Source organism: Ammospiza caudacuta, chromosome 3, assembly GCF_027887145.1.
Source record: "Ammospiza caudacuta isolate bAmmCau1 chromosome 3, bAmmCau1.pri, whole genome shotgun sequence".
In the NCBI taxonomy this organism is placed as follows: domain Eukaryota; kingdom Metazoa; phylum Chordata; class Aves; order Passeriformes; family Passerellidae; genus Ammospiza; species Ammospiza caudacuta.
Genome location: NC_080595.1, coordinates 110,926,465 through 111,070,643, shown reverse-complemented (window position 1 = coordinate 111,070,643; position 144,179 = coordinate 110,926,465). Strand labels below are relative to the sequence as shown.

The following is a 144,179-nucleotide window of genomic DNA, read 5'->3' as shown; positions in this document are numbered from 1 at the left end:
TGAGAATGTCATGTGTAGAATTTTATATTTAAGGAAGTGTTCAGCTTTGCATTAAGTCAAAGGAAATCACAGATCTGATAAAATAAGCACGTTTCCTCAGCTTTCATCACCTTTCAGTTTAAAAAAGTGTGTGTACCTATATTTATATATTTTGTTGTAACTTCTACATCACTGATTTACATACAGTAGCTATTTGAGATACTCTCAGCTTATGATCTGATTTGAGGTAAATCCCTCTAACCATACAATATGAATTGAAAAGAATCGTAAAATTTACAATGCACTAAACACAAACATATTAAACATAAGATGTCTTACTAGAACAGAAATGAACACCACTGTAATTACATGAAATAAATATTCTGCATCAAGGAAATTGGGGCAAATATTCAACCAGTTTTGAAGTAAAAAGTAATTTTGAAAAAAGGAAGGTATTCCAAAGTTATAGGTTAGGTGTAATATAATAGATACATATATATTCACTTACTAAAAGTAAGTAAATTCATTACTCAAAGTTCATCTCAAATAAGTGTTCATTTGAGTGTTTCATGATGGTAATTCAAGAATCTTTGAACGACTGAAGAATTTTTTGATGACTTAAGAAATTCTTTTCTATTTATTTGTTACTGGTTGAAGATTATTATCAGGTAAGGTCAGCGCTCTCCTAATTGTTTGTGTTATGCAGTGTATCAGTGCTACTTGTCACTTAGCATACTTCCAGTGAGGTATTTTTGGTACTTACAAAAATATTAACCTCACTCTAAGGATATAGAAATTAAGGCTAATTTGTACAATGGAATTTGGGAAATCTAATCTGCCTGCTAAAAATTCTGATGGGAATTCTTTCTCTGATGGGAATAAGATTCTCTCATTTTCTGTTTTTACTGCACAAGAATGAAAACATCTCTTAACGAAAGACTTTAGAGAAAAGAATTTTCCACAAAATTTGTTAACCACAACTCTCACTGCCTTTCTGAAAAAAATAACTACCAATCTGAGGAAGAGTCAGAAAGCCTAGACAACTGTCTCCCTCAGCATGCCCTTTCCTTAACATAGATGACAAATGGGATTCATGCACTTCAGCTTGGTGACGTGCTACATATGTTACTTTAAAGTTAATATTGGAACCCTTAGAGGAAAATTAAATGGAAACCAAACCACAACAAGGAATTTTCTGTAACTCCTTATTATAGATAGATGATATAGGTATATAAACAGATGTAGATATAGTTACAGAACACTTCCTCATAGCCTTCATTTGGCCTTTTCTAGGTTTGGATCACTAGTTCTCCTTAAAAATCCCTGTGCCACTCAACTATAAACTGACACTTAATAAGGGGAGACAAGCCTCATTCAGCTCTGTAGAACCATCCTATTGTGCTTAGCCAGACCTGGGAACATGTAAATAAACAGATACGCTAACACAGCTGGAAGTCTGAAGTAAAAAAGAATTACTTTTTCTTTTTTTTTTTTTTAATTTGAATAATCGGTCAGGAACTTTGAGGGGGTAAATAGCAAGAATGAGGAAAGGAGGGAGGTAAGGCATTTACCCCTTCATTATCTCTATGGTCAAAAAAAAAAAAAGACTTAAAAGCAGAGGGAATTTCAACTGAACCTCCATCAGCCTGCCCTGAGTCACCCTCCAGGCTCTGTCTGTGAAAGCTGAACTGGAGCCATGTACAACTGTAGTTTACTGAAATGCACCTAGAGTTTAAAAAGTGAGTAAAGCAGAGAATAGGTGAATTAGATTATGTGGGGTGAATTCTTCTTCTTGCTTGCTTTTTTCTTACCTGTTTTTTTTTAAGGATTCATGCAAATGGAGAGGAAAAAAACCTTCAGTAAAGAGCTTGCAATTCAAAATAAGAATGAAGATTGATAAGAAGGTATCAGAAATCAATGAGTTAACAGTAGTTATAGCTTACCAGTAATCTCACTGTTGTCATATTTTCTGCAGGCATTACGGAAGAAATATAAAGGACCTACTTGAAAAAGGATAATGGAATAGCTAGGTAGTTGAGAGCTTTTAATAAGTGCAAGGAACAGCACAGGAAGGATCACAAAGTTGTGGTTTTGTTTGGTTTTAATGATTTTAACAAGTAGACTGATTGGAGACAGGAACTGACATCTTGCTAACACATGACTTCATCACCACAAATTGAGTTCAGTGGGAAGCGGAATGTGGAATGTCGGCTGGAGATGTGGCAGCACTGCCCCCTCCCAGAGCTGGCTGTCCTGTCACCTGCACTCTCCTGCATGAATGCTCCTGCTGAATCCCTGTTGACACAGAAGAAAGTAGACTGGGAGCAAATAAAAATCCTATAAATGAAGCTGCTCTTTCGTTTCTCTTTGCCATTCCAAGGCACTCCTGACATCGTCCATATTTTGTGTAAAGCTCATTGTCCCTTTTCTTCAGAGGCTTCATTGAACAATGCTGCTAATCTCTGCACCTTCCAAAATGCCTACTCGGCAAGTGAAGAGCCATCCTTCAATATACTCAAAGAAATTAAATAATCTTTTATCCCTTTCCTACTTATATTTTGTTTTAAATGAACTTGGACACTCCTTCTACCAACTTGCACTGGTACTGAGGAAATAAGCCTGTTCTTTGAAAAACCATCAGGACACTATGTAAGTGATATGCAAACTACATAGAGGCTGCTAATAAATTAATTTTGACCAAATAATTTTATCTAACCAGGAGAGCTCTAGCAGCAGACCAATTCTCCTGTCCTTTTGGAGCCTCAAACAAAATCGTAAAAGAGCAGAAGTAAATGAAACTTGGGACATACACATTTACAATGTGTATGAAAGACAACAAAGTAGTTAGAGGCAAACTTTCATGGAGCAAAGTACCATTGTTCTGCTGACTTCATGTGGCAAATGTGACCCACATTGCAGATTATGTCCTGACCTTTAGAGTGCCACCACATCTGAACCCCTGGACAATTCAGTGCTCAGCTGAAGTAACTAAAGAAGGGCTGGGGGCTCTACTTTCTCTATGAAAGAAAGACAGAGATAGAGCAAGCTTCCAGAGAAGAGATTGATCTGGAGTAAAAAATGCCATCAGCCCTTCTCCCTAAAGACAACATTCCATTTATTACACTGATCAAAGTGAACTTAAATTATTTTTTCTTCAAAGAATTTTTTTGTCCTGCTGCTCCCTAATAACTGTTTCACCTATCCATAAAATACTACAGGAATTAGGCTTTCCAACTACCAAATTGTCAATGTCAACAGGAAAGGAATTGATTGTGATTGTGACCAACAATCCATATCATAACTGTGAAATTGCTTTCTTGTCCTTTTTACAGCATTACATTTTTGCATACTCTGGAACTGGTCATCAGCTCCCCTTCATAAAAAAACAAACAAAACCCCTCCTCAACATATTTTGAACTTCAGAAGAGAAGGTTGGAGATTTGGTGAAATTTACTGATTTTTTTCATTTGGTGTGGAATGTCACATTCAATTTCACACTGTCAAAACTCCCAAGCTTGCATCTTTTGCTGCATTACACTAGAAACTAGGCTTGTGCAGCTGGTCAGTTAAACTTTGGTTAATGGAACTGGATGAAAAGAAAGTTAAAAAAGATCAGCCAGAAAAGGAAAAAAACAACCATCAACCCATGTTATTATCTCTGCACTTAAACCTATACATATGTGGGAAAGTGTTGAAAACCCTCTCTTGTATACCAAGAATAGGAAGAATTTTCTTCCTCAGCTGAATTGTGTTTCAGCTCAATCCCCTTCCAAGAAACTCATATATCTACAAGGCACCACTTGGAAGGCTTCTTACCTTGGTCTTTGAAGTACAAAAAGGAGATAAAAACTATCCACAGCCAGCTTTTTCCTGACTGTGTGTTTGGGAGGTTCATCTGTGCTGTTGAGCTCATCACAAGCCTGTAGTGATGGCCACTGATTTATGCATCATGGACCATGAATGGAGGAGGAAACAGCACGTGCTCAAGGGAGATGCAAAGGAATTGAACATTCAAGGCCTTTAGGATGTCAAGGCAATATGCTCAGAAGTCTGCACATTTGCAAGACAGTGCTTGTCTTGCTGACATTTTGTATCTCTGTTAGTTTTCCTCCCAGGCAGTGATGCCAGTTGCACTGTTTTCCACCAATCTCTGCATCAGCCAGCATTTCCACCTCACTGATGGTAAATTGCATTGTCCTCAGCACCAGTGGGAACATAATTTGGCACACACATACATTTCTAATATGATAATATAAGGTATTAATATATAAATGAGCTCAAGGATGGAATAAGCTGCAGGAGTAGCTTCCAGAATTCTAAGGACAGGTTTAATGCGATATTTGGAAATCAAGATTTCATAGGAGTATATTTAAGATGCTCTTTCTCCCTTTAACAAGATTACTTTTTCCATCAAGGTATCTTCTACTAAGATATATCATAATACAGTATACCAGGATGCTCCACTGTGGGCTGAGGCATCAGTTATTGTATGTATTTTTGAAAAGGAAGGAGAGGCCATAAATCCTAGCTGACCAAGAGCTGGTGTAGACCTTTAACTAAGTCCAGGGTTGTGCTGACAGCAAAATTAATTTAAACTTATATCCTACAGAGACAAAAATATGTAAAAAATAAATCTGCACAAGCTCATTTGCCAAATTCTTAGGAGGTTAAGAAGCTAAAATCCATGCCTTCCACGTGTATAGCTTTTCATAGTGTAGGGTTTTCTTGTCAGGCCCAAAAACATATCTACTTTGCCAGAGTTTGAAGGAAGGAAGGAATAATATGAAGAAAAAAGATGATGATGAACAGATGGAGAAAAACAGGGCATTTTTTTTTCTCACAGCTCAGCTTAAAGTTCTGTCAGGATATTAAATAAATTTGTGTGACTTCATGTACTAGAACTTCCTATATTGATGTCCATTTTTCCATAATTCACTTATTAAGATCTCATTTAGCAGAAATTTGGTCCAGAGCTACATAATGTCAACCTTTTTCAGTGTTGTTACCAAAGAGAATCATGAGCTTAGTTGTCCTGACTTAATTAATTTTTGAGAAATGGTTGTGAGTAGAGACTTTGTTAGAGTATCTCTTCTTCCTGTGAGACACTAATCTCCAGAGTCAAAACTCACCTTGCACAGCTGCTGAAGCTATTTTTGTATATCCAAAGTTAATCCAGCTCTGAGCTACATTAATGATAATACATCCGTTTAACAACAGGCATGGAAACTTTGTTCTTTTAAAACTACCCCTAGAATGTGTTCAACTGCACATTTTGGATATCTGGCAGACCAGGATCTGAGGAATTGCTTCATTCATCATTCATCATTCTTCATCATTCTTCCTCAGAGTTATTTCACTTTAAATAGTACAAAGATCCAAACCAAGAAGTTTTTCAGATAAGACCAATTTGGGTTTTCATCAATGCTTAAACTCTAGTTAATGAACATTAATTAATTAGCATGATTATATTATAGACTGGACAAAAAGTAAGAAAGGTTTTAGTGATTTGAATGCAAAGCCCAGCATCCCAGTCTCAGGCAATGATCAATGTGATTTGCTGAAGTGAATGTAAAACATATATGCTTGGTACATTCTTCTGGTCTACTGGCATTTTAGAGACAAAGTTGTATCGAGGACTTGGTGTTTAACAGCTTTGGCAAACTTTTTTTCTAGGAACTTGTTTAGCTGCTTCTCTAACTCATTTATACTTTGTGTTAGTACAGTGTCCTGTGTCAGTGAGTTCTGGTTTCCTTTGTGCTGTCTGCAGTAATCCTTCCTTTTGTTCATATTTAAAATGCTGCCTGGAAATTTCACCGATGCTCGTAATCACTTGGTGTGCATCTTTTCTGTGCTATCCCTGACTTTACAGAGATCTATTATACATTCTTCCTCACCCCCAACTCTGTCTTTGGGTGTTCAGAAACTCCTCAGATAGGAGCAGTTTTGTAACTTTGACTGACATACTTTTTCACTCTTTCTGAGCTGGGTGAGGAGGCAGAACAGTGTTCAGTGGTGCAACGGCATTTTCTATTTGTTCTTTATTTTCCATTGATTTACCAAGGAAGATGGATCATGCTTCCATGTGAATACCATGAAGAGGTGATGCCTGCATGAAGGTAGCACCTTGTGGGAGGCTTGATGTTCCTTCTACCATACCTAGTGTGGAACATCTGTTCTTCAAAATGAAATGAACTCTCATTTAATCCATGAAGGAATTGGCTTACAAATCAATTAATTAACAAACTAGTTAACTGTAACAGCAGCCAGTAATGGCCCTTGTTTCTAAATGAGTGTGGCCACATGCATGCCCTATTGGAAATGGTTCTTGGCCTTGGACAGCTCCTTAGCTATGACTGGGAATTGCTTGGGAGATGTGTGCCTGGGTGAGACTTTTCTGGGGACTTCTTGAACAATTTGGCAGTACAGATTGTGACCGTGGTTACAAGGGTTTGCAGGTGAAGAGAGAGGCGAGAATGTTGATTCCATGATCAGAAGGCTTGATTTATTATTTTATGATATATATACTACATTATAACTGTACTAAAAGAAATAGAAGGAAAAGTTCTCAGAAGGCTAGCTAAGCTAAGAATAGAATAGAAAAGCACGAATAACAAAGTTCTGTGCCCTGGCAGAGAGCAAGAGCAGCTCTGCCGTGAGTGGTCAGTAAATCCAAACATCCACAGGAGACCAATCACGGATCCACCTGTTACATTCCACAGCAGCAGATAACCATTGTTTACACTTGGTTGCTGAAACTTCTCAGCTCCAGCAGGAAAAATCCTAAGAAAGGATTTTAATGAAAAGATGTTTGCAACAACAGTTACCTTGGTTCCAATGACCAGCAACACCCCTAGGCACAGATTGCCTTGTAGAGAGAGAAGCATGGGGTGGGTAAGGTTGGCACTGTGGTGTACGTGATGAGTGGGTGCAAGTCCTCTCAAATCTCTGACGTTGCTTCCCTGTGCATTTGCACTGTATTTGGAGCAGAAGAAAAGTGTTCAAAAATTAGATGAGTCCAGCTCTTTTCTTCTACAGTATACCTAGAATACCTAGAAGATATAATAGTGTAAGAGAGTGATGCTTAGGAGTGAGCAGTGCTGAGATCCTATTTATATAGAATATATATTTTTAAAAGGAGATGATTCATGTTAATAAGCCATTAAGTATTTATAAGGTAAGCCAGGAATCAAGATCAGGTGTTGCACAGGGGAGTAGAGGATTTTCTCTGATTTAAGATTAGGAATAATCAGGATTAGATACATTAAACCTTTGGAGCACACAAGTTCTGCAGAGTTAGCATATCCAGAAATCAGATTTGCTTAACAGCAGGTTAAATAATTTTTAACATACATACCCATATATAAATGAGGTCCTGCATGGGGATAGATACCTCCCCAAAATTTTATTTAAATATTACATAAGGGTATAATTTGTATGTAAGTAGATCAATATTAATTCCTTTATGGTTAGATTTTGATTCTCTTATTCACAAGGAATCTGATGCCCTGACTATATATAGAAAACTGGCCAAAAATATTATTCAACCCCTGTTCCAATCTTATTGATGGTATTTTTTTGAAAGACAGAGACAAAAAAAATATAGTATTTCTCTTGTATATATACAGCTGAGTGTAATTTGTAGATTAATATGTTTAGATAATAATTTTTGTTCCTTGTTTAATTATTCAGGTGCAGTACAAAAATCAAAGATTCAGGTTAAAATAGCTATTGTCTGCTTTTATGAATAGCCAAAAACTAGGTCATTGCAAGAAGTGGAAACATTGCAGTGGTCTGTCATATTCTATATTTTTATGTGTAGGTAATACAGTATATCATTAATGTGAGATCTGGCACGTCTTATTCTGGAACACCCTAATTTAAGTTTTGTCAGCTGTGAAACTTGCCAAGGGAGGTAGAAGCCAAGCACAGTCTGTGGGTGCTAGGCTGCCTTAGCAACTTTTCTGTGACAGCTCAGAAGTCTCTTGACCTCATGACCTAAATATCCTTGCATATGGACACGAAAGTTTCAAAACTCTTCTTTTCTGCTTTGTACCTCTGGGTGAGCTCCACGGTGCATGATCTTGGTGCTCCATGCAGCCCCACAATTAATGCAGGGTGGGTGGCCCAGACACAGGGCTCTGCTAGCAGAGCCTTGTTCTTGGGAAGCTCGCTCCAGCCCCTGGAAGACAGTGGCCATAAAATAAACTCCTCTGTAGTGCTTATCTCCCTGCAGCCTTGTGCTGCTGCAGTTTCCTGTGCGCTCCTGCCTGCCTGCCCCACGAGCATGGCACCATGAGCAGGGTGCCTTCGCTCCGTGCCGCCCGGTGCCCTCTCTGGCACCCCACGCGTGTCACAGGCAGCAGAACCCCGAGGGTGTCACTTTCTCTCGCTTCTGTAACTCAAGTTACACAGAAACAACGTACGAGTAAACTTCACCCAACAGTCAGTGGCTGTGTGCCGCTTTTTGGCTATGGCTGTGTTTTCTAGCACTTTGTAATTGTTGTTTTTATCATGGCTTCATTTTCCGTAAGTTAATCTTTTCCTACATACATTGTCTTCAGAAAAGCTGAGCTGTAATTATGGTTTTTCCAAAGCATATGAAATAGACAAATAGACAATTCATCCCACTGATTTCTCTGAGGTGGCCCCAAAGAGCTCAGGGAGGGAAGTGAGTAACAGCCTAAGATAATAGCTCAGAGTGATGTAAACCATTCTGCTTCTTGTCCTGCAAATCCCTTCCTTTCTTCCCAGGCTTCACACCCCCTTCTTGCTCCAAGGAAGTTATGCAGATGATGATATAAACAAGTGTGACAAGACTGGCTATTCTATGCAGTTATTTTTCCCAAGTGTATATATGCTTTAGATGATTAACTCTTCACTTACAAAGCTGCTCTCAATTACAGAGCTGAATTTTTTGGCAACAGGCACAACCCAATGACCCACTTCTCTGAAAAACAATAAATATTATAAAAAAGAAAAAATACTAAAATAAGAAAAAGTAGTAATATTGCTATTTATTATTATATACTTGTGTTCTAGTGTGCTTAAAATGTGTCAGATGTTTTGAAAGCAACAGAGCAGGAATGACCTTCCCTCTCAAATGTGGATATGTCAAATTATCCTTTAAAAGTGACCCTAGTTTAACTATCTCCTAGCCCATCTTCCCAAGCCATGGTACCAAACAAAGGTCTACCTACAAGATATATTCCCAAACTAAACTCAATCTGTTTTCTGGATCCAGAATCCCACAGGTCAGGTACAGCTGCAAACCCAAGTGATCAGTTCCATGTGGCAGGGAGGACAAGGAAGGCCACGAGGTTCAGGAGCACCCAGAGGTATGTGCTGTAAAACAGACTCCCCAGTTACAGTTTTGCCCCTCAGCAGGTCCCTTGTTGCACAGGAACCTTGCCATACATCCAAATTCAGGGAGAAAAAAAGTGAGCAACAAAGATGCTGAGAGGTCTGAAAATTTCAAAATCCAAATATGGGTTTCATGCAGTACAGGAAAACACACACACAGAAAAAAAAATCTGGAAAATCATATTTTTAATAATTTTTTGGAAGCTAAACCCAGGATAACACCTCCAATCCTATCCTTCCATAGCCTTGCAACAAGCTTTTAAAAAGACGCCTTATCTTATGGTATACAACATTCCCATATGCTTGGCTGGCTCTTCAGGCACAGTCCTTAGATCCATCCTGCCCTCTGGAAAATGCTCTAGCGCAAGGAGAAAAGTGAGACAGAAGACTGGTAACACTCATCAGGTCTGGGCTGGTTTGTTTTCTGCCTGTGTGTGTTTGGGAGGTCCCAAGAGATAGTGAAAGCTGACACAGAGTAGGTGGATGACTGTAGTGGTTATGGGTGGGCAAGTTTTTAAAATAAAAGTGGCAGAATAGAAGGTAAGGAATGTGATGGGCAATCTTAGGAATGCAGGGCAGGAAATGCATTCTGGATTAGTGTCTTGCCATGGGGGAAGGTATACATCATCTATCATCATCACTGTCAATGGCTAAAACTGGCATTGACAGAAGCATCCATCTGTGACTGTCGTGGTTTAACCCCAGCCAACAATCAAACCCCACTCACTCACTCCTCCACCAGGGAGACTGGGGAGAGAACTGGAAGGGTGAAAGCCAGAGAACTCAGGGGTTGAGATGAAGACAGTTTAATAGGGAAAGCAAAAGCCAAGCACACAAGTAAAGAAAAGCAAGGAACTAATTCATTGCTACTCATGGGCACGCAGATGTTCAGCCATTTCCAGGAGAGCAGGGTCCCATCATGTGTAAAGGGGACTTAGGGAGATAAAAATGCCACCACTCCAAATGTCCTCCTCCACTTCCCTTTTCTTCCTTCCACTTTATATACTGAGCATGATGTCATATGGTCTGGAATATCCTTTTTGTCACTTTGGGCCACCCGTCCTGGCTGTGTCTCCTCCCAATCTTCAGTGAACCTCCCAACTTCCTTTCCAGTATGGCAGCATGAAAAGCAGAAAAGGCCTTGGTTCTGTCCAAACCCTACTCAACAATAACAAAAACATCTCTATATTATCAGCCCTGTGTTCAGCATAAATCCCAAACCCAGCCCCATACCAGAAACTATGAAGAAAATTAACTCTACTTGTGCTGAAACCAGCATATTCCATACAATTTACATCATGCTCAGGTCCCACACTATTGAATACAACCTCATTAACCTCCCTTCCAATTCTCTGATATAGCACACAGGTATTGTTTCCTTAGCCTATGGACCACCCCTGCAAAATGTCCACACAATGGCCACAAAATGTCTGTTGAGTTTATGCAGTCCATGGCTTTGAGCTCCATCTGTTATGGTCACTTGGGACAGGAGAGGTGGTGTATGTGGGGAGTTACTGTGCACCAAAGCCAGCTCAGGTCAGGTCACTGCTCCACTGCAACAGCCTCTTGTAAGGTTTCTCCTCCATTTGGTTGGGTGGTTCCTGTTCCAGTAATTCCTGAAACATACAACTCAAATCATGGCTTACAACAGTTTAAAGGCACATCCATTACAATCTCCATCCCTGGTCCCCTGTGGGGTCACAAGTCCTACCAGCAAACCTGCTCCAGCATGGGCTTCTCACAGGGTCACATCCTCCTTCAGGCATCCACCTGCTCCAGCATGGAGCCCTCCATGGACTACACGTGTATCTTTGTTCTCTTGTGGATTCACTTGTTGGAACCCAGGACATTCCTCTGATTGCCCTGGAGGACTTGAGACCCTGGTGAGGGGCCCAGAGACCTTGGCACAGAGTCAAAGACACCTGTGCCTTCGATTTCAACTCATAGAGAAAATTGCCAACTTTGTGTGAAGACTTACAAGCCACAAGACTTTGGGTAGAATAATAGTTAACTTGTCACAGGGTGAAAAAGTAGAATTTTGGGGATTCAGAATGGGGGTTCAAGAGGCCAGATGGAGGAATCTGGGCATGTCCTGTCCTTTTTCTTCTTCTTCTTGTCCTCCATCTTCTGCTGTATGCTGACACTTCTGGATTTGTTTAGAGTAGAGACAGACTGTCTAACATAGGTGATAGGTATTGGAAAATTATTATAAATAAAGTACACGTAGTTTTTAGTATAAAAAGCTAACTCTGCCCCAAGGATGGTCAGTGTGCCACAAACTGACCTGCTGGACAGACCTCAGCAGGTCAGACAAAGAATGTTAGAGATAAGAGAAAATAAACAACCTTGAAAACCAGAGCTGAGGCATCTTGACTTCTTCTGTCATGGGGCTGGGAAAAAACACTCTTTAATTCGGGAGCCATTTCATTCACTCACCCATCACAGTCCCTTCAATTCAAGCTCACACTGGAGTTCCAGCCTGTCCAGTAGAGCAGCACAGAGCACAGCAGCAATGCTTGGCCACCTGCCAGACCAGGCACATCGCCATGGCTGTTATCAGAATGTTCCCAGGCACAACAGAGGGAGCTGATAAGCAGGACAGCAGCAGTGAATGTGAAAAGTAGCCAATAACCAGCACAATACATTCAGGAAGGCAAGCCCCATGGAAGCAAAGGAGCCTGCTCATTACTAGCTAAACAGCACTATCAGATGTAAATTCAGTCTGCCACATCCCAATCAAATCTACCACTATCTCAAAGTCTTCGAACCCCACATTGGGTGCCAAAATAGGACAGACATGGTTTAACCCCATGCCAGCAGTCAAGCCCCATGCAGCCACTCACTCACTCTCCCACCAGAAAGATCAGGCAGAGAATCTGAAGGGTAAAAGCCAGAGAACTTGGCTTTTTGGTTGAGATAAAGACAATTTAATAGGGAAAGCAAAAGCCAAGCACACAAGCACACAAGCAAAGAAAATCAAGGAACTGATTCACTGCTTCCCATGGGCAGGTATGTTTAGCCATTTCCAGAAGAGCAGGGCCCCATCTTACTAACAGTGACTTGGGAAGACAAATGAAGTCTCTTCAAATTTCCCCTTCCTCCTTCTTCCTTCCACTTAATATACTAAGCATGATGTCAATATGATCTGGAATATCCTTTTGGTCACTTTGGGTCACCTGTCCTGGCTGTGTCTCTTCCCAATCTTCAATGAATCTCCCAACTTCCTTTCCAGCGTGGCAGTATGGAAAGCAGAAAATGTCTCGGCTCTGTGCAAGTCCAGCAATAACAGGAACATTTCTGTATTATCACCCCTGTGTTCAGCACATATGCAAAACACAGCTCCATAAGAACCACAGTGAAGAAAATTAACTCTGCCCCAGCTGGAACTAGCACAATAAATTTGTCTTAAAATGGTAAAACCAGAAAAGCACATACTGAAAAGAGTGAGCAAGAGAACAACATTCAAGAAACCAATTAAGCATCAGGCAAGGAAAGAAAACTCTCTTTTAATGGAATACAGTAACTCTATTAGCTGTCTTCAATGAAACTTGAGCTTGGGTTGTACTGACTAATGTAAACCCATGAAACCAAGTGCTTCATGAGCTTCCAGTGTAAGACCTGGGGAGCGACACTACTTAGTCTTGTGACATGAACAAGCTCTTTACATGATGAATTCAAACAGAGTGTGTTTATAGGTATTGAAAAATATAAATATTGTTATCTGACAAATCTGAAAATTGATTTTTTTTCTGTTGGAAGCATTGGACTTTCTGCAGAAATTATGTATGTTAGATATATTTTTAGATAAGTTCTGAAATTTCATTGTCTTGCTGACATTTTGCATTGCTCCAGTGGGATTAATTATAAAATAATTGATGAGCACTAAATCAATGTAAGTTAACTTCTGAGTCTATGATTCTGCATCCCTTGTGACTGTGTTACTGGCCAATATGTCTAGCTGCTTTCCAGAACAGAAAGTACACAGGAATGAACTAATTATGTATTAAAAACTAGACAAAATTCCAGGCAAATTACAAGACAGAAGTTGAGAGAAACAAGATAAAAACAGCTTTTCATCCTTTACCTTTTTACTTTTAATATTTGCAAAGGATTATTGTAAGTAAAGGATACTGTTATAATAAATTATGTATAAGGAAAAAGCTTTAACATCCCAAAACATTTTCCCTCCTAAATTTTGAAACATCCTACTACAGCCCATTCACTTTACAAAGCACAGAACAGATCTCAGCAGAACATGAATCATCTTTCAACCAGGCACACAAATAACCTGTGTTTGCAGCCATGCTTGTCCCAGATGGAGGGAGACTTTCAGCCATGGGATGCAGGTTCAGACAACTGGAGGCTCCACACAAGTGCATCATCTCCCTTCCTGCCTGTGTGAGTGCGTTTGGTGTGTCCCTGTTTGTGTTTGGGACTGTTAGGCAGTTGCAGAGTGGTGTCTCTGCTCTCTGTCATCTTCTCACCACTGAGAAAACCAGAGCCAAACCCCACAGCACCTTTAATCTGCATATTGGGATGCCTGCTCTCATCAGAAAGCAGAAGAAAATGCCCCAAGGGAGACTTGCAACCATCAAACCGTGCATTATGAAACCTGAAGATACAGAAGGTGAATTAAATTTTAATAAAGTAACTTTAGTAAAATTGCTTTCCATTAATAGCTGCATGCCAAGAGTCGGTGAACTTCAGTCAAGTGGTTTGTGAGGCTGGAGGTGTGAGGTGCAGGGCAGGCTGACAGCCTTTGGGAGGATCCCACAAGATGGACTGTCTGCAGTGAGCCAGTGAAGGAACCAAAGATTCCAAGTTTAATTTCCTGGTAAGTGTTGTGGTGCCTTGGGATATTTCAGCTACAAGATTATTTGTAAGGGGTTTAATTGTGTTATGGGCAACCTGTCTGATTGGTGAGGAAGCAAATGCTGCAGCTTGTCATTGGATCTTACAGTGAAGGAAGTGAAAGTAAATTTGGGTCAAAGTTTATTTTGGTGTTTTGTCTGTATTTTTCAGAATCTGGGAAAGATCCTGCTGGAAAAATAGCCTTTTTTTTTCACAAGGTCTTTTTACAGATCCTGGATATCCCTTCAACTTTTTGAGCACAACTGGAAAGTTGTATGGACTGCAGAAATGAAGGGTGAGCAGAGGCACAGAAGCAGACACAGCAGTTTTGCTGCAGATCAGAGCAGAGCAAAGAATCACAGTGTGAACAACCAGCAAAACAACAGTAGGAGGCTGTGACTGCTGGCAGTAGCCAATGGTAAATCTGGTGAGCAAACAGGTAGCAAATACAAGAACAGTGCTGGTGTGAGTAGCCAGAGGTAAATAGAGTGTCCCTCAAAAAAACCCCAATGTAGAGCACAGCTCCTTTGTCAGGGCTCAAATGGTGAACTATGAAGGAATGGATTGTAAAGTATTCCAGGAACAATGATCAGTACCTGTCACTTGGATGTCTCCAAACCTGGACTGGAAATGGGAATTGGACTTTCTTACTATCTTACAAACATTCAGAACTGTAGGATTAGAACATGGTCAAGACTATTAGGAAAACAAAAATAGCTTTACAGAAAAAAAACTCGAAGTCTATATAGTCTGATGAAAGATGCTTGGAGAAAATGTGTGGAAAAGGGCAAGTGGGGAGGAACAAATCCCTGCTATGTCCTTCCTGTGAGTCCCCAGCAAAAGGGTTAAATCTTCTAGAGGAAACAAATATGCACAGGGGCTATATTTGGATCTGATGGTTCATTTTCATGAATATGTTTAAGACTATCAATATTATTCCTATATCACTTCCTCCACAAATATTTCAACACGATCAATAGTTTCCCCCTGCCTAGTTACTTACCAGCAAGGAGCCAATCAGAATAATCTGCTGTAATTCATTAAGACTGACATCTTGTGGCTGCTTTTAGGATGACGCCTTCTGCCCGAACTTAGAAAACACTGAATTTATCCCTCGGCTTAAACAGCTACTGTACATCCTCTCTATGCTACTGAGGATGTATTAGTCACACGATTCTGAAAATTATTCAGTAGCCTCACCGGGGAGCTGAGAAAAGAATTAATGCTGTATCAAAATTTAATTATCTTTTTTATTTCCCCTGCAGAGCTTTATGGTGTTGAATTGCTAATGCACAAAAGCATTCTTACCACTGCAATCACAGTCTCTTTAATCTTGTCTCTCTTTACATGATAATATTTATCATCTCGAATATTTTTAGAATTGTTAGTAATCCTGTCCTAGAACACTGAGCAAACTTCAAGGTGTTGGCCAGAGTAACAATGGAGTCTCCTGTGGTTTGAAAGTCTCTTTAATGATGTTCTGTCTTTTGTGAGTTAAAAGTTACCATGTCCAGCAGAATGTGTATAGTGAGACTTGACTTTTGCATGTATTGAATCAAGACAGTTACTGGGACTCAGGTGTGCTCTCCAAGGTTTCGTCATGTATTTTAGTGTGGTGCAAGGGTAAAAGATGCATCTCTTGTCTCTGCAAAATAGGATCCATTACAGAGAATACTATTTTTGCCAGTCCAAAGACTATAGAAATTTCCACATTATTTTTTTAATCTCAGGGATTGTGTTAAGGGGCTCAATATTCACAGTCTTCTAAATTTTAAAATAGAAGTTTCTTTCTTAAACAGATGTTTGCAATGGGCAATGTGTTGATACCAGGCTAGAACATAATTGGGACGTTTATCTGAAGCTCTGCAATCTTTTATTGGTTCTTGATTAGCTTGTTCATAGGCATCAACAGTGTCTGCAGGAATGCCTTACATGAGGTCTGGGATATCAAGGGGAGCCCACCGGTGTAGCATCAGCAGCAAGTAACAGAGAAACAGCAGAACAAATATCTTTAGTCACTTTATCAAGTGAAGCTAGATCAACCCTGTGTATGCAATTAATTTATTTATTTATTTGTTTGAGAAAATAAAGGAGATTGCCTTCCTTTGAACTTTTCTGACTGACAGAATGCTTCTTTGTCTCCCAACATATAAAAATAGCCAAGTTTTAATCCACTCTCAAGATGAAAATGAGCTGATTAGGACAAAATTATTAGATTTTGCTTGTCCTTCAAAACAGAATCAGTTCTAGAATGACGGCAAATAGTGTCAGTCTGAATGCAATTTTCATAGGGTTAACAAGGACCTGAAACAGGGAGAGATAATGAAAACCTCAGTATAGCACAAACTCAAAATTTGCAGCAAAGGGAGCAAAATAATGGTTCCACTGTTCATTCAACATTTTTATGTTGTTGTTCAGGATGTAACATAGTATTTCAGCATTTTTCACCTTGTAGGTTTCCTTCTGATCTCTGTTTGAGTGTAGTGGTGATGAGTTGCAGACCTTAAGTTATGTTTATTGTTGAAGAATTGTAAACATGCATGCTCTAAAAACACGAGAGAATATAAAGAAATGGCCATCATTATCTGGAGAAAAACCTTTCCTAACATCTGTAGAGAGCTCCTGCTGCACAGAATAAACAAACACAACTAACCAGAGAAGTGGTAGGAAAAACATGACAGCCACAAATAATCTTGCAAGAACAACATCACCAGTGTTAGAGAGACAAGACAGAATGGTTATTGATGTTTTCTTGGCCAAGCAGGTGTTTAAATACTTGGCTCTTCCCTGACTCCACCTAGACTAATACTGAGAGAATCATGTATTAGCAGGAAAAAAAAGCCTTATGTTTATATCTTACTTTCTCTTTGGTATTTTTTTTCTTAAAAATGCTTTGTGCAGATGGGTTTGCTAAAAGAAGAGTAATGATATTTTTTATATATGAGATATAGTTGTAAGGTTTTCAAGCTCCAGTAAAGACAATGCTAACTTCAGGGCTGTGACATTATGAAAATAGTTCAAAGTATTTTCACTCTAATCCTTGAGCACTTTGGATTTGTTTTGAGGCACATTAAAGCTTCCTTTTGAAAAATTAATGCAAGGGAGATGTAGAACAAATATAGCAGAAATAGAATTGGTAGGAGCTGCTTCAGACCAGGAGCCTGGGTGAATTAGAAAAAGAGAAAGTTTAAAAACATATCTTCAAGCCTGGACATATTATTTTTGAGAAATATCAGCAACCCAGTTTTAAGGAAATGTAGGTAGGCGTCAAGTAGCATTAACTGCTCCACAGAGGATAGAAATGGATGTTGCACAAGCTGTAATTGATGGTCCTTTAGTTTAGAAATTTTGACAGTCTATGTAAATCATGTGGGTCATAAAAATAGACAATAACATTTTAAACCTTATTAAAAAAAAAAAAATTATACCTCTTTTTCAGCAGTACCATAATCTCAGAAAGAGAAACCAGGACATAGTATAGCTCATGCAGTGAAGCAGCAAAGAAATAAAAGGCAAGATAGTTCAACAAGGTAGATAAAATAAAACCAGAAAAAGTGATGGGGAATTTTTGTGATGTCCTGAGCCATAACTGCTGACCTGTCAGTTGGCAGAATCAAAGCAGCTGTGGTGCTTTCAGGGCCCTCTCTGAGCAATTTTCCCTCATTGATGAAAATTTTTTATCCTAAAATGAAAAAAAAAATCCAGTAAAAGTATATACAGTTAATATTTTTCTAGAACATGGTTTTCAATGTTATCTAGGGAACTAAGTTTGTCCATTAAAATAATGTATTAAAATGACTTCAAAAAATCCCATTCAGTAAATATAAAGCCAGCATATTTTTACATGGGATCATATTACTAAAAAATAAGACAAGGCATAAAAATAATAGATCTTATTTTGTGAGTTTTTAATAATAATAATTATTAATTATTGTCAGGATAATAATTAATATAAAATATTATTTTATTATTAATAATTAATGCAGCCTCTATTAGTATTGCTTTGGCATCTGTAGGAGAAAAAATGAGGATCAGACATCAAATCTGAAATCAGCCAAGTTCACATTTCTTTTGACAGTAGAAATAAATGTAGAGATAATCCATACCATTGTTATTGACTTTTAACCCCATTGACAAAAAAGTGGGGTTTCATTGATTGTTTTTAAGATAGATATGCAAATTAAAATTGATTCCCAGTACAAATAACACATAAAAGTGAAACAGTTTAAAGCTACATTTTCTTACCCTCAATACTAATGATAATAAGGTGAAATGTAGATATTGGAATCCTAAAAACCTCTGGAAAAATCTGGAAAAATCTCTGGAAAAACAAGGATTCATGTATACACGTGTAAAGCTTATCTATCCAATGATGAAAAATGTTGCTTGAAGTTTCACAGTGGTAGCATTTCCCATGTCCAGATACAGTAAAACACAGCTGCATTAATTAGTGTGCAGGACAGACAGGCAGCTGTGGTAGCACTGGAGTTCTCAGAGATAGGTACAGAGCCTCTCTTACTGCCTTCATTGGGATTATGCACAGTTCTCTGCAGTGCCCTTGATCTAATTTCCTCAATCCCAAAGAGTAAACATCCAGCAATAAGAATGGATCATTTATGGGATCACTGAATGGATCACAGGGCTGGAACAGCTCTCCTATGACAACAGACTGAGAGTTGGGGCTGTTTGTCCTGGAGAAGAGAAGGCTCAAGGCAGATCTGTGGCCTTGCAGCACATAAAGGGGGCTTGCAAGAAGGCTGGAGAGAGACTTATCACAAGAGCATGTAGTTATAGGACAAGGGGGTAATGGCTTTAAGCTGAAAGAGGGCAGGTTTAGAATAGATACAGGAAAAATTTGTTTACTGTGAGGGTGGTGAGGCACTGGAAAAAGCTGCCCAGAGAAGTTGTGGAGTCCCATCCCTGGAGGTGTTCAACATCAGGCTGGATGGGGCTCTAAGAACCTGGGTCTAGTGGAAGGTGTCCCCGTCCATGGCAGGGTGCTGGAGCTAAATCACCTTTATGGTCTCATCTAATCCAAACCACACTTTGATTCTGTGAAGACAAGCCCCCTCAAGACCAGAGGGAAAGTACCATGCACACATTGCCTGTGAACATCTTTGATGCTAACATGGGGAAGAGAAAGGTAGTTGAAGATCTCTTTGAATAAAGTTGATCTCCACTACAATTCTGCAAAGGTCTTCAGTAATACAGCTTTATCTTCATGGCAGGCAGGTCCCAGCACAGCATATGAGGGCAGTTTACAACCTTCTGGCATGTCCAGAAGAAGCTGACTCAGCCCACAAGGAGCACATGGCTGCTGGGAAAAATGGCTCCAAGCCACACTCCCAAGATGTGCTGACTCCTAACCCTGCAATGCAGTGGAGAAGAAAATCTCTGCTGGCAGAGCTCCTTTCAGGAAGAGCTCAGATTGCAGTTTTAGTTCACTGATAGGGAATAGAATCAACGCAAATGGAATTGCAGCAGGAAAACAGGCTCATGCCTGTCTATCTTGGGTATCCCTTAAAAGTATCATATTCTTTTCAGATTTTTAGCTGATTCCTTGATGAAACATGCACTACCATGCTATCTTGGCTTGTTTCAGAAACAGTGTGGCCAGCAGGACCAGGGCAATGATCATACCCTTATACTCAAAAATGGTGAGGCTGCACCTGGAATCCTGTGTTCAGTTTCAGGCCCCTCACATTGAGGTGCTGGAACAAGTCCAGAGAGTGGCAACAAAGCAGGTTAAGGATCTGGAGTACAGTGTTCTAAGGAATGGCTTAGGGGCCTGGGCTGTTTAGCCTGGGGAGAAGGAGGCTTGGGGACCTCATTGCTCTCTGCAATTACCTGAAAGGTGCAGGTCAGGCAGGAGCATGTCTCATCTCCTGAGTAACACGAGATAGGATAAGACCAAATTCAAACAGAATCAAGCTGAATCAGAGGAGGTTTAGATGGGATATTAGGAGAAATTTCTTCACCAAAAGGGTTGTCAATCACTGGAACATGCTGCCCAGGGAAGTGCTGAGTCACCACCCCTGGAGGTATTTAAAAGTTGTGCAGTACTGTACTTAGGGACATGGTTTAGTGCTGGACATAGCAGTGCTGGGTTCATGGTTGGACTCAATGATCCTAGACTTCTTTGCAGGCAAAATAAAAAATTATGCTCTTTTATCTATTTCTAAGTATTTACTGATATTTTCCCTTTCTGCAGAGATTCAGTATTTTTTCAAAGTAGTCCTGTCTCACAGTTTTCTTGTAAATTAATAGAGCCTGTTGAACTGAATCCAAGCAGAAACCCTTTTATATTTTTGGTAAAAGGAGACAACAAACTATAGATGAAATGCACTTTCCCACATATTGAATTTGTTCCTATATTTTGGTGTTCTGTGATGACAAAAGTTTAGGACTGGATGTTTGAGCTCAGCACTGTCCAGAGAAGGCTCTTTGTGAATAACTAGAAATCTAAAGACAGAAAAAACCCGAGATCCAAAGTTTACTAAGTCTTTATGCCACAAATTTCTCCTGGCATTTAAGCACAGAAAAATCAATATTAATTCCTCGCTTTGCTGTAGGCTAACTAGCATAAAGTTCTTCTAATTTTGTATGTGTTTGTGAAGAATGTATACAAGAGAAAACAGAGTGAAAGAGCTGAATGTTTTTAGTTTTACACAGTACTGCATTCCATTTCTGACAACAATCTGTATTCCTTCCAATCCTGAAAACAAAATAATTCTTATCTCTGAAGAAAAGTTTTCTTCTAGAAAAAACAATAGCACAAGTACCAGAGTTTTAACTGTAAAGGATGGTATTATCTTTTTTTTAAAAGAAACAGTCTACCTCTAGTCCTTCCTGAGACTGCTCACAGCAATGGAATTACTCTACACACATAGCAAGGACAGTGTTGCTTTCACAGGGCTGATAATTGGTTTGATTTCATTCACTGTGAAAGACAAGTTTGACCAATTGCTTGTAGGCAGTTGAACATGACATCTTCAGATATGTAAGTGCAAGGGACAGATATATTGAGGTCCCTTTATCTCAGTATTGAAGGGAACTCTGCTGACTGCATTCAATGAGCAAATGACTTAAACCTTAGGTGGTAACTTGGGAACCTTAATCTTTCCTTGAGATGTCAATTTTTTCCTTGACATCAAGAAAATTAATAAAATTTGGAAGTATTGCTACACCTGTCGTAGTATAAACAAATTAATCTAGTTTTACTATTTTCAGCTAATTTTACTCACTTAAAAGTTCTCCATTTAGGACTTAGTCTTACTACAGGTGTCTTACAAACACCTCCAAAAGTGTCCAATTCTAGTGCAATACCCATTTCTAAACGGGACAGAATTAATTACCATGCAGAGGTGCCTAGTTCTCCACAGCAGTCAATATAGGCATGGACAGCTGCAATACCACTGGAAAAGCAAACTGTCCAAGTAGAAATTTCCTGGAACATACTAAAAGCTCACAGAGTCAAGCTGAGACTTTTTTGGAATGATGAAGTCTACTACAAAGTAGTCTGAACAAAAGAGAAACCTTAGCCATACATGCAGCCCTCAAACCAACTGGGTGGATCTGGAATTAGGTCATCCTCTGAAAGGGATACTGAACGTTGTGATCATTGACACTGACCACTGAGATCATGTCACCCCTACCTGGATTGCTCTCTGGCCTCCACACTGGATTTTCCTTCCTTGAAGTTTTACACAGTCGTCAATTAAAACAGTTATTGAATATTGTAGACTTCATGCTGTAGTGGAAAGAATAAGGCTACAAAGCTGCAAATGCCCATCCATACATCCTATCTGTTTGGGAATGTCTTGGCAAGTAGAATGAGTTTGTGCAAGAAAACCTGAAATACAGTCCAAAATGGAGGGAGAGAAGGCAGGGATTTTGGAGTGATGGTGTTTGTCTTCCCAAGTCATCACTATGTGAGGTGGAGCCCTGCTTTCCTTGGCATGGCTGAACACCTGCCTGCCCATGGGAAATGGTGAAAAATTCCTTGGTCTGCTTTGATTGTGTGTGCAGATTTTGTTTTACCTTTTAAATTGTCTTTGTCTCAACCCATGAGTTTTCTCACTTTTACCCTTCTGATTCTCCTCTCCATCCCACTGTGAGGGAGTAAATGAGTGGCTGGGAGGGGCTGAGGTGCTGGCTGTGGCTAAACCACAAAGACCTCAGGAGACAGAGAGTAGAAGAACCTGATATTAGGTCAAGGAAGACCTTGTGTTTAGGGCTGGGAGACTGTGTAGATTATTGCTATGGAAATGAGTAAGTTAGTATGTATGTTCATTCCCTTCTTTCCTGAGCAGTTTGTGACAGTATGGGAGATAATAACCACCAAGAATTTATCTACTCTCTGTCCCAAGAAGAACTAAGAAGAATTTAAACCACAATGAGATCAAGCAAGGCTGGCTAAGTAGGAGTAAGAACTTGTCTCTTATCTCTTCACTGTCCACTAATAGCATTTCCTCCCTGCTGATTGCAGATCACAGTAACACACTCTATTTTTAAAACAAAAATTTACTACGGATTTTATACTGTTGTATCAATCCTTTAACTTTTGAGGATGCATCCTGAATATATTTTGTGTTTAGCACTGAATTAGAAGCTAAATACATAAAAATTATAGCATTTTGTGACTGATTGCATACTCTTAATGTTTTTTGTTTCAGCCCATTATTTTGGTGCTTTTAAAAGATGTCACCAAATATGTCTTGTGGCAGTGTTGCACTAAAGGGATATAACTGTACTAACAGAGGGTTTCCAAAGATGTTAATATAGAAAAAAGCATACATTCCCCAGTTTCCTCACTTTCCTCTTCTTCGATTTCTATGAACAGTTGTTCATACATATTGTAGCTCTAATATTAGGTGTGTCTGGAATCATTCTCACAGAAGAAGAAATGGATCTCAAGCAGTCAATTAATCCTCTACACTAGTGAGAACATTTAGAAACTGGAATAAGCTCTAACCTCAGCTCCACGAATCTTGGAATAAAAGGAAATAGCTCTCTAGGGCCCTGTGCAGAGAGGAGTCTGTGCTGCAGCAGATTTGCTGGCAGGGGTTGTGACCCTGTGGGGACCCACCCTGGAGCAGCCTGCTCCTGAAGGCCTGCACTCCAGGGAAGGGACCCATGCTGGAGCAGCTCATGAAGAACTGCAGCCTGTGGAAGGGATATGTGGGAAGGACTCCACAGTGGAATGGAGGTTTGAGATGTCCTCCCTCTGGGGCAGAAGGAACAGCATAGAGGGTGTGTGATGAACTTACCACAGCCCTCATTTGCTGTCCCGCTACACTGCTGGTGGGGAGAAGGTGCAGAATTTAGGCATGAAGTTGAGGAAGAAGGGAGTTGTGGGGAGGGAAGGTGTTTTTTAAAATTTAGGTTTTGTTTCTAATTAACCTACTCTGATTTGGTAATAAGTTAAATTAATTTTTTTCCCAGGTCATATCTTCATAACATTAATTATTTTTCCACTTCTACTTTGTCCTGTACAGTGTTTCTTTTCCAGATAGCAGAGTCCAAGTCAGTTCTCACTTACATGGAATCCAATTCACAGGGCCTTTTGCAATAGAACAAGGGGTCATGGTTTTAAACTGAAGGAGGGTTGATTTAGATTAGATATAAGAAAAATGATTTTTACAATGAGAATAGTGAACAGATTGCCCAGAGAGGTGGATGCCACAGACCTGCAATTGTGTAAGGTCAGGTTGGAGAGTGCTTTGAGCAACCTGATCTAGTTGAAGATGTCCCTGTTCATTGCAGAGAGGTTGGAATGGGTGAGCTTTAAAAGTCTATTCCAATTTAAACTATGATTCTTCCCATGATTCTTGGTTGTCCTTGTTGTCCTTTCTGAACCCTTCTCAAATCTTAGATAGCTTTTCTTCATTTTTCCAACTCAGAGTCATTGGAGCACTTTACAGGATGAAACAATGAAAGCATTACACAGAACCAGATCACAACAGATCCCTGTGGAGTCCCATGTACCTTCTTGCATTTGGAAGTTGATCATGAATAAAATCTTGTTGGGGTATGTTTTCTTTACATTCAATTTTTATATAATTTTTTCATTCTCACTTTACAGCATTGTTATGTAGCCCATACTTTGGTTTGCCAAGATTATATCAACATCTGAAGCATCATTAAAGCCAAAATACCCAACACTGAATGCTCCTTCACGCTTGACAACATGTATTATTGTCCTAGAGGAAGAAATGAATTGACAGGCTCATGCTGGTAGTTGTTTCCTTGCTCAGTTCCAAGTGTCTGTAGGTTTTGTGCCGGCACTAGAAGGGCAGTGAAGCTGGTGAAGGGTCTGGAGCTCCTGTGAGGAGCAGCTGAGGGACCTGGGGTTGTCTGGCCTGGAGAAAAGGAGGCTCAGGGGTGACCTTACCACCTGAAATGGGGCTGTAGCCAGGTGGAGTTGGTCTCTTCACTCAGGCATCCAAGCCACAGGATGATAGGACATAGTGTTAAACTTCACCAGGGGAGGTTTAGGCTGGACATCAGGAAGAAGTTCTTCACAAAAAGGATGATGAGGCATTGTAATGGTGGTGGAATCACCATCCCTGGAGGAGTTTAAGAAAAGACTGAGTGTGGCACTTGGTGCCACGGTCTAGGTGACATGGTGGTGTTCAGTCATGGGTTGGACTCGATGATTTCAGAGGTCTTTTCCAACCTGATCGGTTCTGTCATTCTGTCCCGCCTAGGCGCGTTTGCAGCCCCATTCCCCGCCGTGCTTCCGGGGAAATGAGCCCGCACGGGCAGGATCACCTGGCAGGGGCGGCTTCAAAAGGCATCACATTTTTATTTTTATTTATAACAAGCAGACGTTTAAAGATCCCTTTTTCCACGAGATTTGAAAATCCGTCGCCCACACCCCTTTCCTTCCTTGGGGAAAAAAGCAAACTGAGGGAATTCGCCACCGCCCCCAGCTCCGCCCCGCGCATGCGCGCAGCCTCCCGGGGTGGCGGCGGCCTGGGCGGCCTCGGCGCCGCCAGCGCCGCGATGGGCTGAGAGAGGGCGGGCGGTGGCAGCGGGGGGTGTCCGCGGCTCCGGGCTGGCCGCTCCGAGGATGGAGAGAGCCATGGAGCAGCTCAACCGGCTGACCAGGTCTCTGCGCCGCGCCCGCACCGTGGAGCTGCCGGACGGTAGGAGCGGGGCCTTGACAGAGCGGTCGGTCCGGGCGGCCTCCGCACCCGGGCCGGCGGGGATGAGTTGAGGCGGCTGGGCGGGATGGGAGCGGGCTCTGTCCGCCTCTGACAGGCTCTGTTCGTTTGTTTGTGGTGCTGACAGCAACAGCGGCTCCCCTTCCTTCCTTCCTTCCTTCCCTCCCCCGCCGGCTCCGTGGCGGGCGCGGGGGATCCGATCAGCCGGGGCGGCCGCCCTGAGCCCGGGGTGCCGGACACCGGCTGCGTTCGCTGCTGCATCCTTCGCCAGGTGCCTCGTCCATGACAGAGTAGTGATGAAAAGTCGTCGTGGGTTTTTTTTTTGTTTGTGTTTTTTTTTGTCTTTTAGTAGTGCTGAATTTTGTAAGTCACTGTCACCCGTCACAGCCTAATTTTTTTGGCTCTAAACCGCTTCACATGGGTGCTGGTCCCCCATATCAGGATGGGTTTGAAAGCAGAGCTTCAGGCTCTTAGGGCAAGTGGTTTGTTGTTCCCAGTTTTTGGGAGGACTAATTGTAAAACTCTTGGACGGGCAGAATTCCTGTTCTTGTGAGTCATGTGCGGTCACTGTGCTTTCTTCAGTGTTTGCTTTAATGGATGAGTCCTTGGCTGCCTGTCTGCCAGCTTTCATCTCCAGTGGTGGAGGAGAGGGAGTAATATTCTGTTTTCTCTGTGCGTTCCCTGTTTGGACTTCCTGGTGTCCTGCTGAACTGTGCTACTACACCCTTCACTTATTGTCGCCTGTCAGTTCCAGTGCCTTGCAGTGCAGTTGCTAATGAATTTCACTTGACAGGCAAGTTTCAGGCAGATTTTGCTGCTGCTTGTAAGCCTTTGAATGGCAGCAGTGAAAATTGATGTAATACTATTAACTGAAGCTTAGACTTACAGAAATAATGGAGTAGCGCCAGTTCAACTGATTGAAGATGCTAATATGAATAACACTTTGCACAGCCTGTGTTAGTTGGAGCTGCTTTAAATTTACTTCAGTAGTAATGTAGGCAAATTGATTCTGAATTTTGTCTGTTTTCTTCACATCTTGGGCATTTTTATCTTGCACTTTATAGGTAGTTATGTCTGTGGAACGGCCGTGCAAGTGTAAGCCCTGAGACCTTTGGAACAAGTACTTCTGTCATCCTGTAGTGCAGAAGGAGTGTGAGTTCTAGGATTCCTTAGGAGTTGCATGAAACAAAACAGTGGGACTGATATAAGGAGATAAATGGGCTTAAAGCTTTCCACACTGAAGTGTCAAACTGCATTGCAAGAAGGTCTCTGTTCAGTGGCCATCCAGCTTTGGGTCTGTCTTAGCTCGTTAGGGATCTTCTTTCTTGACCTTGGTGTTCCTTAGGTTCCTGCAGGTCTGCCCAAGCTCTTCCTGAGAAGCAGGTTTGGCTTGTAGTATGTTGTTGCAAACATGTACTGACAGGATCAGCTTGGAGTATTCCACACTGGGCTAGGATAATACGTAGTTTGGTGGCTTGTGTGCTGTGTCTGGCCTCTTGAATTAGGACTCCCCCCTCTTTACCCCCACTGTATTTGAATAATTTGGAAGATACATAGTTTACCCCTCCATCCTTAAAGTGGGAGTCATGGTTCTCTCACAGGAGATGGAGATGTATCTTTAAATTTATTTATGCTGAAGAAGGCAATAAATCCCAATAAATGAAAGTATTAAACTTCCATTGCATGTGTCATAGCCACTAGGGTATGATGTGCACAGTGCTGACACCTCTTTGAGATTGTGATCTCTGCCAACTTCACAACAGTATCTCTGAGGAAGTAAAGTAGTCAGTGTGTTTTGCCAAGGCAGGATTCTAGATTATGAATTTCTAGTGTTTTTTTTTTTTCTTAAAGCAAGTCTTAACACCTGAGTCCAGTGCCAGTGAATACTCTGAGCTTGCAAGTAGAACTTTTTTTTTTAAATAACTCTCCCAAAGTATCCTTCAGCAACTGTTTAGTGGACACTTGAGAACTGCACACAAATTTCTGGATGCTGCTATTTAGGCTCAGTGCCTGAAAACGAGGTCTTGCAGCCCAGAGCTGTGACACTATGATTGGTGTGCCTTTTTTTTTTTGTCTTTATATAATCAAGATTTGAAAAGCAGGCAAATAAGTTTGGTGAGTCCATGAGGTGTATAATGCTTTTTCTCTACCTGCTGTCATGTAGTTTGTGTCATTTGGAGCTTTTTTTTCATTACTAGAGAAAATAATCACCAGAGATAGGTATGAAAGCTCCTTAGTCCCACACCCTCTTAATTACTTCTTACAGAAAAAACTCTGGGAAAATCTGCATGTGCTCCACAGTGTAATTTCTGTTAATAGAATAGCAAAAGGCTTGGGTTTGTAACTGTGCCATAAATGCCTGTTATGGCCCAGCTACACTTGGATTTAACTATTGACTTTTTCTAGATCACTGCACTTGCAATATAGTTAAATATAGTTAGAATCAATATTAAGCATTTCAGTTAAGTGTGCTGATATTTAAAAGTTTTTTTTCACCTTTTTTGATGTCTTGTAAAGGGCCTGATTGTGGAAATATATAAGGATGTAATGTTTAAATTTAGTTGATATTCTTAAGTTTGGTTCTTTTGTTTTATTTGGAAAGCTTTATCTTCCTGCCCAGAGCTCTTTGAAACAGAGCTCAAGATATATTTTTGTTTTAGTTTGTGTATACTGGGAGCTAATCATGGATAGATTTTTTCAAAATGCTCAAATGTTTTCCACAATTGATATTTATTTAGCATTATTTAATTTTGTTTCAGCATTCTTTCTCTCTGTGTCCCCTCCCTCCCAGCTTGTTCTTTCCCTAGCAGTCAAATCCTAGGGGTGTGTGTTGGAGATGGAGTTTTCTGATGCTCACAGAACTCTGCCATAAGAAACAATTTGTAGAGAGTTCAAACTTGAACTTAGTGATAGTTGGTGACTCTCTGCAACGTTTATTCATAATTTGGTGTTTTGAGAGGCTTGTGTCTCTTGCACCATGTGTTTTGTATAAGCAATGTTGATTTTTTAAAATTTTGTTTTAAAATTTTTATAGCTGATGAAATGTGATTTGAATTTTACTTATCTCTGTCCAGTGTTCAGAGGTAATAATAATAGATTGTTAGAAAGAAGCATTGCTGCTTTCTTTTGCTAGCTAGGGACACACAACTTCAACTGGCTGATAGCAGCAGTAACCTTGGAGCAGTGGAGAACAATAATAGCAACAAACAGCAGAGCTGCAGCATGATAACAACTTCCTGGATTCCACTTCATAATTCTGAAGAATCTTTACTTAAAATAAATTCCGTAGATGTCACCTTGCCTACCTAGTGGAAGTAGTGAATATGTACAGCATGGTCTGTAAAAGACACAAGATACTCTGCTGGTTTTAATTCTTCCTGTTCTGGTTGCTTTGTAACTTTGAATCAAGGAACGTGATGAGGAAAAACTTGAAAATAAAAATTTTTGAGAACAGTCCTGTATTTCCATATCCTGAAGCCATATACCTGGGTTCTCAGAAAGCACAGTCCCTCCTGTCATAAGTTGGTATCTACATGAACATTCTGTGGAGATTGTACTCTCAAAAATGGGTGGCTTGTTGAAGGGAAAAAATATAATAATTGTGCATAATAAAAGAAAAATTATTGCGCATTAAAACCATTCATAATTATTATATGTCAAAAGATTTTAAGTTTTGTCAAATTAATCTTCTAAAAATAGTATTTTATTTCAGGAAGTCTGTAAGTGACCAGACAGGCTCATCACAGCCATGCAGTGTGCTGGCACTCGCAGCAGTAGTGATGACAGAGTCTGTGTGACTGAAAGTCTGTGTGTTCCCACCACTGACATGGATCTTTGACTTCTGGCCTTTTTTTGTTCCCTTCAAGTGTGAAATATGAAACTGATTAGAGATTAAAAAGTAAAATGAAACTTAGTGCACTCAGGTTTTCAAGTATAGAGACAAATGGAATGGTTATGAAGTAATTTAAAAAAGTCACTACTACAAAATCATAGTCTCAGGACTGTGGAAGTCACCTTGGAAGACAGGAAACTTCTTTCTTTTTAAAATGAAATAGTTAAGTGTTTGAGTTTTGTTTGGGTTTTTTAATGCACATCTCTTAAAAACTTGGATTTAGTTAACAGAATTGTCAATTCAAAGAAATTGACACTCCAGTGAAAATTCTGTATTTTTTACTTTGTAAAAGAAAAAAAACCACATTGAAATTTCATATATTGCAATTCTGTTAATTCTCTCTTTTATCTAAATAAGTGTAATGCCTTTTTCTTTTTAATGAAACTTTGTGTGTGTAGAATCTGTGTAAGAAAATTATCTATTTCAAGTGGACGCTTGAAAATGTAGATAAGTGTTGCTAGATACATTTATTTTACATGAAAGATATCCTTATGGTAACAGAGTAACTAAATTTCTTCCCAGATAATGAAACCGCTGTCTATACACTGATGCCGATGGTTATGGCTGACCAGCACAGGTAAGAGCTTCTTTAAATTTACCTTTTTTGTTTTTTTTTTTTTTTTTTAAATCCCAGCCTGTTTGCTGAAGTCCTAGCTCCTAAAGCACTCTCAGAAGTCCAGCTGCTGAATTGCTGAGTTGTGTTCTAATTTGAAGTTAGTCACTGACTGTGCATCCCAGCTTTATTTTACCTGTTTTGATTTATGCCATAGACCAGAACTAGGATTTGTTCTGTTGAGGCACATGGGAAAATTTGTCCTAAGATAAGAACAAAATTGTTGTTTTGTAACTGTGTGTTAATTCTGTGTGTGTATTTATGGGTGACATAGAAGCTCTCAGTCTCATTTGACATCTGGAATTCCTCAGATGAGCAGCTGTTTCTCTTACTGAGTTGTCCTCGAAGTGCTTGGACCAGGAGGCTGTATATTGCCAGCTAAGTGGTGCTTCCTTCACAGGAATTTTGTAGGGAAGCAGTCAGTTACTGCAAGAGAAAGCTGCTTTTCCAGCCAGGATAAACATTTGTTCTGCTATGTAGTGTTTTGAGATCCCATGCAAGGGTTTTCAATTATGTGATCAGCTCATTACTGGAAGTTGAAAGGTCCTATTTAAATTTTTTATCCTGATCTTGTATCCTTCTACTTCATCATCATGATTTCACATACTGGTCTTCCCTCTGAACTTTGCCTGTGTTTGGGAAAACTGTTGGATATGTGGTTGGGATGATTGTGTAAGGGGAAAATGGGAATTTATATTTTGTTTAAACCAAGCTGTTGAAGTGCTTGTTTTTCATGTTTGTAAAGAAGTGATTCAGTTGTTTGGTCTAATTCTTACTAGTTTACATACTTACTTACTAGTTTGAAACAGTTTCCCAGTGTCACAGTTAATTTTTTATGTACAGTAAGAAATGGAAAGGTATTCTTAATCAGCAAATGCTTAAAAACTGTGTGATCTCTTAGTAATTAGTTGTATGGAGAAGAAATAGTGATTAAGTAAAGAAATAGAGTACTTGTGTACAACTTAGAGTATGAACTTTGCTTGGATACTGTGAGCTATTTCTAAAATTTAAAAAAATTATTTTTCTATTTGAAGGTCTGTCTCAGAGCTGCTGTCAAATTCAAAATTTGATGTGAATTATGCCTTTGGACGTGTGAAGAGAAGTTTGCTTCATATTGCAGCAAAGTAAGACTTACTTGAGTCCAGTCCAGAAGTTAACAATGAAAATATTGCCACAAATCTAAGGCACCAATGTAAGCTGGAAAACTCTATAGTGTCAGTTAACATTTTGTTTTCACACTTTTTGTATCTTGTTTGTTCTGCCTAGTAATGTACCTGCCTCATAAAGAGGATTTTACACATTGTATCAAATGGCTCTCCAAATTCCAGTGAAGGAAGTCTGGCTAGATACTTTTTTACCTTTCTGTGAAATCTCAAGTCTTAAAAAAATGCAGCCATGATGTGCATCCTGTATAGCTGGGTTACTCTTGCCTTTGTAGAGGCAGAGAACTCTCATTTGCAGGTGCTGATTGTTTTTGAGGTGTTCTATAACAGTGGGAAGTGTTTGGATGTTTGTTGGGAAGCAGCTGTTCCAAAGTACTTCGTGTGACCATAACTGAAGGGAATATAACTCAGGAGCTCACTTCTAATAAGTTTTGTATCCTGGATAGCTTCAGTGCAAATTTTGATCTACATTATTTATTGTTTGTATAGCTCTTTAATGGGAATGACTTCATTTTATATGTAACTCTGCCAAGAAACAGACAGATTACTATCATATAAATAGAAATTAACCAGATAGTGTTTGATGTGACTTTTCAGGAAACTAAACTGATGAATGAATGCTCTGTATTTATCTCCCCTTTTAAATATCTTGAAAGTTCTTACATTTAAATGGTTAAAAAAGTACAAAAAACAGAAAAGGAAATAGTAGTAGTATGGCATATATATAGCAGTATTTGGTCACAATAGAGGTTGAAATTCCACTTCTTAAACAGACTATTAGAAATAGCTGTTTCCCAACTATTTCATCTAAGAATTACATAGTGCTTATATAAAATTTACTTAAGGAAGTACTTACAAAAATGCAAGCAAATTTTTAGCATATCCTTTAGAATTATATTTGAAAATACACTGTACTTGCTGATTCTAAAGATACAAGAAGTTGTGTTACTCTTAGTTTCTGGATTGTCTTTTATCTTGACTTAGTTATTGGGTCACAAAGGGGTCATCAAGCTGCTGGTTTTGCAACATATTGTACAGTTAGTCTTCAGTTTCTTGGAGTTGTTGTGTAGCAGTTCTGATGTTTGGGAAGATTTATAAAAATTGATTAGCTGGTCACAACAGATACAAAAGTACTCTGTTTATCTTTTCAGTCAGCTCTTCCTCTTACAGAGTTCAGGAGCAAGATAAATATGTAATGCAGAGTTTCTGTCCTCTTAGTGACATTGGTTATCCTGAAGAGCTGCTATATTATGTAAAATAAAAGAGTTCAGCTCTTTATTACAGGTTCAAAGTTGCTAGCAAAGAAATATTTGTACTAGCAAATAAATATTTGTACAAGTTTTAGAATTTTCCTGATAGTCAGACTTCTAAACATAACTTCCAGACACAGAAGCATAACAAACCCCAAAATCTCTAATGGAAAATTCAGTCCTGTTAATAGATTAGGGATGAGGGAGGTGAGAGGAAATTGAAAGCAAAACTTATATAGTTTTGTTTATAGTTTAAAGATTAACAGTCCTAAAGACTCACTGTTGTGTTTTAAAGTAATTAAAATCAAAGAGAAGGCTGGCATCTTTTCAATGCTACCAGTTATATTTGGTCACTTCTCACTGCATTAAGTGACTTTCCTTTAGCTTTGTGTAGCCTGAGCTATGAGGTGTAACACAATTTTATGTAAAGATGTTCTAGTGAGTGTGATCTGCACATAATATTGCTGTTGTCTTTATGCCAATATTGATTTGTAAATATTCTTGTTACAGTTTTTCCCTTTCTTATTTTCTTCTTAGCTGTGGATCAGTTGAATGCCTTGTTCTGTTATTAAAAAAAGGAGCGAATCCAAACTATCAGGACATCTCAGGATGTACTCCTCTCCATTTAGCAGCAAGGAATGGGTAAGTTTTTAAAATCCTTAAACTCTTAAAAAATTTCTGCATAATGCACTTGAGCTGGCATGTTCTGTAATATTTTTGCATAGTTAAAAAAACCTTTGGTTTTCACTTTTGAAAGTAGAGAACATGGAGGTTAAAATCCTTATTTTGAGTATTCACAGAGTAATATTTTATAAATAGTAAGTCATGTCTGAAATACCAATTCCACTTCCAGTCATTTTAGTGTTTTCTGTTAATCAGGGGTGTGGTGGTGTTCACAGGGGTCCCAGGACCAGGGAAGGGATGAGAATGTTGACTCCATGTTTCAGAAGGCTGGTTTATTATTTTATGATATATATTATATTAAAACCATACTAAAAGAGTAGAAGAAAGGATTTAATCAGAAAGGAAAGGACAATAATGGAAATGGAATGATAATAAAATCTTGTGACTGACTGCACAGTCCGAGACAGTTGGACTATGTTTGGCCATTAGTTAGAAACCACCACATGAGACCAATCACAGATGGACCTGTTGCATTCTACAGCAGCAGATAATCATGGTTTACATTTTGTTCCTGAGGCTTGTCAGCTTCCCAGGAGAAAAAATCCTAAGGAAAGGATTTTTCATAAAATGTGTCTGTGACACAGGGGCATAATGATTCTTACAACAGTAATGGAACGAGGGATACTTTCACCTTCCAGTTAGCTGAGAAAGAAAAGGTTTTGTAGGGCTTGGAGAGGGTCAAAGACTTCGGATTTTCTGAGATAGTGTCTCTAAGAAAATTTTTCCTGCAAGAAAAGGAATACAAGATTGGCACAGTGTTAGGAGAGAGTCAGAGAAAGAACTCTAAACCAGCGAGCAAGTACCTTTTAAAGATCCTACTTCTGGAATTGTAGTATGTGAAAACATCCAGTTGTGAAGGTAATGTTCTCTTTTTTCTTTTTAGAACTTGTGTGTGATACAATAACTGAATTGTATCACAGCTGGTACTTCAGGTGAGGAGGTGGTAGAGTTTAGTGGCTTCTGGGTATGTGTGAGGTCTATTTGTAGGAGAGGAAAGAAGCAGGCAAATGGTTTATGATGAAATGCAGAAAAACACACAGGAGACAGTTATGTGGAAATGAGTTATAAGAAAGGTACCAAATAAAAAGGAAAAGCAAAATAAATTTGTAAAGGTAAAGCACTTAGAGCATTAAAAATGTTAAAAAAACCAAACAAAACATGAATTAGGAAAAAATACCTCTAGTTTTATTAAGAAAGTGCTTGTACTTAATAAGGATTTGCATAGTTTTACAATGACTGTCTCATTAAGTTATGATTTAGTGGTGTACTGTAAACATGTCCACTGACATGTACAGGCAACAGTAAACTTCATGGACTTCTATTGCCTGAACTCTGGCTTTTTGTCTTGAAAGGGAAGTTCATGCAGAGCTGAAACTGTTACAGTAATGGTTAAGTGCTTCTGCACTTTCCACAAAACCAGCTGTGATTTTAGCCCTGTGTTGTTGTTTGCTACCCTTGCACTGTCTGAGTCTCTGTGAAGATCACTTCTCTCTTTCACATGCTCAGTACTGTGCTCCTTATAAATTGGAACTACCTGTTATGCTTAGAAAAATGATAAATTAGAGTGAGTAGAGCTGTAATAAGATATTTAGTCTTAGTAAGTGATTTTCCCTGACTGGATTTTAATGTGTTCTTTTGCTTATAGCCAGAAAAAATGTATGAGCAAGCTGCTGGAATACAGTGCAGATGTCAACATTTGTAATAATGAAGGCTTGACTGCAGTAAGTGCTATTAATTATCATAAAATGAATGAAGAATTTAGAGATTCTTGGTTTTTAAGCTTTTGCCATCTTACACATAAAACCAAACTGCTGTGTGTCCAGTGCCATCAAGAATCAAAAGATGTGATCAAAATACCCAAGCATATGATTGCATTGTTGAAAGCTTCTCTTAATATTACGCAAAGCTTCTCTTTGTGAAAGTGTTGACTATAATACAGCCAGGTTTGAAACAATTTTTATGGTGTATATATGCCATTGCTAAAGGAAACACATGTGTCATCATTTTGTGCTTAGATTCATTGGTTGGCTGTCAATGGACGAACAGAATTGCTTCATGATCTGGTTCAGCACGTCAGTAATGTCGATGTTGAAGATGCCATGGGACAGACAGCCCTTCATGTAGCTTGTCAAAATGGACACAAGACAGTAAGTTTCTAAACTGTATGAACACAATTGATTTGTGAAGATCTTGGTAATGCCTCAAAGTTGTTGTGGTTTTGTTATAAACTTCAGAGTAGTAATGCACATGATAATGGCTACAAGTGTGAAGAATGCTGTTGGGTCTTAGTATTGACTGCATGCACTTTTTGGGAGTAACTTATTTATTCTTGTCGAGCTGATTGATCTCAGTGCCTGTGGGAGTTGAGATGATTTACTGTATACTCTTCAGCTCTTCTGTAGTGCTATTATTGGCTTGTTAATTTCAAGTTTTTATGTAATTGTAAATGTTTGAAAATGTTTTGCCTTATTTTTCAGAATATGTTTAATTCATAATTGTGTAAGCTATTATGTGATTTTGAAATCTGAAATATCAATTTACTATGAATAAAAAATGAAAACAGAGTTGGATCAGTTACAGTTTAACTTTAGAAGTAAACAAGTTCAAATAAACTCTTTCATTATTGATCTGTGTGAATAATTTTTATATCTGGCCTTGTGTTAGGGATGACTATTTATATTCAGAGTATAAGTCTGGATACTTGAACTTTACTTGAACTGCATTAGAGCCCTATAGAGTGATACAGATTGCCACTAGAACTATTTACTACTAAAAAGAATAAATTGTAATTCTACCTAGATCCTTTCTGTTGTTTGTCAGTGCTGGATTTTGGAAGGCCAAATTCTGAAAAACAGTTACCTATAAATATAGCCAATTTATGTGAAATATAACATGAGAGTCTGCTCAGTATTTTCATAATTTAGGCATGCATTAAATATTTGCAGTAGGGTTTTCCACTGCTCTTTTTCTAAAGGCGATGTTTTGTTCTCTTGTAGACAGTGCAGTGCTTGCTGGACAGCGGGGCAGACATAAACAGGCCGAACGTTTCTGGGGCAACTCCGCTTTATTTTGCTTGCAGGTTATATACTTTTCACTTTTGAATACCGGCCTAAAAGTGAAATATTTTTTCCCCTTTTGTAATAACTGATTAGAAATGACAAAATATAGGAAATATAAAAGCTGACTGTGTTTAATCTTATCTCGTTTTTGAGTGTGGTTTAGTATCTTATCTAAATACTTAGGTTTGTACTGCAGGCTTATGTACCTCTTTCTAACAGACATGTTAAACACATACCTGTACATGTTCTAGCATGAGTCATAAATTGATGACTGCTGAACCCTTTTCTGAAAAAATGAATTCTGCCAACTTGGATTATTTGGAGTACACTAAAACTCAGAGCCTTTTATAAAGCAAGTTTGGCTCTTACTTAATGTACAGTATGGTACTACAATATACATGTAATGTGCATATATGTGTCAAAGTTACAATATTGAATTGAAATTACATTGTTGCTTTGATCAATTATGCTTTCTTCATAGTTATATTTCAAAATTAAACACATATGATGAATGAACTTCTGTTTTAATTAGAGCATTTCTGCAATTTGTTAGAGCATTGACAGTTTTTGCAATCCCTGTGCTTTGATTACAGGTTAAATAGTTCACATAAGATTAACTGTTACTATAAGCAAAAGTAGAAATAGACTGACCTGCTGGTCTGCTAAGAGTCACATTCTGGGAGCTGTGGTCTCTGGAGTGTTGACTTGTGTATGTTGACTTGTGGCAGTTAAGAAGAAGGGAAGTGGAGAATAAATAGCTGCTAGCCTTGGTCATTGATTTAGGGACTGGTATTTGCACACATTTTAAAAGAAGTAAGCAGCTTGTCTTGGCTTGGAGGTTTTTCACAGGAAGGGACTGTGGCAAGTACAGGAGTTATATTCCATAGAAATTAACAACTGGAGCAGCTGGCAGGGTAGAATGAACAGGGTATGTACTGCAGCAAACCTGGAAAGAAAGGTTGTAGGTTCTTGATGACAGGGAGGGTGGGATGTGGTAGCAGTGGCAGGTGGTAGCTGCAGGAAGGGTATCAGTATTCAGAGTCTGAAACACCTGTTTTGTCAATGTGTTGGGTTGTGCACTTAGTCTAGAGAATTACAGTGAAGATGCTGCAAGCAGGCCATTAATCTTAGCTCCTTTCTGACCTTTAGTGTTTATTTGCATTGGGGCAAAGTCTGGTACATTAGGTTAACCTGTTGGCTTCCTAGGCTGGAAGGACAGGACTGAGGAGAACTCATCTGTGAGTTATTGAGAGATCAGTGAAGCTACTTCTTGTCCCTCAGCTGTTAGTTGTCACTTTTCCTGTGCCCTCTGTGAACTGATAGGCTGCACCTATCAGGCAGCCTCTTGTATGTTCCAGGATGCCAAATACTCATATCCATTGGTGTAAAGGGTGTACTGCAAACCAGTTTGAGGAATAAAACATCACTGAAAAAACTTGTATCTATAACCCTAATTGCTGTGTCTTTTTTATCAGTCTTTCATTTCACCCTTTAGATGCTTCTCTATTATGTTTGGCAGTGTATGAACTTAATGCTGTGAAGGCAATATTCAAATAATCATTGTATGTGTTTTTAATGAAGTAAACCTCAGGTACTCAATTTCTCATTTTTTTCCAAAGAAAGGATTTGGGAAAGTGTTGAGAGGTATAAATAGTTGTTTTTTTCTGTTTTCTAGGCAATGCTAGCATGTTGGGAAATTTTTAACTTGAGAGACTTGAGGGTCCTATACACCTATAAGCAGATTAGTGAGCAGACTTTGAATGCAAGAGTAAAACCCATCATTTCTAGAGCCTATGCAAGATATGTATATAGAAATTAGAGCCATTTGAGTGATGTATTTGTCTCCTGTAAAAAAAAGTAATTATCTCTTGTACAAAAAAAAGAATTATCAATAAAAATATCTTGCTAATATTTTATTGATGGTTGAAGCACAATTAGATTTTTTTCCCCCAAATATGGTAAAAGTGAGCAAAGAATTTGACAAAGATAACTTCCTCTGTGAAGTTAATTAGGATGTAAATTGAGAAAGAGCTCTCTTTTTTCAGGAAATGCAGCTCATAAATATTTGAGGCAAGGCTAAGATGAATCATTTCTGAATGATGAGAGTGACTCTGACTTCATAAATAGCCTGAATTTTGCACTGCTCTTTTGCAGTAACTATTTTCTTCTAGCTTATGTTAGTCTTGTTTGTTAGATGCAATAAAGACAGGTTTATGACTCAGATCATAAATGCTCTATTGACTGTCTTTCTTCTCTTTTCAACAGCCATGGTCAGAGAGACACTGCACAAATTCTTTTGATGAGAGGAGCCAAATATTTACCGGACAAGAACGGTGTTACTCCACTGGACCTCTGTGTACAGGTATTAAGTTAGCAACACTTTTTCAGTGAATTTCTCTGACTTACCACAGTGTCACCTGATCACTATTACCTTTTCTTATTATTAAGGCCTCTGGAAGATGGTTGTCCTTTGGCAAAACAAGTGAAAAATGTAATTCTTTAATAATGAAATTGATCCTACAGGCAGGTTCATAATTTCTACGCTTTGCATAAGTCAGATACAAGAATCATGAAAAAGAGTTTCCAGAACTCCATTTGACTAGAAAGTTTTGGAATCCTTGGTATAATGGTAGTACACAATTTAGATGCTTACCTGTTAACAAGAGGTAAAGACATGTAGAAAGGAGTGATTTTTTAAATCTCAAATAATAGATTTTCTTTTCTGTTGAGGAGATGTTGCTATTAAAAACAAACAAAACTTACATGATGATGGCTCGTACTTTTCAAAGATATTTCTATATCTGGATGAGGAACAAAATTCTTACATATTTTCAAGTAATGTGACAACTGCAAAACGATTTCCTCATCACCTACTTCTTGTACTGCTTCCTAAAGTGACTTTTTTTGATTTGAGAACACTTAAACTTTTTCTGTCAGATGAGTTGCAGCTCATTGGGTAAATAACACGATTGAATGGAAGCCTTTGAACCTTTGCTAGTAATTAGAGTAGAAAACTGAACTGAAAGCTGAAAAAATTAAGTCATTGGAGTGAGTGGACATCACACTACCTTTGTGCATGTCATTAGTTTGTCAGGATAAAATTGAAATTTTCCATTTTTTTCCTGTATTTTCAGACTATTTCAACCTCAAGAGATTTAATTTCTGAGGTGTCCTCATGTGCCTAAGACTTGCACTTGAAATAGTTGTGTGTATGTGCAGGAGTGCTGTCTCCAAAAATATCTGTGGGATATTTTTGGAGTGTTTAACTCTGAAAGCTTTATTTCATAGACTGTCTGTGTAAGACCTTGCTCCAGTTGGATTATTTACAGTATTTCTCTTTGCATATAAGAAACCAGGTAAGTCCTCAGCTCTGGTCACTGGGAAGTGCCAGATCACTACACTATTTCACTGCTAACTTGATTGTGAAACTCATCAGATTTTTTTTTTCTTTGCTATGACAGAATGACTTATTGCAGAAAGCCACATGGAGTCTGATCAGTTTCAAGGCTTTCTGCAGCCACAGTCCTGTAATACAGTATATGGCAGGAGAGGTTTAGATTGGATATTAGGAATAATTTCTTTGTGGAAAGAGCTATAAAGCATTGGAGAAGACTGCCCAGGGAAGTGGTGGAGTCTCCACCCCTGAAAATGTTTAAAAAAATGGTGGATATGGCACTTGAGGATGTGGTTAAGTAGCATACGTAGGGGTGGTGCCAGGCTGATGTTTGGCCTTGATGATCTTAAAGGTATTTTCCAACCTAAATGATTCTATACCAGTGTGTGCTTAAGTGTAGAGTTTTTATTTTTTATGATTAATGTTTTGAGTTTCTGCTTCAGTCTCCAGTTTTGGAATCCCTAGGGCATGTTTGTACACAAAAAACTTAGGTTAACTTTTTTTAGGTGTGAGTAGTGACACCTGGTGTTTCTTTGTAGTGATGATCTTACTGTGTTCGAGATCATGCAGTATTACAAGTTCATGATGCCAAGTAAGAATGGAGAAAACAATATCTTTTCTTTTTACCTTGTGGCTTTTATTCTATGCTTAAAAGTTTCTTTTTCAAACAAACACATGCTTTCAGAAGAAATTCTGAAATTTCAGAAATTACAGACTCCTACACTTCTTGCAAACATTGCCTTGATCTTGAAGATTTGACTTTCATTAATTTTTACAGAATCTGGATGGGTTTATTTTTAATACTTAATTTCTTGGTACCAGACACAATTAAATTAATATTTTTAATGTTTGGGTTTCACTGAGATAATGTCAACTGTCATTCACAGAGGCGTCCCTGAAGTTGCAGTAGTTAATACATTGTATGTCAACTTCCCAGAGTAGAAGTTCATGCATATTCAGGTGTTAGGTGTCTGCTTAAAAATGCAGCTGTGTTAAATAAGATTTGATACAAATAAATCACAAAATCAAGTTGTCTTCTTTCCAGAAAACATTTTTTCTCAGAAGTGTGTGAAGTCAGTCTAAGGCACATTCTAAGGGATTATACTTGGGTATTGATTTTAAAGTTAAGTAACCCTTTCATGGGTTTATCCTGTTTCTTCTTGTAACAAGTCAGATATGTCTTGAACCTTTAAAAAATGTTTATTTTGAACAAGTCTATGAACCTTTAGAAAATGTTTGTTCTGAAGAGTTATATGCTGGGTGTAAATAAGTAGGTATCAGCAGGAGGAAGAGAAGTAAAATACCTCCACTGTTTCTAATCTCTGGTGATTGTTGACTGAAGTGCTGTTCAACTGTACCTTTATTTTGGTAAGTAGGAAAATGTTTTAAAAAACAGAAAAACTGGAGTGGATATATGTGAGCCAGTATACTGGAAAAAATTGATTCTGTCTTCTCCCAAGCATTTTGGGATACCTAACTTCGCTACATTTTTTCAATTTCAAATTATTTTAGAATAGGATTTCTCCAGCATTAAAAAAAATTGTTATCCTTAATAGATGTTATTGCCTGTAACAGTCTAACTCTCAATTCTAATGTTTCTTTTAATTAAAATGTTTTCTTAGGGTGGTTATGGAGAGACTTGTGAAGTCTTGATACAGTACCATCCTCGGCTTTTCCAGACAATAATTCAGATGACCCAGAACGAGGATCTGCGGGAAAACATGGTAATGTGGGATTCTGTGTGTTAGAGCCAGGGATCTCTGTGTGTGGAGGAGAGCTTAGTGCTGAATATGAGTGGCAGTCAGTACCACAGTAGCTGACCACTAGATATCTTTCTTTCCTCATGGAAAATGGGCACTCTTCACATAATTTTAAACACAAGAATTTGGAATTAAATGTAGGATCTGTTTTCATTTAGTGTTCTAACTTTGTACATTTGGCAAAGTGATCTAGACAGTTTAAAGAGGAGACATTGCAAGCTTCAATACAAAGGTACTGGCAGAGCATTCCTAGAGCAGCCTATATATAGTTACTTTGTGTAACAGGGCCTATTTGCCTTCATGTAGTCATTATCTGCAGACATCCATTCTAGGATGTGTCTTGAGGCTGCATCATCTGGAATTAACTTAAAAGTCTGTGGTATGAGCACTCATCTGTATGAAGTTGTCTTGTACAATTAGAGTGTAAAAGATTGCAGCCACAATTACATTTGATTATTATTTCTGTAGATGAAACTGCTCTGTTTCTTTTTTAATGGTTCTTTTACACCTTGCTTCTTTGGTTATTGTGGAGTAGTACAATCTGAAGCAAAGAAAAATCAAGGAAAAACTTTTTTTTCTTAATTGTGTAAGGGAAATGAAGCATGGGATGCCTCTTCCCCCTTGTAAATCTAGCTCACTGTGGGTTTTTAATACATTAGTTGTTTTAAAATGGCTGCAAATAACCTTACAGACTGTAAAAAAAAAAATAAAAATTAGTAAGGTGTTGGCTGCCAATTTACTTAATTTAGTTTGCTAGATTTTTTTTCTCTATAACTCAATTAATTCCACTATAACACTGAGGATTTCCAAATCAGTGTTTAAATTTCTGAGATAAGGTTGAGTTTTTCAGAGTGAAATGATGCAGGTGAGAATTCTCAAAGTGTATGTTAGGTGTGAGGGGAGATGCTATAGATGATTTCAACTAAAAGAGAAAAAACTAAAACAATGTAACAAAAAGACCTTTTGTTTATTGCAGAAGTGAAGCAAAAAAGTGAGAAAAATTTTTCATCTATCTGAGTAATGGCAGAGCTGTGTGCAAAAACAAGATCTTAATGAGAGTGTATACAGGATATATTAGCTAATACATGGTCTAGTTCTGCTTCATTGCCAAAATGTGATCATATATTGAAAATTATTTTCTATGGCCAAGTCTGAGCTGTTCTGCTTAGTCTTGGGTAATGACCAGTTCATATTATCTGGAAGTGATGACATAAGGAAACTGGGTATGTGTTGCAAGTCAGGACTTGTATTTTAAATGTCATAACTTCTTATGAATTAATAATACAGGGTTAAGCATTCAGTGTTTGTAACATTCTGTAATGTTAAATACCCTGTAGTACATGCATCAACACTAGAATGTGTACCTTTGCACATCTGTAATCTTTGTAAATGATGATGAAACATTAACTGAGGCTAGATTAGAGGTTGTACAGTACAGATATACATTATTATAATGCTTGGGTGATGGTGTTCTATGCAGCGGATAAATGATTGTTGATCTGATGCTCCTTGACACAATGCAGTTGTTTTTGTTTGAATCCTTCAGTTGCGGCAGGTTCTGGAACACTTGTCTCAGCAGAGTGAAAGCCAGTATCTGAAAATCTTGACAAGTCTTGCTGAAGTTGCTACAACAAATGGTCACAAATTGCTCAGGTAAGTATAAAGTCACAGGTTGATAAACTACCCCACAGTTAGTGCCACTTCATAGTTTTAATAGTTCAAAGTATCTGGTGCTCAGCACATGCTGGAGTAGATGGATCTCAGATCTGATTTATATGATAATGTCTGTTTAGATCACTGTCTTCACAAAGGCTTCAAGAGAAAAAGTTGGTGTCCTTGTATAGCTGCTGGTATCTAGAAGCCTGAGTTGCAGGGAAGTGTATTTTTTGTTTGGTTAGTTTGGCTATGTCAGCCCTAGAAAGGGAAGCTTTTTAGACAACTATCAAATAATTTTTTATTTGTCTTCACCCTTCTCACTTTTTCTTCCCTTCCACATTTTTACTTTTTTACATGCTTGAGGAGAGTTTTGTTACTTCTGACACCTGTCTCATATTTGCTGTCTGTGGTTGCCTTACATGGCTACTAATATATATGAGATCAAAAATTTCGTCCATCAGTGTGCTGTCTCAGCAGCAGTAGCTTGAAGAGATGCATCACACAGGCAAGCATATTTACCTGGTATGCTTTCCTAGTTTTTGTGGCATCTGTTTGAGTTTGTCAAATCACTTTGTCTGCAATTTATTGGAACACCTTACTGCTCTCAACAGCTAACAGATTTTGGTGTAACCTTTATGCTTTACTAGAAAATCTTTACTGAAGGAGTCAAGGGTCTGAAAGCATGAGTGGAGTTCCTTATTAACATGTTTTAGATGGCATTTTGGCAAAGAGAGCTTTGAAAGTGTTCTGTAATTAGAGAAACATGTCAGCATAGGTGGTAGAGGATTGTGACTTGGGAAGCTTTTTTTCACTGGGGCTGGGGTCTGAGGAACCCATCAGTGAGATGGAAAATAAATAGCTTATTCTTACTCCTAGATACTTTATTTTTCTTCCTCATTAGTCATGATAAATTTAAAAGGAGCTTGTAGATAGCAGATCAGAACTCCTGGATGATGGTAGGAAATTCATTACATCATTAATAAATCTTATGCTGGTGGCTGTTCACTTTGATGAATTAATGTAAAGGTGTGAATCCCTTTAAACTTTGGGGTTTAAAGGGATTAAAGTGTGTAGACATTAATGAAATTTTGTTGCTGCAAAGATAACTTTCTGTAAAATTTCTGCTGTTGCAGTGTGTATCAGCTTAACTTGTAACACATTCCTTTTTGACTCCAGACTTCCTTAGAGCCAGTAGATCTCCCACAAATAAATTGTGGTAAGGTGTAAAACCATAGTGCAGGAAAGGGTTTCAAACTTGCTCTGTATAGGGACATTACTGGAAGTTGTGGTAGCTGGATTACATCATACAAGGTAGTATTTGCTTCTGTTTCAGTGTCCTCAGAGGTAAATTAAACTGATTATCATTTAGATTTGATTTGTTACTGTTACTGCTCTTCTAATTTGAGCAATACTCCCTCAGTGTGGCTGTAGAAACAGAAGCTCTGTGGCTGTGCTGTCTCTGAGTTTGAGCCTCTGTGTGCTCCTGTGTGGCTGTGTAGGGGTGAGCCAGGATCAAAGGGTTGCATTGCAGTGGGTGAGAACTCATTTCCAGACATGCCAGTACTTGGAGTGTGCTGTGGACTCTTACTGGCCAGCTTCTCTTTTGTACTTTGTAATACAGAAATGTGATAGCAAAAGAAAACAATTCCAAGACAGTGTCACAGATGCAGTTTTGCAAAAACGGTCTCTCTTCTCTCCAGCTTGGTTTCCTGGCAGAAGCAGTGAATTACTACTTCAAGAAATATTTCTCAGTTGTTATAAACACAGTGGGGATTAAGGTAGCACTTGGTGAATACTCTGAGCTTGGGCTTCTTTCCTCTTTCTCCTTCTTCCAACAAATGTGTAAAATGTACTTTGTACATGAAAACCTCCAATAGTGATATTCTTGCATGGCTGAACTTGATATAATCTCTATTTGTTTCCTGGGTACTAACCCACAGCCAGTTGCTTTTGCATTTGTCTATTGTTTAGTTCAAAATGATCTAAAATTGTCTCTTGTAAGCAAGTATCCAGGAGTGCCACTGAATTTTTGCCTGAAGACTTTGGCCTTGAGTACAAGCAAAGACCCTGTTTCACTTAACATTATCTTCACCAAGTATTCCCTTTATCCAAGAAAATAATTGACATGTGGCATGATTTGGTCCTGCTGGTGCAGGTTAGGCCTAGATGAATGTTTACAAACATGACAGTAGAAGTTTCAGTAAACTATTAAAAGCCCTCTAAGGTTTTTTGTACATGTTTGGGTCCTTATCCTGGAGACCAGGAAATTTCACCAGGAAAATACCACTTCTAAAACATGATAAACCTCAGTTGAAATGTTAAAAGTTTTTTTTTTCTCTTTTCAATAATTAATTAACTTCTTAAGTTAGCTTCTGGTATTCATAGATTCTTTTGATATATAAGCAAAGATTTTACTAATGCTAGCTTTTAGCTGTGATGAGAGCTTCTGGTAACACAATTGTAGACTGCCAGTCAGGGGATTTTCTTTACCTGGTTAAAAACTTTATATTCCTGCTCCTGCTCTAGCACTGTTTGCTCTCTCTGTTCCTTTCTTATATTGATTTACTGAAAATTTACCTGGTTAAAATATAAATTGTCACAAGAAAGTTGTACTTTGTATGAGAGTTTGGTAAAATTCTTAGTACATTGCTTTTAAAAGTTAACTCAATCATTAATTGGTATTTTGTTGATGACATTGGGTGAATGAGATCATAATAAAGCTATACTAGCTATTACAACTAACTCTGTTTCAGAGTTGGGTATTAACAGATTGTTAATTGCAAGAGATGTTTACAGCACCCTATAAGATGTCAATTTTCTGGTGCTTACTGATCTGTCTAAGCATGCTTTTAAGTTGCAAGTACTTTAAGGATAGAATTGAGTATGTGCCGACTTCTATTATAAGTTAGTAGGCTTTGATAGAAAAAGGATTAGTTTCTTGTAGTTTGTTATGCATTCAAGGCAGAAAAATTCTTACTACTTGGGGTTTAAGGAAGAAAACCTAGTTGAGTTTGGTGGAGAATGTTCTGCTTGTGCATAAAGTAATGGTTATCTCATATTTTGCACTGTTTTGGTACAGAGTTCAGTGTTTGCCAGTTCAATTAAGGAGACATAAAACTTTTAGTATATTTGTTGGATAAATAAATCACATAGTAGTGGTTCTGTTTAGTATCTTTTAGATTACATTTTTCTTGAGTAGAAAAGTGACATCCTTACTGTCCTGATCCCTTGTCTGGTTGAGGTAGTTTATGGGCATCTAGAATAATAGCAGGTGAGGATGGGCTGTGGCAGTTTATCTGATCAGTCAGTAGGCTTTTACTGTTGGATGCTTTCTTTTCTGGGTTGAGAAACGTTTTCATCTGGATATCCCAATTTGCTTCATGCACTGAGATCCTTAGGAAGTTGGATTTCCTCCCAGGGGTTCATAAGAAATGTATTAAAAAAAAAAGGAAGTATTTCGAAAGATCTGGAATTTGCTGTTCTTCTAGTTAAAGTTACCTCTGCATGTTAGTAAAATCATAATGTTTATATTTGACTTCTGGGGCTGGTGCAGGAAATGAAAGTTAAAATTTTCTAGGGTTTGAAGCTTAGGGTTTTTTTTCAGCATATGCATCAGACCCTACCATTACATTGCTTGCTCCTTATTATACTAAATTGTTTCATCTAGGAAAAGAAACTTAAACATTCCATTTTTTTCCCCCAGCTTGTCAAGTAATTATGAAGCTCAAATGAAGAGTCTCTTAAGGATCGTGAGGATATTTTGCCATGTCTTTCGCATTGGCCCATCCTCTCCCAGTAATGGAAATGACATGGGCTACAATGGAAATAAAACTCCAAGAAGTCAGGTGTTCAAGGTCAGAAAAGTATATGATGTTGTTAGGAAGATAGACGTTAAAGAGATGAATTTCACAAAGCATGCATTCATTAATCAGACATCTCATGAACAGGAAGTAAGTTTGGTTGATGTTCCCTTTTTAAGTTAAACCTCCCTCTCTCCTTCTTCTGTATTTTTTTCCCACTGAATTAATTAATTTAGCCACTGATGCACATCTCATGTTATGATTTCTGTTGATTTCTTTAATAGATTGTTTGTTAGGTGTTGAAGGTTTAGCTACCCAGGTGACCTTGGTAAATTTTGTTTTTTTTTCTGTTAAGAGCATAATAATATAAAAATATGGCGATATTAATATAATAGATTATATTAATGTAATTTCAAAATGGTAGTTTTGAAACTCAGATGGGTTGCTGATCAGTAAGCTTTATCCAGTTTCACAAGACAAATGGAAACAATTGAATTCTCGATCTGTTTGTGGTTCTCACTGTGATCATGAAATCTTTTCCCAAGTTGTTCTTGGTTTTTCTTACTACGTGCTTTGAAACATATCAGCTCACTACTGCCCTTGCAAGGTTACTGATTTATAGCTGCTTTCAGACACGTGCTTTAGGTAGTTGCCATTTAGAGGTTTAGTTCATGAAGGTGTTTAGTATTTTTATGTTTGTTTGTTATGGAATTTCTCTGTAGAAAGTCAAAGATCCTTTTTGTAAAGATGCCCCAGTTTCCTGTGTGCCGCTCAGTCTTCATTGGATATACAATTGCCATATTTTTCACAGCACCTAATAAAAAAGAACTGCAGGGTAATTTTTCTTCTCCCATCTTACTCCATACTCTTACATAGCACAGCTCATACCAAGAAATTTAGATGCCAGTAATTGAGGATTTTTATTTCTTTTACATTTCTTCCACAGTGTTGTGAAAACAGTATTTTGAAATTACTGCAATTATTTGATGATGATATATGTACATCAGGTTACTTCCAAGGGGTTTTAAGACAGAAATATTTTGATAAGATTGTGGAAGGAGATACTCTTAATTCCTGTTTATTTAGAGAAGTATCTGAGTTTTTGTTTAAATTTCTTCTCTTGGAAGGAAGAAAAGCAGTAGACTGTTAAAAACAAAAAAATATGCAAGCACAAATGTTTGTTTTTCTGGTAGCACAATAGTTTTAAGAACAAATTGATTTATATAATGAATATGAAACTAGTGCTTGAGTATGAACAAAATGTAATGAGTCTGTACATTATGAGTCTGTACAAAATGTAATGCATTGTAGAGCGTGCAGTGTAATAATTGTCCTTTGGAATTGTTCATCAAAATAGGGCAATAATGTGGGTTTAACCAGAATTCTGTTTTTAAAAAACAAAACAGATACTGTTTTGTTTTTTAAAAGCTGTACCCAAATCACAAGAATTATTTTATTAAAGGCAGCACTTTCTGACAGTTTTAATGACAATTGCTCCAAGTATGCCAGATTAAATGACAAGCAGATGTTAAACACACTTCATACAAGAACTGTCTCCAGTAAGATATTCTGCTACCAAACTCAAAAAGAAAAAAAGGAAGGTTTCCTGCTTTTCAACTCTACATAATTTCAGAAGTCAGTATGAAATAAACAAAAGCATTCAACTGCAATTTGCAAAGGAAGCGGTATATCAGTAAAATCACTTATCTGCATGCCCAAATGACTTCGTATGATGGAAGAATTTTCTTAAGTTACTGTGCATTTAAGTCTTGTGCAGTGGACTTATATTAAACAATTGCCACACTTGTCCCAGAAAATACCAGTAATTCTTTCACACTTGTGTGAAAACAACATGTATGTTTTATAAATAAGCAAAACGTATACTACTGTTCCATTACCTAACAAAACAAAAATTTCAGGATGTTTTAAAAATTATTATTGCAATTATTATAATTTATTTAGAAGTCTTATGAGTGAGGCAACCCTGCAATAGGACCATTGATGTGTCCATGGTATTTAAAGGTTGATTCAAATTTTGAATTCAGAAATATAAAAGTGTGAGAGAACTTATTGTTTGGGAATGGGCACACAAGTCTGGCAATGCTAACTTTATCTACAGTTGTGGTTGGTTTAGTCTGTTCTTCCCTGAATTTAGAGTACACTGGATAGTAGGGGATTAGATATAGTTCTGAGTGAATTGGATGACTTCCAGTTTTCTCTTAGTGCTACCTTTCCTTCTCCTTTTTTGGCCTTTCTTTGAAAATGTGCTTTTGATGGTCTTTTTCACCTTCTGGGAGGAGATAAAAAAGACCTGACTTTTTGTAATGCTTCATTAAATTTTTCTGTATCATGTACTGATTGAACATATTTTGAAGAGTTGTCACTGGAAAGGGATTAAAAATGTGAGTATTCTTGATCTGAGCCTACAGAGGAATGTTCCTGCTTGATGAGGTCAAGAAAATCACAAGGTTATCTGTGCTTTCATGGAATTCCTTGTATGTGATTCAGCATATCCAGGTGTTTTAAAGTGGAAGCACTTTTAATGATAACGCATTCTTGCACTGATGCTTTGAAAGACACAAAAGAAGCATTGCCTTTCATCTCCCAAGCTTGAAACAAGCTGCTAACTCAAATGAGATTTTCCCAGTGAGAAACTTTGAGTAGTAATTTTTACCAGGTTTACACTTGTTACTTTTCCATGGTTTGCTCTTCCAGTTGCTGTTCAATGTGATTGCATATTAGGGAAACTTGCTGCAAAATTTCCCTGTAATTGAACAAGGTTGGGAAGTGCTTAATGTTTTTTCCTTGTTTCAGATACTGTTCTTTTCTAGATTTGAGGTAATTTCTCTGCTGTGACAAAGTCACTTCATGGATTAGTGATCTCCTGCACCCTGTGTCTTAAAAAGCTATCTGACATCTGCCAAAAGATTTTGCATCAGTGTGAATATGGATTTGGTTACTGGTCTTGCTTTCTAGATGGGTAAAGAGGAAGGCATTGCATAGGTAAATTCTTGCATTTGGGAGGTAAGGTGTGCAGCTGTAAAAGCTTGGTACTTCATCAGACTCAGCTGTATAATTCTAGAGAAACTTTTCTGCACTGTGAAATATGACAGCTGAAGTTTAAGTGGAGGTCTTTGTTTAATGTGAGGTTCATGGTAAGAATTAACAGAAGAATGCTGACTAGTAGTTTGAAAAAAACATTGCTAGTGGTTTGATTGAATATGTCCATATGCCACTTGAAAAGGTCTGGTCATGGATGACAACATAAAATGCTGACAGTCATGGATATAGACATGATGGGCAATGTTTACAAGTGTTTTATATCCTGAAGTTGGACTAAAAAGAAAGAAAATGAAATGTTAAAACTGCCATGCTTGACTAGACTTTTAAATGAGTTTATGATAAGAAGCTGTGAAAAACTAGCTTTGGTAAAACAAATTGGGTGGAGAAGTTCTGAAAGGTATGCTAAATCTGTCAGAAATAAAAGATGAAACACAAGATAGTGGGGGAACATGGTGTCTGGCAAGCTAAACATTGACAAGTTTGAGGGCAAAAAAATAGATTTTAGTATTCTAGTAAATAACTACCTAGTTTCTCCTGAGTTGTAGGTTGAGAATACATCTGCATTTTAATTCTTCTGTGTATTCAATTAATCCTGTTTTCCATTAGAAAGTTTCTTTACATTATGTTTTGTGGTTAGTGTCTGCCAGATGGGTCTTGGGAGGAGGATAACTTGAGCCTGTATGGCAGACATTAATGTAGAAAATGCTGCCTGTGCTGCAGATACTCAGATCACCATCTAGAGAAATGTGTGGTCACTAGGAGCACAAGCATTAAGTGAGCCACATGCAAAGGATTGAGCAAAGCCTACCAGTATCAGAGATCAGGCTGGCTTCCCCCCACACTTCTATTGGGAAAAAATGAAAGCATAATAAGTTTTTAAATCGTGAATTTCAGCAGAATCTTGTAATATAGAGCTCTTATGAGAAGTAATTTATTGTGTATTGAGAGCGTGTCAACAATGAGGTGCAACTGACAGTGCTGCAGATAGTGTACAGATGCTGTGAGCAGCTCTTTGTTTTCAAAAGCAACCTGAGAATATGAGAACATAACTCTCAGTGTTTGCTATGTCTTTCATCTTTTCACTGATGAAAAACCTTGATGCAGCAGTAACATACGGAAAAAGGAATCCATGTAGAAGTTCACTCTTACTTTTGGAATGCTATGAAGTTTGAGTCGATTACCTCCTTGTAGGATTCATTTCCCTGTGGTCACTACACTGTGGGCTTGTGAAACAAGCCCTTAGACACCATTAAGGGACAACACAGCCCTTGTGGATTTTTTAATGCTTCTGAGGTCTTATCCCTTTTTCTCCTCTGTAGCAGGCCTGCAGCTCAGAGTAATGGGCAAATTGTACTGGATTTCAATTGTATTGAGTTTTAGCAGGTGATAGCAAAAAAAGCATGTCTTTGTTAAAGTAAAATAAAATGTATAGACTTATAATTTGATATGGGATTCTGCTGATACTTGTTTCTATTTTGTAAAGCTAGATGTTAGTGACCTGTACAAAACATCTGAGGTACTATCAAAATGAGCTGTATGAGCTCACATTGTGCATAAAGCACATTCTTACTAGATGTGAACCTGAATCTGTGAGGTGTTGTCTGGGATTTCCTCCATCTTGGTGGAGGAAGTTCCTTTGACCAGGTTCTTCCTAAAGAACTGGCACTCTAGAAACTCAACCTGTGTATTCCTGTTTCCCTGCTTGGCTGCAGTGGTTAGGCAGTAGTGTGCTGTGTGAAGCCAAACTTTGTGATATAGTTCTTCTGTAGTTCTTTCTAAATGAGTTTTTCTTTCTTCCATCTACTGCTTGATTTTCCTTCTATATGAAATTTTCTCTTTGTGCTGTTTGGCTACAAGTGCAGAATTTTGTATGAGTATTTGCCTCTTATCTCTAACATGACCTCTAAAGGATCATTTAAAGCTTTAAAATGTGCATGATATTTATTTTCCTTAAGAGGATTATCACATTATTTATATTATCTGATGTCAGCATGTTTCTTTTTGTCTGTTTTTTCCTGTGTTTATTGCAGCCGCTGGAACTGCTCTGGCATTCTCTGGATGAATGGCTTGTTCTGATAGCCACAGAGCTGATGAAAAACAAAAGGGACTCTGCCAATATTACTTCTATTTTATTGAAGCAAAAAGGACCAGATCACCAAGATGCTACTTCTGCGCCTTCTTTTGCCACTGCAGGAGCTGAGGGAAGGAAAGAGCTGTCCACTGATGCTGTGGAGTTAAAAACATACGACGTTGCTGGGAAGCAGGAAGCTTGTGCTGATTGTCAGGATGTTATCTCCATGACAGCAAACAGGCTCAGTGCTGTCATTCAAGCCTTCTATATGTGCTGCTCCTGTCAGATGCCTCAGGGGTAAGGAGGTTATTCATTTTTCTTACCCAAACTATTACCATTTTAAAATCATACATACTTTCTGGGAAGAATGTTGATACTGACCACATTGTGTTAGTGCCAGTCAAGGCTATGCTGTTTAATGCTTTCACTTGTTCAGTTATTTGAATGCTTTTTTTTTTATGGTTCTAAAGGCACAGCACTGCAAGTTTTCCGTAGTGCTGCTGCCTATGAATGTAGCTGCACTGGGACACATTTTGTTTTGAATGTCTAATGGCTCTTTGTAATCATGTAATATACTTGTAGGTAGTAGGATTTTGATATTCTGAAGTTTAGCTGTATTTGTTGTTGGTTCTTAATATGAAATTAACCCTGAATTTAATGTGATTATCCAACAAGAAGAGCTATAAGCTCAGATGAAAAAAAAAAGTGAGTTATCTTTGTGTATGAAAATGATGGCTGAGGCAAAACTTACTTGACTGTATATAACTATGATATATAACAATATATATACATAACTATATATATATAACTATATATATAACAATATATATATATATATATAACTATATACATATGTAACTATATATAACTATGATATATAACAAGGAAAGTTCAGTCTCAAAGTAGTGCTCATTTGGAATCCTGTCCCAAGATGACAAACCTGTAGTTTTGTGTGGAACATGCAGTTCAGCTTAGGTAAGCCTAATATCATTGAGGTCTTGTTTAAAAAGGAAACAAGTGTGAGCACTTGTAACTGAGGTCCTAGTCTGTCCAGGATTGTTATGGATTATATTTATGACTTTGGCCCTCATGACTAGAAGATTAGGCAAGTATTACAAGCTCCCTGAGGAATCTAGAAGCAAGGGTCCTACTACATGTCGACTCTTGGTTATTCCTAATCACAATAAGGGTTTTTCTTTCTCTGCCAAACTGAGTTGAATAAAAGCTTTCAAATTGGCCAGTAATATTTGTTTGGGGCATAGTTCTCTGTGGATGTTCTGGAAGATGGTTGCTTATTGACATTTTTGCCTTTTCTGTTAGAATTCTGAAATTTCTGTTTCTCATTACGAGATCTTCATGCTGTTGAATATTTAGTTTCATGATGACTAGTTGAACAGCATCAGTTTCTATTTGTGTAGTATTTAAAAAAAACCCCAACAATTTATGTAATTTAAATTAGTTTTGATTGCGCTAACCAAAAACATCTTATGATTTTTGAACAGGATGACGTCACCTCGTTTTATAGAATTTGTTTGTAAACACGATGATGTCCTTAAGTGTTTTGTTAACCGGTAAGCTTCAACAAATATGGACCTTGTAATCCACCCCTCTGTTCCTCCCCAGCAGTAATTCATTTTTTTCTTCTTGTTGAGTTGTATTTTTAGATTGTTGCTGTGATATATGAACAATATGCAATTTAATGGTCTTGCTGAACTCAACAGTGTAGATTAATGATTCAGAGCTCAGACTTAAATGAACTCTTCTGCATATTTAAGTGATCTATTTGTAAGATTCATGAACAAACTCTATTTCACAGAATAATTTGATGAATGGATTCTTTCCTTATATTTGTTCCAAATAAGGCCTTCCCTTTTAAGGTAGATGAAAACTTTCATTCTTCCTCAAATGTGTGATGACTTAAAGGAGTCTAAACCATCTTTGTACAGCTGGCTCTTTGCAGAGTTTCTCTGCGACTGCCAGGTTTATAACCTTTCTTCTGTGTGGGGAGCTGCTTCAAATCCTCCCATGTTTAACAGTTGAGGTAGTATAAGTTTTTTGGGAAAAGAGTTAGGAAAAAGTGATAGAATAGAACAATCTTGTTAAACTTGTCAGTATGATTAATTGCTTTGTTTCTTTATGTAGACTTTTTGCATTGTGAAGCATTATTATTAAATCTCTAACAGGCTTCTAACCTATTTTTCTTTCAGAAATCCCAAAATAATTTTTGATCACTTTCATTTTCTTCTGGAGTGTCCTGAATTAATGTCCAGATTTATGCACATCATAAAAGCTCAGGTAAATGTCAGGAGGTGCTTAGTTACAACTTCTGTGAATATACAGAGGGTGTTTTTTAAAAAAAAAACAATATTTAAAGAATTTCTATTTGGGGAGGATGAAAGAACTAAACATGGATTCTAGTGCTTCTGAATCTGTAATGTGGAAAGATGATATTAAACAGACATGGCAGCCAGATTTCTGTATTCATAATTCTGTAAAATACATGGGTGAGTCCATTTGAGATAACCAATATTGGATGTGTCTTACAAGTTCAACTTTCAGTTCAAGAGTGAAATTTCTGTTTGTAAATCTACTTGTGCACATCTAATAGATTGAACTTTAAAGTGCTTTACTTTCCCCTAAATTACTTATATTTTGAGACAAACCAGAGGATAAATATTGCTATTACTTGATTTGGTCATAGTTAGTGGTAGCTCCTTTAATGAAACACCATGTCATCTTGTTGTCTGTTCCAAGAGCTTTATTTCCTAAGATGTGAACCATACTGTGCTTTTATTTTTAAAGATAAATTGCTTTTATTAATGCAGCTTCATTTTTGGGACATGGTGTAGGCGTATTGTTTATTCAGTCTTTCATTGAAATGTGTGTTTTTGAAACTCACTACCTATGAGTAATGAGGAGACCCTGAGAACTGATATCCTGCTTGTTAGATCAACTGACATGCTGTGAATTGCAGGGGATGAGAAAGGCCATAGTTGTGTCATATCTGTCTCAAAAGAGTTGCAAAATGTCAATATAAACACTGAGTCAAACAAGTTAGAAACTTCTCACCCAGGAATTGCTTTGTAAGGTTTCTGGTTCCTCTGGGCTGTTTCATATTGCCAGTGAACCTTACTGCAAGTAGGGCTGGTTCATATCACTTGTGCTTCTGTGCTCAGCTGTGGTTGATTATCAGTAGTTTTACAGAAGCCAGCGACTTATTTCTTATCTAAATTCCTTCATGCTCTCCCCTAACTTGTAAGGAGTTTTGTGCTATTTTTCTCTTCTGTGGAAAACTTAAATAGCTATTTCTGGATAGCTGGTGGTCCAGTCTTTCTGCAAGCACTCAAGTGCACATCTAGTCCTTTCTCCTTCCCAAAATACTGTATAGCATGCTGGGGTGACTCTGCACATCTCAAAAATTAATTGAGAACTATGCATAACCATTTGCTTATGGGAGAGGAATTATTCAGGGGAGTGCATGTGTGTAATGTGGTTTGCACCTTGTTTTGTAGCCATTTAAAGATCGCTGCGAGTGGTTCTATGAACATCTGCACGCCGGGCAGCCGGACTCAGACATGGTGCACAGGCCTGTCAATGAAAATGACATACTTTTGGTTCACAGAGGTATTGTGCTCTCAGTGGAATTAGTGTGTCTTTGGAAGATAATGAATGAAAATGAAAAATTAATTGGTATTTTGTATTTAGATTCTATTTTTAGGAGTAGCTGTGAAGTTGTGTCTAAAGCAAACTGTGCAAAACTAAAGCAGGGGATTGCTGTGAGATTTCATGGAGAAGAAGGAATGGTGGGTAAAAGTGCATGGAACTTTTATGTTTTTATGCCATTTTCATATGGAAATATTAATTCTCATACACAAGTGTGGTTTGGAGCTAAAGCCTACTTTAAAATTACTTAAAAAGAAATGTGTTACTCAGCATAACTATTGAGTGAAAGTTTTGTGTACTAATATGCTTTATTCTCTTGCCATGCAGGGACAGGGTGTGGTGCGTGAATGGTTTGATATCTTATCCAGTGAAATAGTTAACCCAGATTATGCCTTATTTACCCAGTCAGCTGATGGTATGTCTCTGCCCTTTTTTTTTTTCTTTTTTTTCCCTAAGTTTAGGGTGTCATTTTTTGTAAAAGCATTTTTATAATCAAAAAAATATGTGTTGAGGCACAGATTAATCATGAAACTAAAAGAAGAGGTTCAGGTCTGCCTGTTGGAAGTAGTTTTCTCCAAGGAGGCTAGGACTGGACTGTCTCCTGCCTGCATCTTGCTGGAGACATATGAGAGGAAGTAGATATATTCTCATCCTTCCTTTGAGCATGTTCACAAGGTGACAGAAGCCAAGCCCATTAGAATGAGTAAAACATGTGTATAGCAATACAGTAAGATGGAGGACCAAATTTAGCAGTTGGGAATTACCTTTTTGTTGATGATAATTATTTTAGAACAGTGCTTTGGAGAGTGGCTAAGCAGTATCATTGTAATAAGATGTTACATTCTAAAACATTTCTTTCTGACATCTTTTTGTGTAAATGAAAAACCCCAAACAGACTTTCAGAACCCCAAGAAAAAACTCTTGCACTGTTTTCAGAGGCTTAGAGTATTTGATAAATAAAAGCTTTATTAAAAAAAACAAAACAGTGGAACATGATAATATTTTTGTTTTGTAGGAACAACATTCCAGCCAAACAGCAACTCTTCTGTAAATCCAGACCATTTGAACTATTTCCGTTTTGCAGGCCAGATCCTGGGGCTGGCTCTGAATCACAGGCAGCTGGTGAACATCTACTTCACAAGGTCATTCTACAAACATATTCTTGGTATGGTTTTATTAAAATCCTGCTTGTTAGTCATAACAGTTGGCTGAGAAGTGAACCTTTATTTTTTACTTTTGTGTGTGTTAGAAATGAAAAAGCCTTGGAAATTAATGTGTTGGTAGTCTCTCATGTACATCAGAGTCACAGCAATTCTTTCCATCACAGTTGTGAAATTCATTTATTCTTCTGCATAGTGTCATTCTTGAGAAATGAAAATAATTGTTCCTTAGTTAACTTCAGATGGACAAAGTTGAGAATGTTTGTGAACTCTGGCAAAAATTCGTTGGGCATTCTTGATCATATCTGAAGTTTTTCACTTATGCAATGGTTTTTAAAAAGGTGAAGCCCTGCTGTTGAAAACCTCTCTGTCCACCTATTCCTACAAATACTACTTATTTCCCAAAACAGGGTGTTGGAACCAATGCAGGTTCTTCCTGTGTCCTTAATGAGAGAAGTTAATTGACATGCTTTTACTGTAGCTTTCAAGAGGATTGGACAGACATTTTTATAGAAATACAACTTTTCTAGTAGGATAACCTCTGTTAGCTGGTGATATCTGTGGTCTAGGGCTTTTCTCTGCTCTTCTTTAAGAACCTTTGTGCCTCTTGACTGCTGAACAAGATGCCTCTCTTCTGCATTGTCATGAAAGAACTTCTCTTGAAAGAAGATGTGATTCCCTGTGCATTCTTGTTACTCCTCCAAGTACATAAATTTATTTGCTGTTGCATGCAGAATTTCCTTGGTGTTCAGTCACTAATATTTGGAAGTATAAGATAGCTTGATGGTTTTCTGTCATCGTGTTGTCTACCTGCAGTCTTCCTGTGATGTTTGCTGAGTCCAGGGCAGATTAACTCTTAACTTCAGGTTTGCTGTTTATCTTCCCTGGAAGTGTTCAGAGAAGTGTTCATTGAAGGTGCAGGCTCAGTCATCTTATCAAGATCTTCTTCACAGAGGAGCATATTTTCCTTCTCTCCCTCAGTATTGCTTTCTATGGCAGAGCAGTGACTATGCTGGGCAAGAGCCAGTGGAGCACAGCCAGTCTGCAGCACCATGCTGGCAGTGCTTCCTCAGGCTCCCCAGGTCACTGATCTTCACACAGGAAAGTGATTCTAAAGTAGAGGTATCATTGCATGGCACAGTTTGGTGCTGATCTAAGCCTTGGCCTCTGACATCAAGAGTGAGTAGAAGAATCATGAATGATTTGGGTTTGAAGGGATCTTAGATACCTTGAGCAGGGTCACCTTCCTCTAGACCAGGTTGCTCAGAACCCTGTATAACTTGGTCTTGGAACACTCCCAGGAATGGGGCATGCACAACTTCTCTGGGCAACCTGTTCCAGTCCTTCATCATCCCCACAGTAAAGAAATTCTTCCTAATATCTAATTTAAACTTACTGTCTTTCAAATTTAAACCATTCCCCCATGTCCTGTCATCGCTTGCCTGTGTAAAAAGTCCCTCTCCAGCTCTTTTGTAGGTTGCCTTCTGGTGCTGGAAGGCTGCTTGAAGGTCTCTCTGGAGCTTTCTCCTCTCCAGGCTGAAAAAAGTCCAACTGTCTCAGGTTTCAGTCTTCATAGGAGAGGTGCTCTGGCCATCTGATCATCATTGTAACCTCATCTGGACTTGCTCTGACAGGTCTGTGTCCTTATGTTGGGGCCCCAGAGCTGGCTGCAGTACTCCAGATGGGGTCTCATGAGTGTGGAGTAGAGGGGCAGAATCATTGCCTTTGACCTGCTGGCCATGCTGCTTTCATTGCTATGAATAACACTCACAGGCTAATTTCCTTGTGATACATTCACAAAAAAGAAAATCTCATTTTTCTGTTGTTCAGTGTTACCTTGAGAATAGTGAAGTGTTGTTCTTGTCACCTCTTTTGGAAATGACTTCTAGTGATTTTGGGTTCTTTACTGGTTTTGGCTTGTGATGATGTGCTTGTTTTTTGATTTCTGAATTGACAAGATGACCTATTGCTTACTTCTTTCTTTTTTTTTTTATCACTTTGCTAGAATAACTATTGCTAACCCAGCAACAGTCATTAGTCTCTGTTAATGAGGTCTAACTGGTCTTAGTAAGGTCTTGTCATTCCAACATTCTGTTTTACAGGCATCCTGGAACTTCCTAGAGGTTTATACACATTCAACTTGTTTAAGGTCAAAATGCTCACAATTCTTTATCACTTCTTGTTACTTATCAGAGACAAAGAACTTGAAAAATTACACCTCCACTTCTCAAACTAGTTGCTTTTTCTGCCTCAATCACTGTGATTTGTTTAAACCTTTCCAAGGCCTTTTCCATGAACTTTGCACATCTCCTATCTTCTTGTTTAAAGAATTGAGAGTTGTGCAGCAGTGAGTGCTCCTGAGAAGATTTGTTTTATTTTTGCTAGCTCTCGTTCATGTCGAATACAAGTTATCTGGTTATAGACATAGAAATTCCCTTCAGCTTCTTGTCAGGCCTTAAAAAAGGAGTATAAATTCTCTTGCAGTTTGAGACTGTTTTCATTCCTTTGGTTTTTCACCTTGCACTGAGATCCTTGTTTTCTGTAGTGGAAGTATATCCATCTGTTGATAGCACTGAAACCACCAGCTGTGTGCTAAGCCCTTCTGTGTCTGAGGAACACTGTGAATCTCTTTCAGAGAAGAACTCCTCTTTTTAGCCAATAGACATGATGTGGAAGTGACTTAATTAGAAGCTGAAACCTGTATGAACAAGTGTTCATACATTTCCTTGAGACTCAGGTGGGTGCATTACCTTTTTCCACTGTGGTGAGTTGAGATCTTCCTGCAACAACATCTGGTAGGTGAGGAAAGATCATTAACATATGTGATGACTCAGCTAACATACAACTAATGTGCTTTATAAGGTGTTAGATATGTAGTGTGCATGATTGTTTTTTGTGTGTGTGCTGTGAAACCAAGCAGTGTTCCATAGGTCTGCATGTTTATTAGGGCTGCACTCTATTCCAGATGTAGCACAGGGAGAAATAGTCAGAAATTAGTAAGACCTCTTAGGTTTACTTTTCTCACACTTCTTATCTATCAGACTTCTGCTTAAACAGGGGAGTAGCAGATGGTTTCTCTATTCTCAAAATAACTGTTTTCCAGTTATTTTGTATTTCTTTACAGATCTGGTTACTTTCCTGTTAACTTCTACCTTCAGCTTACAAAGACGGTGTGTACATTCTTAACTGTCCTATCTACTCTTACATTCTACTCTATAATAGAAAGTAGTCCTTGAAATGGCATAAACAAAAGTGAAAATTAAATTCTGGCTCAGTGTATTTTGAAGTGGAGGCCTTAAATCTTGAATAATTAATAAGCTTGTCTCAGAACTTACCTGTATCTCTTGGAAGTTCTGTGTTGCACAGAACATACCTGCTTCTCAGAATTATGGTAAGATAGATTTCTCTTCAAACTACAGGGGCCTCAAGGGAGATAGAGACAAGAGAAAGATACATAATATTTTGGGGGATTCACATTTTTCATGATAAATCTGATGGAATTTTTTATAACTGCCTGCTTTCATTGGTAAAATATCTGTCAACCAAATGACTGAGCTTAGTGCTTTGGTCTCACAACATGCTGACTATGAGTGTACTCTCATCATAACATTTGTTGAGTTTCTTCTCTAAAGGAGCCTCTGACTCCTACTTTTCAGTCTTCTTTTTCCACATTTTGCACATATCCCTCAGAGACATCATTATTTCTATGTCTCGTGTGTCAAATGCACATATGCTTGCTAGTTAGCAAAAGTGAAAGTCCTCTGGAAACTACTAGACAGCTGTTAGGTTTTTTATTTTGAGAGAAGTGGCAGTGATATTTAATTAGTAAGTTATCCCTCTCTTAAACTGGTGTGTTGCCTGATTTTATTTGAAAACCAATGCCTTACAGCTGTCTAAACACCATTGCAGTGCTTGTCAGCTCTTCCAGGGAAATACTGTAACATTTTTTACACTTGGATGTTTTGCAGTGGCTGCTAACCTTTGAATTTTGTGTTTCTCTGGGGTACTGCATCCACAATCAATAGTGTGCTAAGTCTTCTACTAATGGGCACCCTTATGACACTGCACAGTGCATGGGAGATGGTGAAGCAAGGACAGTACTTCCCAGTAACTTGCTTTTCCCTAAACCTACTGCTACCCTCACCCCCTGCCCCTGTCTCCAGATATTGTATCTGTCTTGGTAGCACTGCAGTATCCATCATGCCAGAGTTAAAATAATCGAGATCTGCTTTCTTGTGAAGAGGATAAACTTGCATAAACTAGGGTCACTTTGTCCTGGGCCCATTTGCTCAAATGTGCTTGAGTGACATCCCTTTGAAGGGGTTTGTAAATAGGCACTTTCTATACCTGGATAAAAGTCAGACTTCTAGCAACTCTCCTTTTAATGCTTCTAAATTACTTGCAAGTTCAGTTTGAAATGTAAAATTTCAATAACAACAACAACAACAACAACAACAATAATAATAATTTTAAACTGTATGATAGATCTCATTTCAAGTATGATTAAAAAGAAGAACACTGAAGAGTAATAGAGTTTTCTGGGTACAGGAAGGTTGTCTCCCCCTCACCCCCCAAGTAATGCTCTGAGGGAAAAGGTACTGTTATAGAGAAATATGGTATTTGCATTTCTAAAATGTAGGTAGAAAACTTTAAGACTTTGTAGGAAACATTTAACATTTTGTGTTCAGAATGAGTAGATGCTTTTACTGAAATCCATTAGTGAAGTAAAGTGGTGCAAAGTGGTTTTTTCTGCGTGGTATGTCATTTGTTTCACTAGGAGGAAAAGCATACAGAGGAAACTTGATTCTGTAGTAGTTTAAAAATACAGTGTGCACAGTTCTGCTGTAGTTAGCAACAGTGCATCCCTTTTCCCCTTTTGCTATTACTGCATTATTCTGGTTTTTCTCTAGAGGGCAATCTTCTACCATGTATTAAGTTAGAATCCTTTTTGCCTTTTCCTATTTATTTGAGCAGTTTTGTCTCTTTGTTTTTTTTTTTTTTTCCTAGGCATACCTGTAAATTATCAGGATGTAGCATCTATTGATCCAGAGTATGCAAAGAACTTGCAGTGGATTTTAGATAATGATATCAGTGATCTGGGTTTAGAGCTGACATTCTCTGTTGAGACTGATGTGTTTGGAGCAATGGAGGAAGTGCCATTGAAGCCAGGGGGTGCAAGTATACTTGTTACACAGGAAAACAAGGTGAGTGTACAGGTTTATTCAGAAGATGGTAGCATAGTACAAGCCTTTGGAGTGACTTTCTGAATAAATAGAAGCACGAATGGTATACCTGTTTTGGAGAAAATACAAAAAAGATTGCAGTTGCCAACACTCTTTCTTCTTTTTCTAAGTTAGCATGTTACAGAAATAGTACTAAAAATTTTTAAAAGAGTTCAGATTTGAGGTTGTTCTTTCTGACAGAAGTGTAGAAGGAACATAGGATCAATTTAAATGAAGGATTTATTTTGAAAGTTACAAATATTCCTAAAGTTAAGTCTTGGGTGTATATACCCAGGAAGTAGAACAGTAGCAATTGCTGAACATAAAATTATAGGTGATGTTGCAAAGTGTGCTGCCTGCTAGGCCAGTCTATAGCACTGTATTGCTCTAATTAAAATGCAGCTAATGGACAGAGTAAAAGTCTGCAGGAGGATTTTTCAGCCATTTGTGAGTCACTTGATGTGTATGGAAATAACCTGCTTTTTAAATTTACTTTAATAGTAGCAGGTTGAAAAGCCCCTGATTCCTCTGCAGCATTAATTAAAAAAAGAAATACAGGAAAACACAGCCAGATTTTGAATATTGTCTAGAAATTATGATAAACACAAGTCTAATAGAATCCTGCAGTTCCTGACTAAACAGTTCTGAGTAACAGCAGGAGTGTCATGGGGTAGACCTGTAGTTTTCTATAACACTGGCTCTTGGTCCTGATGTCTGCTTTGTGCCCTGATTTTTATTCATGTTTTTCTGTTGTATTTCTGATTTTTGTTTGTGTTGGGCTGGCTGAGCCTGTTCTCTGTGCTCAGTAAGCATTTGGCTTCAGGAGTGGTGCAGCAGCTGCTGCACTGGGAGCAGCCACTTGGTGTCAGCCTTTGTTGCAAGGACATTGCAGTCTGTGCTGGAGCAATTGGCACTGGATTCTTGGAGCCTTAATCCTCATTTTCACTAAGGCAGAGTGTCATTCCAATAGCAGGAATACATCTTATTAGCCTGATTCTGCACCAATTCCTGCAATACAGTCATTTGTGAAAGAATACAGATGGTAAAAGAAGTCTAATTGTGGAGGTAGTGGATGCTTAATTTCCTTATTATCTGTTGGAGAAAACGTGAATGTTGATTCTTGTGTCTGGTCAGTCTTAGCTTCTCAGTATATGAAAAAGATGTATTTAACATAAATTGTAGTTTCATAACAACTATTTAAAACCCATTTTCAACTAGCATAAAATTAGAAGTTTGCTCACATGAGGGTACTACCCATTGTCAGCCTTATTTGCTCTCTTAATTTTAGAGCTAGGGCACAGTCTAAAAAGGGTGATTGAAAATCTGTAGAGATGCTTCTTCTCTATCTCATTAAGCCTTTGTCAGCATGGCAGGAGGGGACTAGAGTTGGTGTAGCTTTAATTTGGAAGGTGGTAAGAAAGAGGTGCTCTAGTGGTAGTTTTGAAACTATTAATATTAATGCATTTTTTGAATTTGAACTTGCAAAATGTGAAGTTAAAAAACATCTGTAAGATGGCACTGTTTTGTTCACTGATGAAGTTGTTGACAATGACCAAGTTGTTGAAAATTGCAGATGTGTATTTTAGGGGTTTGGGGGGATTTTTTTCCTGTTCATTTAATGTAACATAGTTTTGCAGTATGTTTTGGCTTAGCTGTTCTATCAGTTTAAATAGGAATGTGTCTACTTTATAAACAAAAACCTCTTTTTCTCCTGCAAGTGATAGCTTGTTTTTTTTTTTTTTTTCCCACCTTTACCCAAGGAATAATAGATCACTGTTTAAAACTCATTGTATTTATTATACCCCTGGGAGAAGAAAATTCACCTTCCAAAAGAATTTGCTAATTTGCTGTGTATGCACACTAGCAGATTACCTGTATATGAATGAATCTTTATCTCTTAAAAAACATAAACAACAAGCACATACACAAAAAATCCCCTGTGCCAAAACCAGAATAAAACACACCCTTGCACCTCCCTGCACAGAAACCACCCAGCAGTCCCTTTCCCTCATTGAAAACTGAAACAGAGTAAATGCACTACTAGTAAGAGCTATTTGTAAAGTGTTATTTTGTTTGAATGGGGTAATTTTCTTTTCTTATATCAACTGTGTAATAGGTGAATGGTTGTGGGACAATTAGATGATGCAAATATTCATGTCTTGCAATTGCTGTCCATGTAGCCCAGCTGAAATACAGTTATAGCTTGGTTCAAATGCCTTTTCTCATGGTGATGGAGAGACTTCAAAGGGAAAAGTCAGGCTTTGTCCTGAATTTATCTTTGCTCTTTGCTGTGTATCATTTTGCAGCTTTCTACTTTTTAGGAAAAAAATAAAATCAGGCGTACTCAAGGTTTGACTTTATGTTATATTAAAGAATTATGCAGATCTCCACAATCCTGTGGCTTTCTCAGTCCTCCCAGAACCTGTCTGTGAGCTGGCCATTCTGTTTGGCAGTAAAATTGTAGTTATTTTTTTTCCAGGCAGCTTTAAAATGGAGCTGCTCTCTGGATCTGAAACTCATCATAGCCATTGATCCTCATCTCACAGTATATGGGATTGTGAAATCGAGGAAGCATGATCCCTGCTTTATTTACCTCAAAGTAAAATACAGAACAACCCTTCACTCAGACTAGACTTTGCCATTATATTTGTGATGCCCATCTAATGTGTGTTCAATCAAATATCTCTTCCTTAAAGAAGCCTGGATCATAACTTTATGTACTATGTAGGAATGCCTATGTAGATCTGAAATGATGTAGGTATTTCTGTTTTGTAATGTACTCCTAAGGCTTCAGAGGGGAAAAAAATGTAAATGAAGTGCACAGAAAGCAAAACAAATTGACCAGGTTGTTTACTGACATGTATTATGTAAATTCTGTGCTGCAGGTCTTTCATCACACGCCAGTGCTGATAGCCAGGATGCTTGGCTGTTCCAGGCCATTTTAAACATTTCTTGGTACACCTAAAATACAGCAACTGCTTTCTCTCCTAATTAAAGTGTTCAGTGTAGTGTTTTTGTCAAGCATAAAATAAGTAATTTTTTTAAAATTGATTTTTCAAAATAAGGGTGTGAATTTTTCTTTCCGCAGCCCTGTTTTTCTGGGTAGCCTAATTTACAAAAGAACAGTTTAAGAAATGTAAAACAAGCATTTCTGATCATTGAAAACAACCAGTGTTAACATTGTTTTGAATCCTGGTATTGCAAAAATTTCTGATTTCTTCTGTATTCACAGACTGACAATTTTGTCTAGTGCACATAATCTCCTTTGGCCGCCTCAGTCCTCAGAGAAGGGAGCTGTCTTCAGCTCCACTGATAGTAGAAACAACCTGGGGAGATTACTACACTGAAACTTGATTTTTTGGGACCAGTACTGCAGTTGAAGATATTCTTAGGTCATGTTCTTCTTCAGAGCACTTCACAAATTAATTGTTCTCTCAATCTAATAAAATGGTGATAATTCATTTTAAAGTACCTTTTAACTGCAAACAACCCCTCTGTACATCTGTGAATGTAAGGAGCTGGGTTTAACAAGTATCCTTCTGTTTTGAAATGTTGCATAGATATTCTCTTTCTCAGAAAGGGGGGAAAGAAAAAATGCTTGGTTGCTTTTGTGCAGGTTCAGAACATAAAAGTTTAGGTTGAAATATTTTAAAATTAAAAATCAAAGTAGTATTTTTGTAAGACTGTTCTATTGAAGGAAGCTGATAGTTGAGATGGTTTAATTGGGAGATACATTTCATGATTTTCTTATTAAGAGTCATGATTACGAAGTCAAAACATTTCTTTAAACAGAGTACCTAAATAATCTAGGAATAAATTTTGGTTTCAGGTAGAAAACTATTTTCTTGAGTAAAGAAACTTTATTAAACTTGTGTAATTTGGTCAGGGTAGATAAGACATTTTTATAGAATTTTAATGTAGGCACTTTTCCCTTCAAAAAGTCACTTGTCTCCCTCTAAAAGCCTTCTTCCATTAACGCCTTCTAGGCTTTTGTGTTCTTAACAAAAGCAAAGTTCTGGTGGATTCCTTTTCTGGCTGGCATCTTGTAAAGGGAAAGGAGCCCCCAGATCTCTAAAGCATGTTAAAGTCTGTTCACTTGCTATGATGGAAGTTGTTTTCTGGTGGTTTTCTTTTTTAAAAACCAAGGAGATTTTTCAAGACTTTCTTTAAAAAAATGTAATTCTTATTAAGACTAATAAACTCTGCAGGCTTTATTATGTCTTATTTTAGGTTTCCAGAGACAGGGAGGGGAAAGCAAGGAATCTTTTTGTTTCACAAATATTCCTTCAGAAGTTAGCCCTTTTTCCTGAGTACTGTCAGTTTGCTTAAATAGAGTATTTTTGCTTACAAACATTGGTGTGCTTATGGCCTTAATTGAGCTTAAGAAGTGGTATTAGATGTGGGCATGACAAATGAAGTTTTGTTTACTTCCTTTATCCTAGACTGAGTCCCCATTTTTTGACTGGTTTTTGTAACAATTCAAACACTTCTGTTTTGTAATTTTCTTAGGAAGGAAGGCAGAAGAGCAGAAGGGGCTTATTTTGGGTTGCTTCCATGTGAAAAATAGAAAGAGACTCTTAGTACCTTACAGTGGAAGAGCTTTGTGATGCATTGAGGACTGCATTTGTGTGTGTGAGTTTGTTTGAGCACTGTGTGGTTTTGCTGGGGTCTGTGTTAATATTGTTTTCTATATTGCAGGCTGAGTATGTCCAGCTTGTGACAGAGCTCAGAATGACAAGAGCCATTCAGCCTCAGATAAATGCCTTTTTACAAGGCTTCCATATGTTCATTCCACCATCTTTGATCCAACTTTTTGATGAATATGAACTGGTAAGATGAAATGCCTATATGTTTTTAAGTGCTTTGTTCAGCATATTTCATCAGCAGTGGAAATGATGTAGATGTAAAGCTCAATAACCACAAAATAAAGATTTTTGTAGATTTCACATTGGCTTTGTTTCCTGGGCATCTATCAATGAGGATCTCATTATTTGTATTCCTGCTTTTTCTAGTTAGTCAGGATTTCCATCTTCCTGAAACTTCACGTGGCAGTAATAAATGCCCTAAATTATAATTTCAGTATGGAATTGGCATGTTGTGGCCTTTAAGTCTTTGCATATTTTCCTTGAAAACAGGAGTAAGGAGATGCTGTCTATTGTCTTTACTTTTTCTGAGTCACAGATTCAAATTCCAGTAAATACTTGTTGGTGATTTGATCTTCTGTAATCAACACATCTCAAATTGTGTCTGAAGCCATGGCAAGACTCAGAGATTTTTTCTTGTAGGTTCTTAGGCAATAATTTTTCTCTCTTGCTGGTGCATACTTAAATTAAACAGATCATATGAAGTTTTCTGAATTCAAGAATCTTCATGTATTAAAATTTAGTTGTTGGTTCCATAAGGTTGCAATAAACTAAAAAAGCACTACAAGCTTTCTTCTTCTCAAAGCAGCATAAACTCTTGAAATAGGTGGTTAGTCAGGAGGACTAATGACAATCTATGTGCTTCTCCTGAAGGAGCTCTTGTTGTCTGGTATGCCAGAAATTGATGTGAATGACTGGTTAAAAAATACAGAATACACCAGTGGCTATGAGAGAGGAGACCAAGTTATTCAGGTAAAATTATTTATTTGTTTGTTTTCTTTTTTTCTTTTGAATAATGTAGACTGTTTAATCAAAAAAAAAAGTGGTTTTGTGGTTGTCATCATATGTGTGTGTTTGTGGAAGCTTATTTTGGCTGAAATTTATGGAGGTTTTTTTATACTGTATTTCTACATTAAGTGTCTTAATTATTTATGAATTTGGTTCAAAGCATTCCATAATTTAAATAGTAAACTTATATATATTCTATTTATTGTTTTCTCAGTATATTTTCAAGTACTACAAGTATTTAATGGAAAATGCAAACTAACTTTTTTTCATTTAGTGGTTCTGGGACGTGGTGGAAGAACTAACTCAGGAAGAGAGAGTGTTACTATTACAGTTTGTTACTGGCAGGTGAGAGACTCTTCTGTAAGAACAAATACATTGTCTAGATACTCTGAAATAAGAGACTTGAGAGACCATAAAAGATCATCTAGAAACTGTTTTGCATACTGGTTGTTCTATACATTGATGGAAGTAGACAAAGTGTGTGTTAATACTTTTGCTGTCTCTGTTGCCTGCAAAATGATTGATTACTTATTTATTATACTTGATCACTTTGCAAGAGGCCTTTGTTGCTGTCCAGGCTGTTTTTGACAAGGCTATAGTGAATTTAAATGAGCTTTATATTCTTTTTCCTGTTGCATGTTTATGTAACTCTTGGCTTTTCCAGCAATCAGCTGAGGCTGTAACATATGAGATAAGAACATTCAGCCAATATATACAGAATATCCTTCTCCTCAAGCTGAGTTGAATTTCACATTAGTGCAGTGTGTTAAGATAAGATGTAGCCTTATGGAAGACTGCTTTATAAAGGTTTTCTGTTCTAAATTCTGTTTGTTCTCTAGGGAAAGCCACTTTTATTTCCCTTATGGTTTGGGGGCAGTGAGGGAATATTTTAGCAAAAAATGCCCCTGTGAGCTGGGTGAGTTGTTGAGCTTGTGGGGACAGACATTTCACAAAGTGGATCCATAGACATAAATGTCACACCTGAGTAGTGCAATCCAGCCTTTTTCTGGTAGCAGGCAGAGATCACAGCATCTTCTTGGTTTGATGTTCCCTTAATATTCTAGGATTAGTAGAGTAGTTGACCTTTTGTGTATAAGTTTTGTGGTTAAACAAAGATAAAATACAAATTAAGATCATCAAAGCTACCTTTTATGTTGAGGAATTTCACAGCCACGGATGTATCATTAAATGGCCTGGTCTCCAAATTCTATTAGTTTCACTTGTTTTATTATGAATTTTCTTGGTTTTAGGGACCATGGATGATTTAAGAAGCTAGTTGTACGCACATTGATCTTTTTGTCCTCTGAAGAAATGATTCCTGAAGTTGTAACTGCACATATGGGGCACGCCAACTGCTGGTCTTTCATTTTTAGTGGACCAGTCCATTTCTAAATCTAGATAGCAAATAAGGATCTTTAAAATGTAAGGTCATGTTTCAAATGCTTCTTAAAACATTCCAAATGATGCTGAAGTGGCATTCAGTATTTTCATGGCATTTGGGATTATCTACTGGACTCTAAGAGGTGCTTTCTGTCAAGTAAACAGTTACACTGTCTGATTAATATGTGCATCAGCGTCATTTGTTTTGGTCACAAATCACCTGCTGTCTTGTTCTTACTCATTTGCTTCTTAGTAGCAAAGAAATTTTTGGTGTGGCTTTAAGAACTCTGGTCTGGAATTTAAAAACAATCAGTTTAGGATTTTTTTTCCTGTATCACCTAGGAGGAACCCTTTGTTTTTTCTTCAGTGTTTGAAATGCAATAGATGTATTTTCCCTATTTTCCCATAAATATTTAACTTTTGAAAGTTACCTCTAATAGTGATATGCAGCTGGCATTTTTTCACATAAGTCCCCAGACATTCCTACTTTCTTCTAAATGGAAGATTTAGATGCTGACTTTTCTGTGAGCCTAGTACAGTAGTCAGCTGATACCTTAAGTAAAATTTTACTTTTAAAGTATACCTGATTTCAAACTATGATGTTTTTTCTGGCCTTAGTGAAGAATTTGTTTCTATGGGTCCTGGTTGGCAGGCTACATTCAAAAGTCTTTTTTTCCCCTCTGTTTCCCTTTATTCTCTTCTGTACTTTGACTTACTTGATTTTTGTGTGTGTGTGTGAAGTGGAACTGTTCTTTCTTTCCAATCAAAGACTATGAAATTAATTTAGTGAATTTAATAAAATAGATTTATGATTAAGTCTTTAGTGTTTTTCTGACATGTCCAAATATTTCTTAAACTTTTCCTTTTGCCTTCTTCCCCCATTTTTATATCTCTTTCTCTTTCTCTTATGAAGTCTTGCTTTTGTAGTTTCAGTGGAGATAACATTGCATTTATTGTTAATACCAATTTTGAGACTCTTTTAATAGCAGAATAATTGTCATGAGCAAAGTTTGAACATATTTGGAGGTCTTAGCACACCCAAGAAAAAGTCTAAAAGTTTTTCTGGCTCATGTTGGGGATCTGAAAGTTCACTTATGATGCCATTTATTCTTTCTCATCTAACAGCTGCTTGAGACATTGCCAATACTACAAGCTTTTCTTATTTTTCCTCCTCTTGATCTGTTTGATATTTATAATGGTATTTGGCTAATTTATTGTTAATTTTCTACTGGCAACTTCTGATAGAACTTGTAGTGAACAGTTGGAAGGAAGTGTTCACAACTTGATAGATTCTGAATGATAAATTCTACTTTATTTGAATTCTACAGCTGCAAAGATTGTATAGAACTTCTTTGGGGACTGTAGTTTTTGTGGAGCAATAAGCAATATGCTTATGCTCTTTTAAGGAAAATTCAGCATAGTTGTTAAATATGAAAGATATGTGTGTCATATAGATTTAAGAATAAGAAAACATAAAGAAACAAGCTTAAAATATCTTCTACAGTGTTTTCATTCCATGCAAATTTATGCAAAACTTGTCAGTGGAAAAATGAGTAGAAAAGTCATGATTCAAATGTAAACATAGAAATTTCCAAAGCTATAGAACTGTATTGTTGCTTTTGCACACAGCTATTGTGATATTTCTTGCATCTATTTGGAAGGTTTTCTTCACTATATTGGCAGTGTTTTGCTTGGAGAGAAAACTTATTCTTGGAGGCAAAAGCTGGCAGCAGTCTCTTCCTTTTAAATGTTCAAAGCCTTGCCCATGCTTTATGATTTTCACCTGTTTTATGGAAAGTATTATAAGTTACATTGAAAAAACTTTTAGATAATAGTGGACTGAAAGAAGTTTTCAGCAGTTAGGTCTCTGTTTATTGCTGATTTGAATATGGGATGCTTATCAGAGGGGAGAAAGAAGCAGTCATTGCAGAGGAGGCAGGACTGTATTGGAATGTGAGCCAAAACCATGGTATAAGAGTTCTGATGTACCATCTTTACTGCTGTTCTGAATTGTTCCTGTAAGCACAATTCCTTTTGTATCAGAAATTATATACTGCAAATAATCAGCACTTCTCTCCATAGTGGTTACTTTGTCTAGCAGTGTTTGAACAACAGCTCAACATTGCTGTTGTTAAGCTGGGTAATACAGATTTATGTGTTGGATACTACAGCTAGTTCTAAAAGGTGTGTTTAAAAGGTGTTACTGTGAGTTGTGTCCCAGCTCCTTCACATTCAGAAGCAGCAAAGTTTATGCTTGTGCATTTTTGCTAGGTAGTTTTCCTGTGAGTGGAAACCTTACTTCTTCTGTTACACTTGCTTCTGGGTTTTTGGTTTTTTCTTAGGTTTTTGTGGATGCAAGAGCAGTGCTAGCAAGATGTTATCTTGTAGTGTATGTTGGCTTAAGTTGATATTATGAAAATATCTGAATTTTATTCTATTTGTTAGTTTCGAATTACAGAGAGGGAGTCTGAACAATAGGCTATTTCCCATTTACACCTGAAGTAATCTTTGAATAATATGTTGGTAAAGGGGAAAAAAAGAGTAATATGATTAAGTGAGATGGCATTCCTGAAGATGCTAGTGATTTTTTAGTGTGTGCTAGTTTTGCCATAGTTTGTCACTGGGCTATAGTGTGACTGATGTAATGGTTTATTAGTTACTTGAAATATTTGGTCTGATGTAGTACATGAACAGACATGTCAAGGACACTTTGCTCATTTGTCCCACAGATAGTAATCAGAGAATAAACTGTTTTGTGATGTAGCTTAATCTTGAAACATAAATAGACATGTTTGTCTTAACTGAGATAATGCCACAATCTAAGAAGGATATAAATCTGTTAGAAGGCATCCAGAGAGGCCATGGAGATGGTGAAGGGCCTTGAGAGGAAGCTGTATAAGGAGCAGCTGAGGACGCTTGGTCTGTTCAGCCTGGAGAAGGGGAGCTTGAGAGGGGACCTTGGAGAGCTCATTGCAGCCTGCAGCTTCCTCAGGAGGGGCAGTGGAGGAGCTGGCACTGATCTCTTCTCTGTGGCCAGGGACAGCGCCCAAGGGAATGATGTGAAGCTGTGTCAGGGAGGCTTAGGTTGGATGTTAGGGCAAGTGTTTTCCCCAGAGGGTGGCTGGGCACTGGAACAGGCTCCCCAGGGAAGTGCTCACTGCCCCAGGCCTGACAGAGTTCAAGAAGGATTTGGACTGCAGTTTCAGGCACAGGGTGTGATCCCTGCAGAGTTAGGAGTAGATTTCAGTCCTTGTGGGTCCTTTCCAGCTCAGAATATTCTGATTCTATGAACATTCTGCATCAAAAACTGGTTATAGAAATGAGTCCTTCTTGCAGGCAGAATTATCTTAAATGTCAGCCAAACAATATGGTGCCTATTGTCAATGGACTGATGTGTTATTTGGTCTTGTAATTAAAAACTTCTAAACAATGAGAATTTCGATACCAGTAAGAAAAAGGGAACTTTAGTAAAAGTATTAGTAACTGTCAAATTATCCTAAGTGAGAGATATTTTTGTGTAAATGTTACATTTTTTTGTCTTATAACATTATTGCACTGCTCTAACTTCTGTACATTTTCTCAGTTCCAGGGTGCCTCATGGTGGCTTTGCCCATATAATGGGTGGCAGTGGATTGCAAAATTTTACTATTGCTGCTGTGCCATACACTGCAAATCTTTTACCAACATCAAGCACATGGTATGTTAACTATTCTCATTAAAGTATCTTAAAACCAGGGCTTTTTCATGTCAGTCACAGTCAAAAGTACAGTTCTTTAGCATATTGAAAAGTCAAAAAAAATTTAAACAGTTTCTGCAGTATTCACTCTCCAACATGAAAGTGGTGGCTTTATCCCAAAAGATGTTACATTATGTTTGCTCATTGTTTGCAACTCAAATTTGTCTAATTAAATGTAGTGAAATTAATAAAGGAATATTAAATTTAAATTACTGTATTATAACTTACTGAAGTGAAAAGCAACTTAATTTCTTACAACATATTCCATACATGTGATCTCTTCAGAGTTTTTGATCAGAAATCTTTACTGTTGAGTTTTTTCTGAACTGTGTTCTTTTTCCTTTTTTTTTTGATTTCCAGTATCAACATGCTCAAGTTACCTGAATATCCAAGTAAAGAAATCCTGAAAGACAGGCTTCTTGTGGCATTGCACTGTGGAAGCTATGGTTACACAATGGCATAATGAAGTTTAGAAAACCTATATGACTGCTAATGTGCAATTCTGAGTGGCAGAAGTAATTTTGGAAACTGTCAATAGAAGAGCATTTAAATGCTGCAGCCCATTGGGGGGCTGGGTTTCAGAACAGCACCATCAGCTTTTCCTCCATTATTGTGTTGTCAAGGTAGCTCTGATACCATCATAACAAACCTCTCAGTATGCTGTATTTTCATTTTTTTAAATTACAAATCTGTATGGAAATCAGTTTACATGCTTTTCATTATTACTTCAATCTGAGAAAAGTTTGTCAGAATCTCTTTCCACAGTTTACATTTGATTTCCAACTCTGTGGTTAAATGACATTTGCATCATTGCAGTTTACTTTGCACTCAGATGGAATACTGCAAATGAAAAGAGTTGTACTTTATGCCTTGTTGCATGTGAAAGTGCCATTTATTTTTGCAGACCACTAGAGAAAGTTCAATTGGAATACTGTACAGTAAGACAGAGCTGATGTATTTTCCATTTCTTTGCATAGTAACATAAAGAAAATTTTATAACTTTTTAGTATTCTAATGTACATAATATGTAAAGATTAGACTGTTATGACTGGAAAAACCCAATAGATTGAGTTTATCTAGTTTATATAAGAATTTACACTATATTCTACTAAATATTTAAAGTATTTGTGACTTTATAGTCAACTTGCAGTTCAGAATTTGTAAATATTGTTTAAGATCTATATCCATTGTTTGAATGCCTTTACTCTTTCCTTGATATAATTGTATGTTCAAAAGGTATTAATTAAATTTTAATATTTTAACCAGAATCTGAATGTGACAAATTTGTGTGTCGCTGTGGGCAGATTATTCTTTTTTCTACCAGGATTTTATTAATCTTTCTATAATTTAAATTGCCTTGGAACCAGTATTTGAGGAGTCATTGTCCAAGTGTATGGATAGACATAAAAAAAATGCACAAGGAAGTAAATTGAGCTTATGAGGGTAACTGACAAAACTGTGATTCTTAGAATCTCATGTCAAAAATTTATATAGAAGTATTTATTGCTGTTTTTTCAGATTATTTATTGCTGTTTTTTTCAGGTTTTATTAATTTTAATCTAAAGCATACATAACCTCTCTGGGGGAGTGAGAGAGAAATCCATGGACCATCCTGCCACAGTAATTTTCCTCTGGACTAAGCTTTATACATGAGCTTATTAGCTTCATTTCCTTTTTGGTTCTGTTTGTGCACATGTTGTGTAAATGTTGGTTTAAATTCTGAGTCTGTGGCTGCCATATGAGGAGAATACCAGTTTTAGGTAGTAGAAAGAGCAGACACTTCCAGCAGAACAGTCCAGGGAAAGCTGCTTGGCTGTTGCTTTCAGGAAAGGGAATGAAATCTTGAAATGAGATGACTAAAAAAAAAGTGCAATTGAAAAAACCCTGAAAATTTGGAAATAGAATGACTACAACCAAATTAACTGAGATGAAATGAGGAGCAGTGAGAAGGACCAAAAATTGCCAAAATTACTCCAATTAAAATTCTGAAATGAGGGAAAATAGGTAAACAAACAGAGAGTAGAAGAAACTAAAGAAATGAAATGTTGACGAAAAAAAGGAAAAAAAAAATCCAAAATCAAGTGAAAGCAATAGAAGTGAATGGGATGACAAGAAGTGCAGGAAATGGACCAAAGCTTGCCCAATTAATCCTCATTGTAGTCACAAAGATTTCATTCCCTTTCCTGAAAGGAGAAGGGGAGATGCTGTTTTTCTCTGGCATGCTTGAGGAAGCTTAGGCTATTTGAATAGGTTGGATGTTTGAGAATGTGTGGGGTTTTCACATTTAATCCCAGTTGCTTTGGATCCTTCAGTTTAGCAAAAGTACTTGGCTTTCTTGCACAGCTGGGCTGTGCTTGGTTCCCTGGTTCTATTGCTTATTTTATTATGTGTTTCTGCAAGGTACATTGGTAGGGGACAATATGAGGTGTTTGTCAGGCATTGGGTATTTGTTTTCTTTATGTAAACTTGGATTTTTGTCTTTATCTAAGGTTTTACTGTAAATAATGTTGTTTGTTAACTGCTATGCAATCTGTGCTTTTTTTTCCCCCCCTTTCACATATTTTATTTACAGTAATATACAGCAGTTTCCAGGAAGCCAAAACATTCCATGCTCCTGCAGTGTTCAAAATAAGTCATACTGCAAGGCTGAATGAAGACGAAAAAGAATTTTTCTTTTTTTCACATTTGTGTTATACTGTAGGTGACAACAAGCTGAGTTTGGTCTCAAACAGTTCACCTAGCATGCTTGGCAGCTGGCTTTGAAATGTAAGGGAGAGCAGAAATTTAATGCTCTCAACAGTTTCCTATGACCCATCTCCCTGTTACAGCCTCACAATGGTAAAGCAAATTTTTCTTGTCGCCTCTGTGCCCCACATTATTCATGTCCCTTATCATGCAGTTTGTAGGATCTCCTGTAATGTTTGCACTACTTACCCCCCTAAGAGATTAGAATGAAATTCCTCTGAAACTTTCTGTAATAAGAAAGCATGAAGTAGATATGTAGATAAAGGGAAGAGAGCTGTTGATGCTGGACTCTTGGTATAATATCAGCCTTTTTATTGCTTGTTTTGAGCAGGGTTTTTTCCTGCTGAAACTGAACAGCACTGTTGACTGCAGCTGACCATGTGAAGTTAGCAGGATTTAATTACTGCATTGAAAGACTGTTTTTTAGGACACCTGTGCCCTATTAGCAACAGGGTATGAAAAGCCTGTTGAGAAACTATAACTTAATATAGCTTATAGTTTAGAATGGTTAATTGGTTTATATTTGTTCTCCCACTGTGCCAGAACAAGGCAGGGTGAGTGTTTTATCTTGGAAAGAACAGAGCAGATGTTTTGTCAGATCATAGATCATGAGTGCTCATTAGCTTTTATTATCTTTATGAAATGCTAGATAGCAGAGCCTAGTTTTTGATGCTTGAAAATGTATTGTGCATCTAATGTTGCAAAACCATTAAAACCATAAACTGTGAAATGCAGCTTAATGACTTCTACTGTATGTTCCATAGTCAAATAAGATGGAAAATGGAATGAGAGGAAGATGGTGGTTGGCCTGAATTTTCCAGATATTTGGAGACTTTCACATGCACAGTAGAAAAAAATGTTAGGATCACCTGTGCTTTAGAAATTATAGTTAAATCAGTAGTTTATGCAGCTATTACTGAGAATTTTTAGCATGTCTGTAGAAGAGCATTTGTCTAGTTAAGAAGTAAAATCAGTGAAATACTAAACTGATGCTAAGAACCAAAGCTTTAAATCAACTAGATTAAACCTCCTCAGGGATTCTTGAGTTGTAAAGATAAGTGATTTTCAAGTCAGAACATCTGTTTTTATCCAGACTTACTATAGACAAGAGACAAGACAGACAAGAGACTGTGATACATGTTTTATAGACACACTTGTCAATTCAACAACATTTTACACTCTAAGGGCACTAACAGAGTTGATGTACTTCTGTGGGGCTAGCTGCTGTTTAGAGGCAGTAGGAATCACACCACGTAAAGAAACCTAGTGTAAGGTTACTGACTTAGTCTTAGGTAAATTACTGGCTCGTTTCATTTGAAAATAGCTCTGTGCAGTTAGGTGGATTGAAACATTTCTGATTGTGTGTGTAAAGCAGCATTTCTAGTTTCAGTTTTAAAAATCTGCATGTAATTCAAACTAATAAAATATATTAATCAAAATGGAGTTTAGATAGACTACACCTTTAGTTTGGGTTTGACAATGGCATTATGGCCTGTCTTTCCATAAATGGTACATAATTTAGTTGGAGAGCATTGTTTTTGAAATGCTCACTTAATATGTTTGAAATGCTACAAATTGGTCTCCAAACACCACTAAGAAGGGCTGCAGTGGTCCACTGAAATATTTCCTCTGAAATCAATGTCACATGTGTGTTCATCATTTGTGTTAAAAGGTCTCTCATTGGAAACACTTTGGTCTCCTTATTTTATTAAGTACTTTATATTGATAGATTTTCTCTTATATCAGAGCCCTCCCAGATTTTTTCCTGATCTTTTTCTCTGAATGTAACGTATAACCATTGGTAGGAATAGCAAATTACACCCCTAAATTTGTGTCAGGTTTTTCCTATAGGAAATTGTTTAAAAAAATAAAATATGCTAATATGATTGAAAACTAATGCCAAAAGAGCAGAAGTTGCTCAGGAGTACAAACGCTATGCAGGGGTGTCCCTGAGCTCACTGTTTGCAGCTGCATATACTTGCTGCATTAAGTGTTTGTGACGTTCTGTGCCAAGAGTTCAACTCTTCAGTTTCATACAACGCCAAGTGATTCATTGGAATTATTAGGATACTCCTGGGATGGCTTTGCCATACTGATTGCCTCTGACATACCAGTTTGCTTAGATTAAAAAGCAATTGTTGCTGTCTAGTCAGATTTATAACCCCTGGTAAAAGGAAACTGAACCCTAGTGCTGTCCAGTATATAAAAACACCTTCAGTCTACAAATTACATGAATTGGAAAGAAAACTGAATACTTGCAGAATGATACTAGTTAACATGCATAGGGCAAAGATTTCACAGGTATCTCATAGACAGCTTTTCTGTGCTGGTGAGTTTATTCTGATGTATTTACATCAATGTATAAGCACTATTTTAGATTAATTCTTCTAATTGCTGTCTTTATTTCTACAAAGTGATGCAGCTATTGATTGGTATTTGGATGCCTGTGGATGTTACGAGAGCATGGCTTTTTGGTGTATGTCAGCTAAAAATGGGATTGCACTTTGGGGAATCTAAATTTTGTGTTAGATTAGGTCTGGAGAGGTGGCTTGGAGACAACTACTGTGCTTTACCCCTGATTTGTGGGACATATTAGGGATGCTCTTAGGTATAGGACCATAAGCAAGAAAAAAGAGGAAATAAATGGTAGGAGTTCACTTCTGAAAGTGAAGAGTATCTTCAGGAAAGAGGTGAGTCGTGTCCTGAGTATAAATGTGGAATAACAGGGGTGTTTTGAGAACAGATATGTCATTCAGCTGGCAGATGGGAAAAGTGCCTGTGCCTCGTAGAAATATGATCCTTTTTTCTTCTCTGCCTGGTCTGAAGGCTGCAGTCTGCTGCCACTGAGATTGGAAGACTGGTTGGGCTCAGCCAGGAGGGATGCTGGAGCGTGGTGGATTTTCTTTATGTTTGATGCTAGCTCAGAATGAGCTTACTGCTGACTTGTCATTTTGGTATATCCCCCCCACCTCATGCCTTAAGGTAGATTTTTTGGCAGTGTTTGCTAAAGTGAGTTAAGGTTCTACTGAAAGGGCACCACTTCAAATTTTATGTGAGAAGGGGCTCCCTTCTGTGCAGGTGAGATGCTCCCCATTAAGCAGAGTGGCATGAATAACTGCTGAAATGTGTCTCCAGTTTAGGAAAATTCTAAATGTAAACTCCATGGGCAGGATATGTGGAGGTTAATAGTCATAATTATGCTTTTGGTCCTTAGCACCTTGACATTATTTTGAAATGCACTTTATTTATGTTGTGTGTTTGTTTTGGAAATAGTCTCTGTGTGTCTTTGTTTAGGTTGTGGTTCTTTGTGGAAGTGTTTTTATTTTAGCATACTTAGAATCTCCATCTTCACCATTGACTGGATTGTGGCAATTTGAGAACTGTCTTAGACCAGGCAAATGTATTTTCAGTCTTTGCTATTTATTAGAGTTTCTGTGAATTGTGTGACAATCTCCTGTGTCTTCACTGGTAATGCTACCAGAGGAATGGACTGAAATAATACAAATGTATGACTGATAAACTTTAATGTAAAGCTATGTTTCTTTAAAGTGCATTAATACTTCGGTTTAAACTGACCAGCAGTGTGTAATTACAGCTCATAGCAATGTGCACTCTGTGTGTGTGTGTAAATGCCTGAAGAAAAGGTTTTTCTGTCTTTTACAGAAAAAAAGAAAAAAATGCCCTTGACCATATCTTGCCCTGCTGGCCTGTAGGTTTTGTTTCTGCTTGTCTCTCTGTCTTGTTTCCAGTACCAAGCTTCTCAGTTACTCAGCCTTGACTGGTTTGATGTGAGTTCACCAGGGGCGCTTGCTCTGTCATGTATCTTTGTAGTTATCAGACAGCAAAGTTCAATGGACAGGCAGATGACAGGGAGGCTGCTGTGGCTCATGTTTGGTGTCTGCAGCTGGCACTGACCCCCTTTGTCACCTCGTGAACCCCTTCGTGTGTCTGCACAGAAGCTGTGCTATTGCAGTTAGACTGAAAACTTCTGAGGGATGGGGACAGCCTGTGTGTGTCTGTGTGACACTGTGCAGAGCAGATGAGTTTGGCAGGGACATGTGGAAGTATCCAGACATGCTGTCTGTGGTTTTAGCCAGGGTTTAGTTCTGTTCTGTTCCTTAGGGACTGTCCTTGAGTGGGGTCTCAGGAGTGTACTTCCTCTTCTGTCTCACCCATCCTGCTGAGCCCGTCTGGCCGCTGAAGCAAACTGGAGCAGATGGCTGTCATAAACTTGTGCTTAGGAAACCTTGGTATCTTAAAAATGCAGTTTAGTGTTCACCAGTTACAAATTTTGAAAATGGTAACAGAAGGGCTTCGTATCAACCAATTCTCTCCAAGGCTTGCTTCTGCTTCAGTGTCTCATCCTCCCCTGTCACCATGACTGTATGCTTGGTGAAGTGTGGGTAAATATGTCCATTTCTGTGGTCTGTCTGGAAAGCAGTCATGTCTGAAACCAGAGAACTGCTGGGGATGCTCCATCCAAGTGTGGCTCAGGTGCTTTACCTTGCCCTAGAAGCACCATCTTCTCAAGAGCCTTTACAGCCTTGATGCTGGAGGCTTTTACACCCAGACACCAATGGTCTGAATGGAGAGGTGCTTCTGATAAGGTGGGAAATCCCCAATGGGTTAATTCTGATTCCTTAACTTTCAGATAAATAAAGACCTAAGTGTTGCTTTCTGGTTTCTGACAAAGTTGAAAACAGACTTGGGTCTGTTTCTGTATCCATTCAACATCACCTGGCAAGTTCTGTCTCAAGACTAACCACCTAAATTTGAACCCATTCCAAAAGTCCATCTTGTGTCGATCCTACCTTTTATTTTTATATACAAGCTCTCACTAGTGCAATCTATGCTCAGAGTCTGCATTTTTTTCTGTTATGCAGAGAATCTAAATCTAATCTGGACCTTCAATATGTATTTGCAATGAATATGATTTTTGGTTGTGGAGAGATCGAATGTAAGGAAATAAAGATAGTGCGAAGGTAGTCTCACACCTGAGGAGTTGCAGCTGTACTAATCACCAAAGATTAGGAGCAGGCCTGCCCTTAACAGGCCACAGCTGTGTCCAATAAGAAGAAGAGTGCTACAAAAGAGTGGGTTAGCAGGTTGGGGAGAGAGCTGGTTGGGCTGTGAAGAAGGAGGAGTCAGTGCTGTGAGGAGCTGCGTGTGAGAAATCACCGAGAAGGTAGGGGACTTTTGAAATAAGATGACACCATTTGGTTTAATAAAATAAAGCCCACTGCCCTTGTATCTTTTTAAGATGACCAGTTACATACATGAAAAAACTTTAGGTCTGTGTTTGAAGTGGGTGGCAGTCAAAGAAAAACCTCAATAATGTGGGGAATACCAAGATTTTTCTAGAAATGTGCTGGTCTCTTTATCCAGAGTGCTATCCTCCAGCTCTACAGAGATACTACTTTTTTTAAAAATACCTTATTTTTCCTATTACTATGGAATATTAGTTCTTTCGGTTTTGTGCAATTACATTTTCCTTCAGACACATCAAGCTTCACAGCATCAAGAAGGCTTCTGAGCAGGCTGGAAGGCAGGATAGAAAGCTGTAAACCAGCAAAGAGTCTGCAGGGTCTGAAGGTCTCTAATTTTGAAGGTGACACATAGTTATGTGTTGATTTATACCAAGCAACTACTCCTACCATCCCTCAAAAAAGGACTGCCAAGTATTTAAAGTATTTCCATTGATTTTTCTGCCTTAGGACAGCTATTTACTCTGATCCTGGACCATAAAGCTGTGCTAGTTCAGTGTGTCTGAACCTGCTTAAGTAAGGGAACTTAATTATTTTGACTTTTTTATCTGATTTCAATCTTTGTAGGATACCAGGTCTTCCAGCTGCCAAAGGCCAAACTAAATGTGGGATATCCTGTTCATCAGACCCGTGTAAATTGGTGGGTAAGGAAAGGTCTTTATTCAGAAACCTTTGCTGAAATTCCAAAGGCTTTTAACTTTTGAGCAAAAGTATCATTTTTATCAATGACTTGTTTAAGAAAATGGTCTCTTGCTTGTAAATTGGCAAAAGTTGCTGGAATTGGAGGATCGTACAATGTGCCCTAATGAATAGTATTTAATTCAGAGTTAATTAGTCCAATTCTTCTTTCCTCTAATGAATTTAGTGTTTGTTATGTCAGCCTTTTCTGTCTGTCAGCTGTCTATGGGAGGTGTGAATTTGACCTCTGAATAATATGCCTTGAAATTTCCTCCCATTTTTGATTTCTTTTTATTGCCGAACTGCTAAATTTATGTTCTGTTAGTGGTTTATCTAAATCTTTACTGAATTCAGGTAATACAAATGAGGACACTTACCTTTAAGGAGTCTTTTACTCTCTTTAGATTCTCTCTCTCCAGGTATAAGACCACCTTGAAATATCCAAGTTAACATCTGCCCTACATTACGTATTTTCATATGTAGTCTTGAGTAGTTCTTAAAATTCTGAATTTTGGAGGAGCATGTGTTTCTGCTTATGTTGTCCTAAGACCATATTTCCTCCTTATTGCTGGATCTCAGTTGTGGCAGGAAAAGACTCTGATCAGCAGTCTCCAGAGAAAACATCAATGTCTAGATAAGGCATTTCTTCTGCTACTTGTCACAGGGTACCGAGGGCAAACTGGGGAAGTTTCCACGGAAATGTGGAATGCTAAATACATCATCTCTTTGTTTCAGAGCTGGGGCTGCAAGCATCACTCAAATGTGTCAGCAAAACAGCTTTACTTAAAAGAGGATAAAATGAATGTCTTGAGGGAGAAGCCTGATGGGCAGACAAAGGGACTATAAAAACTGCTGAGGCCCCTTTGGGTGCATTGCCGTGAGCAGGCTCCTTTCATTTCTGATTATTTGCAGAAACTGCAGGAGGGCTGCTGCAATGCTCACCTGAGGCTTGCCAGCTCTGGGATCTGCTCCACCTTTCTCTCCAGCCTTGGTGTCCACAACTGCCCTTCTCTTTCTGTTGCCTCTTCCTTGCTCTCCTTCCTCTCTCATCTTTCCCTGTTTTTCTGTGGACAAGGGAGCGTTATCCTTCTATTTATTGCAAAGAAAGCAGGTCAAAAAGAAAGAGCTCTGTGTTGTGGAAACACTTTAGCGATATTTTTTACTCTGCATCAAATCTTTAGTTCCTGGCACCAGAAGAAGCAGCAATCTGAGGTGTGCCCCACCATAGCCTCCCCAGCTGGCTCCTATTGCTTATTTTGTGTGTGGATGCTGCTCTCCCTGCACATACACTGAGCACATGCCTGTGCCAGCCTTGAAAAATGTTAACCATGAATCTCCCTTTAGCTTTCACAGCTACTTCCAGTTTTCTGATTATTAGGACAGATGCTTTAAAGGTTGGCACATATTAGAAAATGCAGTAAAGGAAGATCATGGTGGTGTTGGAGGAGACTCTGAGACTGTTGTCACAGGTAAAAACAGGAAAGTTTAACACAAGTCAACTCTGAACAGTTAATGAAGGTCAGCTAAAATTAACTTGAGGCAGCAGCCACTTTAAAATGCTTCTTGCTCCAGTCCTACTGTGCTCTTGGTGGTATTCAATACTTAGACCATGTGTCCCAGCTGAACTTAAAAGATAACATTTTTAAGACCTTTGAAGGTAACACCTTAAAAGGCCCCACAGCCTCTCCCAAAGAAACAGCTTTGTGGTAGGTGTTCTGACTTTTATTTCTGTGAGAAAAATCTAATTTCTACAGAGGAAGGATGCATATGGAAGGATGCTTCCATAGTAAGCATGGGTGGTTTTTGGTTTGTTCTTGTGTTTATTTTTTAATGTAAATTTCACCTAAGTGAAATTGAATCCGTCTTACCTCAAACCTGATACCAAAATCCAGGTAGGTAGCATAAGCAATGGCCTTGACTTATCAGGTTTACATCAAGGTGATTCCTTGTGCTACCTGGATTTTGGTTTGACTGCACAGCTGATATGAATTGAGTGGCAATGCCCTGAACACTCTGCCTAATGCAAACCCTAATGTGCTGATGTGTAAGATTTTCTGTATTTACTGCTGTGTGACCATGCAGGCAGTACTTCTGATCCAAGCACTGGCCAGTGCTGCTTGGGGCACTGGGTGAGATGGGAATGGTCAGCAGTAGATAAGATTCAGATAAGCCACTGGGACAGATCTATCTAAACCTTACAGAGACTGTGGGACTCTTCTTGGAAAGCAAAGGCCATAAATTTATTGATGCTGCAGTTACATTCTGGTGCCTCCTACCACTACCCACCCAGCAACTCTATTACTGGCAATAAAATTAAGTTATTTTGTCACCTATGGTTAGTAATTTTAACTTAAGCATAGTAAATTTAATGCAGAGATATTTACTTACTGTAAATTTGTCTCCCATGAAACAAAGGGGCACTAACTTTACAGACTTATGTAAAGGGTATCTGTTTCTGTTAAAAATAATGGAAACTGCAGGTTAGGACATCTTGTAGAGTAAGTGTATAAACTAAGAATCAATAAGTGTTAGTGTCTGGAGATTGTTTGCCTATAAAGGATTAAAAAAATCCAATTGCTGTAAAAAGATAAAAACATTAACCATCTGCTTCATTTTTATTTAAAATTTTGTGTTTAATTTTTTCTTTGTAGGTAACGAATTTCTATTATTTTGCTATAATGTTTGAGCTTGGAAGAAAGTGGCTTTAAATTATGGCTTTTATTTATTCAAAGGTATTGTTGCCATCATAGGTTTTACAGTTCCTATTAGAAATTTGAAAAATATTTCTTGCTACACTGAAAGAGAACAAAATTCAATTTAGAAATATAATTTCCTACCACTAAGACATTCCATAACCTGGGAGAGATTAATAGAGCCTTATGACAGAGACTTGATTTAAAGCAGGAGATTAACACTGCTTTATCAGCCCATACCACAAGTGAATTAGCTCAAGAAATCTGTTTGATGTTGCTGAGTTGTCTGTTAGAAAAAGATCTCTGGATATTTATTGGATCACTGCTGAGTACTTGGTATAGGTTTGTCTATCTGGTAACACAGGAACAAACTTCACACCGGCCATGCTTATTTTACAGTGACATGTTTTATGTTATTCTTTGTTATCCCACAGGAAGCTGGAGTGCTTTAGAGGTTAGCTATTGGCTCAGGGGGATCATCTCTAATAAACTAACTTAAAATTATCAAACAGAATTACAGTGTTGTTCTGAATTCATGGATATTGAGGACAAAAAAAAAAGCTTAAGCTGTGTTTTAATTAGAAAGGTTCTTTCCCTACACTTGTTGTAAATCTTTTTTTATCAGCAAAAGAAGCCTCATTTCCTGTCCTCCATATAGAAGTGTTTATCTTTGGAGCACATTGAAGGTGTTCAGAAGCTGGACCTGACAGGCTGGTACTGATGTACACAGCTAGCAGGGAGAGCTGGGAGCTGATGTGCCAGGCCTGCAGCTGATTGCTGATCCAGGCTGGAATTCCAGCTCTGCTTCTAGTATAAATTGTATCAGCACCAAATGAGGAAAAAAAACCCTAAAAGTCTGTGGCACTCAATCCATGTCTGTTAACTTGGCAGCTGTGCTTTGTATCTGAAGATACAGACACCAAATTAACTGGTAGTCCTTAAGATCCTGTATGCTTTATTTGGAGTGAAGGAGAAATCTTGCCAGGTGCTTAAATAAATATGTGTGTGCCTGTGTGTATGCACAAGATATGCATGTATACACACAAATGCTTTTTCCTCCAGTACCTTTCAATTCTCTTGGAAAAGTGTCTGAAGCAGCTGTTCTTGTAAGTTCAGCTAGCCCAAAATGAGGTCTGCATGATTTTGTGTAACTTTGTTTTTTTTATTTATCCTAGATTTGTAGCATCCAAGGTTTTATTTCTAAAGGTCTTTGTTCTAATAGTTTTTTGCCATGCTGACTACACAAATGAGTCTGCAGAATTGCCCTTCTAACATATAGATTGGATGATTGCCACAATGATATGATTTTGACACCAAACTTGTGCTTGTTGCCCACAGTAAGCTAATATATACAGGTACATTCTCAAATGCTGCACTGCAGAGGTAAATACAAAGAGTAGCATTTTGTTTACCCTAGATATGCAATGTCAAATTCTTTAAAAATGCCTTTTCTGGGTATCTCAAATGTTTCTTTGGTGTGCATAAGAATTAACGAGCCAGGTAAGGTGTGTAAATTTTATTGGTGTGCATATCTGCTTGTCATAAAGCCAAAAGAGTGTACTCAGGGTGTGCAGACAGAAGTGTGGGTGGGAGAGCAGCATTTATGTGCAAACAACTTGAAACTTGTTTGTGGGACTTGTCTGAGGGAAGGGGAAATTCCTCTCTGCATCCAGGCAGGAGTTGTGGGCTTTGCCCCATGCCTGCAGATGGGCATGAAGTTCTGCTCATCACAGTGAAGTACCAAACCAAATAATAATCTGCAGCTTGGGGCTGGGACAGCAGCTGGTTAAAAAGGCCAGACTCAGATAGCAATTCTTTTCTAGCCTTTTTTAGTTCTCTTCTATTGCTGAGTGTAAGCAAATGATCAGAGACATAAGACCTGAACAATAAAGGACAGGTACCTGAGAAAATATTGTCCTTATTTGTTTTCACTTTAGGATTGCTCCAAACTTTTTGATTCCCTTCAGCAAAGGCTTGAGCTACCTTCATAAGCTTGTTTGGAGTAGGCCACAGTCTCTGAATACTGCAAGGAGCAGGTGACAGCTATGCCCACCCTGAGAAAGTTCCCACATCTGTTTCTCTTGGTGAGCTCACACACAGCCCCAGAGCTCACACAGAGCTGGGTTTACCCCCATGCAAAGGGCAAAGAGGCAAAGCCCTATTACCCCAGGGAAGTTGCACTCATTGGAGGTGTTACCTTGTGAACTCCTGAGGTTTCCTCTGTGCTGTTTCCAGGGGCTTCCCTTCCCCTGTGTGCCATCCAGGAGAGCGGTCGCCATCTGGCCCAAAGTGTTTGTAAAGTTCATTGCTGCAATAAATGTCACTCTGCAGGAACACAAACAGGCTGGTGCTCTACTGCAGTACTGGAGTGTTCACACCAGTGTACCAAAGACTTGGAATTTATTAATGCCAGTAAAATTAAACTGGGTATTTTCCAGCAGAAATTGCCTTGGCAGAGCACTGGCTGTGGTGCTGTTTGGGACACCTCTGACTTACTATGGTGCCCACTGAGCCATTTTTTTTTCTTGTAGGCAGAATCAAGAAGCTGCCTGCTTTATACTAGTTTCAATCTGAATGTAGGGGTCTATGCCTATGTTCTCTTTTGACTTCCTGTATCAGAGGCCACAAGATATGTGGGGTTTTTTTCAGGAGTTAACTATTTGTGAAGTATTAAAATACATTTCCAGAAAGACCGTTGGCAAAGAGAACTGAAGATCTGGAGATTACACAAATGTGTTTTAATAGTTAGCGGACACACTGCATTAAAATCTTGCATGTAATACAACTTACATATAACTTACATTTACTTGGCTTCAACTGATGTTGGGAACTTGACCATTCAATTAAATATTCCTTCTGTAAGGTGTGTCTTCCATATCCATGGCGCTTGGACACTGTGGCCAAAATCTTTCTTGCTTCAAATTATTTAAAAGTCTCAAGAATTAATTAGAACTCTGTGCTCAGTATTGTGGAATGCTCTTCAATATTGGGGATTCGTATCAGTTTCTAAGTTTCCAATTGTATGTTCCTCCTATCTGTCCCATAACAGTCTCCTCAGACTTTATTTCACAATTTGCAGTTTATCTGGGTTTGGGTTTTTTTGTTTTCAGCTTATGGACATGGGAGTATCTGATTCAATTTATGCAATCCATATATAGGAAGCTTTTAACTCGCTATTCCAATTTTTAAATAGCCAAGAACTGTGATAGCATTGATATGAAAATAGATAAACAGAAATTCCAATGAGAAGCATGAAAGAGGACAATGTATTTACTTATTTTCTCTAAAGCCAGACTCTCTATCAAGTGTTTGTGCAGGTACATACATAGCAGGGAGAAAAGCTAGAAGGAATTTAAATCCACGTGCAGCTGCAGACATATGTCACGGGAATAGCAGAAATGTGCAGAGGTGTAATTTGCATGACTGGATCTAATGGACTCTGCATCCAGTGACAGGCTGGGAGAGTGATGCTGAACTGAGTTAGGAACAATTGAAGTCAACAGGCAAACACCGGACTGTGGAATCACATAGGCTGCATCCAAGGGTGCCAGGCATTGGCTGATAAACTTGCAAAATCCCTCTTTGTCATCTTGGAAATATGGTGACTGTCAGGAACAGGACAAACACCTTTTTAATGCCATTTTAATGATGAGTCCTCCTCACTTTTGACCTATCAAATCTGAGGAATTTTCTGGGGAACTTTTGACCTATCAGCCTAACCTCAGTTCTCAGGAAGGTCATGGAGCTTGTCTTCCTGGAAGCCATGTCCAAGCGTGTGAAGGATGAGAAGGTGACTGGGAACAGCCAGAGTGGATTTACCATGGGCAAACTGTGCCTGGCCAGTCTGTCATGCTCATGTAGATGAAAGGATTGTGTTGGGGGTTGTTTATCCTTTAGCTCCATTCTGTGAGGTGCAGAGGGAAAGAATGGCAGAGACCAGAGGCTAGCTGCAGCAAGGGAAATTCCAAGTAGATATTAGAAATTTTGTGTCCACCACAAGGGTGGCCAAGCACTGTAGGAGTCTGGCCAGAGAGGTTTTGGTGTGTCTGTTATTGCAGACATTCAGAGCTAGAACGTGGCTATGAACAGCCTGATCCAGCTGATTTACTTGGAAAAGGAGGTCAAACTACTTGATATGTTGAGATCCTTTTCATGCATACCTGGGATTTGAGAAAGACATAAGTCTCTAGTGTGCCTGTCTCATGGTAGCATCTCAAATGCAGATCTCCCACTTTCCAAGTGACTGTCCTAACTAGTAGAAATGATGACATTTTCTTCATTAGAAATGTTGCCAAAACCTGGCTTTGTTTTCACACTAGCAAGTTCTGGAGGAGGTAGAAATGGCAGTTCTTGGGAGTTACTTTTTCCTATGCCCTGTTTCATCTAAAACCAGCTTATTTTTGAACAGATAAGACAGATAAAAGCAGTTAACAGCACAACATATTCTTTATTAACAGATATTTTTTGTAATGTAGTGAAAACAAATGTTTATTGGGAGATTTTCTTTCACAGTGTTTTCTTTCAGAAAACATATTTGACATTAGTCAGAAAAGCAATTTTCACAACAGAAAACAAGAAACAAATAGAACTTGCCTTGTGATTAAAGAGTCCGTGATTTTGCTATTCATATTGCAAACTGCATGAAAGGATCTCGGATAGGATGAGAAAATCTTCAAGTTTAAGTGTCACAAGTTTGTTTAAGCCATTCTCTTTTAATTTGCCTGGGAGAATATGTTTTCAATGAGAGGCTGAAGTCTGCTGGTTCTTGCAGTCGTGCTGTCATGTTGCTGTGTCATCTGGACAGAATGAATTCTGCCTTTCCCCTCAGCCATTTGAAGATATATTGCAGTGTGGTGACAGTCACCACCCTCTTCCCTTCATGTCCCTCCTACCCCAGGACAAGCTATTCCTCTGGCAAGAGAGGCCTGTTCCAGTGCAAAGGACTGAGAGGAGGTCTTTGAGCAGGGGTGAGGGGGTGACTGCATTGCTCCCTCTCTCACGGTACTGGGCTGTCCAAACCCAGGAAATTCCTCTGGTGCCCTGGAAGACTCGAGCCCCAGCCCAGGGGGCTCAGAGACCTTGGCACAGAGCCCAAGACCCTGTGCCTTTGATCTTGACCCATGGAAAAAAATACCAACCTTATATGAGGATTTGCAAGCCATGCCAGTTTAAGTAGAATGATAGTGAATTTATCACAGGGTTAAAACTAAATTTTTGAGGTTTTTAGAATGGGTGCTTGGGGATCCCAAGATGGAGGAATTCAGGTGTACCTTGTCCTTTTTCCTTCTTCCTAGCCTCCATCTTCTGGGTGATGTTGGCATTTTTAGATTGGTTTAGAGCAGAAGCTCACTGTCTGACTTAGGTGATAGGTATTGGGAAGTTATGGCAAATAATGTGTATGTAGTTTTTAGTACAAAAAGACAACGCTGCCCCAAGGACAGGCAGTGTGTCTCAACCTGTCCTGCCGGACAGACCTCGGCGGGTCGGAGAAAGAATTTTACAGATAAGAAACAATAAACAACCTTGAGAACAAGAATAGAAGAGTTCTGACTCTTTCTTTGTTTGCCAGGCTGGGAAAAGAGACTTTCTAACACATCTGGGGGCTACTCTGACCAGCAGAGATTCTGAGACTGGGCAGGGTCCCGAGTGCCTCCCAGTCTGGCAGCAGGAAAACCATCACATTGTTGCTCCTCCTGCTGCTTTGTTCCTTAAAGCCTAGAGAGATGTGGCACACTCCAAGCTGTTGAAATTTTGCTTGGGGAATATTTTGCAGATAATTCTAAGTGCGTTTCTGCAGCCTGTCTTACACTGTCCATGTGGGATTGGTAAGGGGCCTGCAACACCTCCAGAAATGAAGGGAAGACTGCGTTCTCCTGACTTGCCCAGTGTTGTAGTGTGTTTTTAAGTTTCTCTTGTGTTCCTCCATTTTATGTATCATTCCCCTTTTGTCCTTGTAAAATGGTTCTTCCCTCCCCAGTTTTCCCGCCACACTCTCCTGACAGTTATGTTACTATGGTTACCCCTGCCCCCTTCAGTTGTCAATCGCTCAAGTTATGTAACTTCCCCTCCCTTATTTTACCATATAAGTAAGCTTTTCCTCCTCCCTGGGCTCAGTCAATCACCCCTCACTCCTCCCAGCTTTCGAGAACCTTCTTCTCCTTGGGGGATGTAATTGGCTGGGGTCCCGGGGCTCCTCTCTAACCTTGCGTTTATTGGATATGTTTGCATGTCAGTTATGTTGTGCATCTCCCTATATGTTTTCCTATTTGCTAGCGGGGTTTCCCTCCTTTCTCCGCCCCTTGCCTTTAAAACCTCACCTCTCCCCTTGCCCGAGGCCATTTTGCTGGTCGGTGCCCTCCCTCCGTTGGTGCCTGCCATCCTTCAATAAACCGACGTTAACCCCCAGCAAGTGGTCGCTCTCTTTCCTCGTCTCGTCCAGCGCATATAATCCAGTCCGCAATTCGGCCCAGCCCGAGGCCACGACGCCAAGGGGGGCTGATCTCAGATGCAGCGGGGGCGTCGGCCGTTTCCCCTCTAGCTAGCCGGACTTTGAGCTGCATACGCGTTCGCGCACCCCAGCAGTGTGGCTGGGGACCAGAGACACTGTCCCTGAACACCCAATCAGTTGTCAGAGACTTCATGCTGTTCATAGCCACAAATTTTAAAAGGTGGTAAAAAAATAAAAAAAATATAAACAAAAAAACCCAACAAAAACCCCACCAAAACTGGAAGAGCTTTAGAACTAGGTGAAGGTATCTCATGTTTTGAGATGCTAACTTAAACAGTTGAGGTAGGGATGAGATTTTTGTCACTCACCTTCACTTTTATTTAATGTGAAAACCTAATGGCAGGTGCAAGGGGCTGTTTGTGAGGTCCCCTAGAGCAGGGGCTGCCTACATGAAGCCCAGTGCTTGGGGAATGCAGAGGCTTCTGGAAAAGGATGCCTTAATATGGAGTCATTCACTAAAATGGGGATATTTGAAATTGGGAGTGAAGCTTTTAATTTTGGGGACCAGTTAATTTCCTTAGGGGCCATAAAGATGATCTATACCCTCAGGCAAAAGTTCAGGGATCAAACAACTGCATCCTCCCCTTGTGGAAAAGGGGCTGCTGCTCAGCACAAGAAGCAGGTTTATGTGAGTGGTATTTCAACTATTCTTTTTGTCATTTTCTTCTTACATCTCTGAGCTGTCTATAAGAGTAAAAAAGTTATTGCTAGAGAAATTGGAAACTGGTAGTTGAAAAATAGTGCTACGTCTCTCTGCAAAGAACAGTTGATGAATGCTACCACTGTATGTGAAATGTTTCTTTTTCCCCCCTCTTTAATAGCAACATTTTAAACTACATTGTCCCACGCAGGGGACTGCTAAGTAAACCAGAAGTGACATATGATAAATGTAGAGCTGTGGTTGCAGCTCCAGAAATCGATGAATTGCATGTCTCACACGTGGAAGGGCAGTCATGCTGTTGCTGCTTCCAGAGTGATAAATGTAATTCAATCTATGAGCAGCAAAACACGAGTGTAACTTGCTAATGCAAGTGCTTGCCTCCAAGAGGAAAGAAAAGTTTGTCAGAAACTGAGCTGCTCTGCTGTGAAACCTCCTGCAAAGTATTTAGTTCTAAACTTTGCAAGGAATCCAGGAGAGAACCGTGTTGGTATATAAGTCAATAACCCAGAGAATGTTTCTCTAACAAATGTGGTTTAGCAGCTGTGATTATAGTTAATCCATCTCAGGCACAGGAGCACCAAACAAAATGTCACTTTGAGAGATACTGGAACAAGAAAGATAATAATGCTGTAGATGAAGGCCATTACTTATGCCACTATGAATGTGAAGATGGACCTCTGGGAATGACCCCCTACAACTCAGCAAGTTGGAAAACATGTTTTGAAAGCTGCTCTGTAGGAAGTTAGTAAAAAAATTCTAGAATAAAGAGGAAAATAGAGGCTGAAATAGATTTCAGGGGCTGGAAATGAAGGAGACATGCTCCAGTTCTTGCTGGGAACCCTGATTTTGACATGTTCTTGGTGGGCTGCTAATCATGAGTGGTTTCTGATAAAGAGCATGGAGCAGCTTCCTGCCAAAGCTGCTTGATTTTCATGTTAATTCCATTTTGAAATCATATTTAATAAGGGATATTTTTTTTTTCCAGAGCAATTCAAGGAAATTCAAGCAGTGTCACTGTTCACTGAGCTTGTGCCAGGGCATTGCAGTGTTTCTGTAAGGTTCAAAAAGATAATTTTTCATGTTAATATGCTGTTAAACAAGCCAACCCTAGCTGTCAGGACTGCCACAGCAAGCCCTTATTGAAAGGTTGTTGTCAAAAGGCCAGCAGACCATTATTGAATGGGCATGCAGGAGCTGATAAATTCCTTATGTAGCTCTGACATATAGAAGGTTGAACAATAGCAATGTCTTACAGCAAATGGAAGTGCTCTAGGAAAGGTCCAGCCCTCCTGTCCCGTTAGAAGGGGATGATTGTTTCAACAGTTGCTTTTCTCACAAGTTGGGATAATGATATATCCATTTTGAACAGAAGAAAGTCAGAAGTGTTTAATTTGGAAACAGAGCACTTTTGGCTTTTGCATTTTTACTGAAATGCCTTCCTACCCACAGAGCTTTTTCCTAGACCCTGGTTTTACACAGGGCAGATGCACAGGCAAATGCCTGCTTGGCATCACGTGGGCTCCTCTTTACTTTTCTAGAATTTACTGTAAATTTAACATCATTTTGATAGACTGAAAAGAAGATGTAAAAAAACCCAGACCATGTAACTGAATAGAAAAAGTGCAGCAGATTTCCTGGGTTTTTTCCCCCCCTCTTCATTTGGTTTAACACACTCCACCTTCAAGCTTTGAATGGGAAATATTGCATTTCCTTTTGGCACTGAGCTCCATCCCCTACTGGTCTCAGCAGGAGACAATGCTGCTTTCATGCTGCCCATCAACACATTCTGTCCATGCAAATAAAGGTGCAGATGATGATTGCAAGTCCTTGTTCCACAGAAGTGCTTGGAGATCCAGATGGAGCAGGTGGGTGGAGATCTAAAGAAAGTGCTGCCCAGCATTACTGACTGCTAATGGTATAAAATAAAAGCATTACCTGTACAGCTCCAAATGTGTGGGAACTTTCAGGCAAACATTAAATACAGGGCACCTAGCTGGCAGTAGATTATTAAGCTTCTGGAATGGGAGAAAGGATTGGATGCAAATGAGCAAACAAAGGCTCATCTGGTTACTTCATGGAACAGAAAAAATTTGAAATGAAAGACACATTTGTGATAAACACAATTGAAGTTCCTTGGGAGAGTGCATGTGTATTTAATATCTTCATATGAATGTTTTTTTTTAAATCAGAATAAAATGCTAAAACCAATCATGAGATACTGAAGCAAGGAAATCTCTGGATTATGGTGCAAGTAAATTCACAGCCCCTGAAACTATTTTAAAAAATGCTGATCAGAAGTGAACATCAAACTATGGTGTCACTTAATAGTGGATGAGAGATTCCAAATAGATATTCTTATCAAGAAATGAACTAGGAATACCTCCCCAGCTTCTAATAGATTGTTTCAAGAGGCGTTTTATTTAGAAATTGATGTCTTTTATGGCTGGGTTTTAAAAAAAATCTTTTAGAACATCTCTCTAACCCTGGTGTGGTTTAAAGGTAATTATGCAGTCTTAAAAAACTGAACCACAATCCAGGTGAGTGTTATGCTGATAGTAGTTAGAAACCAAATGCTTTGTTACGGCTTAATTATCTTTTTTTTGAGAGCTGGCACCAAACCCTTATCAACTCAGTGAAAGTGATCAGTAACACCTCCCCCAAACTAGGAGAACTTTAAACCTTTTTTCTCTGCAGCTTCTTTTCAGAATGATTGAACAGTTGCTCCTGCACTGTGCCAGGTGCATTCCCTTTCTTCCTCCCTCTCTCCCTCCCTCAGGCAAGTTGAGGTGAGCAAACTGGATGAAAAAAGCACCTGTGTAGTTATTCCTCCTTTTTCTTCTGCTGGTAGTAGCCCCCTTGCTTGCAGTTATTCTTCCTCTAGCACAGCAGTAACTGGCTTCAAGACCCTAAACTGACCACTTTTTTTTTTTTTTTTTTAGTTTCTATCTCTTTGCAGACATACTGTCAAGATTTTGAAAAATGCTGCTAGGCTATAGAGAGTTTAAAGCAAAATGTGGGGGAGCACTTCATGTGGCATGGTTTTCTGAACACCACTGGATATGCTGTTTGAAAACTGGTATTCAGGTGAAGTGTCCAGGTCTCTGTTTATCCCTCGATCATATTTTATCTGTTCTGACAGGGGAAAATATTCCATGAATCTGAAAACCCAGTTTGCTGGATTTCTGAGGAAAACTGACAGTCTTGTTGAAAGATCCTGGGTCTAAGAGCCTCTTGCACTTTACCCAGTAAGATATTATCGATAGGACTTGTTTAAAATCTGCCTTCTTCCTCCCTGCAGCCCCCAGATCCTGTGGCATGGGGTTCAATGTTTTGCCAAGCTGGGGACCACTGACAGCTTCTGACAGAAAGAGCATGATTGTCCTGAGTGACTGAGGTGCAGGTAGTTCTGTGGTTTGTTTGATTGGGGATTTTTTTGGTTTGTCAAAATTCACTTGAGAAGGTTTTACTCTTAGGTTTTTTGAGGTCAGAGAAGTGAGATGAGATCTTGCTAGAGTGTGGAAGTTGCAGTGCTCTGATTGTGCCAGGATAACAGCAGGGTCACACAGTTCCCTCCTGGCATGCAGGACAGACGTGTGAGTACCACAGGAATGAGCCTGACAGTGTCCAGCCCTTGCCTCCTGAGCCATGAGCAGCAGGATCCCATTGCTGGGTGATGTTGGGCTGAATGTGCCTGGGCTGCCCTTGGGTCTGGCTGATGTTTTGCTCCATCCTGCCATGGTGCTCCGGGGTCTAAGGAGCTGCCATCCCTTGCCCTTTCTTGTGACTTTGCCACTCCTCTCCCCTTGCCTTTCTGACATAAAAATTGTTTTTAATGGCTCTTGGTCATAGGGGTTTTGTGTACTGCTTACAGGGTCAGCAAGGCTTGTTGTCAGACTGCACAGGGAGAAAAAGAAATAATGTTTGTATATGAGACCATTATGAAGCTGTTGGTGTCTACAATGAAGGGTTATGCTGATAATTAATCAAAAGTCACATCCATATCTGGCACAGTTCTATTTTTATTTCAGAGTCTGCCCTGGGACTGTAGAAGAGCTCTGAGAAACTGCTGTAAGGGATGAAAGAGCTTAAAAATTCCCAAATGACACCTAAATAATAGGCTACAAGAGCAGAGGGGTGGGAAAGGAGGCTCTCTGTTCATGTGTGAGGCTAAATGTTCAGCATATCATCTTTGCAATAGCAGTGAAGTGATGGGCATCCGTTTCTCTGACCTCTTTCAAGACAGCATTTTTCTTTCTGTATCTGAAATCATTCCTGGTTCACCTTCTGAGGACCTTTCTAGTTCAATCTACAAAACCTTTCACAACTCACTGTTCCTCAGTGAAAAGCCATTTGGAAGGCAATGAATCATGAAGTGGTCTGATAAATAGTTGGCAGAGGAAAGATGCTCCAGTGCTTGTGGGACTAGTCTGGGATTTGGATGATCATGTTGGCTTTTCTTTTTTAATTTTTCTTTTTTTTTTTTTTCCCTCTACAGCAACGAAAGAAGCTTGGGCATGTAATTTAGCTTCACTTTGCAGCTCATGAAAGTGCTGTGGGAATGGCCTCTGAGATGATTGGTCATCACAGCAGGATGGTATCAAAAGAAAGATTGGAGCCTTCTCTATTGTTTTATTCTTCTAACTTTTGGTTGAACACACTGCCAATTTCAGTTCCTTTCATACCTCTAACTGAAATATATTAAAACAGGCTCAACTTTTATGGGACAGGTCCTCCTCTTTTACTCATGTTTTGACACCCAGAGGATGCAGCTGTGCATGGGATCTGGAAGAGTCCTTTGGACATCTTCCTTTCTGCTGCATTCATGTTAACTTCACATGGCAAGGTTTCACCAAGGACGTGATTGTGTTAATCTTTGCAGACTGATGGGACAGACCAATTATTTCTATTTATTAATCTCAAATGTCTTCAAAGAGCATTTGGATCTATGGAAAATTATTATAAAGAAATGGTGCTTGACAACTGACTCCCCTCACTGCTCTTGGTGGTGAATGGTGCAATCAGAGATCATTCATGAACACTTGAAGAGGTCAGTTGTTGACAGAGCTTTTGGTGTACCACATGTAATTGCAAAACTGCTGTTTGTCTTCCTACTGATTCATAACCACCAATTTCTGTGCCATTTCAATGTCACTTTTCTCATCCTGATTTCACGTCATGATCCAGCAAGACATTTGCTATTAGCACAGGTAAGAGGATTTTTCATAGTACTTACCTGCTGAAAGTCACCCTGAGCAAACACACACCTGGAAGCAAACATTCCCTCAGGCAGCTTTCAGCAGCCAGGGTCCCATGGGGTGAGGGGCAGAATCCGCAGCACATTCATGCAGTCCATAGTGGCTCACAAAATAAACGCTCTCCTTCCCTCTCAGTTTCTGAAGGGGATCTCCCTGCTTCATTTACTTCCCAAGAAGCAAACACTTCTTCCAAGAGAAACCTCTAGCAGAACTGAGAGCTTTGTAACAGCATCTGACAAGCAGCCATTTGTTTAAGTCCTGAGGTCCCTCTGTCTTGGCCAGTTCCCGATGGATTCAGAAAGACTCTGACAGAGAGATGTCATCTCATTGCTGCTACTCTTTTTCCTCTTTAGCTGAACTTTATTTTTTCTACAGCACTCCTGAAATTTTAGTGAAACTTGAGGGCAGCTGGCCAAATTATCTGGAGGTGGGGAATCTGTTTGTACAAACTGTTTTGTGGCATCATGTGGTAGAGATCTGGAGGATCTGATGATGAAAATAAGCAGTTTGTGACATAGGAAACCAGCAGTGTAGGCTACGCACATCTTTCAGCTGAGCTCACAGAAGAGGTTGCTTCCCCTGTCAGTCAGGCTATGAGGAATTGTGTGCAAGCTTTTGCTCTTGCTTCTTCAGGAACAAACCATCTCTGGTGTTATGTGAGCTAATTCACACAGCTTGGAACATGATGGGAGTGTTTGGAGAGTTTCTCCACCTACAGACCAGCAGGGACAGTGGCCTCTAGGGAGAGAGAAAGGTGATCAGCAGATATGATGGTTCCCCTTTTTCTGGCATAGCTGAGCCTGGAAGAAAACTGCTTGAGGCTAATCAAAATTAACTTCAGTCTGTATTTTTTAACATAATGCTGTTGCTAGAGAACAGCTCAGGGCGTGAAAAGCATTTCCACTGCCCCTCAGTGTGTGGAGTTATCCAGGAGTCAGGAGTGATCCAGGCCCTGTCTCAGCCTCACACCCACTTGTCTCTGTCTGACAGGCAGGCAGCTCTGCTCTCGTGTCCTTGCCACATAGCAGAGCCAGAAGATGACCCTTCAGGAAAGGGCAGACAACTTTAGAGCATCACTTGACAACCATGGGTCAAACTGAGGCTGATCACAGACCTGACACTCAAATACAGACCACTCAAAAGTAGTGGGTTCACAGCAGAAGTGCTCAGTGCTTTTTTTGGAGATGCTAATGGGTTATGCCCTTTTGTCCTGTGAGATTTTAGCACCAGCATCTCTAAATCTGCCTCTCATCCTAAATGGAAATTGGTCACCTTCTCCTTAGGGATACAGGTGGGGACACTCTGGGTTTGATGCTCAGTCTGGCTCTCAGTGGGGAACTCAGAGCACTGAACCAAGGGTCCTGGATGGTTTTTTTTATTAAGGAAGCAGTCCCAGGCTTTCTTGAAAAACCCATTTGCTATCTAGCAAATTAAATCCTTGTTAATATGTGCTAGAATATCTTTTGGTTAAGATTCTGCAGCTTCACACTGGTGATATAACTAAGGGTTGTTTTTTCTGCCCTTCTGATCTCCCAACAAACTCCAGTCTCTAGGGTGGAAATGAATGAACACAGTAACAGCTTTGACTGTTGGATGAGAGAACTGTTCACCTGTGAGATTCGTCCACCTCTGGTCACTGAAGCACGGTAACTCTAAATATAATTGTGAGGAAAAAATCCCCAAGACTAGTTTGTAGCTTACCCAAGTTAATTAAAACCAAGCCATAATTAATTGTGTATCCTTTTGTGTAATTTGGCAAGCTCTCAAAAAGCTGCCTTGATAAGATGATTTTTACCACTTTTCTTGTCTGATGAAGATGGCCATTTTCACAAAAGCATTCAGAGACATAGATTAGGACTTAATAGCACCAAAGCACTTGAAATCTTCTGGTTCAGATGTCAATCTTATTAGTGCCTGAGCCTTTTCAAGTAGCACAAAAGCTATTTATTTACAGACTGACACATAATAGCTTGCTTTATTCCTTCTCCCTCCCCTCGAAAGAGATAGTGTTGACTCAAAATCAGTTCCCTTCTTTGGAATAAATGCTAAGGAACACTGTCTATCTTCAAAGCACTAGAGACATTCTTTTAAGCATTGACTGTTGTTATTAGCTATTACTCTAGGCTTAAATGGTATTGAATTAAAATAATTTCTTAATGATAATATCCTTCTCACAGGACTTAATGGTTTTTAAATTGGGCTTTGGCAAATATGAGACTAGGCAAGGATGCAAGCCTGGATCTTTTCCAGAGGCCATTTAAATCAATGAAGTCATCAGGTTGTATAAATGCATCATGCCACAGCACGACAATTAACATTTGCTGGAATGCTTGCAGAATATTACAAAGTCTATCAACTATGGATTAAATGTACCTGAGATGTAGCCAGTTTCCTGACAAATAGAAGATGAAAGCTTTTTTTCTTTTAGATTGACTCTGCTGATCTAATATGCTGCACACTGTAGAAAATGCCAGCAGGCTGTTCAACAAGTCTCTTTAAAATGGACTTTTCTATACAGATGGATTTTTTTAGATTAATGTTAGAAGCTGTAAAGAAGTCCAGTGACTACCATGCCCCTCTCCTCTGTATGAGTGGGAGATGGTATGCATGTTCCTATTCATACCCCTGTCCAGCCCTGAGTGGTGTGTAAACTGTTACATCTTGTCAAGGAGTGGCTTTTTAATGCATTTTCTGGGTTTTGTCATTTGTAATGACTTCATATTTATTTTGATATTTCTCAAGAATGTGCCGTTCAAATTAATAAGGTGCCTTCAGATGTCTAGGGGTCAAATCAAAGTGTGGTCTCAAATACCTGCAGCTGGTATTTGTTTCTCCTGCTGATATATGGCTGTTGGGTCAATGGGTACATGCCTTACTTTCACAAAGCTGAACATGTTTTGGATAATCTTAAAAGTAAATGAAACCAAACCAATCAACTCATTCAAGTCTCATGTCCTTTATTTTTGAATTCTGAATTAATGAAAAAAATTCAACACATTGCTGGAAAAACAACCCTAAGGTTGATGGCAGGGTGGGAAGACATCAGAAAGGACAGGAAGATCTGGGGGTTTGAGTGCTGAGGACAAGGGAGTTGCTGTCAAAGAGGACAGTTTGGAGCTCGTTAGTTTTATAGGCAAATTTTAGATCCACCCTTGCTCTTCTCTTTTGCTGCCTGCTTCAGGCAATCTTTGACACAGAAAACAGTAATTTTGCACAAGTAACATGTGATTTCAGAAAATGATGATGTTTATGTGGAGGGTGAGATTTCCTGCTCCCCTTCTCCATAGTGCTCTGAAGCAGCCATATTTTGTGTGAAAACATGAAAACCTTGTCCCAGAAGAAAGTAACTGCCCTCTGCAGGAGCTGATAATTACAGACAACAAAGCTATGCTGCAGAATCTGAGCAGGAAATCTTTTTGTGGACCCTCAAGCTGTAGAGTGAGAGTTTCTAGGACTTTTGGTTCCTCTGTCTTGGAACAAAACACACTGAAATGGCAGTCACAGTGGCAGGAGATGCATTGTGTGGCTGTTTCTTGGACGCACTGTGATTTTGTAAGCAAAGCCAGGGCTCCTGTTGGATCCAGAGAAGGAGGGAGGACTGCCACCCAACAAGGCTGTAAGCAGCCTAATTCCCCACAGGCATTGCGAAGGAGGCTGCTTTGGAAAGATCCCTTCTTTATCTTCCTTTCTCACTCTGTTTTTTCAGACCAAGTTAATTATATTTGCATATAAAGTCACTGTTTACTCCTGTGAGGAGACCATAGGGAGTGATGGTTTTGGCTGGAAAGGATGCTGTGTTTGTGGGGAATGGAGGGTGGGATAATTGGGTGGGGCTGAGCTTCCCTTTTCCCTTTCTCCCTGATGCTGTATTAAAGCTTGTTGTTGAGTCCTCTGTCCTATGTAACTTCTCACAGAGATTTCTTTGCTGCTTCAAGGCTAACTTTGTTCCTGCTTTTTTAATACTCCTGCTTGCTGCCATTTTGTAACCTTCCTCTACCTCAGGTAATTACATTCTGTCTATTGAAGATTCCTGTTGCTGGATCAATAGAAGAAGTTTATTCTTCATTTCCTTTATAATAGCTATTGTACAGCGCTTCAAAATGGCTGTTGTAGCTGGCTGTAATTCATCAGTGAATGAGCAATCCTGCAGCCTGAAAAGCATCCAAAGATCTTACGGGATGAAAAGTGATATAATCATTATTGGTATCTCAATTGCTCCTTTGACATCTCCTATAAGTATTAGTTGAGAACTGGAGGGTTATCTGGGCCCGAATGTTGTTCCAATCAATTATCTGTGCATTTTCCCCATCCCATCTGATGATTGCTTCTGTTGCTAACTGCTGGTATCCTACAGGGTCCATTGATTGAACTTCAGTCTGTGGGATTTTTTCTCTCGTTCCCTGCTGCTCCCCAGTCCTGCAGTGCCCCTGTGCAGAACTGGGCTCTCGAGGCTGGGATTGCTGGTTTCCTTTCTCTCTCCAACAGCTGCTGTGTCATTGCAGTAGCATCCAGACACAGAGCAAGCTGGCCTCCAGCAATCCTGCTGGCAGCATTCTCATGTGTAAGGTTACGTGCCTGGTGACAAAGAAACTGTTGAAGCAATCTAATAATTCAGGCCTGATGATATCAGCTTTTGTCCCTGAAATAGAAGACCTTCTCAGGATTTTGGGTTACAGATGACAGAGTGTTTTGTAGTTAAGAATGCTTGGGTCAAATAACAGAAAAGGAAAAAAAAAAGCTATTATTGTTGCATGGCTTTGTGAAGCCAAGTATGTGCTTGATTTTCATTGTATTGAGCTGGCACCTCTAATGGCTCTGTCTCCTTAAAGGGAGACTGAGAGACAGCAATCACATCTTGAGAGAATGATGCCTGAGCCACTGCAAAAAGCAGGTGGAAATGTTTCTGGGCTGGTGGTGTTTAATACCTGAATTGTGATGCTTGAAAAGGCTGCTCATGTTTTGGGTAGTGATGGTAGCTGGGCCCTGTGATTTTAATGTTTTTAAATACCAGCTCAAAATTGCACATCCCCTGGTGGAACCCAATGTGATGCTACTAAAAAATCTGGCTAACAGATAATGAGAGCTGACATGACAGGTAGCTTGCAACGATGATGTTCCAAAGAAAAGCATAAAGGATATGTCATTTTGATTAAGGTTTTGTGAGAGATGTGAGATAAATTAACTTTTACTTAGAAAATGGGCAGGTGTCAGATTGTGAAGAGAGATAAGAAAAGAGTAGAACCAAAATTTGGAAGACTGAGTGAGGCATGTTCTCCACAGTCCTTAAAAAACCTGAATTTGTCTTGTACATTTTTGTGATGATGAAAAAAGGATCCTCCAGTCTTTAAGTGAGCTACTACATGGAAAATATGTTTATAAACCAATCTTCTTATTGCATCTGCATCACCATAAAACCTTCTGGCATAGCCTTTTTAGAACTCCCATCTACATGTGCATCTCAAGAAAACTATTTGCTTTTGAGTATGATAGTGAGGTCTATTGAAAATACTAAATAATAAATTATGCAACTTTCTCATTCCCTTTCAGTGAAATGCTTAATAGACAAAATTCAAACACCGAGTTAATTCACCTGTAAAGTGCTTGGCCATCTGAATTACGCTTTTAATCTGCAGCAGCTGAGTTATGTCCCACTCCTATAATATTGCTGGAGGGGAGGCTGGACAGGTAGAATCTACTTCTTTTACAGATTGTAGGGATAACTTATGCAGACAGCTAACAGCCTGTTCTTACTAGGTGGAGAGTATTTATTGGAAGGGCTCAGGATCTTGCTCTTGCTGTCACTCGTCGGTGATTAGGTTGTTCTTCCCCCTCAAGAGCTGATCCATTTGAGTTCAGCCCTGAGCTGACTGAAAGTGCTGCCTTCTGGAGACATGGGCTTGCAATGTGAGGGGAGGGCTGTGCCTACTTGTGCTCCTGACCAGGAGGGATGACCAGGCTTGTTTTAGCTAGCTCGTTTTTAATTTCTGCTGTTGGCTAACATCTGAACAGAGCTGGCAGAATAAGTGCCAATTTATGTAAGCATGAAGACTGTCGTGGTCTGATGTTTGTAAGGCTTGAACCTGCAAACTTTTCTCTGAACACTCAAGAGGCTGTTCAGTGGAATGTAAGCTGGCAACTCAGCCTCCTGAGGACAGCAGGCATCTGTCCAGACTGTTCGATATTCTGATCTAGATAACCATGAGCTGAGTGTCAGTTAAGCATATTGTTCACCTTACAGGGAAAATATCAATATTTCTCTTTTCCTTGGGGCAGCTAGAGGTATAAAAAGCTTGCTGCTTGATCGGATTCCCACATCAGCTACCGTGATTGTCATGGTAAGCAGTGTCTCTCTTGACCTCTGCTTCCTAAGCTGACCACTTGCTCTCTGACAGACAGAAATCAGAGGCTTGAGACATAACCAACTACTTTTGTCTGCCAATTTTCTCCAGCCCCTTCAGATTCCTGAGGAAAAGTACCAGGGGTGGCAATCATAAAGGGATTCACTCTGTAAATATCAACAGACCATGAAGGTCATTATGTCTGTTAGCAGCTCAAAACGAGTTGTGAGAACAATCCTCTGAAGAGACTTCTGTAAAACCCCCCGTGTCAGGATTCCAGCCATATGGAGAACAGAAACAAAAGAATTAAAATAAAAGAAAAAAACCCTCATTTGATAGCATGTTAACCAATATTTTTTAATACCTTAATACCTGAAAAGTCACTTGAGATTGTCAGATGAGAGACAATATGAAAAAAAGGCATTAATGCACATTCTGTAGTGTGTAAGAGAGTTGCATGGTTAAATCTTACTTGGAAAAATGGCTTCAGTGAAACCTGTTCATTTTACAATGTCAGCTGATGGAATGGGAGATGCAGCATCCAGGTTTTATGTTGGATCCATGCAATTCTGTGTAGTATTTGTCTTCACTTAAATTTACTAAAGATGATCTGCATAATTACCACTTGCTTTTCTAGTTAAATTTGACCTCAGACTGGGCTAGATGATTTTGATAAGACAAATTACATCTTGTCCTCAGGACAAGTGAATAAGATACTAACAGAGAAATATAAAGCTGGAAATAAATAAAATAATTTTACCTAATGGAGCAGCATAAAAGGGGTGCTTTTTATGGTCTTTGAGAAACACTTTCAGCTGCAATAATTTATTTCCACAGCTCACAGAAGCTACATGAATAACTAATATTCTCTGATAGAAGCTCTATTCTATTAAGGAATCATCTTTGCATTAAAGGCAAAGAAGAATAAAAAATGTTGTGAAGACAAGGTAAAGCTATTAGCAAATCTCCATTCCAAAGTCTTTTCCTACTTGTAAACCATTTCTATCAAGGGAGCAATTTCCTCTGTGCTTCCATTAGTGGATAATATTTTCCTTCAAATAATGGGCTATGGATGGTGACTAACCACAAATGGTAATATTCTCTCTTTTAAAGGCCTGCACAGCACACTTTAATGTTCTGCCATGGTGCATTAGAACATTGACTATTTCCAATGTGAAAACTCGTTTGTTTAGAAAAACCTCTCTTTCTCTCTCATTACTTCTCTCAAAACAGCTGAATGAGAGTGGAGATTCTCATGAAGTTCCAGTTGTCCTAGACTTCAAATGTGTGTTCTACAGTTAGCAGACCTTGGAAGAACACTTTACATGCAGCTTATGAAAAAAGACAATAAAGTGTGATGAGCAAGGCAGGAGGATCTGTGCATACGCTGTGAGATTTGTTACTGCTCACGTTGCTGGGCTGTGCAGACTTGCACACAAGATAAACTGGGCTGGGATTAACCAGGTGCAGGATAACAGCATTCTGTTATCTGTCCCTGACAAATTACAGGCTGCTAGCTGGAATTGCCACTTGCAGATAGCAGCCATTTAGTAGCAAACTGCGCTTGTTTTTTTCCGGCTAAAAGCCTGAAACAAGGGCATGTTTATATAAGTACATTGAAATATGAAATGCTTTGAGTCCATGTAAAGGAAATGTAAACCTTCCTAGCCTTTCATTTGCTATCAAACATTTACTGCATTGCAGGTCTCTCCAGCTCAGGAACAATGACAGTGTAGCACACCCCACGCACACCGTGCTTTATAGTGTCACAGTAATGTATGTCTGGGGCCTTCTTCAAACCTGTGTTCTGCTTTTATAGAACTGGTTTTGATTAAAGAGAATACAGAAACGTTTTTTTAATGGTTGAAGTGTGACAATTTATGAGGGAAAGTAAATGCTTTACTCTTGAGGGTTATTGCAGGATTCACTGCTCTGGAGTAAATGTGCCTGCTCACAACTGAGCTTGTGTGGTGGAACGAGCACAGCCCACAACACTGAATTTCCTGACTTAGCTTTGCATTAATCTGTTTTCAAATAATTTTATGTTTTGAAAACTGAAACTGCAAAAAACAAGTGCTACTGTTTTGCACTTCAATGCCATGGCACTTTCTTTTCTAGAATTGTCTTAAATGACATATAGTCCCATGTCCTAACTTTAGGGCATAAATTAGGGGATATTTTTACCCACCATCAAGTGAGAAAAACAAAACCTTTGCAGCTGCAGGAGATAAGCAGTGAGACTACTACATCTAAAAAGCATTTACATATAAAGAGAAAATGTAACCAAATCACAGCAAATGAAGCTCATTTTTAAAAGCAGTGTGCATTATTGGTTTAATGGATGATCAGAAAACTGCACCTTTGTTTATTTCCTTTTCCTTATTTCCTTGCTCATCACAGAACAGACTGGGGAAGTTTAATAGTGAATTTGTCTGAAGTTCATAATGGAATATCTGGATCAGCAGTTACCAAGATGTTAATGAATTACCTTAAAAAAATTGTGTCACTTCCATTTTTGCACTCCCTTGCTCAATTGTTTTAGGCCTCAATAAGCTAAATATTTTCTAGAATATATAGCAAAGTAATGCCAAGGGAAATCTAAAACATTCGCTTACTTTCATTTAAAAATATGTCAGGTTTGTCAGGCAATGTATTAAAAAGAAACCCAATGAAACAGTATTTTTGTTTTCCTCTTCTTATATTTTGCAAAAAACAATTATAAGGGCCATAAATAATGACTTGATCCATTTTTGTTTTGCTACATTTTGGCTTGCTTCAGTGACCTAGCCTTTGAACTTGTTTAATTGGAGTGTGTAGTTCTTGCTTCTCTTGTTTGGGTCACTCCCAAACACGTGAGGTAAAGTCTGTATTGCAGTATTACAGCAGACAGCCCTGGTAAAGTGTTCATTTTTTGCCATGGCTCTTGAAACAGCCAAAAGACAGTTTCACTGCACGTTTTATGGTAAAAGAGAGAGAAAAAGAGCAAGACAGGGGAATTCAGAGGATGGGACACCAGGTGTGACACTGCCTCAGTTTCCCTTTTCGTCTCAGCGCTTGGGATATCTTTCAACTACATGGAGGCTACACGCGTGCAAAGGGGCACTCTGCTGTGATGCAGCACAAACCCTACTTAATTGTGTTAATGCAATTATCTACCAAGGATCTAATACAACTTTGGGAACTGCTGGCTCAGTCTCCTGATGTCTGCCTGGACCAAGAAGTACAAGGGCTATTGCCCAGGGAGAGCAGGAGCCAGACAGGGTTGGGGCAGTGGTGGGGTGATGACACTGATTGGCAAAAAAACCAAAACCTGTACTCAGCCCACTGCAGAGTTTGGGTTCTGCCACTGAGGCAGGAGATGTGCAGTGCAGTGTAGTACATTTATTTATATATAAGAGTGAGGCAGTAAATGAGACCAGCAGTTTGTCCTGGCCTTGAACATCTGACCAGCAGGTCTCCTGTGCTACCCTCTCTAACTTACCAGCAAGATGCTGTAAAAGATGCTGCTGCTGGTGGTGGTTTCCTTTTCTGAATTCACAAGACATCAAGTGGGTTATAAAATTATGCAAAATATTTTCCAACAGTCAATGCAGGAATATGTTAGGTCTTTTGTCAGCAGAGTCTTGTTCCTTTTTGCTGCAAATTAGATTTTTAAGATTTTGCACCTGTTTGTTTCAACAGTTAGGGCTGTGGACTCAAGCAATGTGGGAATCCACAAAATTAGAGGGTTTTGGGAAAGCTGCAAAAGGCAGGCCTCAGAGATGGTAGAAATGTGATTAGAGCTAAGCAGCAGCCATGAGTTAGGTCAGCAGAAAAATTATTTAAAAATTAGAAAAGCAAGGACAAATAGAACAATGGTCTGTGTATTAACATTTGTCTAGAATAACTCTCTAAGCTACAGAGAAGTTTATCTAGCAAGATATTAGGAAGTTTGAAGCTTAATGATGGAAGTCTGTGCATTGTGTTTACAAGCAAGTATTGTATTTGAAATAAGCAAGCATTGTTCTAACCAAAGGTACCTGTGCTTATAATGGTTGGATAGAACTACTGTCAATATGCTTTTGCTTTCTGTGATTGGTCAAAAAACTTATAAAGTGAGTTGTAACATTAAGTTCTTTGTCTGCTGCCTGGGATGTGAGCTGCTGGCATCTTCCCATTGTCATACCATATAATGAGACTGATGCTGGAAAATAAAACAGCTCAAGGCACATTCCACAGCAGTCCTGTCCTGTTTGTGAATTGTGCATAGGCCCCGGCTGGCAATAAGGCAACAATGCAGGAGAGCAGAGGTGGGCTGTTCTTTGCTTCGAGACACCGACAGCCCCCTTCGGAGCGTCCTGGGTGCTGGTGTGTGGCAGATTTTACTTCTCAGCAAAATTGAACTGACTTTATTATGGCTACCTGAAACATTAAACTGGGCTCAGAACACGTGCAGAAAGCTGCCTTATGTGGGTGTGGGGAGAGTTTCTAGCAGCTGTATTTCTGAGGGGTCAGCCACCATCTCCTCTACTTCTCGGAAGCTGTTGCCTTTTGGGTGCAGTGCCAGCTTTGCTAGCTCACCATTTTACTGTTGTCTGTGTCTGGTGATGTGGTACTGACTCCTCTGGTCATGCTGTGTAACCCTTTGAGTCATAATTACAAATACCATAATTGTTTCCTGATACGACATATCACAGGCAAAATTCTCTTTTCCTCTTCTATTCCCCTCCAGCAACTTTATTGCAAATGGAATACATTGAGCCTTTGCCATATTTGAAAAGTAGATGCCCAGGAGATGAGGTCTGAGAAAAACGTATTTTGCTTTTCAAGTAAATGACTCTAGGATTAAAATCTGGAATAGTTAATTTTCCCCCCTGGCTTCAATCATTTCTGTTTTTTAGGTGCACTTCTAGCTCTTGAAAGTGTAAATTTTAGAGTTTTTATGTGTCTGTAAATCAAAAACTGCAGAACACATTTTAACCTCTTAAAAGAAACCCACAACTGGACTAAGGACTTTATTGCCCAGCTACAGCATCATGCACATATGGAGATGAGTTAAATTCTTTGAGAAAGGGAGGAGGTTTATAATGGAAATGCCTTTTGGAGTGGAAGTGTGAGAGGGCACCACTACAATAAATCTGGAAGAGAAATAAGATGAGATCTTATGATGCTTTCATGCAGTTTGGCAGAAAGTAGTTTTGCATCTGAGTTCAGTTGATTCTGCACAGGAGAGGCTATTAAAATTTAGTTTTCACATGCTTGTGCTTCTGCATGTCCTTCTTTTATTTTTTTCTTCTTTTGGTGCAAAGACAGTCACAAAATCAATCACCCAAAGGCAGAGCTGTGCTCAGGAGGTGCTAAAGAGGAGATATTAACTCCTCCAGTACTCCCCACTTTGCTCTGATGCGTCAGCTCCCCTTGGGGCTGCTGAGCCACAGCTGGCCCTGAGCCAGGCTCACGTTACAGATGTTTGGGTGGTTTTGATGGTGAAAGCATTTCTCTGCCCATTGGGAGCTGCCTCCAAATACTCAAGCAGTGAAAGGGATAAAGAAAGCAGCTCTGTGCCACAGTGTTGGGAGCATCCAGGCAAAGTGCTAGAGTTGTTTATGGAGATTTTGTGCCCTCTAGAAATGTCTAGGTGGCAATTACCCCAGGTTTTGGGCTCTGTTGTGCCAGCAGAGAAGTGTAAAATAGCCTTGCTGAGACAAAATGACCCACTCTTGAGAGGTCTTGATTAGGAGCATGGAAGTTCTCAGAGGTCCTAATCAGGACTGGAGTCTTGTTGAATCCGGAGGAGTTTGGCATCTCTTGCAACTCAGAGTCTAATTTTGTGGTAAATAGGTTTTTTAACCTTTGTGGCAGCCTGAAAGTGTTCAATTTAAGGTTTCATACACTGAGAAGACCAAAATAGAAGGATTAGAACAGAATGAGAAACAATGTGCCCTGGAAAGTGCAATTATGAGAAAATCCATCTGAAAACAGCTGTCTGCAGGAATAGACCAGAGGAGGCATTTTTAATACATCACCAGGAATTGAGGAAGCTGCACCTGTGGCTCAGCAGTTTGAAGCCTGAGCACATCAGCACCTGTGTCACTGTCATTTCAGTTGCTTGTTACTCTCCTGCATGAAAAGAGTCAACTTGACCGTCAGGAGACACAAGGAACAGAAACAAATCATTCTTTAGCCATACCTGCTAAGGGAGATGGTGGCTAAGGAAAAGGTTGATTTGCTGCCCAACAGAGCAGGAAAATGTGGACCAAAAATTGAAACAGAGTCCCTAAAGCCTAAAGTCCCTAAAGCCCTTTACATTTTCATTTTTATAGAAGGTTCAGTACATCCTAATTAAGTGTGAGAAGGTGGAGAATATCTGCCTGAAGCTTTAAAATTCACAGCTTCTGCAGGGCAGCAGGAAGTTTAAGACTGGGGTGTTTGGAGCCCCAAATGATCCTGGAGCCACAGGAACTTATTTCTGCAGGAAAAGAGAGTGTAGGTGATGTCTGGGAGAAGGGCAGATGGAATCTTTTCCTGAAGGATGAAATGGGTGGAAGAACTGCTGAAGGGCAGTGTGTCACAGACATCTTTTTATGAAAAATCCTTTCCTTGGGGTTTTTTTCATCCTGAGAAGCTGAGAGGCCTCAGGGACAAAATGTAAACAATGGTTATCTGCTGCTGTGGAATGCAACAGGTGCATCTGTGATTGGTCTCGTGTGGATGTTTGTAATAATGGCCAGTCACAGCACAGCTGGCTTGGACAGAGTGTCCGAGCCACAAACCTTTGTTATCATTCTTTCTTTTCTATTCTTAGCTTAGCTAGACTTCTGATGAAATATTTTCTTCTATTCCTTTAGTGCAGTTTTAATGTAATATATATCACAAAATAATAAATCAAGCCTTCTGAAATATGGAGTCAGATCTACATCTCTTCCCTCATCCTGGGACCCCTGCGAACACCGTCACAGCAGTGAACCTGAATTTGGCTGTAGGAGAATACAGGAGTAGATGAGCTACATACTGGAGTACCTACTGGAAAAAAACTCAAATCAAACCAAAAAACTCTTGAAGTTTTTGAGGCTTCTGAGTCCATCTTACAGCATTTTTGGAAGCACAGTGGGAATTATGCAAGGTAGAGGCAAAACACCTTGGAAAAGCCACCAGGCAATATTTCACTGTCAGAATGGAAGTGTATCTGCAGGCGTCTGTTCTTTTTCAGGTACAAGTCAATGTTTTTTTTTAATGTCTTACTTCAGGGATAAAAAATATCCTATTAAATTTCAAGTCAGGAAAAAATGAGGACGGGAAAGCAGCCACATGAAGCACAGGTTAAGTGATGTTGACAACATGCAGAAACAGACCAAATACAAAGAAAATGGCAAAGATGGGACTCCACAGTCACCAAAGTTGTTTATTGCTGCCAAAATTGGGATTAAGAACAACTAACTGGAAACTAGTCCTGTGAAAAAAAGTCTAAGGATTTTTCTTGTGGATCACAAGCTAAATATTCTTTCAGCAGGATAGGGAAGTCTATAAAAAAAAGGAGGAAAACTTTACTCACTCTTCTGCTCATCACTAGAAAGGCCTCAGTAAAACTAATGGTCTTATTTTGAATGGACCCATGAGATTTCTTGCCAAATGATTGCAAGAGTAGAAAAATTTTACATGAGTTAAAAGACAACCTGGCAAATTAAATGTTAACAGTTTCCTATTAAAAACAGCATTTTCTTTAGGGTATTGAAAAAAACTCCAGAAAACATTTTTTATGTGTTTGATCTGAGTGGAGCCCCCAGCAGGTCTGAGCTAAACGCTTTTCAGGCTGTCACACAGTGTCCATTATTCTGTTCTGTTGTGCTCTCAGAGCCAGCAATGAGGTTGAGGGCTGGGATTGGAGATTATACCAGAAGATGCTGATGGCTGCTGGGAGCTACCCAGTAGGTTTTGGGGGTCCTGTGCTGAGAGACAGCTGGGCAAACTGCCCTGAGTGATTACTGGAGAAATTGGTTTCCTCTGTATTTAACTCTTGTATTATGTCTGCACCAGACCTTTGCTAGTGCAAGTTCCTCTCTCCTGCTTCCAATCTGCTTCTTCCTTGCCATATTCCAGGCTTTGCTGGCACCCTCTCTGAACATTGCTATACTGCAGTAATACTGCTTTTAATTTTGTTCCTGCACATTGTTCTGAGGTAATATGGTAACCCAGGTAGCCATCCAAATCTGTATAATTTGGATTTATGCTTTAAAAATCTGCCTGACTTGAACAATAGATTACAGTGATTGTGAAGGAGATGCTGTCCTTTCCTGGGTAAGTTCTCATAAAGTTTTATCAGACAGGCTGAAAAATAATAAAAGGAAGAGGAATAATAAAGTAGGACATTATAGTAACAAAGGAGCACAACAATTGAGAAGATTCAGGCTTCAGACAAAAGCCAAGGGCAAAAATCCATCTTATTCTTTGAGGTTAGTGCTGCTTTTTGGGTTTTAGTTCCTTTTGCTTTGGTGCATTTCACTCCTACCCTTTGCAGGGTGTGGAAGCTGAACATTATATTCTGGTGGTTTAATAAAGCCTATCATCTTGTTTATTTCAATAATTTCCTCATTGGGCTGAAAGCTTTAGGGATTTCTTTTACAATAATTCCCCAGATCTCATTCTTGGCCATTACAGTGCAGCTGATTGCCTCTAAGCAGATAGTTCCTCCTTTTCATTCTTTGCTTTCAGTCTCATAATTCTGTGCTTATCAGCACTGAACTTCATTTGCATTTATTAGCTGTGTTGGTATTTAAAATATCTGCTCTAAGACCTTCTTTATCTCATTGCATTGCTTCTTATTATTTGCTGTCTCTCCTGTCTCTCCCAATTTAACTTTAAATGCAAACTCAAAATGTTTGTTCCAAATGGTTGTCAGAATTCTTCGCATAAGCTGCCGAGCGTGGACTGGTTCCCATTTCCCAACTACCAGACTCCTTCTATCCAAGAGATTACTTTTTCCAATTGCAATTCTTCTGTGAATTTCCTTGTAGCTCCAGCTAGTTCCACCCCTGCTTTCCTTCCTGTCTGAGGGACGTGGCTCTGCAGAGCTCTTGGCAGGGCAGGGCTGCCTCTCGTTCCTGCTGACACACAGAAAGTGCACAAATCATTGTCCCCTGTGTTGGGATGGGCAAATTGCTCAGTGCCCACACTCCACACTGCCACAGAGCAATGCATGGGCAAAATTAAATATACCCCGGCAGTGCTGGCATTTTCACACAGCGCCATCACTGCTTCTGATGTTGTCCCTGGTACCAGAGGTAATTTTGTTAGTAGCTGAAGGCACCCACAGGATGCAGGTGACAGCTACCTGAGGATGGGCTGCTTACAGTCAAAGCACAGAGACTGGTTCCAGGTTTTGGTTCTGGCATAGACTTCCCCCTCAATTTCAGACAAATAAATCTCTCTGCCCTACTTTCCGCTTGTGTGACATGGAGACTATAATGCTTAATTAGCAGAACTTCTCTTTTTTGCTTGTTATTGTTGGTGGCCTCTTATTTGTATTTAAAGAGATGCATGGTTCCCAAATAGAGCAGAACTAAGAAGCTGCAAGTCCCAGGATGGCCATGGGAGGCTGAAGAGCTGCAGTACACACCAGTGTAAATACAGCAGCAGTCACCTGCAAGATTGACAGGCAGGTAAGGACAGAATATCTGAAAGGGTATCAGCTTCAGACTCCTTGTAAAGGAGTTTATGTTAATCATGATACCAAAATTCAGGTATTTATGGAGTCTTTAAAATACTGCATACCTGTAGCCATAACTTCAGTATCTGTTCTCACTCCTTTCAGAAATTCCTTCTTGTTTAGAGCTGTTGAACATGACAGTGTTCCTAAAAGGTGGTGTCAGAGGCCAGGGCCACAGGGGGTGCAGGGTTTCTGCACTAATATCTGGACCTCGTGGAACTACATAAGGGTTCAGTGCTACAGGCAATTATTACCACAATTTCCTTTCATCTGAACCAATTAGTTAGAACTGAAACTGAAATTTTAAGGTCTTAGTGAAAGTCCAGAAAAGTCAAAAGACCATTTCCATTGGCACTAGAAGGCTGCAGCAGTCTCAAGGGCATAGCACTGAGGAATCTAAAACTGCTCTCCAAGTTTCTTCAATGTTTTAAAATTTGAAGGTATTTTGCCTTGCTGACTATTTAAGGCAGAGGGCCATAGCAATGGGAAAGTACAGAAATATTCTGCAGTGTGTGGAAATTTAAAATGAAGCAGCTCTCTGTCCCTGACAGCCCCATACAAAGCTCTGAAAATATAGGAAACCATAAAATATTATTTTTGTTGCTGTTAGCTGTAATGTCTGTTTCTTGTGACTCACAAGAAGGGACACCCTCTTCCCTCACTCCCCTCTCTTACTCCACCCAAATTAAACCCTCATATTCTTTCTCCTTTTGTTTTAAATTGTAGAAGAAAATTATGGCCCATCCCAACTATAAATGTGGTAAATCTGAGAATTTTGGTTTGGAAAAGCAATTAGATACAAATTCCAGAAACAGTGCTGCAATTTCCATTGCAAACATTTTGAAAGCCACTTTCTGAAACTGTGAATTGTTTCTATTATATCACATCTCCTGGATCTTTACCTTTGGATAGGCAAGGTATCTTGACCTGTGCTAAAGCATATTGTCAGTGAGTTGGAGGCACCAAATTCAAACTGTCTACTAAAATAATTTAAAAATACTACTTTAATTTTGAATGCAAATAGTTTCCTAACATCACTTCTCTTGTACTTGTTTGGCCAGTGTGAACATTTCCGTGTTGCTTGCTCATTTTTCAGAGTGAATAGGATTTTACCTCTTAATGAATATCCTGCTATTATGGGGACCTAAAATTTGGTGATTCTTTGCAGTCTTTCCTTGCTTTGGTACCTTGCAGTATGTGTAGCTTGGCCAGGTTGGTTTGATTGGTTGATTGGTTTGATTTTGGGTTTCTGTTTGGTTCTTTTTGTTCCCCTCTCCCCTTCCCCTTTTTTCTGTGGTATGGGTTATTGTTTGTTAGCAACATTCTGTGACTTATGATGCATTAAGAGGAATATCTGATAATTTTTAATATGTAAATGACTGTCAAACGATTTGCAAATGTTTCATGGAACTGGGCTTGAAATAAAAAAGATGTCATCTCTTAATTATGCTGTCAAACAGGTCTTCACAATTATTTTTAATCTAGGCTGACCAGGTCTGTTTTCACTTTTTCACTTAATGCAATCTGGATAATAAGAATAATTGGCATAACAAAAAATTAAAACTCTTGCATAATTATAGTGTTAGTGATGTTTCTTATGAAGTTTTTTTCCAACAATTTTCCCTTAAAAAAGAAAAATCTGCTTATTAAGCTATTCCACTATGTGTATTTTCTCATGGAGGGTAATTTATTGAACAATATGTCAGTGTCTGTGAGTGCATTTAGTGTATTTAACATTTTGCACAGTCCTTTTCTTCTTTTGGTAAAAAGTCCTCAACCTTCTCAGGGTTATAATTATGTTTACTTCATTATTATTCCAGTTATGGCTGTGTATTCAGTGTTAGCTTAACTTATTGATGAATGTGTCCACACACATACAGGCCTTCATGAAGATATAAATTAACTGTCAAGTGAAGAATTTGGGGAAGACTTCTGAGGAAGGCTAGCACTTCATTTTTTGCACTTTTCTCATTAGCATCTGCACTGAGTCATAGCAAAAAACCTTTTTTGTCTCAGCCTTATGCCACATTCTTTTATCTTGCAGACATGCTTGTGCTGCAGCCTTGGACCTGTGCCCTTGACTGCTCGCAAGGCCCAGGATCCCCCTGCACCCAGGATTTGGAAGAGGTTCATCATTTCTGCATCAAACCATGACAAGAAGGAAAAACAAGTTGGAAAAAACAAGTTAAACAGAAAAATATTCTTACACAACTCGTGAAGTCCACCAAAAGTGGTATCAAGTGTGGAAAATACTCCATAAATTACCAGCTTCAGGAATTGTGACTGTCTTTTGTAATTTGATTGCCTTGATACATGTTTTACCTTCTCTCAGTTCTGCAATTAAATATCAGCAATATATTCATGTCATGTCCTGGCAATGAAAACTGCATGACAGTTTGTACAAATTCTGGTAATTGATTTTCTGAGACACATCAACTTTTATACAAGGAAACCCTTTAAATCTATTCCATATCATAGTATTTAATAATTGTCCATCTATTATTGCCTCAATTACAAATTGGTGAAGCAAGCCAGGTTTCTTGGCAGTTAAAGTCAGAATGTAAAAAAAATTAAGTTCTTTTTGTTACTGGAGCTTGTTTTATTCTAGATGTATGGAACTAAATGCAATTCTTGGTCCTAATGAACTTTGAAATCTTCATTGAGCTTAATTGGTGGAGTATTTGAATTTATGTCAGAGAGTCTTGAGATCTGTGAAACTATTTTGGGTACCTCTGGTCTGTTTTAAAGGAGCTCACAGGGATTCTGAAATGGATGAAGAATTATTATTTCAGTGTGCAAACTGAAGAAGACCTGTATGCTCTGAGTTTGCTTGAGGCTAGATTAATTCAGATGAAAGGGGATGGTATTTCTAGTATTTCAATAAGACTAATGGAGCTTTGAGTTGCTGCTCATCTTTTCCTGTGAAATTTGGGAGCTACAGGGAACACTATGACTATCTGATTGCACAGCTAAAATATTACAGATGCAGAATTTCCTGACATATTTTATCTTCCAGTCCAGTAATTTCTGGTGCATTTGGAGCATGAGTGGCTCTAGCAAAATTTTCAGAACTCCATTTCAAAATCTGAATTCAATAATCTAATTTTAAACTCTCTCTGAGTCTCTGAGTGATGACCATCTCATGAGAGGCCTTACAGCATCTTATCTCTTTCCTGGTGATAATTGAGTACTTCAACCCCTGTTTAATGATGGCAGGAAGCAAATGCCCCCTATGTGATTTGTGCATTCAAGGGGCACAAGTTGAGAAAGTGACAGCAGCAGAGCAAGATTGGAGAATTTCAATTGCAATCCACTTTTCTGACAGGTTCCATGAGGACATCTTGTTTTTCCCAAGCAGAGAAAAGTGACTGGGTAGGGCTACTCACCCTGAGAGGGAGGAAATATTTTTGCTCAACTTCTGCAATGAGGCTCGGCTCTCATGAGTGAGATGGTGGCTTCTCTCAGGGCCACCATTTAGTCAGCAGCAAGTCCAATGTTTTCTGCCTCTTGCTGAGAAGTGGAGAGCTGCACTGAAGTGCGGGGTCTAGCTAATGGTGCCCTTTCCCAGGTCATGAACACGTAAAGGACACCCTCTTCTGTTTTGTTTTGATTTTTTTTTAACACAAGCTTCATTTATTTAGGTCTTCACAATTTTGCTCTTGTGACAGTGACAGCATTATTTGCTGTATGTTCTTTTAATGTGAGTAAGGCACATGCAAGTGTGAAAACTTCCCACACCTGGAAGCCAATGGGCAAACCCCTGAAATTCTATGGGTAAGGCATGTCCTTGAAGATCTGAGCAGAGGAAGCTTTAAACTTTCCATCACAGTTATGAGAGATTCTGGTTGAAAGAAAAATACCCCTTTTTAGACAAAACAGTGACAGAATCATGAAAAAGACATCTCATTTTAAATAAAGCTTTATTCATCAGATATGGCTCATGAATCCTATTTGGGTGAGCTAGGAATCATATAACCACGGCATGAAATATGTATTAAACATGTTGTATAAATTTGCAGTGTGTCTTCATCACAGTGCAATAAATGACAACAAGATTAATGTGCCTGAGACGCTCAATAGCAATTGAGTCAGCCTTCAGACCTTTTCAAAGGAGTCTTTGGGATGGGATAAGAGTAAACTGAAGTCCTGGATTTGGGATTTATTCCTAACTTTGCCCTGGCATGGAGGATGAGGTGCAGATGGTTCTGCTAATCTATTCCTGCTTCTGGGCAGATCTCAGGAGGGTCCTGCTGACTGAGAGGGACCCAGCCCAGCCCAGTCCTTGGTGAGTCAAGTAACTTCAAGTGCAGGAAAAGAGTCAGGTTCTTTTTCCTCCTCTTCCTGCTATCTAACTGAAACCTCCATATTTATGTCCTGGGCTTTTTCTAAAACAATCGCTCTGTCTCAACATCGTCAGCATTGGAATTTTCAGTCCGGGAATTGCAAAATTTAAAATTATTACTCAAGTTCAGGGAGTTTGCCAACTTTACTTTCTTCAATAACACTAAAGGGAAAAGGATCTGTTGAAAAAACCTATCTGCTCTCTTCCTGTAACCTATTTGTTAATCATGTTTTGGTGACTGACTTTTGGGCACAATCCCAGGAATTTTTAAGGCAGTCTTTAATAACTACTAATATGTCTGCATACAAAAGCAGATGATTATTATTCATGGGTGAGATTACGCAGAATTAAACTTTCCAAAACTGCAACGAACATTCAGCTAGACATGAAAGTAAGCTGAATTTCCATTTGGTTTGCTTCTTGCTGAGCCTTCAAATTATAAAGTGAAGTAAAGCCAAAAGATTAATACAATGAAAACAAAGATTGGGAAATTAAATGACACGATGCAATTTTCTGCCTCATCGGGCTGGCACCAATAATATGCAAAGGAAAGCCTGCTTAGTGTTGGTTAGCTGCTGTATAAATGTGGCACAATCAGTCTCCTTCTCCAGGGAAGGTATTTTCTTGAATCATATAGCCATTGACTCTTCCAATTACCAGAGACCCCATGAACAGCTTGAGGCCTATTTTTTTTTCTTTGTTCTGCTTTTTCGTATTACTCCTATTACAGTTTACACAGGTACATGATTTCTCATTATCTCTAATATTTTAGAGACAGATAACAAGAACATAGAAAAGAAAGAAGGGAAACCCTGCAGCCTTCTGCCACCTCCATAATTAAGTATTAATATTTCAGAAAATGTTACTTTAGGGAACCCATAATGGACGGTGTGTTAATCATCTCTTTCAGTGTACTTTTAATCTATTACATATTCAGTCTGCAGTTAGGGTATTATAAGAAATATGTCATTGCTTATAACAGTCCAGGGAGAGGCATCATCATCCAGTCTTTGCATTAGTTAGATATTTAAAACTACGTCCTCATTATTTTAAAAATTTAAGTAAGGTTTGAATATTCTGCTACACAGCTATGAGCTCAAGGACTGTTTATTCCCAGCAGGTTTAATTTGCTTCACCACTAAGTTTGCGAGGCTTGTGACCTTGGGAGGAAATTTTATTGTCTGTGAATACTCTGGTGCTCCTGCAGTGAAACTCAGAACCCCATTGATGGTTTTGTGTCAAAACCTGGGGTTTGTCCCAGTTGTGGGCTGACATTTCTTACAATGCAACATCTAAGGAATAAACTCTCAACTGGTGTTCAGGAGGACTAATGTAAGTCCCAGTTTTAATACTGACATGGTGCATGACCCAAAGTAAATTTATTTTGCCTTTGTTTAACTTCCTGGTTTTGTTTCTTTGGTAACTTTAAACCATAAACCTTGAAGAGTGGGACATGCTTCACAACTGGGTGGTTTGTTCAGCACCTCTGGGTCAAATCTCTTTCTGCAGCTGCCATGGCTTTGCCACTTTTGTATGGAATAAAAGACACACTTGAATATTTTCTTTTTGTGGTGCCTATACCTCCTGGGACAGAATGAGACATGCATGAATTAACATTATCTTGGTATTCTCTTAACTACTGAATACTTGAATCTTGATGTACTTAATGCTCTTACTATTCACTCCTGTGTTATTTTATATTTAATTTTCTATTACCGTGATCATTATTTGTGAGAGTGTGGCGTCTGTCTGGGGATTTTAACAGGCTTTGCAAAGCACATCTGCTCAGGTAACAGAAACCCCATCAGATGCAGGTGGGAAATGTGTAACCCAAGGAAACTGTGCAGGTGCATTAGCAAGAGTGACAATTTCCCACTGACCAGCCAGGCTGATGGATTTGGTAGATTCTTTGTGGGGTGCTGCTATTTACTGCAGATGATGTAGTGTTCTACATTATAGTAGATATATCTATTTCTACCTATATCTATTAGAGAAGAAATAGTCTTACCTTCCTGTTACTGCACCTTTTTGCCTGGATGTGATATTATGACATTGATGTTTCTTGCAATGGTTTTAGCAGCCTAACATTTTGTAGTGAAATTTCCACTATTTTTTGTCCCCCACAGTCTGTTTTATCCAGCAATCTGCACCTGTGGGTGCTACACCTCCTCTTAGAGAGGGTGGTTCTTGCACTTGTAGCATCAGTACTAACAAAACTTCACAAATTGGTTTGGTGATTGCACTAAACAGAAGCATGGATTTCAACCCTTTTTCATTTGCCTTGAGTAATGTTTACTCAGTTACTCAAATGTGTGTTTTCAGGCCTTCTGTTGCACTGCAGGCAGTACAAACTGCTTGTTGGGTGTATGAAATACTGTCCTTTGCAAATTTTCAGAATACCTCAGGTATATAGTGTAAGCTACTTTTACAAATTAGCTTGCTGTACATACCATGCCTGGTGAATATTCCTGTGGCCTGACTCATTGCAGTGCTGTATAATGTGTTTCTAAGTTGAGTTACTTTGAGAAAATGACTGCAATAATCAACTATCAGCAGGCAGTGTTTCTGCCTATATTCATATAAATCACGCACCAATTGCTGCCAAGCTTCTATTAGGTGCATCATGAACTATCAGTGCTTCCTCCTTGCTGTTTTTTTGGTGGTTTTTTCTGATACTTTACACAAACAAAACAGTCTAGGAGAATTTATGTTACCTGGGACATCTTTCTGGAAAATTCTTGTGCACTTCTTTGCCTTTTGTACAGTGCCACATCTTAGTGTCCCTCACAGGCTTCCTTCCAAATGACTGGAAGAAATATTCTCCAGGATCCCTTGGGTTTTTTTCTCTAAACCACTTTGGACTTGCTCATATCCCACATTCAGAGCCTGAATTATTTTTTACTCCAGATATCTCTGATGCCTGATGTTCAGGCCTCAATGACTGTATTAAAAACGAAATCAGTGGTATCTACACCCTGAGCTTCTCTTCCCATTTCCCTGTTTCTGTTGGCAGATCACAAGCATGAGTGAACATCTGTCCCTTCTCTTTTATAGCCATCTTCCTGCTGCATGACAGGACAGCTGCTACTGGATTTTTTTATATTTCTTTGACTTCTAATTTGAGTCACTAGAGTGTCATTGTCATCCTTTGTATTTTGGATGCTTTTGTCCATCTCCTTCACTACCAGTTGCTGTCTTCTATTCCTCAGACCTCATGAAAGCGCTGATGTTTCTCTTTATCTTTGTGTAAATACTAAGAGAGTTCACAACCTCAGCATGGTTCAGTTCTTTCATGGATGATGGTGCTTTAAACCCTTGAATATCTTCTCCTCAGAGGATTAGATCAGATCACTTCCCTTCTTCTAATCTCATTCCCTTTCCTAAGACACAAAGTGCTTCTAATGTATAGAACTGCTTTCCTCCTGACACAGCAATGGAAGTAGGGATCCCTCAGCTTCCCCCAGCAGATGAGAGTAGACTGTACCTGTTCCTCTGCACTGAACCCAGCCTTTGTGGAATTCGTGCAAGTGACATCTGGGAGGGTGGCTGTGGTACAATTTTCCCTGTTTTAGCTGTGTGTGGGTCCCAAAGGCCTTTACACTTTCAGATTGGCTCAGCTTGTGTTTGGTGTTTTATTGCTTGTAGCAATCAAGCAAATCCATTCTGAGAATTCCTCCACCTTTCCAATTACACTTAATTATGCTGCATGCTGGAGCTGCTCTCCCACTTTGGCCATAACACTCCTGACATGCATTGCTCTGCATGCACCACTAGCACTGTGTTCAGCGATAGTTTGAATTCTTCATTGTCTCTCCAAATGTTCCATGTCCTCCAACATGTCAGTAAATCTCTTAATTTCCTCTGCCTTGTGGATTCCTTCTGTGGATTCCACTGTTTCTTGCCAAGATTATTGATTTTTGCAACTTTCAGTCCCACTGCTAAATGTTTGGTAGGGTTAAAAAAAATTAATCCTCCTTTTGTGCCAATCTGAATGAAATCTAGACAGTTTCCCTTTAACCCTGTATTCTCAAGCCATGTGTGGCAAATATTTCCTGTGTCCTGCTGTTGCCATTCACATTCATACATGCTCAGGTCTAGAGCTTAGCTTGTCTCTTTTTTCATTCTCTTTCTGGGATATAATTTACTAATGCCTTTCTGGGAGTTTTGAGGGTTGGTAGCAGCTTTCCTGCACATTAAGATGCTTGTTTAGCTGTAGCTCCTCATTATCTCTTTTCTGACTCTGTTTCATGGCTTTGTAGCAACTCTGCTTTAAAGGCAAGAGAGGTCACACATGGACTGGTTTTGATGCACTGTCCTCCCCAGGCTGCAGGCAGGTGATATTGATGCTTAAATGAAGATTCCATCAGCTTTCCATAGAAAGGAGAACTGCAGCCCACTTTTTCTGTAGTCAGAGTCTTTGCTTCCCCTTCCTCAAACTGACCTAAGTGAATATTGGCTTTTACACTGGTCTCAAGAGCTTATTGACTTGTACTAGGTTTCCTTTGAGATGTATTTTTTTTACTAACCTTTCATTCACTTAGCCCCAGGGCCTGCTGCTGGCTTGCAATTCCTGGTGGTTTTTATTCTGCCAGGCCTTGTATTGTGTTCCTGTAAGGAAAACTGCCTCTTTGTGCTGTAGGCACTGCCATCTGCCACCAACCAAGCAACTCAACCCCAGGAACAGAGCAAACATGGGCATTTTCAGCTGCCATGCCTCATGCAGATACAGTTTTGAGTGTTATTCAGACTTCATAAAATCCCTCTGTGAGTTAGATGACTTGGGTGGACATGAGGATCTGTAGCTAAGCATGCCCACATAGCTTCAATACTTAAAAGATTGAGTTTTTTCTTGAGCAATTTGTCTCAGGGTTTCCAGGATAGCAAAAGACTGAGAGGGAGAATGTTTGCTCATCTACTCTAACTGTAGATATATTTCCTCAGCCTAGACAATCTTAACATACACCTTACGGCCCCTTACAACTGCTCTTAGCTATTCTTGCATTTCAGATCCTCTGAAATTTGGTTCCTTGGGTAAACAGATAATTTTTTTTTTCAAAGCAGTTGTTACAATGAGTGGTTACAGCAAGGACAGGAGTTTTTATGTTTAAATCTCTGAGTTTCTAGCCACTGCAACCTTGATCAGTAACAAATACAAAATTGCTTTCCTTCATAAATTAACACATAATTAAATGATAAATTAATTTAGTTGCACCAATTAAAGTGGTGATCTGAAATTTAATAAGGGTTCAATGGCAAGGCAGTGTGACTGCTTTATGTCACTTTCCTCCAGCTGTAACAAGTAACTAGTTTGGCATCTGTTTTCCATTAGTGACCACAATAAAGGCTTTATAGTGCCACAATATAAAGTGACCACTAAAAGTGCCTTGTGGCCAATTCTGTGATGGTGAATAGGGTTTAGCTTTACAAGGACTAGTGTTGTTGACTTAACAACTAGAAAGTTTCTGTACTAAAAGCAGGCTAGATAGGCTTCCCTGTGGGGTACAGGGAGGCAGAACTGACAACTGAGCATCTAAAGAATTGAGTGAAGAGATGTTTAAACTCCCACAGGTATGGGAATGGGAATCTTCCTGTTCTCTAGCATGGCTAGGCAAGCACCCAAACCTTGACTGGAAAGAAATTATTGGCTTCTCCTTTGGATGAGAGGTCACAAGGGTGTGACCTCTCAGCACTTAGGAATGAGTGGCTCTTAAAGTGACTGATTTGATCTCACTCTTGGTTCTCCTTCCCTTCTCCTTCCCCAAGATCCCAGTGATGAGATCTCATATTTACTTAGGAGCAGAAATGTGGAAAGCTGTGTTAGATTTGAATTCCCCAATGGCCAGGTTGTGGTGTGGATCTTCCCCTGCTTACTCATCCAAGTCAAAGGGTGTGAGGTTTGGAACCTGATCTCTGATATCTCAGCATGCTTACAGGACGTATCTTCCCCAAAGGGCTTCAGATTACTGGACAAGAGATTTTGGTGAGTTCAGTGGTAGTGTAATAGAAATAACTGTTTTGGAAATCGTAAAATCAGCACATGACAATTATGGTGAAGATCTAAATTTTAGATTGGTCACCTGAAACTTCAGTGAGATCATCCAGGTGCAACCATAGACTTAACACGCCTCTCCCCTGTGTGAGTGTTTCCCAGGAAAATAGATACCTGCTGGTGTCTTGGTTTGGAAAGACAGGAGTCTGCTAAGGAAGGCAGGACCCTCCCCTGAAAAGGAGAATGTAAACCCTCCCCACCCCTCCAAATTGCTATAAATTTTAAATTAAGGGGCTTTCAGGCAAAAATATGGGAGCAGGAAATAACAGTTCTTTAATAGGGGGAAAAAAAAAAAGGATAAAATAAACAATGCAGTACAATAGAACAACACTGACAGAGTCAGAACCCAACTTGACACCCTGTGGGTCAGGGTGGTGGTAGCAGTCCCATTGGAAATGTGGCTGCAGCCCTCCTGGAGTGTCAGGAGTGGCTCTGTTGGAGCAAGGAGGTCCTGTAGAGAAGGATGCATTCTTCCTCTGGAGATCCAGTGGAAAGAGAGGCAGCTGATGTTCCTCTGGGGAATCCCGTGGAGAAAGCCATGCTGGTGTCTCAAAAACCTCTGGATTATATCTGGGTAGCAATGCTTGGCTCCTCCCCCTGGGCTCACATCTCACAATGGGATGTTATAGTTCTTATCAGCCATGCAGTGACATTCAATAGCTGTTATCAGCAATGTCCCCTCCCGAGGGAGGAGTGATTGTGGTCACTCAAAGAGAGAGATAAGGCAAACTGCCCACTTGACAAAGATAATCTGCCATACAGATGGTAATGGAAAACTTCTTGCACTGCGATCTTCAACAGCTGGCATTTCAGACCCCTCAAGTCTCTCTGTCTTGGTGTGCCAGCAGTGTTGTTGGTTGCCTACACTGAGGTGTGCAGGTCCAATTGCCTGTTGAGAGGAGTGAGAACTGTTTCAGCCTCCTGCAATCAGACTTTTTAATGAGGTTAGAGCAAGAATGTCTGATTAAGAAGTGCTGGCACTAGCTGGCACAACTGAGCTCTTGTCTGAAATCAGCCAGGAGCTGCTGGGAGGAACCACAGGAAACCTCCTGTGTGGTTTCCCTTAAATATCTTCTGTTTTCTTGGTCTCACTCTGTCCCTTAAAACAGTTGTCTGATACTTTTTCCTGAGCCATAACTAGTTACCTTCTATTATTGGCAAATGTCATTCCTACTGATAGAGACAATTGTTACTTAATAACCCCAGTGGTACCTGAAAGGTTTACATCAATTTCCTGGCAGCTGTTCATTATACCCTCACCTGCTTTAACACTTACAAATAATATTCATGCAAAGAAATTCTCATTTTAATGCTGTTTTCTCAATTCCTTATGGGAAGTATGGGTCAGTGGTTTTCCAAAGTGTGAGAAATACTGATTACTGGAGATATGTCTTGCTTCTTATACCATATCCTGCAGGACGCCACTAAAAGTAAATAAATTGGTACATGGTTAAGATGTTTCTCTAAAACAGGTTTGGTTTTGGTTTAGTGCTGATCCTAACACAGTTTTCTTTGTCTTCAGCAGATGGTCAGTGCTTGCTAGCAACAATTCCAGCTATATTTTAGAAATTTCCTTGCTGGGATGAAGGTGGAAAAAACCTCCAATATGGAGATGTCTTTGTTTTTTGCTTCTGTCTTGGTGTGTGTATGTATATATATATGTGTGTGTGTGTGTATATATATATATGTATGGGGACCTGCAACTGAATCCAGTTAGGACTGGATAATATTTTTCCCTGATTAATTCTGTCAGTAGAAGCACCATCACATCTGTCTAGCTGGTGCTGATGCCTTGCAGTGAGTGTGAGTGTGTTGAAGCTGCACATCTTCAGTGGTGGCATTTAACTGCTAGGCAGTTCTGAGTCCCCAGCTGAAGTGTCTGATGGGACTTTTCTGATGTTGAAGTGGATTTCAATGTCAGACACTTGTGAACACATCAATGAAAAGCATAAAGACATTTCTGATTGCAGGATAGGAGGATTGAGGGCTTTCAAAATTATCTTCACTGTAGCGGGAAAGCAATAAAGAAATAATTTAGGCAGTCACGTCCATTTTAAGGATAGACTCTTCTTTATCTTCAAGAACCAAGACAGTGTCAATTTATATGCAAACATATTCTACAATTACTTTGAAGGTAAACATGCTATGGGGCTTTTGAAAAGTGGTGACCCTGGCTTGTGTCTATTCTCCCTTTTCATGGGACAACTGTAATAATTCCTTTTTTAACATAAAATCCTGTATCACTCTCTTTGCCCAAAGCTTTAGGAAAAAAAAAAGGTGAAAACATAATGAACAGGGCAACCTTGTCCTGAATCCTAATGGCTTTCTGATGAGGTAAACAATGACTCTTAATTAGAAGCTAAAAATTTTAATTAAGATGATTCTTCAGTAATTATCTCAGTTGTCTGCTTCACTGGATTTTAATGAAAAAGATTGATTAGGTATAAAACCAGTAGCATAATTAAACATTCAGGGTCTACATTGGTTATTGAGGTGAAGGTAATGTGATTAACTTCAAAGTGCATTTTTCAACAAATGGTCTGAGACAGTGAAGCCCATTTCAGGTGTCACGCTGCCCTATTCCAGCTCCCTCCCCCTTACCCATGTTTCACAAAGTGAATATGCAGAACATCATTTTTGGGTAATAGTTATGTTGTGTGACAGATTATAATGGCATGCTTTTAGCTAAAACTGTCACAGTGGTTATGAATTCCACATGACAAGGGTTTTTAGTAAATGGACTGGAACTTGTCACACAAGAATTCAGACCCAAGAGTAGATTTGTTTTCTGTTCTTATGAGAGGTGTGAAGTAATTAGTTCAGCAGTTTTGTTTTTACATGTGCTCAGAGCACCCCGTAGGACCTGACTGGAGAGAAATGCCTTTCCGGGGTTGATGTGACTACAAGGATGGTGCCTAACAGCAATCTCATTTCTGCTTCCCTTACTCTCACTCAACAGCCCCTCACTTTATGAACCATGCCTTTGAAAACATGAGTAAAAGCTTATCAAAGTGCAAAATGTGTTCTGAAGGATAAATGGCTGCTGTGGTCCTGATTGTGATTTTATAGCCTTACTACACCAGGAGAAACTGTGTTTAGAATCCTGTTAGCTAATCATGGTTAAACCTTGTAGCTCAGTGTTCCTGTGAGGAAAACTGGTGATTTCTTTTCTTTATTTTTTGGAAGTTGTTGCCGTCACAGCTGGAAAGAAAGATGTCTGTGGTGAGGAACTGACCTTTAGAAAATTTTGAGATCAGACTAGCAAACTTTCAGATGTAGTTGTGATCTCAGTGAGAGAACAGCAGCTATAGACATATATGGAGCGATGCTGGTTGCCTGTTTTCCTTTTTGCTTCACAAGAAAGAATTCAAAATTCCTATCTGCTGTTCAGGGAGTCTCCTAAAGCTTTTGTCATGGATCAATCTGTTTGGAAACATCCATCTGTGTTAAGCTTCTTGCCAGTCACCAGAAGCATAAAATGTGGCAGAAGTGCCAACAAACTCTCTATGTACAGCCATTCCAATGAAAGGCTGCCTTGCATTGGTTCATATTTGGGTTTAGTTTCCCAGGATGAAGGCAAATGATTTTTTCCTATGGCTGCACTGGTGCATCAGAGAGCAAGACTTTGCACCACAGGATTAATTCTCCTGTTTCTTCACTACACCAGCCCACATCAATTACTGTTGGACTTAATTATTTTCTCAAGTTCCTCAGCAGACAAAGAAGACATGAAATTAGATTTCACACTTTCCCCATTAATTGTTGGAATATTTTCCTCAGTGCTAAACAGCCGTAGTTAATCATTAGCCACATTAGCAAAAGGGGTAACACTTCTCTTTCTGTTGATTGCCCAGACCATCACACTTAATGTGAAAGCATCATGATGGAAGAGTTTGTGGTTTTTATGAGTTCTTGTGCTCAGTCTTCCATTACATACAGGAATATTCCCCAATTACATGGTTCTGACTAGATGGGCACAAAAGAAATTCTGCCTTGTCCTCTATTTTTCCCACCTTTGAGAATGTATTTTTAAGAGACCTTAAAAAAAATTTTTTTTTTCTGCGGTATCCTGAGTGGAGAAGGCTTGGAAAAATGCCTATCTATCTTACCCATATGGAAAGAAAAGGGAATTCCTGCAAGGACAATTCTTAGTCTTAATCAGCAGAAAATCTAACTAACAACTAAACACACTTCTGTGGCTTTCCCTGTTGTAATGGAACTGTTTATAAAGAATCAAATATGCTTGGGGTGCATTGAATTTGAACATATTCTTTTTGCTCTCTTTGATGTTTCCTTCATGTTTGAAGAGTCAGTAGCTCTTTTTTTACTTGTCAAACTTGGGAGCACAGAACCATGAGAAAGCTTGCAGGTTGTTTGTGGAAAACACTACATACCAGGTACAACTACCAGTGCCCACAGCACGAAAAAAGTAACTCAGTGGAGATATTTCTTTTACAAACACTCCTGCTTGCTAAAGGAAGATCCCTCTGTAGACCCTGACACCACTCCGACAGTTGGAGCTAGCAGATTGCGCCATGCATTGTTGGTGGGTGACATTCCCTGTCCATCGTGTTTGGAGCTGGCTGATGTCATTTCTTTCTCCTGTGTAATCTGATTGACACAATCCCCAGATATTTTGGTTCATTTTCTCAAAGACACTGTTTTACTTCTTACTTGTGGTGACAATATAACAAATAAGTAGAAGTTCAGATTTTTTCATGAGCATTTTACCCACTACCCCTTGGGGAGTTGAGCTAATCAAATAAAAGACTGGAAAGAAAATAATCCAGTGTTTGGTCATGTAGCTGCTCTAATTTTCTGTTGAAGAGTGCGTTGTGTGCTTAAAAGAGACCAGGGTATACAGTTTTGTGTATACCAGATTAATCAGGGCCTGAAATCTGTTACTGCTCAGCTTCCCAGAACGCATTTGTCACAGCCGTCTTTTGAAATCAATTGAAATGTATCTTTTCCTCCTGCTAACTGACATGATAGATTGGTAATAATCAAACACCATTTGTGCAATGTCAGTCTAGCTTTTCTGTCATGAGTGATTGAATATCCTTTAAATACCATTGTGGCATTGCTCCTGAATTGAAACCTAATGAGAAAACTTTATAAATGGACTAAAGTCATGTTTCTAACTCCCAGTGGGGCATTCAGCACAGACACACCTTGCTTTATCTCTGTGCTTCGTAGGGATTGTTTAGCAGGCTGCTCCTGCAAACTGTCAAACCAAATACAGAGTGTACTTGCAGTACTTTAATTAATGTTTAATGATTCTTTTCTGATCAGGCTTAAAATCCTCTCTGTGCAAGTGATTATAGGTAATTCTGTAGCTGTAACAAGATCATTTGATAATAAGGCTGATAAAGAATAGCAATTACTTAAATATCAGCAGCTTAATATCAGTAATGACTATCTTCTTCTTGTACAAGCTTTGTGCAATGCGTTAATACAATGTAATCTTGATACTAATTTTCATGACACTGCAATCAAGCATAAAGATGAGTAGAGTGGAGGTTTCCCAAGGGAGAGGGATTTTCAAAACTCAGTTCCTGGTAGTGCTTGACTCCAGTTGATGGTAAGAATGAGGCAGAGCATGAATATTATAATTTACATGGTTACTAATTTTTAGTGAGCAGCAATTTTTCTTGCTCAGTCTGGTCAAATCAGCATAAGGCTCTGTTGTATTCTCTGCCATGGTTTCTGGTTCACAGGGAGAAATAGTTTATTTGTGGAACACACTTCTCTGAGGCTTGTCAAGGGCTACGTCTGTGTATGCAATGGGGAGCAGCTTCAATAATTTTGATGGACAAATTACTGTAATGTTTTTCTCTGAAACCACATAAGTTAGAATCTACTTATAATTGATTTGTACTTTGGTAAGAAATCTGCTCATTTATAAAAGAAGTACTATAATTTTGCAGGACAAGTGGAGGAATTACCTTTCTCTGGAGATTTGAAGCCAATTCACATGCACTTATGCTTTTTGTGGCAGGATCAATGCCTTGTGCTAGTGCTACAAAATTGACCTTGCAGCGTAGATGAAACTGAAAGGTAACTACTTTTCTCCCACATTTACAAAAATATTAATCTTCAAATAATGATAACTGACTTGAAGGACTGTGGTTGATATTCAGGAACATGGAAATAGCAAAATGCTGTTGTGCTGTTATGGGGCTGTGTTCTGGTTTTGTGTGAAAATGGTGCTGATAACAACAAGGATACTTTTGCTATTGCACAGTGTCACGGCCTTTTCTGCTTCCCACCCCACCAGAGAGAGGGCTGGCGGTATACAAGATATTGGTCAAGTGACAGCTGGCCCCAAGTGATCAGAGGAACATTCCATACCTTACAGCATTGTGTTCAGCAGTAAAATTGCTAGGAGAAGTTTGTCAGGGCTGCTGTTTTTCAAGGGCTGTCTGGTAGTAAGCAGCTGAATTTTTTGCCCATCATAATTTTTTTCCCTTTTCTGTCTTTTCCTTATTAAACTGTCTATATCTCAACCCATGAGGTTTTTTTACCTTTTACTTTTTTTGTTCTCTTTCCCACCTCACCATGGAGGAGTGAATGAGGCTTAGCTGTCTGCTGGGGTCAAATCACAATAGCTATAGAGAAAGAATGTCACCAAATCTCTTTAGCATTTTTTTTCATCTTGCTCCAAATTGTGACCTACCTGACCAGTCCTGCTCTTCACTGGTGACCCTGAGGCTGAATGAGAGCTTGCTTTACATGGCTTGGCTGTGTCTGAAAACTGAAGCCTGTCTGAATCAATAACCAGAAGACAAATCTCAGTTACAAAGGTAGTAAAGTGCGAGAAGAGGATGGGAAGTACCCCCTTCTTTATTTGCAAAATAAAGCAGAGCTGGAGATGACACAGAGTGCCTGTGCCTTGGATGAGCAGACCGTGCAGTGAAAGTGTGAGGGGGAGCAGAAGGGGGAGTGATGGTTGAAGCTCTCTGTGCAAGGAGCAGAGCTCCACTCTGAGGCCTAGCGTCCATCCCAATAGTGGTGAATGCAGGAATGCTGCCTGTCTGCCAGGCATGGCTCGTGCAGGGGTAACTGTGCAGCTTTGGAGGCAGGGCAGTCAATCTTCACACTGGCTCAGAGGTCCATGGCACGCTGAAGGAAGGTGGCATGGAGCTCAGCTCTGCTTCCGCTGACTTGAAGCAGGGCAGGTGAAATGATCTTCAGTCAGGCTTTTATCCGTGGAACATAATGCTCTCCTTTTAAAAGGAGAACAGTCAGATGTTTTCCCTCCTTTTACCCAGGTATATATTGGAATATATGTAACCATAGCAACTATGCCTGGAAAAATTGAGATTTAGGAGTTTTTAAATTGCCTTCAGCATAGGTTTAACAATGACACTTGAAAGCAGACAATATAGTTTATGGAGAAGTAGATTATAAAAAGGAAAGGAAGTTTTATTGCTAAACTTACTCAAGCCAAAAAAAGTTCTAATAAGTGAAAGAATAGCTTACCTCCTTTAAACAGGCATTTTTACATCTCATTAACATTTCATCTTTTCCTCCAGGCAAACTATCGTATTTTTGTGATAAAATTGATATCTACTGTCATTTACTCAGAGTAACTATTTTTAAATATGGGTTCTTAATGCATGCTGAACTCATACGAGCTCAGCTGAGCTTTGTTCAACTGAGTGTTAACCGCATGGCTTATGGATTTAAACAAAGATTCCTTCAATTGTATTATTTACCCTGCTTTGAACCCCACTGCCTGTGCCCAAACAAGTGTCCAAGTCAACATTTACAAAGCAACACACAAATGTGATCCTCTGTTTTCTGTACCTGACCTAGAGCCTGGGAGGGATGTACAAGGTGATGAACACCCACGGTAGGTGCGGGCAGGCCTCTGCTCCACATGAGGAAATGGCAGATGGGTGCTGTTAAGATTAAGGACCCCCAGTCAACTGCAGTTTTTTGCTTTTGGAAATAAAAAGTCAAGGCACCTTAAATCTCTTGGGTGATTTTGAGAATTCAGGCTCTACAAAATGGATCAGTTTATTGCACACTAATCATGTAATACTTCTTGGAAATGGAGTGATAGGAAACAAAAGTGCTATGTCTTTCTTTATGAAAAGCTTAAGAAGATCCTCAAGATAATGAGTATATAAATTAAACTTGGAAAAGGTGGAATGTATGCAGTGCATTCCCACTCCTGATTTAGAAGACTTTTTTTTAGGAGAATAAATGAATCTTCATCAATCTCCACAGAGGAGTTTTGCATCTAGAAAAAGAACAACGTGGCTGCTTAGGACTTCCATCTGCCAGAAACCAGGCTTAAAAAAAAAATTAGTAAGTGCAGAGGAATGCCACACATATATGCACACTGGAAATGAAAGGCTTTCTTACAGCTTTGTTAGTTTTGACTGCAAGCTCGTTGCTTTAACCATCCAGGTGCTCAGAAATACAGGTGGAGGAAGAGCACAGGTCAATGTTGTGATTATCAGGCAATGGGAGAGACCTCCTTGTCCTGAAGCTGCTGTGTCATTTGGGGATCCTGGGATGCTGGATGCTGAAATCAGACTGAAATCTGCTCATCTCCGCTGCAAGGCTGAGGGGCTGCAGTGCCCTGGGAAAGGGAAAGAGCTCTGATAATAGTTATGGTTTAAGAGTAGACAATAGGCAGCGTTTGTAGGAAGAGATAATACTTTAACTGATACTAGGAAATAGTGAGGAGAGGAAAGAAACTCCTCTATTCAAATGTAAATCAGTGTTTTAGAAAATACTAGGCTCAGAAGTGAATCTCTGGCTATCTAGAGAGAGTCTTAAAGGGAGCTCACAGTTCTCAGCTAATCTAATCACCCATCCTTGGTGTTTGGGCTTGCCAGAAAAGTCTGGATTTGTTAGTAAAGAAGTTAAGAGTTTGCCCTCTGTAGATGATGAATTTACATGTTAGTTTCAAGCAAGACATGAAAATTTAAACTTAGTCAGCCATAATTTTGACAGTTGTTTAAAATGTTTAAAACATATACTAATAAATAAAAACTTGTAATCAGGTATTAAATATATTAATTTTAGTATTTCATAGTTGTAGTTGTAAAGCAAAATTAGATTTGTGAACAGAATAATATCCTAAATTTCTTTGTGATGTGATACAAGTATTTTTAAATGATATTTTTTAGTCTTAGATGTCTAAAGCTGAAGACTATTTCTATCACTGCACTGAGAACTGGAGTGAAGAGAATTGCATCCGAGTCTGAAGCCATCAACACAGGAAAGATATGATCTGATGGAGGTCCAGGGAATGGACATGAAGATAGTCAGAAGTCTGGAGCACCTCTCCTGTGAAGACAGGCTGAGAGAGTTGGGGTTGTTCAGTCTGGTGTAGAGATGGCGCCAGGGGAGAGCTTATGGGAACCTTCCAGTACATAAAGGGGTTCTACAGAAAGAAAGGACAAAGAAAGAAAGATGAGGACAAAGTTTTTAGTAGGGCCTTTTGTCATAGGAGAAATGATTTTATACTAAAAGAGGATAAATTCAGACTAGATAGAAGAAAGGAAATTTTTACAGTGAGAAAGGTGGAACTCTGGAGCAGGTTGCTCAGAGAAGCTGCAGATGCCCCATCCCTGGGAATACCAAAGGTCAGGTTGGATGGGAAACCTGATGTTTGAGAAATCTGATGTAGTTGAAAATGTCCCTGCTCATTGCAGGGGGTTGGACTAGATAACCTTCAAAGGTCCCTGCCACCCAAAGCATTCTATGATTCTATTCTCCACAGATCCAGAGCAGAAATCATGACCAGTAGTTAGATTTCAAGTACAAGAATAGTTTTAATTATAGGAAAGCACTCAAACATGAAACATTAATTTCCTTACTTTGCCTGCTGTATCAGTCTTGTCCAAGGGCACAGGGGAGCCACGGGGTTAGAATGCCCCATTTAGTTTGGTACTGAGGTAATTCTCAAGGAAGTGAAATATGGCACAGATGGAATAGTGGAGCTCTGCATTGCTGTAGCCGAGTGACAGCTGTTCAAATTTTGGAGCATAAAATCTTATAGATCTGGAAAGCAACCAATATGCTCCAAAGGAAATGGGAAACCTCCTGAGTTACGTGATAGATTTCAGGATGGAGGGGAAGATGGTAAATCTCTGATGTATAGTACCTCATCTGTGATACTCGAGCACTTTGTTTTGATAGCTTTAAAAATGGATCTTGGAACAGAATTCTGGACACCTGCCTTTGATTATTGCCTCTTAACATTTATTCCTTCACTCTGTGGACAGATTGGTTAAAATTTTGTCATATTTTGGACATATTTTGTCATATTTTTTCAGGTTTTTGTTGTCCCTCAGGATGATGCCAGGCAGCACTGGAGCTACAGTAGTTGTGTCCCATTTCTGTGCTGACCTCAGCCCCTCGGGAGCTCCTTGCCCCTGTCTGCCCTTGTGGGGCTTTGCTGCTGCTCACCCTGGGCAGCAGGGGACAGCAAAAAGAGAAGCTTCAGCAGGAGCTGAGTGCACACAGTGTGAGTGGCATGTCAAAAGCAGGTCATATGCTGCTTGCTTAAAATATCCAATTATTTGTTGGGTTACTTACAGAAAAATTATTCTCTGTTGTATAGGATGACATCTATGTTACTGAATAGTACTTTTATCTCATTTAATGAAGGGCCTTATGGATGTCTAAACTGTCAAAGAAATGTTTAGTACTTGATGAAATATGTCAATAATACATGTATTAGTTGATTTTTTGGACAGAACTGAGTTATAAATATTGAATCAAAGAATGAAGAAAAACATGATAACAGGATTTCATAAGGTTAAATATTTTTCCCATTAGTGACTAATATTTTTGATGTGATTCATTGTCTCTTTCTTCACAGAATGTCTGTACTGATATATTTTGAATAATACACCTTGGGAGTGAAAATAATACCAGATAGGAAATCAATAGGAACATTCTTTTTATTCATGTCAACTGTTGTTTAGGGGACATTAAAATGACTGTAGTGTTTATACAACAACAGCACTTGCACTCAGACCATTTCCAGTAGTGTCATATTTTCATGAGTGATGCTTACTAATATTTTCTTTGTTCCTCAAGAGAGTGAATGAGAAGGAGCAAGCACTGATTCCTAATTTGGGTAAATGAGTGAATAGGCTGAAGTGGGATGAATACTGTCAGAAGTTATTCTTCCAAGAGCTAATTCCCAAACGCTTTGGTTCTTAAAAGCAAAAGATCCTTAAGTATCAATTCATCACAGTCACAAAATGTTCCTGGCTCTCCTCTGAGATGATCCAGTTAGCTGAGGTCTCTATATATGGATGTCTTACTTTGTAGATTTCCATCAGGCTGTGCTAGGCAAGCAGCAATTCCTGAGGAATATTCTTGCTTCTGAAATGTCCAGTTTAGAAGTGACACTGTGAATGCAAATGTGGGAAAGCTCATGGCAGTGACTCACGATGTCTCTGCTAGCTGAATGATGAAAAGTGCCAACCTGATGACCTGGCCAAAATGCAAAGAATGTTTATATTTCTTGTGCTGATCAAGTGCACATGCCAGAAAGAACTTTTAGCTCTGCTATTGCCTAAATCCCTGGAAATGCTGAGTGGTGGAGGCACTTACCATACCAGACCTTGATTTGGATGGTCCCCAAGTCACTTTTACTCTAAGAAAGCCATCAGAGGGAGGATTTCACGCCAAGCAGTCTGTCACTGGCAGCACATTTTCATGTGGAACCAATGACTGAGCCATAAAAAGTAAAGTGAAGAGTAGCTGCCACTGTGAGATTTAAAACTCCCTGAGCAGAACAGAAGGAGCTCCATGAAGCCAAGAAAAGCGTCTCTGGAAAGACAGCAGCAAGAATGTTGCAGCTGAGGTAGAAAAAGCAAGGTCTGAGGTAGGTTCAGGTGTTACCAGACTCAAAGATCTAAATACTATAAAAGGTGACAGCAACAAAGACCCTGTGATCATTTTGGAAGTAAAGAAACTGAATCGGATGGATTTCTTACACATAGGGCCTCTAGGTTCCAAAGAATTCCCAGATATCTGGCCAAAAGACTGATGGGAGTCTAAATGTGGAATACAGTGGTTTTTATCACTGCAAAATTACACACTATTGAAATAAATTGCCTCTGTCAGAGGGCAGACTGTTTCAGGAATGTCTTCCCTGCCCTGATTTCTCACTTTGCCAACCATGCTGGTGGAGCTGCAATTCCTTTTGAATAACGTTTCTTGAAAGCTGGGTATTAATGTAAAATTACAGGAAGTCTTATCACAGGACTGCAAAGTTTAAGTATATTTAGAATTACATTTATCATTGTGTTATTTACTCCTATAATTAATATCCATGGAGAAATCTTGCATATTGAGAATTGCACAAGACACCTGTTGTGGGGATTTGCAGACTGGATGTATTTGATTAGAGAGTTGTAAAGTGTCTCAATATTTATGAGATAGATGACTACATAAAAAATATTGAGCCTGAAATCCAAGTGACCATGAATTTTTATAGTGAACAGATTTTCCAAAACCACTGCATGATTTGCCTGGCTAAAGTTATCTCATCACATCAGGTGTAAGTGTGTGGATAATCAGGACTTCCACTGCTTACTCATTTAGGCTCAAATCATGACACTAACACAGAGGTCTGTGTTGTAGCCTTGTTTTCAGATCATGTTTTCCTTCACTTCCCTGGATATTTAAGAATCACCTACAGTCCTTGTGTTGCTGATGTGTAGTTAGAAGTTAGAACACTTGAAGAATTAATTGATTGCTTCCAGAATAATCATTCCTTGGGCTTACACAGCTGCGCAAAATTTACACACTCTGGCTTCAGACGAATTATGGTGTCCTGAAGTTTTGTAAAATGGCTAAATATAGTGAATGAGCCCCCCAGCATACTCATTAGAATGGAAAAAGTAATCTCGAAAATCCAAAGCTTATTCTCTAGAAGTCTCAAATGTGAGCAAATGAGTGCAAATGCAGTGTTCTTGGAGATGCTTTTGATATTGCTGTGGGATGAAAGACAAACATTATGTCAGTAAAACACCTGTGGTCCTGTCTAGGAGAAACATCTATCAAGATTTCTCTTCTCTCTGTCACATAAACTTTTTTACTTTTAAGAATATGTTCGATGTCTGAATTTCCAGAGGGTTTGGCGATGATTAGTTTGATTGGTCTTCACTTTTAAAGCTTTTATAAAAAAAACAATTGATTATTATGGCATGTGACACTTTTTCTGGCATGATTTCAAAGTCCAAAACTCTTTGTTCAACATGTTGCATTTCACAGCTGACACACAATAGCATTTCTTTATTCTGTTCCCTCAGTGACCATAACCACAGAGCAGCCGTGACAAAATTTCTGAAATACTGGCAATCTTGGGATGGACAATTTCTGAATGGGAAAATATAAACTTTTGTGATACACTCTGGGTAAGAACTCATTCTAAAATAAATTCCCATTTTTCTTTTGCTTCCCAGCAGTTAGGTGCTTGGAGGAGTGGAAGAGACAGAAACCTGATCATGTAAATGCAATACCCCAGGCCTGAACTCATATTAATGGTCATAGTGGAATTAAGAGATTTTGCAAGACCATTGAAATCCTGCTCAGCTCCTTGTGATAAATAACTCAGAATAATACTACTAGACTGACAAACCATGTACAAGTGGCTTGAAGGTTGTTTCTCATGTCGTGCTCCCTCTCTTCCTGCCATTTGGAGGCAAATCTTATTCTCCTTTAACTGCAAGTGAAGAGCTGCACTTTCTTGATCTCCAGCCTTTGCATTTGTTGCAAACTCAGCATGATAAAGGTTTGCTTGTGATGTAAACCACAGGCAGTTTTCCATTTTTTCAGCCTAAGCAAAAGTCAGGTTTGTCCTGTGCAGCTGGTATGCTCCAAAATTCAAAGTTAATCTGATTACCTGAATTTCAGCCTATGAAATGGCTATAATGTTTTGAAAGTGCTAATGTGTGAAAGCTTACAGTTTTTGGATAGGTAATTTTAATGGTGATTAAAAGACTGGAGATTAGAGATATGTGTATTGCCAAACCCCAATCTCTGTATCAGTAAAATGCAGGAAAATTATGAAAATATATTTTGCAGTTTATGGTTGTATAATCAATTCAACATGATTGTGTATGTTTCATGGTGCTTTTCCCCCCAATTCTAGTACAATGTTCTAAAAGACAACTTTCTTAGGTGAAGACATGATATAGTCAACTCAAAAGTTGCCTCATACTTGGGCACTGAGAAAAATCAGGGCTGAAAGAATTGCTGAGAACAAAATGAATTGTTTCTGTCTCTCAAGCTTTGCTACTGAGACAGACAAATAAAGGGGGAGATTTTTTTTAAAAATTCCTCTGCTGCTGCTTGTGCCCTGAGATGATCCTGCCTGAGCAGGGAGGTTGGACCAGATGACCCACTGTGGTCTCTTCCAGCCTGACCCATTCTGTGATTCTGTTACTCCTACCTACCCAAGCAGGAGTACACATCTCCCTCCAACGTATTTCTCAGTTTGCTTATAACAGTGTTGTCTCCTTAGCGTAAAAGGTTTCATACCTTCTTGATATTTTCTCACAGTCATCTCCTCAGAACACTGACTCTTTTTTTTTTTTTTCCTTCACAAAGTAGCCAAATGACTACAGTTCCCTTCTCAACCAGCCACACCCCACTCTTTTACAGCACTCTTCTTCTCATTGGGTACAGCTGTGGCCTGTTAAAGTCAGGCCTGTTCCTAATCTTTGATAATTGGCCCAGGTGTGTCCCCTTAGGGGTAAGATTACTCTCTACACTATCTTTATTTTCTTATATTCTATCCCCCTACACAACAGGGGTTGTTGTGAATGGTGACAGAGTTGTTAATTTGAGACCAGCAGAACTACCGGATGTGCTTGAGGGATGCCAGCACCACTGCTCCCTTCTCTGCAGGGTGTAAAGGGTTTACCCTGCAAGGGGCTGTGGCTGGGTAGCCCTGTGAAACCATCTGTATTGTTCCCAAGGCCTGTGCTTTGGTGGTCCCAGGGGATAAATGGAAAACCCCCACCTTTGATGGCCCCTTTTCTGAGGTACTTCTGCATAGAGGCAATGTAACTCATCTAATCAGGGGTTCTCAGACTGAAGCTGCACAGCCTGATATTCCCTCTCATGTACTATCCAACTGCCATGGAATAAAAAATGGTGTGTGCAATCTCATTAGCCTAATGAAAATTTACGAGCACAGCCTAGGCCAAGAGGCATAGCCTAGGTCAAGAGATGCAACTCTAATCTGAGAAGAATCAGTGGACTTACAAAATACCTTTTTACTTTCAGCGTCCAAAGTCCAGCTCTTCAAACATGTTGTTACTCTCTGTATTAATACAACACCTTTTTCTGCCAAGAAAAAGACACAGCATTGTGATGTGAGGGTGGAAAATTAGGTACTACAAACATGGCAAGGTGTTTGGAGAAGATCAGACAGACTCATTTTTATTAAAATTGGTGTTTGTTTGCATGAAAAAGTGAAGCCACTATGAATGAACATTTTCCAAGATACCAGTCTGCTAATAAACTGTGAAAAGATACTGAAATTCATCTATTCATCTTTTATTAATAGCTTCATAACCAGGATAGTGGTTGTGGTGGTTCTCTTCCTTTGTGAAGAATATTAACTCTTGGCAGTTTTGACACTTTTCATCTTTGTTCTTTATAGGCCACTTAAAAACAAAGACTTTAAAATGCGATCAATTGTAGTGGCTTACATGGCCAGGTACTCAAAGGCACAGAGAGAATAAGATTTTATGCCCTGATACATATACATCATGTAGTTTTCTTAAGACTTGGAACACCTAGAAGAAAATAGAGACATTAGATGGGAATGTCTTTTTGTCACTATCAATAGTCTATCTTCTTTTTATTCATAATTACTGGTATTTCCCTCTTCTTGGTATTTCCCTCTTCTGCTTGCCTGCCAAGACAAATTGGTTCAAATATCTGTTTTTTCTGTTATTTGAATTATTTCATTATTCACCAAAGAGGTGTTTGGCAGGGTGGGTAAGCAGCAGAATAATGAAATGAGTTGAGAAAGTTTAATAAACATAAATAAAACTTGAAAAAACAGCTTAAGGTTTTTGAGCCTTCGATGACCCTTTGATTACTTCCATTTTTCACTCCTGTGTGTAAGTGTGCGCTGCTGCAAATAGAGTAGGAGAGGGAGTGAGCAGAATAAAATTTGCCATAAATAAAAAGGGAAAAGAAGAAAGAGGTAGAATTAGACTCAACCACTTGAGTGAAGAAACACCTTCTGTAGTAACTCATATTTGGCAAATGCAGCTGTTGAAAAAACAGGCTGAACTATATCCTCCTGCATTTGAAAGCTTGCTGGTTTTTGAAGCTGAATAAAATGGTCCTGATCAGTTTCACAGGATGCTCCTTCCCGTGGGAGACTTGACTTGTTGCTCCATATGGAAGCTGTGTCTGTGGAAGGGTCTCTGGCTCCTGGACCCCACAGACATGCACTGGTTATATTTTGATAAAATCTGCTTTAGAATGAAGAAGTTAGCCATAAATTGAAGATCCACTTCATTAGGGAATACACTCTGAGGCCACACACGCCAAAATAATGATAGGAATCAGGAAGAAAGAGAAAATTAGTGCTGCTACCAGGAAATCCTAGCCAGAGGGACCAGCTGGGTGCTATTGTATTCAGAAGCCTCCTTTTTCTCAGCATGATGCTTCTGGGAAACCTGTGCTACAACACCTCCTGCTCCTACTGGAAACACCTGTTTTGTGTGTATTAGCTTAAAGGAAGCAATATGGGTGTCTCTCAGTGGTGGCTGGGATTTGGTTTCATAATTTCATATGTTCTCTTGAAAAAGCAAAATCCCTCTTTTAAAATTCCTGTTACTTTAAAAATTCCTATATTGATGGTTAAAAGCCCAAATCTCATAAAAGGAGGGTTGTTATACCGTCTTTTTGCTTGCCACCTCTGGTCTGCATTTCACCTATGTGCTAATGCTTTCACTTCCTGCCAGAAGAAAAGTAAAAAAAGTCAGTATTTGTTGGATCTGATGCCTCAGGTTTTCCAGGTTGATGCATCCCCATCCCTTCTTTCCTAAATTGTTGCCCAAGGGCCAGTATGGTTGTTTTCCTACGCTTTTCTTGTTGATTCTATTTGTATTACTGAAACTTTGAATGCTTTTTTCCCATTTGTTTTTCCTTTTTTTTTTTTTCTTTCAGAAAACTGGCCTACCTTTTGCTTGTGCAGTTTTTCCCCACAAAAAAAAAAAAATCCTTACTTTTGTGGGAATACAAGTGAATTGAGGGTTCTGACTGGAGCGTTCAGATCACTGCAATTTAAAAATTGCCTTCAATTTTTAGGTGAGGGTGACCTTCAAACAGAAGGTGCAAAAGTTTCAGTTTTCTAGCATGTTTTTAAAAAGAATTTAAGCCAAGAGCATCCACAGGCAAGCTCATTTTTCTCCTTCCATCTTCCAGGGAAAGCTGATTTGATATTTTGTGAGAGCAATGTATATTGGCAGAGACCACAATCTACTTTATTAATGACTGCAAGGTTGCGGTGTGAAAATTTGTCTCAGTCTTCAATGCACTGCAAATGTATTCCTGCATGGCAAGCCTGAAATTGCAGTAATACTGTTTTCTATTATGTTGTAAATTGACCTTCTACAATAAAAAGGCAGCACAAGAGAACAGCCTGGATAATACTACAGTTGCTTCTTGGATTTTTAGAGACTTGATGCTTCCTACCTTTGACCTTGTGAATTTTGCAGATAATAAAGAAATAATAAATACTTTGTGCAGCTTAAGTTCAGGGTAGGTTAGATCAAAACTAAAAGGGGACTGTGACAAACTGTAGCTGAATTTTAAATGAGTATAAGACTATTATGACTACTGATGTCTTGAATCCTAAGTTCTATATTAAGGTCAAGATAATGGCTTAGTGTTTTATGAGCCTTTGTAGTCTGAGCGGCACCATCTCTTTAATCTTAACTTTGCCTCCAGCCAAAATAAATCTCAATGTTGTAAACTGTATTGTAACATAACTGCCCTGTTCAGGAATGATCATTTTTTCTAAATGTCACTAATGTCTTACTGTGGCAAAACAAGAAAGGAAACCTTACTCCTCTTGAAATGGCAAATCTGGAAGTATTGTAGCTTTTCTGCGTGAACTGAATCTTTATTTCTGAGCATTTTATCTCCAGCATTTTGAACTTGTTCAGTTATTTTCATCACTGCAAACTCAGGTTGAAAAGAAAACTGAGTGCCGTCTTCAGTGACATTCTCTGAATGTGCACAGCTTATTTGTTTATGCATCTGCTGTACTCCAAGACATATTTGAATAAACCAAGAGTGGACCTTATGAGTGTCTGTCTGAATGTTTGAAAAAGAACTGCCTTGACTGGGTGAAGGGAGAGAAAGTAGCATGTAGGGTAGGGACTTTTTTCCATGAATGTCACAGCCCTATAGTTTTGTTGCCTGAACCAAAAATATGTATGACTGTGCCAGTATAATGGATTTGTCAGAGGAGCCCTTCTATAGGTGATACCTCTGTGATTTTCCTTAACATTGTGCTCCTACAGTTGTTTTCCTCATATTTTGTTTTTTGTACTTTGCTGTCAGCATTTTTTTTTACATTAGCATGTATCTATTCAGCATCTCTTCCTTCTTTTCAGGATCTTAAAAATTGGGAGATCATTTAGAAATGCAGACAGACTCCTTCTCAGTGTACTGTGATAGAGTTTGTAATTTCATGCAGCATTTTTTAAAGAGACGTAGGGTGCATCCTGGATTACTCTGCACATGAGATGATTTCCACGTTGCCACCCATTCCTAGAAAAAGCTGATAATAAAGTGCATGGATGGATAAGTATCATAATTATTTGCCAAAGTGAAACAAAGAGTAAGCAGTGTTTAATAGCCAATTTAGTTCATCACACTTTCCTAGAGAAACATCATGGGAAGAATGCATTTTTTGTCTCTCTCTCTATAATAAGCAATAATTTTATATACGTTCACTCTCATATTCTGGATGCTCATCTGGTGAGCAATATCCCTGGCCATGAATGACAAAGTGGACTAGATGATCTTTTGAAGGCCCTTTCAACTAAAGCCCTTCTATAATTCTGTTTACTCTTAGCTCATCCAATCTGCCTCCACAGCAGCAAAGAGAGATGCTGGCAGAAGATGATTTGTTGTAGCCCAAGTTGGTCTATGTGAGACAGAAGAAAATAGTTGTTCTCTAGGAGCACTTGCCACTCTCCATTGCATGGAGGGAACCTTGTTTGGTGTTATAACAGGAAACATAACTAGCATCTTGGTCAGATACCCTGGCCTGAAAGGAAATCACTTTTGTAAAGCATTTTTAATGGGAGCATTCAAGTATGGAAATATTCACAGAGGGAAGAGATGGTGTGACTTTAGCACCAGATACCCTGAAACCACTTTTTAACCCTGGAGGAAAATCTTACCTCTCATACTAACCTCCTTTGGTACATGGCAAACAAAGTTTGCTGTGTTTTTTACCTGTAGACCATTGTAATTCAATTAAGATTCTTGAATGGCACAGCGATCTGCATCCATTTCTCTCTCCCCCCCCTTTTTTTTTTGCTTGAAACTGCATTGCAAAATCCTGGTTTTTATAATTACTTCTTTGAAGCACAAATCTGCTCTCTAAACACAATAAAATATTATTTAATGCTCTCTCTGGTGTATATTTATATCTTCAGAATCTCTGTAGGCTGGCATTGGTCATTCATGCCAGACATTAGGTCTGCCATTCTTTCTTCAACTCATTCACCTCGCACCAAAGAGGGTGTGTGGATAAATCACTTCTTTTCTGCTGCCATGTTTGCCATCATTTAACAGCCTTGTGTCAGGGCAGAAGTGCCTATGGGTTTTGAATCATGTGCTTGTGAAAATTATTCATTAAAAGTGAAACAATTTTCTAGTATGATGCAGTCAAAAAAGTTCTTCCCTCCATGTAAGTGTTGCTGAACAAGTTTAAAAATGTCTTGTGTTTACAAATTCAGTCCATTCTATTAAAGCAATAATATTATTCAAGGCTCTTTGGTCTCTGCATATTAAAGAGTTAGGGTTTTTTATTATTACAATAGGATTTGAGGAAAAAGCTTAACAAAACCCAATAAAAATGGTTGGTGTAAATTATTGTACAATCTCTGCACCAAGGCAAGATTTGTGCAAGGCACTGCCCCAAGTGAATTTTGTTTAATTGTGTGGGGTTTTTTTTAATTGAAAACTGCAGTACTTTCAGACAAGGATCTGGAATGCTGCCACCTTCCTCTCCCTTGTATTTCTGACCAATTTATGGCATAAGAGCTACCGGGCATAGAGTGCCTTTTAAAAATTTTGTACAGTGTTAGGACAATGATATTTCTTTCCTATTTGAGATCTGCTGAAGTTACTGTATTGCTAATAATAATGCTCTGAAAAAACACTGTTAAAGCTTAAAGCCACTGGGGACTTCACACTGATGATGTGATGCACACCAGCTCATCTCTGCAGAGATCCTGATTCATGCTCTCAAGGAAACCCAAAGCCTTGCTGCCTTAGACATTTAAACTTAACTTAAACTAAACTTATTTATGATGATAGATACAAATCTCTGCCCTGAGAAACAGCTACTGCCAGGATCTTGACCCTGCCTTAAGTGATTATGACAGTTACTGTACTTCTATCTATCAGGTTTCTTCCCAATCCAATTGCAAAGGGAACTGGTTCTAAGAAAACCCTGTTTAAAGTCTGTCTGGTGGCAGAATTTAATAGCTGTTGACATAACCCAATAAGCTGGTAGTAGCTTACAGAGAATAATGCATGTGACAAAATTAGCCACCACTAGCAATATGGGCAGCTGTCAGGCTCTGGACTTCTTTGTGAGCAACAGCACCTCTTATGCTAGGGAAAATATTTTGCAGTGGTCACTTAAAACCAGCTCTCCCAAATGCTGTCCTGTGTTGGTAACAGGTCATGAATTTAGAGGAGATATTTCTGTTTCCTGCTTGGCTGGGTGCAGACAAGAACCTGAAAGAATAAGCATTGTGAAGCCTGCAGTATGACAGTATAAGAACACTTGCAAAAGCAAGTATAAAATATGCTTTCTGCCTATGCTTACGCAAAGAAAACATGATTGTTCCAGTCTTGAACTAAAGTAAATGTCAAAGGAATATAGAAATTTTGTCTTTTTTTCCCATGTTGCAAAGTAAAATGTCCATAGTGATTTTTATTTTATCTTTGTGTTGTTTATCTTTATCAATGTGCCCGTTGGTAACTTGTACATAAATACTTGGTCAGGTTTCTCATTTCACTACAAATATTGGGAGAAGATATAACTTGTATTCCTCTACCATGCAAGGCACTCAAATAATAATTTTTCTGCTTCTTAATATTTTTAAATTAGAGAAATTGTTAGT

The 144,179-nt window shown here is 38.9% G+C and overlaps 1 protein-coding gene and 1 long non-coding RNA gene across 4 annotated transcripts; both read left to right on the top strand.

Moving 5' to 3' along the window:
* The first annotated feature begins 25,177 nt into the window (after positions 1 to 25,177).
* HACE1 (HECT domain and ankyrin repeat containing E3 ubiquitin protein ligase 1) lies at positions 25,178 to 73,843 on the top strand. Of its 3 annotated transcripts, XM_058800894.1 has the most exons (25): positions 25,178 to 25,340; positions 29,773 to 29,827; positions 30,898 to 30,987; positions 32,814 to 32,918; positions 34,606 to 34,681; positions 34,976 to 35,107; positions 35,957 to 36,039; positions 38,285 to 38,381; positions 41,036 to 41,137; positions 42,720 to 42,826; positions 46,533 to 46,779; positions 51,723 to 52,060; positions 53,266 to 53,334; positions 53,971 to 54,058; positions 55,276 to 55,387; positions 55,469 to 55,566; positions 55,754 to 55,841; positions 56,442 to 56,591; positions 57,180 to 57,290; positions 61,594 to 61,790; positions 66,507 to 66,638; positions 67,325 to 67,423; positions 67,734 to 67,804; positions 72,423 to 72,536; positions 72,936 to 73,843. In XM_058800894.1, the coding sequence occupies exons 1-25, from the start codon at positions 25,265 to 25,267 to the stop codon at positions 73,036 to 73,038; spliced, it is 2,940 nt and encodes a 979-aa protein (XP_058656877.1). In that variant the 5' UTR covers positions 25,178 to 25,264; the 3' UTR covers positions 73,039 to 73,843. The 3 variants fall into 3 exon arrangements, with proteins under 3 accessions (XP_058656877.1, XP_058656879.1, XP_058656878.1); XM_058800896.1 differs by lacking the exon at positions 57,180 to 57,290 and having other exon boundaries at positions 46,533 to 46,683; XM_058800895.1 differs by lacking the exon at positions 57,180 to 57,290.
* A 6,604-nt stretch (positions 73,844 to 80,447) lies between these two features.
* On the top strand, positions 80,448 to 86,861 carry LOC131556299 (uncharacterized). Its single transcript, XR_009274597.1, has 3 exons — positions 80,448 to 80,505; positions 81,152 to 81,224; positions 85,893 to 86,861. It is a non-coding gene; the product is annotated as an uncharacterized LOC131556299 (long non-coding RNA).
* The last annotated feature ends 57,318 nt before the right edge of the window (positions 86,862 to 144,179 follow it).

Coding starts and splice junctions, on each gene's coding strand:
- HACE1 (XM_058800894.1), top strand. CDS start 25,265: ATGGAGAGAGCCATGGAGCAGCTCAACCGGCTGACCAGGTCTCTGCGC. Junction 35,108..35,956: donor GTCAAAATGGACACAAGACA/GTAAGTTTCTAA, acceptor GTTCTCTTGTAG/ACAGTGCAGTGCTTGCTGGA. Junction 53,335..53,970: donor CTTAAGTGTTTTGTTAACCG/GTAAGCTTCAAC, acceptor TTTTTCTTTCAG/AAATCCCAAAATAATTTTTG.